We start from the raw sequence: 119,302 nt of genomic DNA on the forward strand, positions 1-119,302 counted from the left end.
AAGTTTCAATATGAAACATTTTAAATTTGAAGGCCAATATGCATTGTTGCCGGATACAAAGTACTGTAGTAAATGCAATTAACCCTTCCTTTTTTTTTTTTTTTTTGACTTAAATCATAAAATGATTTATCTTAATTTAATAAGACATTTTGTTTTGTTCGCTTTTTTTTTTTTTTTTTTAAGAAAATTTTGTTTGCCTTTTGCTTAGTATTTAATTTAAGATCCTTATGTCTTAATTGAAAAAGACAAATCTTATAGCTTATTCAAAATGTATTAGTTTCTTTTAATGAATTTTTAAAAATTCTCTCTATCCAAAACACCATATTTCAATAAGGATGTAAAAAAGCCCGAAAGCAGAAAATCCTATCAAACCTATCCAAAAAAATCCAGTCCAAATTCAGCCGAAGCCCGATATGGCTAGAGCCTGAACTCGCTTAATTTTATTTGGGTTGGGTTTCGATTTTAGATTTTTAGTACAAACCATACCCGAAGCTTCATTCATTAGGCTACCTGTCGGGCCGCCCGAACCCTAGAACGACCCAACCCAATATAATTTTATAAATTTTTTTTATATTTTTATTCAATATATTAGAAATATTTATTCTATGTTAAATTATATTTATTTATTATTTCTTATAAAATAAGATAATTTATTAAAAGTAATTCTAGATTTAGCAAATTTATTAACCAAATATTTGGTATCTAATGATGATAAAAAAATATATATATTTGACATCCAATGATTTTGCATTATTCATTGAATTTATTTTTCATGATTTTAAGACATTTATTAATATATTAATCATTCATAAAATAGCTATATCCCTAAATATAAAAAATTTAGTTAATAAATTTGTTACTTATAGCATTGTTAATTTAATAAGATTTTATTTTTATTTTGTTATTTTAAAGATAGTTTAAGCTAAAGAAAAATATTTTTGAATTAGGTTTTAGGAATACAAGAAGAAGAAAAATTTAATTTTTGGTTCTAAATTTGGGTCTAAGCTTTAGATGTCCAAGCTTGATACTCGAGCCTGAAGCCGAATTCGATACCCGTGGGATCAGGTAGCAGGCTTTCGATTTGCCATAATGAACTGGCCCAGCCTAACCCAAATTCTCTCTCTAGCCCAAACCAACCTGAAGATAAATTTTTGGGAAATTTTGCCCGATACCCTTACTTGAAAGCCTTTAATGAAATATACCCTTCTCATTTCAAGGTTTTTTGTTTTACCCTTCTATTTTTTAATATTTCTAAATTATCCTTTTCAAATATCAAAAGGAAAATACACATGAAATGCCCAACGAAAAGAGGAAAGGGAAAATGAGAGAATGGCGATGCAGCTACCGGAGAGTTCTTCAGGAAGAGAGATGAGTGGAGGAAGCATCCTAGGTTCAGCCATTAGCCCAGCCATGCCCTTCTCGGTTTTAGCCTCGGAGTCCCATCATCGATGTTTACCTGATCGGCGAGCAGATCAACAGCAAACTCCTTGGTCCTTCCTCCTCCTCTTCTAGGTTTGCTTTTAACGGTGTGGTCTTTCCTGGGTTTTTCAATAAATCTTCAAAATGGAAAAATACAATTAGGATTCTATTGTCGGAACCCTAGCTTGGTTTTCGTCATAAGGACTTGCCAAATGGAAGTTTATTTTGGAAGCCTCAGCAGGAGGAATCATCCATGGTTAGATTCAGTTCTGCTATACTTTTAATCTTTTTCTCTTAATTTTATTGCTTCTTAATTTTATTGCTTTTCTTGCTTTGAGTAGGGATAGGGAAAAAAAAAAAAGTGAAAATTTGTTTTAAAAATGCAAAACTTTAGCAATTAAGTTTTGTCAAGTTTTCTAAATTCTTGATTATATATGTTTTTATAATAAATTTTTAGGTGAAGTAATCAAGAGGGCCTAATCCTACCAACTGTGAGTAATTTTTCCATCCTTTTTTTTGTTTTAATTATCGTTGTTGATTTATAGAATTTTGTTGGCCGCTGAGAAAATCTTGGAAAAGGGAGGAGAGAAGTTAATTTTTTGAAATATCAAATTCGCATTTTTGAGCAAAAGATATTGATTTTTCTTAGTTAATTATATTAAATTTTGGTCTAAAACAAGGCTTTTCACTAGGGATTTTCTTCAGTGTCTAAACAGAAGTTAGATTAGTTAAACATGGTTTTAGTTTTGGAAAATTTATTATTAATGTTTTTTTTTATGATCTTAATAAGCCTGCAAAGCTAGGGGATCAGACCTATGAGTTTATTTTAAGGTATGCTTGTTCAACTAGATTGCCTTATTAATTGCTTTTATGTGGTTGGTTCTGTACTTTGTGATAAACAATAGTTCTACAGATCACCATCTATTCTTTACAGCCTATTTGATTGGTGGACCTATAAGGTATATTATTGGGTTCACTAGAACACGGTAATGGAAGCTGTATTGAGTTGGGACAGATGAAGGTCCTATGCTGTTATTGGAAGATAGCATTTCTTTTTTGTTTGCTTCCTTCCTTTTACTATGGCTTTATGTACCAAAGTGTCTTTTAAAGTTAAGGTCCTGGTATGCATGATAGACATAGACATTTTTTCCATGGGCATGTCATTTCTTATTTTGATTGAATCTTAAATCTATGCTTACAAAATTTCTCATTTGTAGGATTGCTACATTGACATTTGCTCCCCAGAGGTTCTAATCATTTTTACTGACAATTTTGATTATCAACATCTATGGTGCCATTTTGTCAAGGGATTGCTTGTTGATGATGTATGTATTTCAAATCAACTATCGATTGTGTTAAAACAAATTCAACTTGTCAGCTGGATATACATTTTCATCTCATACTTATATATTGTATTACATAAATGGAGGCACAAATACACATACATGATGCTCACGCCTCTACCAACATGAATTGTGCATAAATTATTCAAACTTTATGTTTTAAAATGTAAACAGAACTCTCTTTGATTAGAATGCAGTAGAATTATTTTAGATCACTCCTCTAGTATCTTCCGTTCTATATATATATATATATATATTGATAAATACATATATACATATATATATATATATATATATATATATACATATGTATGTATATATATGTATATACTGTCATCTACAGTGCCGTTCTTGATCAAATCTCTTTGCACGACAAAATATCTTCTGAATTTAAGAACATATTATACACACTTTTATAAAGGTCATATATATATATATATATATATATATTTAGCATTGAACAGATCTTGAAGAGAGTGGGGCTCTAGAATATCTAAATAGGGTTAATGAATATCTAAATCCATATATCATATTGCTTCTAATATATATATATATATATATGTCCCATCCCATACATGAACATATAATATGTGCATAACTAGCGACTCCAAATCTTTAAAGACCTACTAGAACTCCTATTCCAAATGTACATTGGCCAAAGCATGTCATGTAGACAAATCAGCTAGAAACAAGATGTAAGGCAATCAATGTATTGTACAAGTTCACTTATTTTACTTCAGTATTAATATCAACGTAGCTATAGGACATTTGTAGTAAAAATTATTGATTGCAAGAACTCCGTACCAGCATAAGTTATTTTATTTAATTTTCTCATTGTGGATTGCATGTTTTCGAATATTTATTTGCTAATTATATGCTGATTTTATTAGTCTACTGGGTTTGTATAGCATTCTAAAATTAGTGAAACTTGATGCATCCTAACTGGTGCATCTTTTGCCTTGTGCAGTGTCTTTATGAGTCTTTTGAGGAAGAAGTTGGATATTTTCAGTTTGCTAAGGCAATAACATCAAATGATATTGATAAAATATAGAAGTTTCTTGATGCTGTTGTTGATGCAAGGTATTCTAGTCCCCTTGATGATGACCCAAATGGCAATGACCTCTTCTTTTTACCCCCAAGTACAGGTGGTTAGGCCTAGAGCATTGGGGGGGAAAAAAAAAAAAAGGATATTCCAAACATGATGTACTGGATGAAACAATTTTAATTATGTAAATATGGTAATCTTGCATTTGGATGGTATAAGTGATGCTAATTGTGTAGAAGTTCTTTTCACCAATGATGAGAACCATAGACGAATTTATGTTGTTTGCATTAGTTTCTCTTAATTACATTTAGTCTAGAATATTTGTAATTAATTTTTCACTGCTAGTTGCACCTTAGTGTATAATTATTATTATTTTTCCCATAGACTTTATCATTGATTTATTGCACTATTTATAATCTTAATTGATCGTAGTTTACAGTTGTGAGGGTTTGATTATTAAGACTTTGAATAAAGATGCTACATATGAGCCTTCCAAGCGGTCACTGAACTGGCTGGAATTAACAAAAGCATTGTCACACAAAGCAAGGTCATCCCAATTATATGATAACGTCTTTCATCAGCTTTTGATATTTCCCTTATCCCTTTTGTTTCTTCCTCCAAAACATGGCCTTATTCATTCAAGATAAAGGATTAAATAATGCCCTTGTTTGTTACCATGAAATGTTAACATTAAATTTATGATACATTTTGCTATATATAATTATATAATCTGGCTTTTGGTTCTATTTTTTCTTGTTATTTTAAATCCCTTTTCTCTGGTTCACTCAATTCCACTTTTTGTAAGTCTTAACAAGCAATGTACTCGGGTGGTTATCTGCAGAAGTTACAAGCTTATCTCCAAAAGCAACATAAAAGGATGTTTATGATTTTTTCACTTATTGTGGTGCAATTGAGCATGTTGAAATCATCAGGTAGAGTCCTTACGCACAAATCAATAGTAGTCCATGGAACCATGAGGGCAATAGTGGTTCATCAGTAACAAATCAATAGAAATAATTTCCATTGGATGGGAAAGACAGTTTAGTTCCCACCAAATTCTAAAATTATTCTTTATAAGGATCTTCATTTCTAGGATGTTTTGTTTCCAGGATCTTAGTGTTTATGAAGATTGATATATGGGCATCACTTATCTCTTATTCAACTAAAGCACCCAAATTTCTAGAGTATTCTCTCTTTAGCTATCGAAAATTCTCTACATTGTAAAACTTGCAATTGAAATTGCCACTATCTTCTGTACTAGGTTCCACCATGTCATGCCTGCTAAAATGACCATAAATTGAATGGAAGTCAACTATTTGCACAATTTTTATTGTGTCATACATAATATGTATGCTATTTGTTGAGAATATACGTCCATTTTTCTTATATTTCTGATTTACCATGTATTTTTGGTATGCTTGCAGAGAAGCTCTTGGTGTAGCAAGAGTTGTAGCTACAATGATTGCTTTATCTATAATCCTTTTGTTAGGAGTCCATGATTGGGATGATTGCTTAAGTGAGATATTAGCATGGGATACCTTGGCTTGGTTTGTTGTTCTAGAGTGGGCATGGCCAGGCAACTAACAAATCTTGGTAATGTAACCTGGATGTCTAGCTGTGTTTCCAAGTTACTTCAGTCCTTCTCTTTGAGCTGGCTAGCTGCATTTGGTGTTCTTCAGGCAACTTATTTCTTTATCCACTACCTGTTTGCAAGTCATTTTTGATCTCAAGATTAGTTCACAAACAATTTGTAATTTTTGCTATTTGCATACTACATCTATCTTGTATGATATAAAATTATATTCAAAATTTGTTAATGTTTCCAAGGTGTTTTTGTCATGCTTCTCTTAATTTGGAATCAATGAGTATATCATCATTAAATATTTTTTTGGCCACTATGTTATTGGTAGTATTTATATTTATATCCTATATACATATGTTTGTCTAAATATTTATATTTATATTTTAGCCTTTTCAATATATATGGTATATTTGATGGTTTGCCGTCAACAAAAAAATAAATAAATAAATAACAGTATGGCAAGAACTATTATGTATGAGCCTATGTGCTTGCAGAAAAAATTACTGACAGTTTCCTTCAGTAATTACCAATGCACCATTGGTAATTTACAATTGTCCATCCGACAACTTCGATGATGTATGTTTCCACCAATAACATGCTAAATCTAACTTTATTAATGATCCTCAATAAAAGAATCTACAAAAAGAATAGAAAAAGTGGGAAAATTCCAAATAAATTTGATTACTGATGGTGCATCGGTGATTACCAAAGCCGATGGTTACATCGGTAATTTCAATTTGTCATGTATTTTCAAAGCAAATCATCACAATTCAATCCGACAACTTCGATAATGTGTGTTTCTACTAAAAACATGCAAAATATAGCTTTATTAATGATCCTCAACAATACAATCCACAAAAAGTTTGGAAAAACTTAGAAAATTTCACCCAAAGTTGATTACCGACGGGTCATCGGTAATCCATATTAGAAGTCCCAATGTTTACTAGAAAAATTACCGTTGGAAATCCATATTGGGAGTCCCAATGTTTGTTGGAAAAATTACCAACAGTTCCATCGGTAATTACTGAAACCCCGTCGGTACTTTTAATTTGACCATTTTTGGGGTTTTTTTTTTCTTTCAGATCATTGAAGAATGTATATTGTGAATGTTGTTGCATTTAACACACATTAGGGGACTTGTGGGGGCCAAAAAATTGGTAAAATGTGATTATCATAAAGTTTTCGGTAATTACCAATGTAACCCACGGTAATTTTTTAAGCAAGGACAAATTGATTACCATAGGTTTCATCGATAATTACCAAAGGCCCTACGGTAATCAAATTTTTGTGCCAATTTAAGAACTTTTTCATAACTTTTGGGATTTTTTCTCTTTAGGATCATTGAAGAATGTATATTTTGCATGTTGTTGCATTTAATACATATTAGGGGACTTGTGAGGGCCAAAAAATTGATAAAATATGATTACTATAGGAGTTTCGATAATTACCGATGAAACCTACGGTAATTTTTTCGGGCAACTACAAATTGATTACTGTAGGTTTCATCGGTAATTACCGAAGGCCCTACGATAATCAAATTTTAATGCCAATTTGAGAACTTTTTTACAACTTTTGGGGTTTTTTCTCTTTAGGATCATTGAAGAATGTATATTTGCATGTTGTTGCATTTAACACATATTAGGGGACTCGTGGGGGCCAAATAATTGGTAAAATGTGATTCCCATAGGGGTTTCAGTAATTATCGATGAAACCTACGGTAATTTTTCCAGCAACTATAAATTGATTACCGTAGGTTTCATGGGTAATTACGGAAGGCCCTACGGTAATCGTATTTTTGTACCAATTTGATAACTTTTTCAGAACTTTTGGGGTTTTTTCTCTTTAGGATCATTGAAAAATGTATATTTTGCATGTTGTTATATTTAACACACATTAGGGGACTTGTAGGGGCCAAAGAATTGGTAAAATATGATTACCATAGGGGTTTCGGTAAGTACCGATAAAACCTACAGTAATTTTTCCAGCAACTACAAATTGATTATTGTAGGTTTCATCGGTAATTACCGAAGGCCCTACGGTAATGGAATTTTTATGCTAATTTGATAACTTTTTCAGAACTTTTGGAATTTTTTCTCTTTAGGATCATTGAAGAATGTATATTTTGCATGTTGGTACATTTAACACACATTAGGGGACTTGTGGGGGCCAAAAAATTTGGTAAAATGTGATTACCATAGGGGTTTCAATAAGTACTGATGAAACCTACGGTAATTTTTTCAGCAACTACAAATTGATTACTGTAGATTTCATCGGTAATTACCGAAGGCCTTGTGGTAATCAAATTTTTGTGCCAATTTGAAAACTTTTTTAGAACTTTTGGGGTTTTTTCTCTTTAGGATCTTTGAAGAATGTATATTTTGCATGTTGTTGCATTTAACACTCATTAGGGGACTTGTGGGGGCCAAAAAATTGGTAAAATGTGATAACCATAGGGATTTTGGTAATTACCTAAATATTCATTTGAAATAACCTCTGGCGACAAGAGATTCGTATGAGAAAACATAAGTAAACGAGCCTCCGCTTGAGCCTGCAAAGATAAGAGTACATGAACAGCCATTTGATCCCGAACTGAGGACAATGCCCCCTTAACCTAAGTGGGCCTACGGGCGAAGCAATTGGTACTTGATCGGGCAGTTTGGTAGTTTGGTTTCATGCAACACCCTCGCAGCAAGAAGAGGCAGTAAAAAAACAATGTTGAATTAGGCCACCCCTTGCCTTGAAAGAATTCACACGCGGCCACCTGCTTTCCCAAAATAAGGGGAGGGCGTAATAAACGACGAAATGCTTCGGGGAGCTGTGTACCACTAGTGCCACAAAGGCTTTTGGTGGTTTTATTGGTGCATACCACGGTGGGGTCTTTGACTAGGGTGAAGTCGTAACACCGGCCGATAAGATCTCTGAGATTGACCAACTGCTGGGTTGGTTTGGCTATTCCTTTCTATTGAAAAGGCGGTCGAAATATGGAAAAACTCCATTCAATTCTCGATGGAAACGGAGTTTTGCGAATTCTCCCCGGAACTGGAAGATCATTTCGAGATCTTCGAACATATTCGAGGGTTCAATGTGATTATTGTCACTTTGGCCACTGCCTATGCTACGCGCATACCTTTGAGAGCCTTTCCGCTGGTTCCCTTCGTCGGCGTCATTGAACCTCGTTAGCATTTCGAAAAGAATTGGAGGCAATTTTGCAAAATGCTTAACCCATTGAACAGGTATGGGAGGGATGGAGATAGGTACACATAGAGGAGTCACCAAATTCACTATCAGTCACCCTTTGGACCACTTAAGAATAAGCTAAAGACGATAAGGACAACAGACCATGACATGGAGATGAGTTAGTATTTGAACCCTTTTGTCCTCATATACATAAATATAGGCTATAACAACAAAACAGATCCTGAATGTTTAAGTCAGCACTGTGTGAAGGGCTTTACATAAAAGGCAGAAAAAGTAACAAGAAAGCATTCATCAAAAAGGCACAGCTCCAAGTTGATTACTTAAAATTTCCTTATGAAGAGACACGAAAATTACAAAACAGAAAAGAATATGTAGGATATAACTATTACATACAACCCTATTATCTGGAGTAGGGTATAAACTACGACCTCCATGGCTGCTTCAAATGCATATTTCCTATACATTTTAAGCACTAAATTTACAGGAGTGTCATGCTTTTACTATCTATTATCTGCTCTCCTATCATTTAGCTTATTTTTTATCACTCAAAAGGTAAACTATTTGTTCAGTGTATTCATGTTTTCTTATCTTTGTATTTACCAAAAACTTACAGAACAAAGTGTTTATGTCGTAGTAAAAATAACTAACAAAGCGTTTATGTCCTAGTAAAAATAACTATGCACTCTTTTGATGTTTGTATTATAGGATTTTGGGTTGCAACAGATACAGAAAGTGGTGGGTTTACAGTTGTTTATAGCTAGTTTGGTGGTTCTTGCTCTCAATTCATCATATAGCTCTTCACAACCTATGCCCTTAAGGTAATTACTCTCTCTCTCTGCTCAGTGATTTTTTTCTATTTGAATCTGCAATATAGGGGTTCAGTTACTTTATTCATCAAGGTGTGACTTGAAGCTAGAATAATGGCAGGCTATTCAACTCTGTCCACTTTTAACATTGCTCTTCCTGTTTTCCTTAATCCTAAGATGTCAAGAACCCAATTTTTTATTTTAAAGAATTTTATAAATTTCAACTGAAATAAAACAGCATAGATAATAGAAATGTAAACTGTACAAGAATGCTGACAGATTAGAGAAAATTGGTGATTGTTATGTTGTCATTAATGTTTAAAATTATAATTTTAAATATGGTTATAATGTATAAGACATTTTCAGTGACTTATTTCCCTTGTTTCATTTCTTGGTCAGCCTGGCTTAAATTGAACTGCCATATTTTACAACTGAGATAACATCACCATCAAGTCCTTTTGCTCTTTCTCTTGCAAAGCATCTGCAATCACTTGGTGCTAAAATGTATGGGGCTTTCTGTCAGGACCCGTCCAAGATCCCTCACCGAAACCCTAGATAAGCCCTAATCCCAAGGAAATCCTACCAGATCCTTCAATGGAAAATCCGACAGAACCTCCCCTAAGGGTTGAACTTACCACAAAATTATCCTACACGAAAAACACTTCTAGATACATCCCATTATTCCTCCCACCTTACTACAATATATTTTCACAGATTTGCAGCACTCCAAGTAAATGACAGGGAATCAATATATGATTCAATAAATATGTGTCCAATCAGTATATAGAGCATTATACAATACAATTAAGTACGAAATTTTATACAATAAATGATAAAAAGGAAATAATACAAGATAGAAGGGAAGGAAAAGCCTCTGGAACTTTCAGCAATGAACCAAGACATCGAGCTCACCCCCGGACAATCAACATTGACTAACCTGAGCCTAGGGAAACGGAATTTAAAAAAATATGAGATGTTAATCATCTCAGTGAGTAACCCAATCTACTATACAATTATAATAGTAATAGTAATTATAATACACTTGATTAATTAAGAATAAATAAATAATAATTAATCAAAAATAATATTTTCTTTCAAAACCCTCACCATTCACTCCGTTGGAAAAATTTTTCCTTTTAAAATATTTTCGCAAAACCCAATATTTTATGCCCCAAAAATCAAGGAATAATTGATTTGATAAAAATTTAAATAATCCAAATACGAATAAAATATAATAAATAAATTTAGAATACTTGCATTAAAGAAATATAACATAAAGGTGAAATTCAATATTTAATTCATAAAATTTGATTTAATAAACTAAAATAAACAGTGTCAAAATATAATTTAAATAATTACAAATGATCATGTAAAATAAGTGGTAAAAAAATATTATAAAATTCATTTTGAAATATTCAACCAATTTATATAATATTTTTATGGCAATATGCATTTTAAAAACATTGATTTAAAATAAATGACATAAAATATGAATAATTATATTTTAGAAATTACTACTTGGAAATAGGTGGCAAAAAAAATTAAATACGTTTAATTTAAATACAACTTTAAAACTCTGAGATTTGAAATTTATATCTAAAAAATACTTGACGCACCACACTATATACCAGTGATACCCTACGATACCCAGTGTCCCGAGCACCGTCCGACGGGAGGTTAAAGAGAAAAACTTGCATACGGTTGCTTCGGCGTCCCGACAGTGCCACTGCTTAAACCGTCAACCCGGCCATGGAGGGGGCGACTTATGGCCAATATCAAACTTGCCTGTCTTAGGTCCGATGGCAACTCACGGGAGACATTATAACTTGCGTGCTCATCCACATACATAGTACAGAACACCAGTACTGTATGAGTGCATCTAAAATAAATAACCATATTATTTAAAAAATAATAATTTTTTTCCAAAACTCACTGTAAGAATCATATAATTTTTCAAATTCACAATCCCACATTATTTCTTTAATATCTCAAGTATAAATCCATCGATAATTTATAATTTTTCTCATATCATAAAATCAATTAGATAATATTTCAAATGCATAAATATATATTTTGAGAGCACCATAACTTAAACCAATATTTTTCTTGAAATCTTTAAAATCAAATCATACCAAAAATATTATTAAAACCACATGAAATTCATATATTCTCAAAATAATGTAAACGCATTTGTTATACATTATAAAATCAACATCAAACTTAGCTATAATTAATTAAAAACCTTAAACCATAATTCCCTTAAAATCCCAAATATATTTTTCGCAACAACACATATATTAAAACCATTATAAATCGACATTGTAAAATTAAATGGAAATTCCTTTAAATATTAAACATATATTAAAATTCACATGAAAACTTTCTAATTACACAATATTCCAACAATAAAATTTAACAATTATTAATAAAATTCCATATCCATAAAATTCTTGAAATCAAAATATTTTTTTATGCACAAATAATTATAATTCATTCAATTTTGGCATCAAAATTCCAAATATAAATTTACTAAATATTCAACACATAAAACATATTCTTCAAATAACAAATTAACACAAAATATATATATTTTAACATCCCAAAATAATTTCGAACGTAGGTCACTCACCTCGAGCACGCAATCCAACCAAGATCTTCCATAGGATCAATTTTACGGTTCACACGTGCTCCTAGAACAACAATATTACACAGAATTAAATAAATTAATATTTTATTCGACTAAATAATATCCGATACCCGGGGAGCTAACACAAACGGTATCCAAAATTCACAAATAAGGTATCAACGGAAAGCTAAGGGGATGAGGATCAAATTACCGACCTCCGTTGGGCTTAACTTGATCGGAGGTGGCCGGAAAGTGTACGGAAGGTTTCGGCCGAATTTCCCCTTCTTCTATCCCACAAACGGCTCGGAATTTGGGCAAATGGAGGTTATTTTCAGAACCAGGGGATTAAAACCTAGGGGAAAGGACAGGTCTCATGGCCGAAAAAGGGGTCAGCCGAAGGACCGCCAGTCGCCAGTTTTGGACCGGCCGATCCCGGCGCGTCCGCCAGCCAAATGGCCTAAAAATTGGCCGCTAACGTCACCTGACCATGGGCTCTCAAGCCCATCGGCACGTGTTGCCTTCCAGCCATTGAAACCCGGTCAAAGAGAGAGGGGGAGAGAGTTAAAGGAGAGAAAGAGAGAGAGAGAAGTCATTGTGTGTGTCTTGCTGGTGTTTGTCGGGCTCGAAGAAGAAGAAGGAGAAGGGAAAGAAAGGAAAAGAAAAGAAAAGAAAAGTGTTTTTCCCACGTGGGGAAAGGGAAGGAAAGGAAGGAAAAAGACAAAAAGAAAAAGAATAAATAAATAAATATTAAAATAATAAAATAATAATATATAAAATAAAGACAAAATAATATAATATAGTATTTTTTTATTGCTGACATATGTCACTTCTAAAATATTACATATGGTGCATCCCACTTGGTGACATGTGGCACAATTATTCACGCTTTTAAAAATAATATTAAAATAATACTATATTTGAAAAATTTTGTAGGTTCATAATTTTTTAACGAAATGTCAAAACCAGACGTGCCACTAGTCTATGGACTCGTATCGACGAGTACTTCACATCTGTACATGAGTCAAAGCTCATATCCCCAAAAATAAAAAGTCAACTATGACACACTTGAACAATTTGAACCTCAACTTGTTTTTGCTCATAACTTTCAAACCGTAGCTCTGTTTTCGACGTGCTACTAGTCTATGAACTCATGACAATGCATACTTTGCAGCAGTACTTTGGTCAATGTGAAATTCTACAAGGAGCAAAAAGTCAACATTTGACCCCTTCTCGGTCAACAACGGTCAAACCCGATCAACCTCGATCAAATTTGAGAAATTTCCGATGTACTTCGAGATGAGGTGTTACACTTTCTGATATTCACACTACCTAGAACAAAAACAGGTAACTCTGTGCTCTGTAACTTTTGTTTTAGAAGCTGATTTGAACCATGAGATTAATACAATTGAAAAATTGGTAACTGTATTCACATTGATCATCTCTTGTGCATTTTGTTTTCAAAAAATGAATTACTTGCTAGATTATGGTATTTGCATGGTGACACTGAATGCAGATGTTTGGAAGTGAGGTGGCAAAACTGTTGAATTATGTTGAATGCTTCCCTGATGCTTATAAGAAAGGAACCAAAATTTTAAAGGCATGCGCAGATGCTAGAATTGAAGGTTTCCCAACATGGGTGATAAACGGGCAGGTGAGAAAGCGTTAAAATTCATTCATTAGATTTTACTGAATACTCAATTTGGAGAAGATGAAATTGCCATTTCAGTTTCTCCCCTCCCGACATTTTATTTTCTCACCCTTTGAAATTCATCCATTTCTTATCAAAGATGGGTGTTTCTTGCAGGTTTTGAGTGGTAAATAAGAGTTGTCAGATCTTGCACAAGCATCCAGTTTTGATGTTAAATGAATCTTTTCTTCCCGCATAGGATAATTCTGTTCAAATTCTGTTGTTTCACATATGTATAGAGTGAATAGTATCCTTGTGATTTACGTAGTAATCAGATTCGAACTGCAATATTTGTACATCTTCTGAGTTTTTTCTTGCTTTCTCTAAGAAGATGAGGCAGCTTTACAATAATCAGATTCGAACTGCAATACTTTTACATCTTCTAAGTTTTTTATGCAATATTTATTTTTTTTTCTTACCTATAAAAAGATAAACTCTTCGTTCCAAGCATAAATAAAAAACCAACTAAGCAACCCATTAAAACAGCAATTGAAGATCTACCAAAACCATCAAGTGGACCAAAATTGAAATCCAGAACCAAAGGACTAATAGGAAGCAAACCATATTCCCAGCTATGGCTCCCAAAGCCCCAAAGAGAACATTCAATTGCTTCTCCGACCTCCTCAATGCAGATTTTTCAAAAGAAACCTTGGTGAGTAACGTCAAAAACTTAAAAACACCCACAAATCCTAGTAGAATAGAAACAAAACCACCATTTGCTAAAGACCCAAATTCTTCCGATCCACCATTCAAGTATTTCTAAAGCAGCAAAAAAGAAATAACCACAAGCGAGAAGGTAACCTTGTATTAGATCTAAAATAAAGGACATCCAGGTCTTTTAAAATTTTTTTAAAGGTGTAATGTATATTAAAAGGCAAAACAAAAAAGTTCACCAATACAAGGCTATATATCGTTATGACCCTTCTAAAGAGGGCATTGGTCCAAATTTCTCTAAATTTTTTAGCTTGGGCCGAGCTGGGTATTTTAAATTTACACCCCTATATTTCAACCATATCTGTACACTTCTTAATGCCCAAGACCAAGACTCAAGACTAAGAACGAGACAGAACTTAGTACAAAAAAGGGTTTAGGAATGGAAATGAGATCACGAATTAAATCGGGATTGAACCAAGCTAAACTGTAGATTAGTAACGAAATCGGCATCTAGAATCATTTGAACTATATTGAGGCCCATGATTGCCTGAACACAATTTGGACATGAGATTACATAAATAGGATTAAAGGGAAAACACAAAAATGCCCACCCCCAGCCAAAATGAAGAAAAATGCTCAGTTCTCGTATTTTTAATGATTTTGCCCACCTTTTACTTATTTTATCAAACAAATTATCCAAAATATTCTATTCTTACCATATTGTCCAAATAAACCTATAAAAAATAGGTTTACTCTGTAGCCTCTCTAATATATATATATATATATATTTGGAATATTCATCAATAGAATTATTTTAGTTAAAAATGGATAAATTTTAAATCTTTTGATGAATATATAAATATATATATTATAGAAAACACCATAAACACTCTTACACTCTTAGTAAGGTTTGGCAATAATGATGGCTGTTAATAAATTCATTTTTTGTGGGTTTTTTTTTTGATAATATAGTGATAGTATTTTGGATAATTCATTGATAGGATAAATGAAAAGTGGAAAAAATTATTGAAAATTAAAAAGGTGGAAATTTTTCTTTATTTTGCTCAGGGTGAGCATTTTTATGTTTTCATCTAAACCTGGATCTATGGAATGAGATTTGAATCTGGAATCTCTTGAGTGGGACCTAAACCCAAAATCTACCAAATGGGATCAAGATCCAGTATCTCCTAAAAAACATAAATGGCACTTGGAACCACGATGGCGTAAAAGAAATCCAAATGCAAGATTTCCTGGACAGAACTTCCGACCTAGACCCGAGATCTTGCAAACAGGATTCTGATCGGGATCTCTTGAATAGAACACAAATAAAGATCTTTCGAACAGCACCCAAACCCAGGATCTCCCAAACGAGATCCAAACCAGGGATATGTCAAACAAGACTTGGACCTGGCATCTCCTAAATGGGACTCGAATGAGACCTAAAAACAGTCGAATAGCACCAGGATCCAAAACAGCCTAAATTGGTCTGCAACCTGAGATCGCCTAGATGTGATTCGGACTAAGGATCGTTTGAATATGCCCTAACACTAGACTGCAAAAATAGAGTTCTCGATCCTATTCAGGATATTCCATGTCCTGATCCTCTTTAGGCGATTCCAGTTTCAAGTCACATTAGGATAATCATGGTTTCAGTGCCATTTGGGCAATATCGATTCTAGATCCTGTTTGAGCAATCTCAGCTCTAGTGCTATCCAGGTGATCTCAGATTCACATCCTTTTGATAGTCTTGGATCCAGGGGCCCATTTGGGAAGTTTTGGATTTCAATGTGATCCAAGCAATATATTTTTATGTTATTTGGGCAATCCCTAGCCCCAGTCTCGGTCGAGCAATCTAGAGTCCAAGTCATATTGGATTTATCTTGAGTACTAATCAATATGATCCCAGGCCTAGGTCATGGTCGAGCAAACAACTCTGCATCGCATTCGAATAATCCCAGATAGTACTGATCCGGTTTGTGAATATGGAAATGATTATTAAATTTTGGTAACACTATATATCTTTTATAAAATGTAATTTTCCTTTTTTGGATAAATGCAACCTAAGTTTTTACATGTTAATTTTATATGAGATGACAACCTCGCTATCATTGATTTAGGATATATGTCTTGGGTTTCAATCGAATATTGTTGTTGTCGTTGTAAATATTCTTTAGATGTCCTCGTTAGTACTGCATTTCACGTGTTTGATATTTCACAGCTACCAGTACAGTTGTTGCCATTGGGGTTGTCTTGATAATAATTTGCTGCTTATGGAGAAAATATTCAATTAACAAGCTCATATTCTTCTGGAAGAATATTCAAACCCGTCAAAATGTTGAAGCATTTCTGAGAAACTATGGGCCCTATCTCGTGAGAAGATATAGTTATTTGGACGTTAAGAAAATGACCAACTCCTTCTCAGATAAATTACGCCAAGGGGGCTATGGCAGTGTTTACAAAGGGAAGTTACATGATGATGGTCATCTTGTTGCGGTGAAGGTGTTGAACAAATCAAAAGGAAATGGAGAAGAGTTCATCAATGAGGTCGCAGCCATTAGTAGAACTTCCCATGTCAACATAGTTAGTCTATTGGGATTCTGTTACGAAGGCAAAAAAAGAGCTCTCGTCTACGATTTCATGCCTAATGGATCACTTGAAAGTTCATATTTGACGAAAAGCCCCAAAAAAATTTTGATATTAAGCCTCACAACATTCTTCTTGATGAACACTTCTCGCCGAAAAAATCTGATTTTGGCCTTGCTAGAGTATGCACTAGAGAGGAAAGTATCATTTCAATGCTTGGTGCAAGGGGTACCGCTGGGTATATTGCTCCAGAAGCATTCTGTAGAAATTTTGGAAGAGTCTCACAGAAATCTGATGTGTATAGCTATGAAATGATGGTTTTAGAAATGGTTGGAGGAAGGAAAAATGTTAACGTTGGAGCTAAACGAAGAACTTGGATTGAAGAAACTATGGATGAAGAGGATGAAGTAAAAGTGAAAAAGATGATCATAGTGAGCTTGTGGTGCATACAAACTGACCCTTTAAAACGGCCAGCTATGAGCGAAGTCATAGAAATGTTAGAAGGGAGTCTTGATTCCTTGCAAGTACCACCAAAACCTTTCTTGTCTTCTCCTTCAAGATCGCAAGCAGATACTACTACACTTATAACATAAGAAATTAATAGTGGTTCTGTAATTTACTAGATATATATAATAATTTGCTTCGTAAATCCTATGATGAATTAATTATTAGTTGTATGACAAATAATTTCTTTTATGTTTTTAGGACAAAAAGATCTGATCTGTCCACTGAACTAATGTTTGTCATATTTCGGATCAATTTTCAGGATAAATAATACGTATTTAACTTACTTTTTATTTTTCATATTCTCAAATAATTTTAAAGTTCCAAACGTAACCATTACTTAGAAGCCTATATTACATGTATGAACCATGAAGTCTAGACCTGTCATCATAAATTACATAATTAAACAGAGTACAAAAGTAAATTAATACAATATCAGAATTCTGCAATCTCCTGTGTCAATATTTAAGCTTGATTAATTATAAGAATGACAAAGCTTTTACTGGCAGCACTCTGTCTAGGTTTTTGATTTTTTTTTTTTTTAAACGCTTTGAAACACTCTGTTTAGTTGTGTTTTAGAAGTGCATGCCTTGTACCCTACGCTGCTGAATATGAAGTAACAGCATAAATCTAGGGTTCAGGGACGCAGTTTCAGGTCTTATGGGTTCTAATTAAAGTAGGAATGAAAAGCTTTAAGTCGCTCTTCTCGAATTTCATTTCAATTGCACTGGAAAAACGTTAGGAATTTAATTAGCATTCCACATTTACCCTATAACATTCCACGCATTACTATAAAAAACTCTGTCTGCATGGATTAATAATATACTTTCAGAAACACTTCTGAATGAAAATCGGAATCAATTTATATAAGTTAATTTCAATCTTTAGACCAAACAACGACGAGATACTTTTAAAAGGAAAATTTAGTCTACGTACAAAAGCACACTTTATGTATGATCATATGTTATACTTTGTTTGACCTTTGAAGCTATGATAAATTTGTTAGGAATCGGACCCATTCAATGCATATCAAGCTTATATTTTCTGCCCATATGTTCAATTTTGTAAATCCCTCATGTGTATTAAGTCTGATTGGGCTGCAAAACGTCTCAAGGGTAAGACAAAACCTAGCCTTCTTTTTATACATTTGGCAACAATTCGATCTGCATTCTCTATATTTTATATGAAAATTAATGGTTTTTCCTTTATTAACTTTGATGCATTGAAACATCTCAGCCAGGTTGTATTTTGGTCAGCTTTTCTAGGATTTAGAATGTATTAAATCATTAGTTTCAGAATATATTATTTAAATCCATTTGAGTGTACGAAAATAATCTCCTAGGAGAGTACCTAGCTATTAGTCCTCCTTCTAAAATGATTTTCCAAAGATAAAATTGCTTCTTAACCGATCTCCTCGCTAATTGTTAAGGAAGCCACGGTCGATGCGGACAAGAAAATATAGATGGTTAATATAGACAAGGGTCTTATTACAGATGGATGGAGAAAAAAAAAAAAAAAATTTAACAACTGAGATGGTTTGTAAAATACTTTGATCAAATACATTAATATATGTTCACTCACTTATATATATAGCAGACTACAAATATATATATATATATATATATATATAGCGGATTACAATAACAATAATTGGGTAATTACACAAACTACCCCTCTTATTTTAATTTTTTTCATACACACCTTTCGTTTTTTTTCTTTTAAATTGTACATTATCATCTTTAAAGTTTCAAATTTCTTTCGTAGCTGGATCCTCTGTCCCCATTTTGATGTCCCCAAGCCTGTCCTCCCAATCAATCAATGCCACCTCATTTTAAAAAATAACACTCATATTTTACCGTCAGTTTATTATATTTTTTACTTTTTTTTTTTAACTTTAAAATACTCCTTCTTCTTTTTGCCTTTGAATGTCGCACAGCCATACCGGCATTCATCAAACTTTAATTGCTTTGATTACCAACATCGTTTCCACCAATTTTTAAATTTTATATTCATCACTGAATGATAATTTTTAGTAAAATCTAATTTACATCGCTCATCGAAGCAAATCCATAGAACATTTATTTTCCAAAAAAAAAAATATATTTACATTATTAGAAATCTTTGAATCATAAAATTTCATTAAAATTTAATGTTTGATAATATTTTTCATTATTATTTTTAAACCTAAAAGACCCTTTATAAATCTTTTTTTTTTTTTTTTTCCTTTTTGTTGTTAAAGTCAAAGAATTAAAACTCGCGGGTTCAATCAAAATGTATATGGCGGTAAGCTCAATCCAAAAGGACTCAAAAGCACCATTTTCCAGGCAACTTCAAACGATTGTTGCATAAAATTCTCATCCCATCAAACCAGACAACGAAAATATACATACTTATATCTTCATATTTGTTGAACCATGCCCAAGTCTTAAGATATATATATATATATATATATATATATAAATATATATATATATATAAATATATATATATATATATATATATATATATATATATATTTAAAATTGAAGAAAATCCGAACCCAACCATCTAGCAAATAAACCCCACTTTCAAAACATACATTTTCTCTCTTCTATCTATTGGTAATTGAAGGTATTACGGTTTGATGAATACCGGTCTGGTTGCGCGACATTCAAAGGCAAAAAGAAAAAGGAGTATTTTAGGGTTAAAAAAAAAGTAGAAAATATAATAAACTGACTGTAAAAAATGAGTGTTATTTTTTAAAATGAGATAGCATTGACTGACTGGGGGATAGGCTTGGGGACACCAAAATGGGGACAGAGGATCCGGCTCCATTTCTTTCATAATCTCTTTCATTCAAGCCAAACATTGAAAACCTTTGAAATCTAGTGGTCAACAAGGTTTATATTTTTTATAATGACAAAAATAACATCAATATGAAACAGTAAAGTAATTAAATTAACATATATACAAATAAACATATTTTTTGTAAAAAAAAAAATAATAATAACTTTAAATATATATATATATATATTATATTTTGTAAAAGGTGATATTTTATAATTTATTTTATATTTTGATAAATAACTTATTTGTAAAATAACTTCTAGAAATACGGAAAATATTAACTTTTTACTATTAATAGTTTACATCGATGGTATCTTTGTTATTATAAAAAAAAGTAAACCATGTTGACCACCATATTTCAAAGTTTGAAAAAATATATAAATCTCAATATGAAAAAATTTGAAACTAAAAGAGGTATAACTTTGCCTTTTCTTGAATAACCAAATAAATAAATAAATAAGTAAAACAAAAACAATTTCTTTTTTTTTCTTCAACATACAAAGTTCACCGCATTTAAAAGGCTCTTATCAATTAAATCCAAAATATTTATATAGTAAGTATATATTTGACAGAACTTTTTTTGGGATTAAAAATTTTATTTAAAGATCAATTGTTCTTGTATTAAAAAATAAAGGTATTTGATAAAAATCAACAAATATTTGTTAACTAAAAAAATTATTTTTTTAAACTATTTTAGAGAAACTTAAATTTTGTACTTCTTTAAAAAAATTGTTCATTTTAGATTATATGGAAACTAAATTAATACAATATTTTTAACTTATATGAAAATTCATTAAGCATTTAATGCGGTTTTTTTTTTTATAACTAAACACTTATTAACTTTTTAATAAAAGTATTTTTTCAAAAAGATCTATTATATAAATTTTTACAGATTAAGGTTCTATTTTCATCAACTATATCAAACGGATCTTTAATACTTATTGATTGGTTGTATAATTAGTTGTTAAATGAATTTAAATTTAAAAATGATGTGGAAACCTTAATACTTGTCGTGTAAAGATTCCTTAATTAGAATATTCTTTGTGACTACATTATATATAGGAAGTTAGTTGCCGGCCATTCCAAAGCCATTCACTATTTGAATTAGAAAAACATCCAATTGTTAGTCAACCCGGTAAGAAGCGGAAAACAGAAAAGAAGTGAGATTGAATTGTTCAGCTCAGTAGCAGGCAGTTTGGCACCCACATCATATAATTTTTTTTTTTTTCTCTTCATTATATTTCAATTCAATATTCATCTCCTTCTTTTGGATTTCATCACCCAGATGAGGTTGCACAAGCTGTTGTATCTGGAAAAGAAACACATCCAAATTAGCATCCTTATCATCTTTTTCACCCTGCAGCTGGTAAAGTCAGGTACTGTCCCAGAAGAATCAAGGTATGAAGACTGCAAACCCAGAAACTGCGGCAGTGGCCCAGATATAAGCTACCCTTTTTACGTCCAAGGCGCCGGAGGAGACTTTTGCGGTGAGCCAGCGTTTGAGATTGTGTGCATGGATAACAAACCTATGCATTGGACCTCAAGCGGCCCCTACATCATCAAGAATATATCATATGAAAACCAGTCAATTCTTTTGGTTGCTGCAGAACTTGTGAATGCTCCTTGCTTTGCTCCTTCTCAGAGATTCGCATTTGCGCACAACTCTCCCTTCAAGTTTACCTCCAAACATGCCGATCTTCTATTCTCTTACGGATGCAACAAATCATTTGCAGTTTTTGGTTTCGAGACATCTTTGGTTTCTTGCGCTTCCAATTCCAGTTATAAATCCTTCGTTGCTTTGCTACCTAAGGCTGTGAAGATCAATGATGGCTGCATTTCTGACGTGTTTGTACCTGTTGATTTGGAAGGAGATCGATCTAATCAAACCATAAAAAATGTGGACTATGTTCAGCTGTTGAAGAATGGATTTACTTTAGAATGGCACGGACGTGGCTGCGGAAACTTCTGTACGGAAAGCGGTGGTCGATGCAGACAAGAAAATGGAGTCGCTGTATGCTATTGCCCTGATGGAACAACCCATCCGACAAAATGCAAACAAGGTAATTTAATTTAATAACCTTACAAAATCCATCAAATCTAGCATGTATCAATTAATATATACTAATATTTATGTGTTATTGTTTGATTGATGAACTTCTTAATATGATTTAAATATAGATAAATTTAATTCATGATTAAATATAAATTAATCAAATAATATATGTACGTATGATAAATAACTTGGTAAATTATATGGAATCTCCAGTATATATTATTCAATTTAATTAGTTTAAGTATAATTACTTGCAGTGTTATAATTAGTCAAATTGATCATCATTAACTTGAGAAGGCCTTGTTTTTCCGTTAAATCAAAGTACATGATCGACATTGTTTTTATTTTAAAACCCAAAAAAAAAAAAAAAGTTAGGAATTATATACTGAAGATGAGGAATGAATTTTATAATTTATTTATTTTGTAATATATATATATATATATATATATATGATATATATCTATACACTGATAAAAATTAGATAAATCCCTTGAGTCTTTGACTCGATGTACGGCAGTTGGTTCTTCTTTCATGAAAAAAAAAATATTTTTGATTCGAAATTAAAATCAAAGGACGAACAAGCAAGGACAGACTCAGCACAACCCAAAAAAGCTACTATAAATTAATTAAACAAGAACCGACTCTCGTTGCTGACGCAAAGAATACTAAAAACTAAAAACTTTTTAATGATTAAAAAATAAAAAATGCCTATCTTATTGTTACTTTTCCTGGATAATGTACTATTCAAATTTTTTAAACTATATTAAAATATTTAAAAAAATAAAGACCATTTCGAATATTCTAAGGGTCCTTATCAAGGCCGGCATGAAATTGATTATATAATTAAGAGTTTCCGGTGAGTTTGCATGTATGTCCAAGGAATATAATAAATCTAGGAAGACCCTTTTTTTTTTCTTTTTTTTCTTTTTTTCATTTGTACAAAGACTCTCTTAGAAGGAAAAAAAATTTCCGGGACTGCTGCTGCCAACTCTCAGCAAAAAAATGGGATCCACAATCAAAATTTGCTCCACTTAAAATACTTTTTTTCTTTTTTTTTGGGTAACATCCTGTTGGAAGGCTTGAATCGTTAAACCTTCAGTCCAGTTGTCATAAAATCTAACCTTGTTTTTGTGTCCAGTCTAACTTTTCAGGGACGGCTTCAAACATGTGCATTATATATAAAAAAATCCAGTTGTCATAAAATCTAATCATGTTTTTGTGTCCAGTCTAACTTTTCAGTGACGGCTTCAAACATGTGCATTATGTATAAAAAAATCATTCATGTATTGGGTCATGCCTTAATTTTTGTTCGAAGTTTGTTTGTGTTATGTCACTTATAAATTGTAATATATTTTTCCTTTATCTCTTTTTTTTTTTTTAAAGGTTACACTCATCCATAAATTATGATACGTTTGAGTATTAGATTTATTGATACTAAATGAGAATTCTCAATGAATGATTGGTTGATTTATATATATATATATATATACAGTTTTATTACGGTGCATACCAAATATATATATCATAAAAAATTATATATACATATATAGCCTTGTTATGACAAAATACAATTCACAGATTTATTTTGGACTATAATTATAGCTTGAATATATATATATATATATATATATTTTGGTAATAGGCTCGAATAACATTTGTAATAATAATCAAACGGGAATTTCCAAAAGTACTAACCATGTTAGCTTGGGTCCTAAACTCTAATATATACATTGTACAATAGAGTGTAGTATGAGTAATGTGCGACTTGCACCATATACTGTCGAGACTTTATACAAACCATCCTTGGCCCACCCTTTTTATCAGGTTTAAATTTAAGGATTGCGGGGTTTTCAAAAGTTGATAAAACCCCACCTTTCCTTTTTTTTTTTTTTTTTTTGGGTGAATATGATAAATCCCACATGTGAATGAAGGAATGTTTATGTTTAATATATAAATCATTAACTCGCGTTTTATAGGCTTGAGCTATGAAATAAATGGTATTTTTAGTAAAGTATTTGCTAAATTGGAAGGGCAAGAATTGAATGCGCTCTCATGTTTTGTTATTTTAATATTTTTATTTTACAGGAAAGTTTGGAAGCAACACAATCCTTACAGTTAGAATAGGTACGTAAATTTACTCTTGAATTCCTTAATTTATTATTATAAAATGGCCTGGTAAATACTTTTCATAATATATTTGTTTGAATGAATGAAGTAAATTTATATTTTCTAACACCAATGATCCATGAAACCTTTGAACTTCAAAAGCGTTAGAGCTATAGTTCCTAATTTGGAAATACTATAGTTCCTAACCTTAAACACAGTTTATTTTAACCTATTGACATATTTTGTGTGTGAAATATTGTATGCTCGTCGTGTTGGTAAAAAGAGACAGATAAGTTTTGAATAATTTATAAGTAAAAATTGTCTTCAAACGACTGAAAATAAATTGTTTCGATGTTAGGGATTGTAACTGCATGCTTATGAAGTTCAGGAGTACAAATGCAAAATAAAAAAAATAAAAAAGAATGGTTTAGGGAATTACTAGGGGAAAAAAAAAAAACCCTTAAATTTATAGAGACTATTCTATGGCACAGAAATGCTTTAGCGGGTAATTGGTTCATCAACTAAAAGAGGGTTTGTTTTTTTGACTAAAGTTTCAAAATAACTTATCTTTATATATATATATATATATATATAATGGCTTATCTTAATTTATTAAACCATTTTCTCTTGTTTATTTTTTTTTAAATTAATACTTAATTTTAGATTAATTGAAAAGTACAAATTTTAAAGCTTGTATCTTATTCAAAATATATTAATTTTTTAAAAATTATCCCTATTCAAAATATCATATTTCAACTATGTTCCCCTAACTTCTTCATACCCAAGACGAAGTCTCAGGATTGGGATTTATTATCGAGAAGGCTTCGAGATTGGGAATGGGAATGGGATCATTGAATGGGATCCAAATTAAAACCGAACAGAAACATGGATTAGGAACGACATCGGAATCTAAGATCATTCAATCGTCTCAGAGACCTAGGATCATCTAAACTGTACTCGAATCAGGGATTGCACTTTTTTTTCTTTTTTTGGTAATAAATTCTAGTCCATTAAGATTTAAGACTAAAACAAATGCAACCTAAGTTTTTTTCAATTTGACTAAAAAATACAACGAATGTTTTTAAATGTTAATTATATATGAATGGCAACCTATATAATTGATTTGGGATATATGTCTTGGTTTATAATCGTATAAGAGAATATTGCTGTTGTTGTTGTTGTTGTTGTTGTAGTATATATTGTTTAGATGTCAAGTCCTCGTTAATATTGTATTTCCCGTGTTTGATATATAACAGTTACCAGTACAGCTGTTGGTATGGGGGTTTTCTTGATAATAATTTACTGCTTATGGAGGAAATATTCAATTAGCAAGTTCATATTCTTCTGGATAAAGAATAACCAAGCCCGCCAGGATGTTCTAAGAAACTATGGGGCCGCGGTGAGAACATACAGTTATTTGGATGTGAAGAAAATGACCAACTCCTTCTCAGATAAATTAGGCCAAGGGGGCTATGGCAGTGTCTACAAAGGGAAGTTGCGTGATGATGGTGGTCTTGTTGCGGTGAAGGTGTTGAACGAATCAAAAGGAGATGGAGAAGAATTCATCAATGAGGTTGCGACCATTAGTAGAACCTCCCATGTCAACATTGTTAGTTTATTGGGATTCTGTTATGAAGGCCAAAAAAGGGCTCTCATTTACGATTTCATGCCTAACGGATCGCTTGAAAAGTTCATATTTGGTGAAAACCCACGAAACAATAAGTTGGGATGGAAAATGCTCTATCAAATATCACTTGGCATTGCTCGAGGACTAGAGTATTTGCACCGTGGTTGCAACACAAGAATTTTACATTTTGATATTAAGCCTCACAACATTCTTCTTGACAAAAACTTTTTGCCTAAAATCTCTGATTTTGGCCTTGCTAGAATATGTACTAGAGGGAAAAGTATCATTTCGATGCAGGGTGCAAGGGGCACAGTAGGGTATATTGCTCCTGAAGTATTTAGTAGAAACTATGGAGGAGTTTCACACAAGTCTGATGTTTATAGCTATGGAATGATGGTTTTAGAGATGGTTGGAGGGAGAAAAAATGTCAATGTTGGAGGTAATACGAGTGAAATATATTTCCCACATTGGATTTACAAGCGCATTGAGCTTGAAGAAGATGTTCTTGGATTGAAGAAGACTATGGACGACGAGGAGGATAAAGTAAAAGTGAAAAAGATGATCATAGTGAGCTTGTGGTGCATACAAACTGACCCTTTAAACCGGCCAGCTATGAGCGATGTCATAGACATGTTAGAAGGGAGTCTTGATTCATTGCAAGTACCACCCGAACCTGTTTTGTCTTCTCCTGCAAGATCGCCAGCAGATACTACTACACTTGTTACATAACAAATTAATAGTGGCTATGTAATTTACTAGACATATATAATGATTTTCGTAAATCCTATGATGAATTATCAAATAATTGTATGACAATTAATTTCTTGTATGTTTTTATCAGGACGAAAAGATCTATCTGATCCGATTGAAAGAAACTTCCTCGTTTACATGTCCATTTATCTAATATTAATTTTCATATTTCAGATCAATTTTCAGGATAAATTATGCATACTTAATTTACTTTACTATCTTTCATGTTCTCAAACAATTTTCAAGTTCCAAACATAAAACTAACTTAGAAGCCTGGATAACATATATGAACTATCAAGTTTAGGCCGGTCATAAAAAATTAATAGAATTAGACGGAGTACTAAATAAAAATTAATACAGTGTCAGAATTTCTGCAATCTCATGTGTCAATATTTAAGCTTAATTATAAGAATGGCAAAGTTTTTATTGGCAACAATTGTTTAGTTGTGTTCTTAGAACTTAGAAGTGCATTCCTTGTACGCTATATGTCGTGCTACATACATGAAATATTAATAGCGTAAGTCTAAATGTTGGCACGCACTTTCAGGTCCTTATGGCTCCAAATTAAAGTCGGAGGGAAAAAGCTCTAACTCTCACTTCTCGAATTTCATTTTCAATTGCATTGGGAAACATGTTAGGAATCTAATTGCATTCCACATTTTACACTATATCATTCCATAAGTTACTATAAAAATCGTCTCCTAATTCTATCTGCATGAATTAATAATATATTTTCAGAAATACTTTTAATTAAAAATTGGAATCAATATATATATATATATAAGTTAATTTCCAACTTGAAACCAAACAACGACATATCAATTTCAAAAGGAAAATTTAACCTCTACGTACAAAAGCAGACTTTATATATGATCATATATTATACTTTTTCTTTTCTTTTCTTTTTTTACCGTTAGAGCTATGTGAACATTTGTTTGGATTTGGACCATTCAATATATATCTCGCGCATATTTTGAGCCCAGATGTCCATCAACTTTGCAATCCCTCATATGCTGTTGTGTCTGACTGGTTACAATACGCCTCAAGGGTAAAACAAATATTGCCTTCTATTTTATACATGTGCAAACAATTTGATTTTCATTCTTTATATTTCATATAAAAAAAAAATTAATGGTTTTTCCTTCATTACATTTGATGCATGGAAACATCTCAGCCAGGTTGTATTTTGGTCAGCTTTTCTTGGATTTAGTTAATGCATTAAATTATTAGTTCAGAATATATTAACATAAATCCATTTGGGTGTACAACATGTTTCTCCTATGAAAGTACCTATTTGTCCTTCTAAAATGCTTTTCTAAAGATGAAATTATAAAATTACATCTTAACCGATCTCCTCACTAATAGTTTAGGAAAGCAAGGGTCAACGTGGACAAGAAAATGAAAATGGTAGATATTGATAAGCTGACTGTGCTGCAGCCATGTCACAGTCAGCAGCCATGTCATCACATAGCCACGTCATCATACAATCTGGATCAACAAGAGTTTGCTTCAAACAAATCACCTCCAAGTGATAAAAACAAAACTGGTGCAGGATAAATGTTATCAGCGATAAAGCTGGTGTAGCTGGTGTAGTTATCTGTCATTGGTAATCCTTATTTTGCCTTTTCTTGTAACTAACGTATGGGAAAATACTTGTATAAATAATGCTGTAAAAGTCAATATTAGAAGTAGAAAAAGTGCAGTAAACAGTTAAGTAATACAATATACACAAGCACATTTTTTGTTACTTTCTTGTTTTTTATCATGGTATCAGAGCTTGGAAAATCTCCAAAGCTTAATCTGAATGTAGCTTTGGAAATTGAACCAAGATTAACCATCCAATCTTTTCATCAATGTTCCAGTTTGATATCTTTAAAACTTGATTTTTCAAATTATCTACTATGGAGATCACAAATGGTTCCCTTGGTTCAAAGTTTGGGAATTCTACATCACATTACTAATGTTGAACGTCCATTAGAAGAACTTCAGATAGAAACTAGTGGAGGCAGTGGAAGCAGTAAAGTTTGTAATCCAAATTATCAACTATGGATCAACAATGATGGCCTGTTTATAACTTGGTTGCTCGGGACAATGACAGAAGATGTTCTCAGCTTCACCTTTGGCCTGGAGACAGCTTTCAGTGTTTGGCATGCCATTGAAGAGCAATTGCTGCCAGCTACGAAGGAGAAGGAAATCTACTTAACTGATCGTTTGATGGGTTTGAAGAAAGGATCTGCAACCTTAGATGAGTATCTCAAAAACTTTAACTCTATTTGTGATAATTTATCTACAATTGGAAAACCAGTGAATGACTTGGATAAATGCTTTCATTTATCTAGAGGATTAGGCCATACTTATCAAGATTTTAGGTTGGCTATGTTGTCAAAGCCCCCATATCCGACATATACGCAGTTTGTTCTCTCTTTAAGGTCTCATGAACAGGTTCTAAGTAATTTTTTCAGAAGAAAAGCAGGGCCTAAATCAAGAATATGCATTTGTTGGGCAACGAAGTCGTGGAACAGGAAGAGGACGTGGTGGCAGATTCAACTCCCGTGGATGTGGTTTTGGACCCGCAAGCTTCTCTGTGCCAAATCGTGGAGGTTTCAGTCCTACAAACTTTTCTGTCCATAATCGTGGAGGAAGTCACTTTTCAACACAAGGCCGTGGCAGCTATTTTTCTCGTAATATGGCTCCTGCACCAGTTTCTAATAGCACTCAGACCCTGAAATCCTCTCAAAAAGAAGCAGTCATATGTCAAATATGTGGTAGACCCTATCATACTGCTTCCAATTGTTGGAACAGATATAATCCTATAGATGAACCCGGTGAACACCATGAAGCTAATGTTGCCCATAAAGTTCAAGAAGAACCCACATTTTTTGCAGATTCTGGAGCTACATCCCACATGACTAATGACCCAGGTACCTTATCAATTTCTAAACCTTACAAAGGATCAGATGCTATCTATGTGGGTAACGGGAAAGCTTTATCAATTTCCCATATTGGAAATAATACGCTTAAATCTCATCAAAAAAATATTTCTTTAAAAAATGTTTTGGTAGTTCCAAAATTGACAAAAAATCTACTTTCAGTTAGTAAATTGACTGATGATAATGCTTGTAGTGTGGAATTCACCTCTTTTGGTTTTTTGATTAAGGACCTCAACAATCAAATAATAGCCAAGGGGCGTAGACATGGTGGACTGTATGCTTTGAATGATGACAATCAAGCGTTGGCAGCAATAAAATATGGAGGTGGTTCATCTGAACTGTGGCATCTCAGATTGGGTCATCCAAACACTCAGTTCTTACAAATCTTAGATAAAAATAAAAATATTTCTGTTTCAAGTTGGATGACAAATTCCTCTATGTGTGAAAGTTGTCAGTTAGGGAAGCAATGTAAACTTCCTTTTGATACTTCCAATAATCTTTCTACTGCTCCTTTGAATAAGGTACATTGTGACCTATGGGGACCTGCTCCTGTTTTATCTACTCAAGGTTTTAAATATTACGTTATTTTTATTGATGATTACAATAGATTCACTTGGTTTTATCCTCTAAAAAGGAAATCAGACTTCTATGATACTTTTCTCAAATTTCAGAAGATGGTTGAAAATCAATTTGATAAAAAAATTAAAATCTTTCAAAGTGATGGTGGCGGTGAATTTCAATCACAGATATTTATATCTCATTTGGATTATTGTGGTATTATTCATCAAATTTCTTGTCCAAGAACACCACAACAAAATGGTGTAGCTGAACGAAAGCATCGTCACCTTGTTGAAACAGGTTTGACTATGATGTTTCATGCTGAGATACCACCTAAATATTGGGTAGATATTTTTTTTACTGCTACATATTTGATAAATAGGCTGCCAGCTTCTTCATTAAAAATGGAAATTCCATATAAAAAATTATATGGACAATTGCCACATTAAATGGGTCTTCGAGTTCTGGGTTGCAGATGTTATCCATATCTTAGACAATCGGGAAATAATAAGTTTATGAAGAAAACTTATCCGTGTATTTTTATTGACTACAGTCCTTCTCATAAGGGATACAGATGCTTGGATCCAAAGACAAATCGAGTATTTATTTCAAGGCACGTTGTATTTGATGAAACATTATTTCCTTTCAAAACTAATATTTCTTCTATTTCACAGGAACCTCTTGAACTGACTACTTTCTTTAATGCTGATGAGTGCTATGCCACACCCAAGGACCAAGGCTCACACGACACTCAAAACCAAAATTGGTCACCCAACCCTTTACCCAACAGTTCATACAGCAAGGACCAGTCCACAGCACCTATATTACCCACCAGCTGTTGTGAGGAGACAACCCACTTACAACCAGTCTTTCCTTCCTCACCTACCACCTACTGCCCTCCATCCCAACCGATCCCCACTCACACACACACCCCCATGTCACCTACCTCCTCACCTACCCCCTGCTGCACTACATCACAGCCGGTCCCCACTCACTCACAATCATTTTCTGATCAGGTACCACCCTCTCCTACAACCATCACAGTTCCTCCTACTCCCACTCAAGACATCTCCTCTCAATTATTTGTGGACTTAGACTTCCCACCGTTACCATCTCCTTCCCCTCAACCTCCCATTCAACCTCATCACCCCATGCTCACACGCCATCAACTCAAACAAAACCCCCACCGTATCATTAAGCTTCATCCTCATAATACCACCAACACTGCTCTTCTCCTTGAAACAACCCCTATTCCCGTTCCCAAATCAGTCAAGACAGCCCTTACTCTCCCTTAATGGCGCAATGCCATGCTTGAAGAATTATCTGCTCTTCACGCCAATGCCACTTGGGTCTTAGTACCTCGGCCAGTGAATGTTAATGTGGTCGGTTCCAAATGGGTCTATCGTGTGAAATACAAAGAAGATGGTTCTTTGGATCATTATAAAGCACGCTTGGTGGCCAAAGGTTATACACAAATTGAAGGCCTCGACTATGATGAGACTTTCAGCCCGGTGGTGAAACCTACTTCTATTCAGTTGATCATATCCATTGCTCTTTCCTATGGGTGGCCGGTTAAGCAACTTGATGTAAAAAATGCTTTTTTGAATGGGAATCTTAAAGAACAAGTTTTTATGGAGCAACCTCCTGGATTTGTTGATCGTACCAACCCAGATTATGTGTGCCTTCTCAAACGATCTCTTTATGGCCTCAAACAAGCTCCTAGAGCTTGGTTTGATCGCCTCTCACAGTGCTTACTCGGCTTGGGTTTCCAGTGTAGTAAAGCTGACTCTTCTTTGTTTATTTTTAAACAAACCATTGACATCGTTCTTCTCCTCCTCTATGTCGATGATGTTCTCTTAACAGGTTCTAATACTTCTTTACTTGCTGCTTTGGTCACCCGCTTGAACACTGAATTTGCTCTGAAGGATCTTGGTTCTCTTCGTTATTTTTTGGGTATTGAAGCTCGCCTTTTTCTGGTGGTTTGTTCTTATCTCAAACCAAATATGCTCATGATCTTTTGTAGCGGGTCAATTTGTTAGGCGCTGTGCCCATGGCCACCCCGATTTCTGTCAAACAAACCTTTCACAGCGAAGATCATCTTCCTGTCAATGCAACCGAATATCGAAGCCTGGTGGGAGCACTTCAATATCTCACATTTACACGGTCGGATATTCAGCAAGCTGTTAATCATGTGTGTCAACATTTTCAAACTCCCCAACAGCAGCATCTTCGAGCCGTTAAGCGTATCCTCCAATATGTTTGTGGTACCATGGACTATGGTTTACGTTTCTTAACACAAAGCTCCAATTGTCTTCAAGACTGCTCTGATGCAGACTGCGCTGGCTGCCCTTTAACTAGACGCAGCACTACAGGTTTTTGCATTTACTTTGGTGTCAACTTGATCTCTTGGTCCTCCAAAAAACAACCTACTGTTGCTCGTTCCAGTACGGAAGCTGAATATTGAGCCATGGCCTCCGCTGCCGCCAAACTCACTTGGATCTCTCACTTGCTGCAAGAAATCGATATCTCGTATGACAGGCTGCTGAAGCTGTATTGTGATAATCTTAGTGCTCTTCATCTCACCCTCAATCCGGTCTTTCATAATCGAACCAAACACTTTCAGCTCGACTATCATTTCATTCGAGAGAAGGTTGCCTCTGGAGAAATTATCACCCAGTACCTGCCATCTTCTTCTCAAATTGTAGATCTGTTTACAAAACCTCTCAGCCGTTCTCAATTTCTTCATTTTCGCGACAAACTGGGAGTTCACAAGCTCCCACTCGCCAGTTTGAGGGGGGATGATAAGCTGACTGTGCTGCAGCCATGTCACAGTCAGCAGCCACGTCATCACATAGCCACGTCATCATACAATCTGGATTAACAAAAGTTTGCTTCAAACAAATCACCTCCAAGTGATAAAAACAAAACTGGTGCAGGATAAATGTTATTAGCGATAAAGCTGATATAGCTGATGTAGTTATCTGTCATTGGTAATCCTTATTTTGCCTTTTCTTGTAACTAACGTATGGGAAAATACTTGTATAAATAATGCTGTAAAAGTCAATATTAGAAGTAGAAAAAGTGCAGTAAACAGTTAAGTAATACAATATACACAAGCACATTTTTTGTTCCTTTCTTGTTTTTTATCAGATATGGATAAGGATGTTATCACTTCAACGGTGCAAGTAGCTGTGTATGTAATAAAAAGGACAACCCAGGGAGGAAAAAAAAAAAAGTGAAAAGAAAAAGGTGTGTTTCATAGAGTGTGGGAGGGTACATCGAAACTTATAAGGATCTTAACCGTAAACACCCACTTATTGAGATAGATCCTTTCCTAATCTAAACTTTTAAGATCCAAGGACAAGTGATGATCAAGGTTAAGATTATTTTTCTCTCTCTTTTTAATTTCAAAAACTTCTAAATATAGTTAGTTTTTTAATAAATATCTATTAAATACATAAGTAATAACGGTCAACTACCTATTAATTACTTAAAAAAATAAAAACAAAAACTATGGAATTGGAATTCTTGAAAAATAATAAAGAGAGCTTTTAAAATCTATACACATAAGAATTTGAGAAGCAGTATTTTATCAAACTCTTTTTTTAGTATAAGCGGCCAAATTGTGGTAGAAGTATAACCGGATTAAAAACCCTCAAAAACAAATATTCAAAATGAATGACAAAAAATTTTAAAATCTGTCTGAGTATTAAAAAACAAAAAAGTGAAAAATATCATTTTTATTTCAAAAAGAAAAAATACTAAAAAGAGAAATTGTAGAATCACTAAAGTAATGCTTCCAACATAAATTAAAAATAATTACTTATAGCAAATGTTATTGGATTTCTATTATACTTAAAGTTGGATAACGTTTATCTTAAAATGCTATGGGTTAAAGTGCCCTTTTATTATCAAAGTTTTTTTTATTAGTATAAAATGTTAAGTATTCAAAGTTCTTAATTAGATTATTTATGACATTTTTTGAAAGAAGATTCATGTTTTTTTTTTTTAACCCATATATCTATATATATATAATACCAAAAAAAAAAAGTTCCATTAAAAACTAAATTTATTATTGATAGTAATGCTACATGTAGCAAAATATTCACTAAATTTATTTACCAAATAACATGTGTTAAAATATTATTAGTTGGTATATTTATATAATATATAAAAAAAATGAACTTTTAAATGAATAAATAAATTAAAAAATAAATTAATTAAATATTATCATATCATTTGGTAAATATTTTGATAACTCTAGATTAATGTATTATAAAATATTCTTATTTGGAAATTTTGGAAACTAAAATGAAAGAGAAATAATCTTGACCATAAAATAAATTAATGGTCACATGTTATTAAATCTTTAAAAATTTAGGTAAAGTTTAAATCAGAAGAGAATAGATACATATATATATATATATATATATATTTGATAAAAAAAATATTTTCTATTTTCGAAAAAGAATTTAGTATAAAAGGGGTGATATTGAGACAAAATGTACTTTGAGCGTTTATGAAAATACATATAAAGGTAATTTTATTAAATTTATTTTTGCGCTGACTAATAAATGGTAAGATACATCGTCTATGTTCCACATTTGAATCCCTCCATTTTTAATATCAAAATAAAAAAGACAAGTTTATAAAATTTGCAAAACAGCTTAGGCTAACGTAACTTCCCTTGTAAAAAGAATATAATAGATTAAAATATTAAATTGCTTCCGCTTAGTAACTTTTTATAAGTGCAAATTCTGACTAAGAACCAATTTAAAACCAATTAAGTTTATATATATATATATATTGTACCACTTCTGTAACACCCCGTCCCAAATCGCACCGGAATCCGTGCACGTTGACCGAGGTTGACCGTTGACCGTTGACCGAAGGGGGTCAAAAGTTGACTTTTTGACTCGGTGAGAATTTTGAGTTGACTAGGGTACCGTGGCGAAGTGCACGATGCCACGAGTTCGTAGACTGGTAGCACGTCGAAAACGGAGCTACGGTTTGAAAGTTATGGACGAAACAAGTTGCGGTCCAAACTGTCCAAGGGATGTCGGAGTTGACTTTTTGTTTATGGGGAATTGAGCTTTGACTCATGCATGGTTGTGAAGTGCTCGTCGATACGAGTTCACAGACTAGCGGCACGCTCAAAACGGACATCCGGTTAAAAAGTTATGGACGTTTGAAGTTTACCGGATACCGTATTATTTTAATATTTTTTTTGGGTCGGTGAACAGTGAAACGCCACGTGTCAGTTTCTGATTGGTCCACGTGGCATGAACAGTGTCACGCAGGGTTTTAATTTTGAAAAACTCTCGGGGAAGAGAGAGAAGAGAGAGAAAGAGAGAGAGGAGAGAGAAAGAGAGAGAGAGGACCCGCCGGCCGCCGGCCATTTTCACGTTTTTCCGGCCTAGTTACTGTACACGCGCCGGCCAGCCAGATTGCCCACCTCATTTCCGGCAAAACCTCCAAATTGCACGGCGAACGGCCGCCGGACGCGCCCGGATCGGACGTCCGAAGTTTGGCGGCGATTTTTCCCCTCCACCGCCGGCCACCGCGAATCGGCACTATTCCGGCCGATGTACAGTACACGCGCCATACACCCAGCATCCTCTCCTCAAGTCCGGCCTACCCACCAAAAATCACGGCCATCGGACCACCGACGCGCCGGGATCGGAGCGTTTTCCGGCGAGGGGTCGAAAATCTTCAAACGGTGATTTCTCCGCCGTCCGACCTCCGTTTTGCTCACCGTCGGTCCCGTTGGATTGCTCTCCTCACGATCTACAAATCTGCAAAATTTCACAGCAAACGGCCACCGTCGGAAATTACTGTTCCGGCGACGGTTGCCGGTGACGTGGCGGCCCGCCGGAAATTACTGTTCCGGCGAGTACCCCGAAAATTCCGGCCAGCTCCAGTCCGCAGTGTTCGACCTCCTGAACCCAAATCCGACTTCCGTTTCCACCAATTCGCGACGGTTTGGGAGAATTGCGGAGCCGAAACCCGAAAAGCTTCCCGATAAAATTCCGACCCCGTCGGGTACGATCATCGGAAATTAAGACCGGATCTGTGATTAGCATCACTCGAGCTTCGATTCGGTATATGATTCGTAAATTTTAGTTATCGTTTGTGTTTTGACCCCCCGGGTACCGGGTATTATTTACCCGAATAAAATATTAATTTATTTGACTGTCTGTGAATTTTGTTCTAGGAGCACCGGTGAGTCGTAGAATTGATCCCGTAGTGGATCATGGGTTAATTGCGTGCTCCAGGTGAGTGACCCACCTTCAAATTAATTTTGGGAATTTAATTGGTGAATATATAATGTGTGATTTAAATATTTAGAATTTAATTTCTATGTGCCAAATATTTATTTGAATTATTGTGGAATTATTTGTGAATTTATCGGATTTAAGAAAATGTGTATTTCACCAATTTATGCCGTGTGGAATTATTTTATGGTTTTGAGGATTTTGAAATTGGTGTGGTTTTAATGGTAAATTGGGCACGATTCGATTTTCAAATATTTCAAGGAAAATATTTGGTTATGTTGGTGATTTCAATTTTTATGAAATATGCCCATAAAATATTATGGGATTTGATTATGATATTTCGAGAAATTATTTATGCTTGGAAAAAATGTGGATATTTGAATTGATGGATTTGGGAGTTGGTGGATTTGAAAATCATGGAATTTATGGCATTGATTACAAAGAAATTGTGGGAAAATTCCCGGTTCAAGCGGATGGATTATGCCCGCTATGCTTATGAAAAATGTGAAATTTGTTTTATGATTTAAATTTATGGATTTTATAATTTTTAGATGCACCGTGCACGTACTGGTGTTCTGATTATGTGATATGGTATATGTGATATGGTTAGTGTGCACACGGTTGTGATTAGCGCGCAGGTGGGTGTGAGTAGCGCGCGGTTGATATTATGAGGGTGTCCTGTGGATGCCATCGGAGAGGGCGGCCACCCCCCTTTGGCCGGGACACCAGGTTAGCAGCGGCGCTGTGGGACGCCACGCGACCGTATGCCGGTTTCTTTCTATAACCTCCTGTCTGGCGGTACCTTGGGACGCTGGGTACTGTTGGCGCCACTGGTATATAGTGGGTGCATCAAATGATTTTCAGAACTGTGTTTTAAAAATAAAATGTTTGGAAACTGAATTGGAATTAAAAATATAATTGTTACCGCTTCTGGTATTTAATTGATGTCTTGGTTTTCGGGGAATATGGATAAAGGGTTTTGGTGAAATTGTTTTAAAAGGGGAACCTTTCCAACTGAGAGAATCTTAAGGGTTTTGAGAGAAAATATTATTTCCAAATAATTATCATTTATACTTATTACTGTGATATTATATGGTATAGTAGTAGGGTCGCTCACTGAGATGATTAGCATCTCACACTCTTAAATTCCGTTCCTCTAGGTACCAGGTTGTCGGTGTTCACTCGGAGCGGACTTGATCTTCCTCGCTGTTTTAGTTCGGCAGTACCCTGTTATTCTTTTATTGCAGTTGTAATATTTCTTTCACTCTTGTTGTATTTATTTTGCACTGGATTACTGTATTTATTTTTTTAAGTGCTGCAATTTGTGGAATCGATTTGTAGTACTGTGGGAGGAATAAGGGGATAATTTTAGAAGTGTGTTTTCAGTGCAGGTAAATTGTGGTAAGTAAATCCCTTAGGGGAGGCTCTGTCGGATTTTCCGTTGGAGGGTTCGGTAGGGTTTCCCTGGGATCAGGGCTGTCTAGGGTTCCGGGGAAGGAATTCTGGACGGGTCCTGACAACTTCAGTAAAAATTGGATAAAATTGGTTTAGCATTGAATTTGTTTACTAAAACTTTTAACACCATTAGTTGAATTTTTTTTTCTTTTCATCTTTTTTGATATTAAGGATGAAAAAATTTTAAATATTATGATCATTATCCAATAAAATAGTAACTCTCTACCATTACTCAGTATAAAATGTTAATATTTATTTATTACTTGGTCTTCGATGCATTTCGTGATGCAATTCCATCATTGGCTAAACAATCATTGGCCTTTGCTCTAATGACCATATTGCTGGTCACTAATAACTATAACATTGGTCACTTTCGTTTACAGATCATCATCTTCTTTCATTTTCTGTAAAACTTGGTTACCAAGTTAAGCTTAATTTTCCAGAGCTTCTCAATTGGATATTTCTGTTTTTGATCAACCATTTCATTTAATTAAAAAGCTTCTACACCAGATAACTTTTACAATTAAGTTGTCCTGCAAAAACCTTCAATTTGAAGTGTTGATATTTATTTATTAGTCCGCCTTAATTGTCCGGGATATTTAATTGATGGAGACACTTGATTATATTTATTAATTAGTCAAATGATTATTTTTCCAAATTTAAATTACATAATAAAAAGTTGAATCGGTCCTCTTTGGTCGATCTTACAGTTTTTAAATGGTGATGTGTAGCATACGATAGTGAGTGGTGTTATTTAAAATGATGCTGCTTTAATATTTTTATATGTCTAAATTTTCTAAATGGAACTTGGTCTAGCGTATTCCTCATAATGTCCTCCGTCAATATATATATATATATATATATATATGAATATATAATCCTCATAATTAATTAATCTTCCACCGGTTCTTAAAACCAATATCATCCAAACAGTTAGTTCAAAGATCGGGCAAAAGTTGCCCAATACTATGAAAATACTCTTTCTTCTAAAAATTAGCATAATTATCTTTTGCAACTTACTAACTTTTATTACTTGTATCAGCAGACTCAAGACATGAAGCTTGTGAGCCAAGAAACTGCGGTAGCGGCTCCAATATAAGCTACCCTTTTTATATTGATGATGCCGGATTAGACATTTGTGGGCTGACAGGCTTTCAAATTGAGTGCCATAAAAAGAAACCTGTATATAGGACCTCAACATGCCCTTACATCGTTGAAGATATCTCATATGAAAAACAGTCACTGCGTTTGGTGGATGAGGAAGTTGTGGATACTAATTGCTATGCTCCTTCTCACTATTTCTCCTTCGATGGCACTTGAATGACATTCCGTTCCACTCATGCTAGCTTGCAGTTCTTTTATGGATGCACTGAATCATTTTCTCTCAGTTTGGAGAAGAAGTTGATTCCTTGCAAATCCAATGCTACTCATCTTTCATATGTTGCGTTGGTGATTAAGAATAAGGACATGAGTGATGGAGATGGCTGCGAGGAGGAAGTGGGTGTACCTATTGATTTGGAGGGAGGGTACTCCAATCAAACCATAAAAACTATTGATTACCCAATATGGCATCGAGATGGATGTAGAAAGTGTGAAACAAGCGGTGGCCGATGCGGATTAGAGAATGAACAAAGAGTATGTATTTGTCCTGCAGGACCCATCTTACAGACTGCAATGACAGTAATTTTGTTCATGTTTTTATGTTTGTTTTTCTATTTCTGACTATAATTTTGTTCATGTTTTCTATGTTTGTTTTTCTTTTTCTGAGTAATAATATTAATGACATTCTTTCTCTAATCTTCTATTATACTTATATATTAATAGAATCGGTATCCTTGCTTTACAGGAAAGCTTGGTAACAAGACAACACTAATTCCTTAAAGTTGGAACCGGTAACATAACTCTTGAATTCCTTTATTACTATAAGATTTTATAAATATTTTTAATGAATATTTGTTTGAATTAGTAAATATATAAATTAAGTTAAAAAGCTCCCTTTTTTCTTAAACGTTATATAATCTGAGGGAGGATTTTTGGCTACAAGCGTAAACGAAACACTAACCAATGTATCTGAGTGACTTCCGTAATCTCCCCATATATATATATATATATATATTCTTATTTATAATTGGTAGCCTGCATGCATAAATTATGTTGTTCTAAATTTTACGTCAATAGCCACATATATATTTTTTGTTTCCTGTTTGATTACAGTCACAGGTGCTGTCATCGGGGTTCTCTTGACAATAATTTGCTGCGTATGGAGAAAGCACTCTATTAAAAAGTACATACTCTGCTGGAAGCAGAGTCAGACCCGCCAAGACGTTGAAGCCTTTCTAAGAAATTATGGACCCTTTCTTGTGAGGAGATATAGTTATTTGGATGTTAAGAAAATGACCAATTCCTTCTCAGATAAATTAGGCCAAGGGAGCTATGGCAGTGTCTACAAAGGGAAGTTGCGTGATGACGGTCGCCTTGTTGCGGTGAAGGTGATGAACAAGTCAAAAGGAAATGGAGAAGAATTCATCAATGGGGTTGCAACCATTAGTAGAACCTCCCATGTCAACATTGTTAGTTTATTGGGATTCTGTTATGAAGGCCAAAAAAGAGCTCTCATCTATGATTTCATGCCCAATGGATCACTTGAAAAGTTCATATTTGACGAAAACCCTAAAACAATAAGTTGATTTGGGAAATGCTCTATAAAATTTCACTTGGCATTGCTCGAGGACTAGAGTATTTACATCGTGGTTGCAACACACGAATTTTACATTTCGACATAAAACCCCACAACATTCTTCTAGATGAAGACTTCTCACCATTAAGTCTCAGATTTTGGACTTGCTAGGGTGTGTACCAAAAAGGAGAGTATCATTTCAATGTTGGGTGCCAGAGGAACTGCTGGATATATTGCCCCAGAAGTATTCTGTCGAAATTTTGGAGGAGTCTCACACAAGTCCGATGTTTATAGCTACGAAATGATGATTTTAGAGATGGTTGGAGGGAGAAAAATTGTTAACGTTGGGGGTAACACAAGTGAAATATATTTCCCACACTGGATTTACAAGCGCATTGAGCTAAACGAGGCACTTGGATTGAAGAAAACTTTGGATGAAGAGGATGAAGTAAAAGTGAAAAAGATGATCATGGTGAGCTTGTGGTGCATACAAACTGACCCTTTAAAACGGCCAGCTATGAGCGAAGTAATAGAAATGCTAGCAGGGAGTCTTGATTCCTTGCAAGTACCACCCAAGCCTTTCTTGTCTTCTCCTCCAAGATCGCCAGCAGATACTACTACACTTAGATCCTAAGAAATTAATAGTGTTTCTGTAATTTACTAGACATATATAATAATTTTCTTTGTGATGAATTGATAATTATTTGTATGACAATTAATTTGTTGTATGTTTTCATCTGAACAAAAAGATCATCTAATCCAATTGAAAGAAACTTCCTCTTTTACATTTCTACTTAACTATATAATATTTGTCATATTTCAGATTAATTTTGAGGATAAATAATGCATATTTATTTTACATTTTTATCTTTCATATTCTCAAATAATTTTCAAGTTCCAAACATAACCTTTACTTAGAAGCCTGGATTACATGTATGAACTATATGAAGTCTAGACCGCTTATAGGAAATTAGATAATTTGACCGAATACTAAAAAATTAATAAAATGTCAGAATTTCCTTGCCAAAAAAAAAAAAAAAATTTGTCAGAATCCCTCTCATGTGTCAATATTTAAGCTTAATTATAGAAAACGACAAAGCTTTTATTGGCACCACTTGTTTAGTTGTGTCATAGAGATGTATGCCTTTGTACGCTATTGTGCTACATATGAAATCAATAATAGCGTAAGTGAAGGTTTTGGCGCGCAGTTTCAGGTTCGTAATTATGGCTCCGAATTAAAGTCGGAGTGAAATTGCTATAACTTGCACTTCTCGAAATTTATTTTCAATTGCATTGTAAAACGTTAAGAATTAATCTATTCTGCATTTCACATTTATGTAACATTCCACGCATTACTATAACAGTCGTCTCCTAAGTCTATCTGCATGAATTAATAGTATACGTATAAAATATAAAATATATATATATATAAGTCAAAAATGGGAAATACTTTTAATGAAAAATCAGGCATCAAACAACAACGAAATATCAATTTCAAAAGGAAAATTTAGTCTATGAGAAAATTTATATATAATCATAATTTTGACCTTTAAAGCTATGAGAAAATTTGTTTGCAACTGTCCACATTCAATACATATCAAGTTTACATTTTGAGCCCATATGTTCAATTTTGCAAATCCCTTATGTTTTGTTGTGTCTGACTGGTTGCAAAACGTCTCATGGGTAAGACAAATGTTGCCTTCTTTTCATACAGATGCAAACAATTTTATCTGCATTCTTTATATTTTATATGAAAAAAATTAATGGTTTTACCTTCATTACTTTTGATGCAATGAAACATCTCAGCCACGTTGTATTTTGGTCAGCTTTTCTTGGATTTAGAATGTATTAAATCATTAGTTTCAGAATATACTAATATAAATCCATTTGGGTGTACGAAATGTTTCTCCTAGGAAAGTACCTCTTACGGTTGAATGGAAAAAGTTACCAACTTAAATATAGCAATAAGGAAAGTGCTAATTACAAAAACTCCCTCTCTTATTTTAAATTTTTTCATACACACCTTTCGTTCTTTTTCTTTTAATCTCTTTCATTCAAGTCAAACTCTGAAATCAAGTGGTTAACGAGTTTTTTTTTTTTTTTTCTTCATAATGACCCAAAAAAAAAAAAAATCAATGTAAAACAGTAAAGTAAAAAATAAAAGGGTTGTTTGTTTAATTTTCCATTAAATTAACATATACAAATAAACATATTTTTTAAATAAAATAAATTTAAATACTTTTTATTTTTTTGTAGAAGGTGGCATTTTATAGTTTTTTATTTTTATTTTGACGAATAACTTATTTATAAAATAACTTCTAAAAATAAAGAATAATTATTTTTTTACTATTAATATTTTACATGGAGGTTAGTTTTGTAATCATAAGAAAGTAAACCATGTTGACCACCATATTTCAAAGTTTGACTAAGGGTATTGTATGAAAGAAAATTGAAACTACAAAGGAAATATACATAATTAAAAAATAGCTAAATATCTATATGAAAAATTTTGAAACTAAAAGAGATCGTTTGGGTAATTTAGCCGTCTTCTTGAATAACCCAATATATATATATATATATAACAAAAACAATTTCTCTCAATTTTTTTAAGCATAAAAGTTAACCACATTAAATAATTATCTTATTAAAAAATCCCTGACTTAATTAAATATAGAATGCTTATATAGCAAATGTTTATTGATTAGTTGCTTAATCAATATTCATTTGAATTTAAATCTAAAAGTCTTAAAAAACGATGTGGCAACTTTTTGAGACTTGCAAACGTGAGGATATGACCACATTATAAGAAGTTAGTTGCCGGCCATTCCAAAGCCATTCACTATTTGAATTAGCAAATCATCCAATAGTTAGTCGTCAATTCAATATTCGTCTTCTTTCTTCCTTCACCAAGATGAGGCTGCAGAAGCAGTCGTATCTGGAAAAGAAGCCCACCCAAGTTACTATCATTATCTTCTTTTTCACCTTGCAGCTAATAAAGTCAGGTAATACTGTATCAGAAGAAGAATCAAAGATATGAAGACTGCAAACCCAGAAACTGCTGCAGTGGCCCCGATATAAGCTACCCCTTTTACGTCCATGGTGCCGGAGTAGACTTTTGAGGTCCGCCAGCGTTCGAGATTGTGTGCATGGATAACAAAACCTGTGCATTTGACGTCAAAAGGCCCCTACATCATGGAGAATATATCAAAAGTAACAGTAAGGAGTTATATACTCAAGTTTTGGAATGAATTTCATATATTTTTTTTTTCTAATATATCATAAAAGATCTATATATATATATATATATATATTGAATGGAAATTAAAATATATAAAGGACGAACAAGCAAGAAAGACTCGACACAAATTTCTAAGTATTTCCTTGCTTGAGTAAAAATTTCATGGACCAGGACCACATGGTCCTCATTCTGTAATAAGTAGGTCCAGATTCATGGCAATTTTCATATTTTAAATTAATTAAACAAGAATTGACTAGGTTGCTCATGCAGAGAATATTTAAAACTAGAAAATGATCAAGGCCGGTCCTCGGGTTTTAGATGACTTAGGCCAACTTGATAAGGTTAGCATTTCTATAAATATTTAAAATAAATAATAAATATTATGAACTAAAACAATAGTTTTTACGGTTCAAAAATATATGCTATCATATTTTATATTTATTGGAGGGAAGAAAAGACAATTATGGTGGTAATTTTTCTTGAAATACAGTATCATTTATAGATATTAATTAGTATTTACTAAGAAAAATCTAAAATAATTATAGCTCAACTTATTAATGATTAAAAATTTAAGAAGGGTCTATCTTATTGTTATTTTTTCTAGATAATGCACCACTCCAAATTTTTAAACTATTTAAATAGTTGAATATAAAAATAAAACCATTTAAAATATTTTTGAAAAAAATTAAAAACCATTTTAAATTTTCTAGGGGTCGTGATCTTAAGTAGGACCCTGTGCCAGGGTCTATCCAGTTTATTATCAAGGCCGGCACTGAAAGTGAATATAAGGGTTTCCGGTGAGTTTGCACTGCTCTTTCCTCTCACAAAAAGATGGGACCCACACTCAAAATTTGTTCCTTTTAAAAGAATTTTTTCTTTAAGTAATATCCTCTTAGAAGACTTGAATAATTAATCCTTAAGTCCATTAGTTCAATACGGGAGACAAGATACATAGGACAAATATAATAGTAGTCAATGTTAGGTCATGTGCAGCACACTGGCCGGTATGACACCTTCCAAGTCGTCATAAAATCCTATCTTGTTTTGTGTCTAGTCTAACTTTTCAGGGAAGGCTTCAACCATGTGCATTATGAAAATCATTCATGTATTGGGTCACGTCTTAATTTTTGTTGGAAGTTTGTTTGTGTTATGCTACATATAAATTGTAATATAAGTCATACTTCTTCTTCTTCTTTTTTTTTAACATTCATCCATAAATTTTGTATGTTTTAAATACTTGATGTAATGATCTCAAATGAGAATTCTCAATGAATGATAGATTGATTATGCATGTATACATATACATACAATTATGTTATGGTAATATCAGATTTGCACCATAAAAAAATTATATATATACACAAGTAACTTTGCTATCATACATATCAAGTATACACCTTAAAAAAATTTATAATATACATACATATATATTAGTATCCTATGGTAATTAAAAAAAATAAAACTATTTACCAAATGCTAGAGATATCAAAATTGTTTACTAAGTAGAAATTGTTTTCAAACAATTGGAAATAAATAATATTGCTAGAAATATCCAAATATTTATCAAATGATATGGTAAATGATATGTTAATATTTAATTGATTTATTTTTTTATTCATTTATTCATTTAAGAGTTCTATATTTAGATTATATGAATTCGTCAATTAATGTATTATCACATATCATATAATATATATATATATATATATATATTGGTTAACATTTTGGAGCGCGTGGCATTATTGGAAAATAAATTATTTAGAGGTTAGGGATGGTAACTGCACTGCTGATGAAGTTCAAGTGTTCAGATGAAAAATAAAGAAAAGTTTAGGGAATTACTAGGAAAACCAATAAATAAATAAATTTATAGAAACTATTATATGGCACATATATGCCTTCATAAACTAGAAGGGGTTTTTGTTTTATAACTAAAGTTTCAAAATGACTTATCCTTCTTTTTTTTTTTTTTTTTTTTTGGGTGGGGGGGGGGGGGGGGGGCTTATCTTAATTTATTAATACATTTTCTTTTTTTCTTTTTTAACTTATACTTAATTTTAGATTTATTGAAAAACACAAATTTTCAAGCTTATATGTTATATATTTTAAATAAAATTTTTAAAATGATCCCTATTCAAAATATCGCATTTCAACTATGTCCTTCACGTCTTCATATTCATGACCAGGAGATGGGATTGGGAATGGGATCTTGAACAGGATCCAAATTAGAACCGACAAGAACCATATGGATTAGGAACGACATCGGAATCTAAGATCATTCGAACGAAACAGAGACCTAAAATCATATAAATTGCACCTGAACAAGGGATTGCAAGAATAGGATCCAAATCTGGCATCTCTCAAACAGGACCAAAATAAAAAATAGCGGCGTTCTGTAATTTACTAGACGTGTAATTTTCTTTATAGTCTTTAATTGTATCAATATTTCTTGTATGTGTTTTAAGGACAAAAGATCTGATCCGGTTGAAAGAGACTTCCTCCCTTACGTATATGTCTAGTAAACTAACTAATATATTTCTGATACATGTTTCGTTTATTTATTATCTTTCATATTCTTAAATAATTTTCAAGTTCAAAACATAACCTTTACTTACAAGCATATACGAACTATGAAGTTTAGATCGGTCATCATAAATTAGATAAAAGACAGAGTACTAAATAAATTAATAATGTCAGAATTTCTGCAATCTCATGTGTCAATATTTAAGCTTAATTATAAGAATGACAAAGCTTTTATGGGCAACACCTGTTTAGTTGCGTCTTAGAAGTGCAATTCCTCTACGATATACATTGTGCTGCATATGAAATAAAAGCATAAGTCTAAGTTTTGGCACGCAGTTTCAGGCTCTTATGGCTCCAAATTAAAGTCGGAGTGAGAGAGCTCTAACTCACACTTATCAAATTTCATTTTCAATTGCATTGGAAAACGTTTTGGGAATCTAATTGCATTCCACGCAAAACTATAAAAGCCGTCTCCTAAGTCTTTCTGCACGAATTAATTGTACACTTTCAGAAAAACTTATAAAAAAAAACTACGGAATCAATATATAGATGGGTTAATTTCCAACTTTAGACCAAACAACAAGGACTTATCAATTTCAAAAGGAAAATTTAGTCCACGTACAAAAGCAAACTTTATAAATGATCATATGTTATACTTTTTTTGGCTTTTAAAGCTCAATACATATCTAGCTTATATTTTGAGTTAAACCCATCTTCAATTTTGTAAATCCCTCATGTTTTTGTGTATGATTGGTTGCAATTTGCAAAACGACCAAAGGGTAAGAGACAAACATCGCCTTCTTTTTATACATATGCAAACAATTTGATCTGCATCCTTTATATTTTATAAGAAAATTAATGGTTTTCCTTCATTACTTTTGATGCATTGAAACATCTCAACCAGGTTGTAATTTGGTCAGCTTTTCTTGGATTTAGAATTGTATTAAATCAATCGTTTCAGAATATATTATTAAATATAGATCCATTTGGGTGATTCTGTACAAAATGTTCCTCCTCCTAAAATGCCTTTCTAAAGATAAGAAGTACTTCTTAACCGATCTCTCCTCACTAATAATTTGAAGAGAGTGCTTCAAAACCTTATGAAGGAGCCACGTAATTAATCCATTTAGAACTCAATATGTGTAAGGTTTCCATTTCAAGCTTCCATACATTTATAAAAATAAAATAAAAAAAGGGGAAAAAATAAAATGAGAAATGCTCCACAAGCACAAAAGTGGGAGAGACCTCACTAGCCCCCAAAAAAAAAAAAAAAAAAAAAGTGGGAGAGACCTTTGAGAAGTACACACAGAATTCAAATTTCACCTGCATGGATGGGCATGATGATGAGTTTGATGAAATTGTGGCATCTGGATTGGAAGAATGAGTGTCCTTTTTATTTTATTTTATCTTTTATCCCACTTTGGAAGAGTTGAGAGGTACAAAAGCAAAGGCAAGCAGGGAGCGAGAAATGACTGATTGGTTTCATATAAAACCATGACAAAAGCAAAAGCTAAAAGCTTATTCTCTCTTTATTCACCAAAACAAACAAACAAACAAACAAAAAAAAAAAAAAAAAAAAAAGCTTATTCTCTCTTCCTCTTTGGAATGGCCCAACTATTCCACATTAAACATTTCCACGCTTTATTCCCTATACCCTTTCCCTTCTTCAATTACCAATCTACCCTCCCTTTTTATTTTTATTTATTATTATTATTTTTTTGCTGGTGAATCCCTTTTTATTTCTATTTATTTATATTGATAATACCACTTCCAAGTTAAGATACTGCCAAACTTGAAGGTACCAACGATTAAGGCCCTTTCCCACTTAATTGTACCATATATGTCATCGGATAAATATAAGTAAATATCAGTAAGTTTTCTTTTCTGGAAATTATTAATAACATAGTAATGCTTTTCTGAATTTAAAAAAATTTAAAAAAAAAACTTTTTTATCATCTCTTGGATTTTGTTTATATTGGTTAGATTTCTTAAGAATCAAGTTCTAAAATTGTTTTTTTTTAAATTATTATTAAATGGAATACTAACTTTATCTAACCATTTAAATCTCTAATTTATTGCCTCAACCAGCATTTTATTATGATTATCTAACCCACAAAATAAATTATTTATTTTAGGATTTTTTTTTTCCCCAATAGTTAGAACTTAGAAAACAAAAATAATAAAATAAAATAAAAAGTAAAAAGAAATAAATAAACATGTGAGGGGTGGGCCACGTACTGTCAGGAGATTGTGCGAGTACGGAAGATCGTCCGACGTCCAGGACGAAGATCAGGCTTTTGGCATGATTGCGGAGCGCCCCTTGTCTTTCATTTTGCCCAAAGACTAACCCAGCTTCCCACGTGTCACAACCTTGTTCCTTTAGAAAAGCTACTCTACTCCTCGCCCAAAACAGCTAGCCCTACACCCTTCTCAGCCTTTTAATCTGAAACGTAGATTCCATCAATGGGATGCATCATGCTAAAAGCACAGAAAGTGACATCGCTTACCATAAATATATTATCAATTTTAAAATTATTTTTAATGTATATAAAATTTTTATATAATTAATAACTAATTAAATATTTTAATAATTTATTTTTTAAATTTTAAAAAATTTATATTTCAAAATATTTCACAAATTCTTCAAAAAAATAAAAAATCTTCTATCGTATCAATTCAATAAAGTATTTAGACAAATAGATTAGAAAGTCTTTTTTTTTTTTTTTTTTTTTTGAAATAACGGCCAATTTTTCTGATATGGTAAACAACATTGCAATGGAGATGCGCTCATGTCCGTCTGTGATTCATTTTTCACTCCCATATCTGATGGGCCCATATTTTAATCAAACGATGCAGACTATCTCTTCATCGAATATGAAGCGACAGACAACTTTTTTTTTTTAAAACGTTACGTCTTTCTTCATTGACAAGGGGTGTCATTGTCTTTTCAAATAAATTCACCTTACATTTCCCAAAAAACAAAATAAGTAAATAAATAAATAAAATCACCTTACAGTAAATAAAAGTACACGTTATATGCTTTTTCAGTAAACTCGCTTGATCAATCCACCTCAATCACCAGTTAAACCAATTACTATTGCTTTCATTTTACTTAAAAGCCCTTCCCCTCCCCGCCTTAATTACACCTTTGCCCTCTCTTTTCCTTTCGTTGCAAAACTAAAACCCCCACTCATTCACTCTCTCTCTCTCACAACACCTGCTCTACAACCCCACTCTCAAGTCTCTCTCTCTCTCTCTGCTTCAGTTGCAGAGAAACAATGGCGAACACCACCCATTTCATCGGACGTTTAGTTTTCTCTCTCATTATCCTCCATTTATCTGTTCTTGAAGCTTCTTTGAACTCCGATTTGGAAGCTCTAATGGCGTTCAAAGCAAACTCTGACACAACAAACAAGCTCATCAACTGGAACTCGACCTCCCACCCATGCACATTTACTGGGGTCTCCTGTATCCGCAACAGGGTATCACGTCTCGTTCTCGAGAATCTCGGTCTCCGAGGCTCCTTCGAACCACTCACCGCTCTAACCCAGCTCCGGGTTCTGAGCCTCAAGAAAAACCGTCTCTCGGGTCCCATTCCCGATCTGTCTAACGTCACGACCTTGAAACTGCTGTTCCTATCCTACAACGATTTCTCCGGCGCGTTTCCGGCGTCTGTAGCTTCGCTCTTCCGGCTTTACCGTCTCGATCTGTCTTTCAACAACTTGACGGGAGAGATTCCGGCGGCTGTCAACCGTTTGACCCACCTGCTGACCCTCCGGCTCGAAGAGAACAGGTTTTCCGGTTCCATTTCGGGTCTGAACCTTCCGAGTCTGCAGGACTTCAATATTTCCGGGAACCGTTTCTCCGGAAAAATACCCAAATCTTTGTCGTCTTACCCGGAATCCGCGTTCGCTCAAAACGCAGCCCTATGTGGATCTCCAATGCAGAATTGTACGGATATTGCGAGCGACCCGACCAGACCCGGATCCGATGGAGCCGTAGCATCGCCATTAATTCCGAACACCAACCCAACGATAGTAGCGTCATCGCCGAGTTCATTACCCATGAACTCATCGCCTCAGAAATCGTCGAGCACCCACCGCAATGGAACAACGAAAATAAGCCCAATAGCACTGATAGCCATTATAGTCGGCGATGTTTTGGTCCTAATCATAATCTCTCTCCTCCTCTACTGCTACTTCTGGCGGAACTACGCCGCCAAAACCCGAGACGGGAAGGGCTCGAAGCTCCTCGAAAGCGAAAAGATCGTCTTTTCTTCAAGCCCATACCCGGCCCAACCCGGGTTCGAGAGGGGACGAATGGTGTTCTTTGAGGGAGTGAAACGATTCGAGCTCGAAGACCTGCTCCGAGCATCGGCGGAGATGTTGGGAAAAGGAGGGTTCGGGACGGCGTACAAGGCGGTTCTAGACGATGGCAACGTTGTGGCGGTGAAGAGGCTTAAAGACGCGCAGGTAGGAGGGAAGAGAGAGTTCGAGCAGCACATGGAGGTATTGGGTCGGCTTAGACATCCCAATATTGTCAGCTTGAGAGCTTATTATTTTGCGAGGGAAGAGAAGCTCTTGGTCTATGATTATATGCCCAATGGAAGCCTATTTTGGCTGCTTCATGGTATGTTAATTTCGTTACAATACGCCATTGTTTCTTTGCTTAGATTTTGGATTTTCCTGCTATGTTTTTTTTCTCAGCAGCCAAACACTGGGTTATTGGTGGTTCGTTTCACCATCATGTGAGATTTGCAACGTGGAGGGATGGATGATGTTTGATGGGTCTAGTATAGGTTTGTCGACTAGGATAGTCAACATGTGAGCGCATGTTACACAGAAAACTTAAAATATATATTTTAAGTCCAATAATTAAGTAGTAAAATTCTGAGTATGCTGAGAATTGATAACCAATTAGAAGACGAAAATTCTTCTTCCTCCAGTTTGATAGTAATAAAATAGTACAAATAAGGCTAATTGTTTTGGTTGATTTGGCCAGACTGCCCAACTCAAATCAAAACTGAGAAATAAATAAAAATAAAATAAAAAGTGGAAGAGGGTTTGGTGTTTTTGCTTCTTCTATAAAAGTGGGGTCTTTAAAATTTCGATTTGGAGTTAGCGATTGCAGACTGCTCACTGTGTTGTTTGCCTCCTCTATCTCCTATAATTAAATTTTGTCTTTATTTTCTTTATATGTTTCGTTTGCTTTTTGTTATTTTTCTTGTCTTCTGTCTGTTTCTTTATCCCTGCTTTTTATGACCAAAAAGCGAGTGAGAGCGAGCTAGCTAGTCTAAGCTCCTCTTTTGGATCACTTTTTTTTTAACTTCTGAGTCCCACCATCATTACCTGAAATGTTGGCTCGGAAAATGTTACGCTCCAATGTTTTTATGTTGATATTCAAGCCAAAAAAAATGGTTTTATGTTGATAATAGTAATCATGTAATTAAGTTGAAAATCTAAGGGTTAATGGGGCATTTTATGTTCAGGTAATAGAGGACCTGGTCGAACCCCACTTGACTGGACCACGAGGCTAAAGATCGCAGCGGGAGCGGCACGAGGTTTGGCTTTCATTCATAACCCCTGCAGATCCCTTAGACTCACCCACGGCAATATCAAATCCACGAACATCCTAATTGACCAAATGGGTAATGCCCGGGTCTCGGATTTCGGACTATCCGTATTCGCTTCTCCACCCGCCACCTCATCTGGTCCACGATCCAACGGTTACCGTGCGCCCGAGTCAATGGACAGTCGAAAACTCACGCAGAAATCCGATATCTTCTCCTTTGGTGTTCTCCTTCTGGAGCTGCTGACTGGGAAATGCCCATCCGTGGTGGATAGCAGTGGGCCCGGGTGTGGCTATGGTGGGGTCGTGGACCTTCCTAGGTGGGTCCAGTCCGTTGTGAGAGAGGAATGGACGGCTGAGGTTTTTGATCTGGAGTTGATGAGGTACAAGGATATTGAAGAGGAAATGGTGGGACTGTTGCAGGTTGCTATGGCTTGTACATCGCCTACGCCTGATCAACGCCCTAGGATAAGCCACGTTGTCAAGATGATCGATGAGATACGTGGGGTCGAGGTGTCACCGAGTCATGATGCGTTGGACTCGGTGTCCGAGTCACCTTCTTTGTCGGAGGACACGTGTGGAACGAGTCAGTGAAAGAAGGGTTGACAGTTGAGAATTGAGCATTGAGAAGAGGAGCTTATTATGTAATGCAGTACCAACTACCAACGACAGAAGTGGAAGCATGTGGGAATGTAAAAAATTTTCCCTTTTTGTTTTTGAAAACTGTTTTTGTTTCTTATTTGTTGGTGTTTTTGCTTTATAATTTTGAGGTAGTCTATGATTTGAGGGATGTTAATACATGATATAGAAATGAGTTTACAAGACTGAAAAAAAGAAATTGTGTTCAGGGCTGAATTATGCAGCAGCCACCAGTTTGTATGTTTGTTTTTTTATCTTATAATAGTTGTTGTAATGGTAAAGGATTTAAAGCCCATCCAGCGTTCAATTTTTCTTATGCCCAAAAGCTTTTTTTCTCCTTTTTTTTTTTTGTTTTTTTTTTGTTTTTTTAAGATATATTGGGGATGGGAATTCCAATATAGGATCACTGTTAAAGCTGTATTCAGTGTTCTTTGCTGATTTGCCACCCAAATGACAATTTGATCCTCCTCAACTTCCTGTCATGTAATACTTGGATATAAAAAAGCACAGAAGAAAAGATGCCCTATATGCCCTAAGTGGGAATTAAGTTCAAGGCAGTCAAAAGCCCACATGCTTGTCGGCCTTGGACTTGAGCACCGTGCCCATATCCTTTTGGAAGTGGAAAGAGTTTAGTATACAAGTAAAAAACAAAAAGGATTGCTTGCCATTCCGGAAATACCTTGGAAAGCAAAAGGGCTTACACAAAAGTGATATTTCATAAATTAAATAAATATAATGCAAACAATAAGTTTAAGGACCCTTTTGATGATTCTTGCACCCCCCCTCCCCTAAACTTATTACAATCCAATAAAATAAATTTCAATAATCCCCAAAAAGACCTATCTATTAAATTGCATAAGCTTTGGTGCAAACCTTAGCAACCTATCCAAAGTGCTAGGCAAGAACTTCCTAGCAAATAAGAAACAGATATCTGTGCTATTCCCATTGTATATACAACTATTCCCATTATTCCTCAAACTTTTCAATAGGTCCACTGTCACATCTGTTCTCCAAAACCTAGCAGGGTGAGGACCTCCCTTTGACCAATCAACCCATGTTAAGCTCCTATTTGAATTTCCCTCCCAAAATTTGATGCTCACTAAGGTTGGCAAATAATGCTCATCTGAATAGCATGAACCTGTGCAGTACTTTTGGAAAATTGGGAAGTATTTTGTATCCGAAACGACTTCTACGGCTAGGTTTCGATCCATTTCGAACCATTGGGAACCTTTCCTCCATTGTTGCAATGTGATTTCCGGGAACATATGGAAGTTGTATCGTCCACGACCAACAGGGCCTGGTTCGTCATAGGCCATGACATAATTCTTGGTTGAGTTCATGAGGTAGGAGTAGATGGTCTGAAAATTGTAAAGGGGAATGCAAGCTTCAGAGAGAAGAACAAAACGTTGATTTGAAATGTCAAGGAGTGCATTGGCTAGTAGGCGTCGCTCTGCCTCAATCATGTTCACCTTACCCCATCCAACTGCCTGTGCATTATTTGAAAAATAAGATGATGAGCAATATTATCAATACGTGTATTGGCTACCAAATACTAAAGAAATGGATTACCTAATTCACTTTTGTTGTTCAATTTCCTTAGCCTAACTTTTAAAAATCTACAGTAACTACTACTTTCTAATATGCTTTTTGTTGTGGGTAAATTTTTTATTTTATTTTTTTGGTTAATAAATGTTGGAAATTTATTATTATTTTTTAATGTAAAACTCTAAATACTAGCATACCTATTCATTTAAAAAACTATGGACCACCAACCCACACCTTGGGGGGTGTTTTGTATAGAAAATGCCTTGAAGCCGAGTCTAAAACACTCGTACGTATATTTTACTGTAACGACTTCCCAATTTCCAATTTCGTGTTTCCAATGTAATCTATGGTTCTTCATATTTTCCTCACTTTGGTATTTTTGTTCTTTTTTAGATTGATCGACACAGAATTAGTCGTTACATGATTGGTGGGTGAACCGAACATTCAATCAAATCGTTGCCACCAGTTTTTAAAGATATATAAAAAAGAATTCAAAACAAAATTCTGAATGGATAAGGATTTTAGTTATAGAAAGTATATACAAAATAGTAAATGAAAATATAAGGAAAGAAATGCAGCAAAAAGAAATGGAATTCGATGGACTAACTTTTTGATTATAGGTGATGTAAAGTATTGAGATGCCAAACTAATAATTTTGTGGAACTATTATTCAGTGGTGCATTAATAATTGTTTTAAAGACAAAAGATGGTTTAAGAAAGCAACCAAATATCTTTTTTTTTTTTTTTCTTGCTTGTAATAATTGTTTTTAAAAATGAAATTGTTGTTTAGACAATGACCAACATATCTAATCAATTAATGCAATGCGAAAACGAAAACCAACCAAAACTTAGTGAAGAATCACATATTAATGGTAATTATTAAATGTCACAATCAAAGATATATGCATGGCTAACAGAGAGAATAGTGATAATCGAAAACAAGGACGTTTAGTTTAGATTGCTAATTTTGGAGATATGGGAAATTTTTGAGTACCTATATATTTACTTCAAGTAGGTAGTTTGTCCAAAACAGAGCATGATTTGTCGAAGATATACCTTTATATATATATTTTGTTGTCAGCCAACTGCCATTTAGGTTGCACTTTATAATGTATAACTTCTATATCCCACAACTCAGAATTATTATATAAAAACAGTGATTTTGGTATTATGTTGTACCCTCAACGACTATCAAGTGTTCTCCCTTATTCAAATTGTTAAAATCCAAAAATAAAAAGAGGATTTTTTTTTTTTTTCTTCAAGTACTGTTTTGAATGATAGAGTAGTAGAAGCTAATGTAATTGTTCTGTGCTTGTCTCGTCTTATTATTATTATCATTGAAACTGCTAGTCTACTTGTATCCTCTGAATAACACTACTAAAATTATTTAATAGCCTTGCATATCATTATATGATAGTATCTTAGTTCTTAAAAAATTAGAAGTTGACTACACAAATAAACAAAAGAGATTAGATCAAAACATTAGAAATAAATATTTTGGTACTCAAAAAAAAAAAGTTGTAACTTATCCTACTTTAATTAACTAAAGTTATAATACACTATGGAACCGAAAAAATAAATAAATAAATAAACATACCAAAATTAAGGCAAAACATGAACCGTTAAGTATTTAGTAAAGAAAAAAAACTGACCTTGCTAGGAATTCTTCTTCCATGAAAAACAGGACTTTCAGGCATTGAACCATTGTAAGAAGGATTTGAATGAACGTATATTGAATAGTAACCTTCATGGCCTTTGAAGAATTTCTCCCAAAGAGGTGCCATGAAAACTGGTCCTCTTGTCAAGAACATGAAAGCAATCTTTGGTACTCTGTTGAATGGATATGTAGGAACCCGAGGAACCGCCATTGAAGCTCTCCAAAGCAATTCTTCATCATTCATGTCGTGCATTACATTTGGTGGCTTTAGAAATTCTTCCAGTCCAATCCGTGGGGTGGTTACATTGGGTTTTTGGGGTTCTACATTTGGCATTATCATTTGGGAAACAGAGGATGATGATGAAGATGGTGATGATGAAGTTGATAACGAAAATTGGGTAAATTGCAGATTGAATGAGAAGCTTTTCAGATAGAAACTTAGAATGATTCCAACGGTTATACCACAACCAAAGAGAAGGAAATATGTAAGGAAATTGAGAAGCTGTAATTGGAAATTAAACAGCTTTGAAAGCAAATTCAATGGGTTTTGGTTTTGACTGCTCTTCATCGCTTTAGACTTTTCAGGCAAGAAAAAGAAAAGAAAAAAAACTTTGAATTTTCTTTTTTTTTTTTTTTTTTTAATCTTATGAAGAAAAAAGATCAATTGGGTTTTGATCCAAACACTTGTTCGAGAATTTGCAAAAACCAAACTGGGTATTCTCAGAAAATAATAATGGAACTTTGCTAGTATCTAAATGCTATCTATGCACATATATATAATATCTATTTGATAAAAACAAAGCGAAAAGATAATTAAAAAAAAAAAAATCAAAATAAAGTTTTTGGTGATGAACTTTTTCTTGGACTTTACAACTTAACAAACAAGCTATGATCTTTATGAGAAAGCAAAAGAATCAAAACAAAGAATTCGGAAATATAAACAAATTTACCATGAACTAACCCGAAGCTCTGTCGTAATGCAGAGGACTTTGCAAAACAAAGAAAAACGATGAAGTTTAACAGAGAAGAATGATAAGACACGGAGCGAGAGAGAGAGAGAGAGAGAGAGAGAGAGATTATAATGATAAGACACGGAGAGAGAGAGAGAGAGAGAGAGAGAGACGATCCTCCTGAAATTTGTGTGTGAGAAACCAAGAGGCTTTGAACCCACAAGCACGTTTCAAATGGTTTATTTTGCTCGCCTCTGTTTTTCAACATGAATGTTATAGGAGTTTTCTTTATATAACTCTTTAAAGCTAAATAGTAACAGTTTTGTCAATTTTTAACCAGTTGAGAAGCCTATTTTCTCATCTCTTTCTGCTAATTCCAGAAGCTGTTTTCGTGAAAATGAAATCCCATTTGAAAGAACAGACAAAATTGACGTTATAATTTTAAAATCAATCTTTATAAGAGGAAAAAAAAAAAAAAAGATTGGAAATAGCAATAAATTCTTTACTTTATGAAAAAGAAAAGGTTAAAAGCAAAGAAAGATATAAGCCATCTTTTTTAATTGTAAATTAGTTGCTGTCATCTACTGTTACACTTTTTTTTGTAATTATGAACGACATAGATGATATCACAGGCGTTATGTCGTGGACTTTGAAATTTATGTTACCCTTTTAAGTTAAAAAGCCGCCAATTATTAATTTTCCATTAGAGAAATGAGAAACGTTGTTGAGTTTCCGTGTGGGTTACAAAGTTAATTTCTAACCAACCATTCAATTGCTGTTAATTTTCTTATGATCTTAAAAGGTCCAGACATTTTGGAGCACAAAAATAAAAATCTTCATTGTGGTTAACTCCCATTGGTTCATAAATAACATGGGTCTTTTTGCAATTTCATTTCCCATGCAGCCAAAAACACTCTTTATGTTTGAACTTTTTACCGAAGCAGGCAGCCAATAGAAGCTGTCCATGTATGCATCGAAAAGATTGGCAAATAGTGATAACCAAGTTATTTATTTATTATTATTATTATTTTATTTTTTTATATTCTTTATTAACAACATGACTATTACTAAGTTAAAAAAAAAATTAAATATGGTCCATTTCGGTGGCTTTAGTGTCTAAAGGGATTGGAAACAAGGCGTTTTCTGATTGCCTGTTAGGAGTCAATACATGGTTGCTAAAAGCGTCAAGCACCGCATGGAGGAATTTGGAAGGTTGGTTTTGGAAGACCCATTCAATGGCTGCACCGTTCTCGTATTGACATGGCACATGTGGCGACACCGCTATTAGCTCCATCAGTTTACACTCTCAATTTCCATGTAAACAAGGACAAGACACCCAGGAATATTGAAAACTGCCAAAATGCATTTGGTTTATGACTTTAAAAACAGTAATTTTCAATTCAATTTGAAAAATTTAAGGAAAAAAATAATGTATATATATATATAGAACAAGAAAGAAAATGGGTTTTTCTAACACTTTTTTTTTTTTTTTTTTTTTTGGTAGTCAAAATGATTATTATTGCTAAATGCTAGGAACCCAATAAAACAAATAATTTTCTTTCAGTTTTCCTTGTTTCTTATGAATTTTGTATGCTGAAGTAGCAACATGGCCAATCATTGAACATCAACTTTAGGTGTTAAAAACCAAGCAAATCCTGAGCCATCCTAAGCAAAGGCTCTAGTGTGCTTGGATGAAATTTCCTTGCAAAAAGGAAGCAAACCGAACTTATTCGGTCATTGTAAATACAATTGAATCCATGCTTTATCCGATTGAAAAGGGCTTCCGAGATATCATTTCTTACAAACATTGTAGGATGTGGGCCACCTCTGGACCAATCCACCCATGTGATGCTACTATTAGAGGTCATGTCAGGTGAAATCTTAGTCACTAGAGTTACCAAATAGTGCTCATCCATGTAACAAGGAGGCCTGCAATGTTCCTTAAAGATGGGGTAATATGTCTCGTCGGATACTATCTCTAAGGCGAGCTTCCGGTGAACCTCAAACCACTGGGAGCCCTTGCGCCAATCGGACAATGACACTATTGGCCACATCCTTTTGTTGTACCGGCCACGGCCAGTTTTTCTTGGGTCATCAAATGAGCTGAGGAAGCTGTACTTAGAGTGTACAAGGTAGTTGTAGACTGTGGTGAAGTTAAATAGAGGAATGCATGTTTCAGATAACAATACAAATCTCTCATTGGAAACATCTAGTAGAGCATTTGCTAATAGGCGTCTCTCTGCATCAATCATTGTATTCTTTCCCCATTCAACTGGCTGCAAATTATAGTTTTAAGAAGTTAAAATTTTCACACACAATTAACCAAAATATATGGACCTAAATTAACTGTTAATTTAACTGACTTTGGTTGGATATAAAGACTCAAACTGGGAACACACTGGAAGTACTGACCTTGCTTGGTATCCGACGCTTGTAGAAAACAGAGGATTCGGGTGGCTCATGGATGAATTCTGGTGATGTATGGAGATATATAGAATAGAGGCCTTCATATCCCTTGAAGAACCTCTCCCAGAGTGGTGCCAAGGGCAGTCTTCCCCTGGTTAAGAACATGAATGCCACCTTTGGTGTTCTGTTATACTGGCACTTGTGGAAATCTGGAACCCTTGAGACTTGCCAAAATAGCTCTTTATCACTCATGGAATGCCATAGCTCTTTGGGAGCTTCCCGACATCTCTGCATTGATCTCCGATTCGAAATATTAAATGGCAGCAAATTAGAAGACAAAGGAAAGCTGTCTTGAAAAGCATTAAGCTGAGAGAAGTAATTAGAGTCCTTTGAGATTATGTACTTTTTCTTGTGATAATGAAAAAAGAATACTAAAATGACCACAAAAAGTACCATCCACAGAGAGAGTATGAAGGTGGTGGTGAGGTGAAAATAACTTTCATTTGCCTCTCTTCTAATGCGTAATGAAAGATTTTTTACAAAGATGGTGATTTTACACTGCTTCATCTCTCTTTTTGAAGACTCACTCTCCATAAAATGTCTATACCATGCCGGACGATGCGAAAGGGTTTGGTTTATAGGGCCCCAAGACGTTTTGATTTGAAGCAACACCACATGAGAAGTGCTGGGTGGGCGTGCAATTTTACAAGCTTTGAAACGTTATGGCGATTTGGGATATAGACTATGAGGGCAAAAAATTTCACCGTAAACTGAAGGGAGAGTGCGTGAATATCATGTGCTATGTTGAACAGACAGAGTAATGGGGCTTAGAGCATGAATATCCCCTGTAATCTGCAAGCTTACTCTCTAATCTCTATCAGTTAGAATTTAGCCTCTATCAATCAATGATGAAGCAGGGTGAAAAGTGAAGGCTAGGCGAGATATGGTATGGGGTTAGCATTTTTCTACCAAATAAAAAAATAACAAAAGGAGAAACAAAAGATAGGCATTTTAATTTGGCTTTTATTAGGTATCAAATGTCATATACCACAAAATTAAGAAATAGCCGGATCTCATTACTTTTCCACATTTGACATATTTGTGTACTTAATTTTTAACAGCTCATGATTTTCCACAACACATTATTATTAACAAGAAATACTTATAACCTTTATTATAATATAACATCATGATATACATTCATAATTATAGCCATTTCCGAATACCAACTTTCTGGCAATTTCCTAATTGGTAAAATATACAGAGTAGAATATATAGGTTTCTAATATCAAACCGGTCTTATTTGGAACTAAGCTTGTCTTTAACACAATATAAAATAGAAAATCCGACCACCACGCCAGCAATAAGTAATTTAGTTCCGCCAAGCTTTTGGTGCTTTAATTCAAACTTGCTACTGAGGTATGCCAAAATCCATCGAGATAAGAAATTCAGCCTACATGTTTTCTTGAACTTCTGAATTGAAAAATCCTACACGCATAAATGAAGCAAACTTTTATAATTCCTACTAAAACATTAATCATCAATATGTCAAGGATTAAATTACGCAAATATAGAGCTTAATATTCTATAGAACATTGCAATTTCTGAGGGAACAACAAGGAAACCAGTCCAACCTAAATTAAGGTAGTTGCTAGTTGGTGAATGGATCTTAGAGAGTAAGCTTTCCTCGATGAGGCTCAAATTTACCAACCTCGTCAGTGAATGGAACCAAACTGCAATTGAAAGTGTCTAAAGAGAAACCCTGCACACTCCCACATTAATTATTGGAATTTGACTCCTTTTTTTTTTCTTTTTTTTCTTTTTTGGTGAAATAGAGACTCTAGCAAGAATCATAACAATACATTGTCATGTGGAAATGTTTTTGTATCCATGGAATTAATATTCTCTAAATTTTTTGAATGCTATATTGAAATATGTATGCTTGGTACAAAATTACTTCATGTAACCTCGAAAAACTTACCTTTGGTAACTTATCTTGCTGGGCAAGATGATCCACATGAAGCCTAACATTTGATGCAGCAGGAATCCAAAAGCGATGATCAACTTCAGAATATACATTTGCAACAATGTCAAACAATGTTTGTGCTCCATTTTCTATTGCTTTCAAAATGGAAGTTTCTCTGCTTCTGCGGTTCCTGAAAATTAAAGACAGATGCATCAGGATTCACCTGATCATCATCTCAACAGAGAAGCAAGCTTCCATAGTGGATGAATATAAACTTGGTGAGCAAAAACGTTCTTCTCAACCAAGTAATAATATCCATTGTTCCCCAACCATAAACAGCAGAATGAAAAGGACATGAATATACCATTTTGGAGCTTTAAAGATTATTGATTATTCAGAATAATACCTTCAGCGAAACAACAAGCAAGATCTATTAAAAGGTAATTCAGCCATGATAAGGACCGAGGGGTGCCAAATCAGTCCAAAAATAGGAAGACTGAATGAACAGCATTACTTGAAAAATTTTAATGAGTCACTTTTCCTAAGATGATAGGTTTAATCTTTCCAGACAACTTAGCTATAGAGTGGGAACTGGGAAGCTAGCACTGTGATGAATAGAGAGATAAAGAGTAACTTCTATTTCATACTTGAGATATGCACAAAGCATGTGCTTTGGCCACAGATTAACTCTGCCATGCATGGGTATCAAAATATGTGGAGAAAGATCCATAAAGTTGTAAGTCGATTTGAAGTACTCCTGCATAGACATTAGAAGTTTCTGTTACCTAAGATTTCGAGAAATATAGATAACATCTACATGTCCAGATGTGGCAGTGGATCACTTGCCAAGTCTAACATAATTTATAAATTTAAAACTGAACCATAATCTACTTACAAAAAATTATCAATGAAATGGCTAATTTGGGAATGATGCATCATTGGACTAACTTATTATTAGTCTACAAGATATTAAATAGAAATGAGACAAATAAGTGTACATTAATTAAGTCTATTTGCAAAGCAGAAAACATTGGTACATTAAGTGTTCATTAATTGGGAGAATTTGAATGATCATAACCATAAATAGGATCTACTTACTGTCATATTTCCACCAGAAGTAATGTCTAAAACAGCACTCCCTTGACTGAAACAAAGCCGAATAATGTTAGCAGACAAGCTTTGGATAGATAAAAATTGGCAGACCAGGAATAAAACCCAAGTTAATGAACACAGAAAATGAAATTAGAATATCATGGTTTAGAAAGATGGCAAGATTATATCACTCAAACTCTGCACGGTTGCTCTTGTGGTCAATGAAAGTGACTAACCCTTTCATCTTCAGAGTGATGTATGTGTGTGTGTGTGTGTGTGTGTGTGTGTGTGTGTGTGTGAGAGAGAGAGAGAGAGAGAGAGAGAGACAACAATGTCTAAAAATTACTTATGAAAAATGATTAATTCTTTCATATGCACACACATCCAAAATTCTGAAAACAAAACTTTAACGGAAATATTTTGTCAAGGGAATCATCTTATCTCCAAGTGAGCGAGTACAAGGGCTAGAAAAAGAAGTTACATACTTAATGGTGTGACAGCACAAAAAGAACATGCCAGGCCTTATAGTGTTCCTGCAGCCTCAAGCAATATATATATATATATATATATATATATTAATTTAAAAGAACCGACTTACATGGCTCAACTCAACTGAGACTTTTACCACTTAATAACAAGGAGGGAATGCTTAGAAACTGTAAATTCACATGCAAGTACGTGTACACAAATACACACATATTATGCCTAAAAAAATTTTTTTTTTTTGTGTGTGCGTGTGTGTGTCTGTGTGTTTGTCATTGTAAAATATGTCTATAAACATAGCCAACGCAATTTGAAGCATCACTTAAAAATCATATTCAACCAAGATTCTTTTTTCATATAACCATTTTTTTTCTTTTTCTTTTTCCTTCTAATTCTTGACATAAGTCTCGATGATAATAGAACCAGTTTTAACTCATAGTTTCTGCAGATCATATCACTAGGTACCCTAAGCATTGAAGCATCATCTTTAACAGAATCTTACCCCACACAGTGATCACCAACAATTAATGAATGAGTGCTGACATGAAGCAATGCTAAATGTCCATCTGTATGTCCCTGAATTACAAGGCACTGTTAGATTCCAGACACAACAACATGAAAGTAGGTTGGATATCTATAAACGTTTCAGATTTTAAATGACCGAAGAAATACTTAGTTATCTCCACAATAACCTTTAAGAAAAACATTTTCCATAAAGCACTGATGCCTATAACTCATTATAGAAGAAATTCATAATACAAGGGCTTAACTCCTGCTTTTCAGATATAAAATTCACACAAAAGATCTATCTCATCACATAGACAATTCCTGCATCCCCATTAATAAATATATCAAGGGGAAATACCGGAGCAAAAATGACACTTAATCTCTGACCACCAATGCAAATATCTTCAGATCCAGAAATTGGGGTATAACCGAGAGACCAATCACCTGTAGATTATGACATTACAGGCATCGTTCAAATGAAGAACAGAGGAAGAAAGCTATTTATGACACAATATTTAGACTTTAAACAGAGAGAAAGGCAAAGACAAAGACAAAAGAAAGAAATAGAAAGGGATATTTAAAGCTGAGATAAATGATCACACAACAATCAAACATAACCCGATCTCAATCATTCATTGCAGAAACTATTTCAATCATTAAACTATACTGTTACAATCAGAACCTTTTCCAATACGACGCATGGTATTTTCATGTGCCAACAAAGTAGCATCAGGATGGCACTGCTGAACAACTGATAGACCTGGAGTAAAAATTAAAAAGAGAAAAATAATCTTAATCAGATCTCCAGATAAGTTCAGAATGCAAATATATGAATGGAAAATAAGCAGCTTGAATACTAATCTCTATGAGACAAAAGAATTTAAGAAATTTGTACAGGTTGAAGTGGATGTGAAAGTGGTTAACTGAAGATGAACTTCTTTAGTTGCTTACTGATGCTGTGTGTCTAACAAAATAAAGTTTACTTTTAAATCTATTTTCATAGATCTTGATCTATTTGCATTTGGTTTTTGGAATTTCTCAGTGTGAGTTGGTGTCCATATCTTATGTAAAGTTAATTATTATCAAAAAAATAAAATATGCAAAGTTTAATTATAATAAAAAAATAAAGAACAGAGAGCTAGAGATCTAGTCTTATTTGCATTTGGTTTTTGGAATTTCTCAGTGGGATTTGGTGTCCATATCTTATGCAAAGTTATTATCAAAAAAATAAAATATGCAAAGTTTAATTATTATCAAAAAATAGAAGAACAGAGAGCTAGAGATCTAGTCTTATTGGATAATCTAAATTCCTGTGATATATATTTAGGGTGCGGAATATCGACTGTAGTTTACCATCCCTAGATTTCTTAAAAGCCTAAGAGGTTAAGCAGTGGATTCGGCCATATATATAAAATAAAGAGATACACACATTACCACATTTTATTTGACTAACAGAAATTTTAAATCTTCGATCAGCTGTGTTTCTCCATAAAACTTACCATCTACATGATCACGGTGGTGATGAGTAAGAAAAACGACTAACTTTTTTGGCAAGGTATCAATAATACTCTTGAGCTGACCACATAGACAATAATGTCAGTTTTAATTAGAAGAGCACATAACAAACGCAATAATTAGCAATGCACTATCTGTATTATGAGCAAAGGCACAGGCTAAGGAAAAAATCATCCCAAAGACAAGCTCTTAGGAATTATATCTGCCAGGTTCTAAATTCAAACCCCATTGTTCATAGTTGAAATCAAATTTCAACTAGATGTTGGCTCATAGAAACCCATAAAGGCATAAAGGTGCTACCAAGTTCAATAAATAAATCCAATATTTAGACTTCAGTTCCAATCCTTATATCTGTGTATCAAACTGACAGATCATACCTCCTTATGGAATTGAGAGCAACATCCTGGATCCACAATCAATGCATCCCCATGAGCAACAAAATTAATATTCTCAGAGTAATCTGAGGCTTTATCAGGAGCAAATACAACCAAGTTTGTAGTATCAAAAGGCTTTGCCGTCCTACTTCTCATAGGTACAAGTGTAACACCAGGAGGATACTCCTGAAAGTAAAAAGAGATATTTACTGCACAAATATCAGCATGTTATATTTCATAGAAACCTTCCATTACTACAAAAACATAGATCTTCAATCATAGCATATTGATAAAATTCTAACATGCCCAAACTAGACAATGAATTGATGATCAGAGCAAGATTTTTAGAGTTCATATAAGGAGAGACTAAACTTGGGAAGCAATCTTTTGGAGTAATGAAAAACCAAAGCTTATTATAAAATAAAATTTAAAAAAAAAAAAATCCTATAAATAAAGTGTAGCTGTGGTGTCCAAAACATGGTTTTTTTCGGTTCCAAACCTCGAAACAGATTCTGATTTCAATATGAGAAACCTCATTTTGCAAACCCATGGGTATGACCCAATTTCATGTTGCAACCCCTGGTCCAAAAATTGTTGGCTTTTCTACGGTAATTCATTCCCTTTTTTCATGAAATTGAAAGGTGCACTGTAATTCGTCCTTAACAACACAGCAAAACTGTGCTAAAACATTCATTATTGATTTTGTTGGGAATAATATCCTTAAACATGCACTTCTAAATGCACAACCTTTGAAGCTCCTGTAAATGCAGTAATGATGAATATTCATGTGCAAATTTATCCACATTAATGACAAAATAAAATAAAAAAAGAATAAAGCCATAATAAGGTGATTTTACCTTTAAATCAGCCTACACTAACAATAAAGTGATTTTACCTTTATACTTCCTACAATACATTAAAACAAAAAAAAAAAAAAAAAAAAAACTAATATATGATCAATAACCTCAAGTACAACAGGTCTTGCATCTAACTACAGTATGTATGATTCATGTAGAAAAAACAGCAAGTCAGAGGACGGCGAACCTGGTATTTTAAGTCGCACAGAGCTTTCCGCTCTCTAGATTGCAAAGAGTCATTTAGAAGACCAGTCACTACCAAAGGCCCTACTCGGTCATTATTGGGTTTCACTTCCAAAAGCCAGTCCAGACAGCTTCTTACGGACATCCACTTATATGACTCTGAATTTGCATCTTCAAGTTTCGGTATTAGTCCCACTTCATGAAAACAACAAAATACTATAAATTGTATTTTTAAATTTCTAAATCAAATTATTTAACTTCCGACCAAGTAAAGTGATAAATTATTGATGAAGGTCATGATTTGATGTTAACATGACACTTCCTAATTGCCCAACTTTAGACATAAGTCACATATTACATAACATCCCAATTTGTTCAGAAAACAACTATTATCAATCCCATTATTGGTTACTCTCTAGGAGCCGTTTTTGAGATATAAGCTAATACAATCGAAACGAAAAATACTGGAAAAAAAAAATTGAAATAGGAAAACGGGTATAAAGCATTATGAATAAAGGAAGGTACATATACAACATAAAACTTCATAACTAGAATAGAAATGCTACAAAAAAGTAACAAAGGACACGAGAAAAACCTTGCGAATTTTGATTCGCAGCTCTCGATCCCACAATAAACACAGTGTGAACAGGCGGTCCGGGTCCAAACTCAGCTTCCTCCACATGTTTCCAGAACTTCCACTCTCCCTCATCAGCTGTCCCAAAACCCACTTGTCCCAAAATCTATGAAACCCAAAAAAAATCAAAATCAAAACTTAACGCAATGTATATATAATCCCAATTCCCACCCACAAAAACATTGGAAAAAGGACGTCGAAAATTTCACAAAGTAAGTACTCTGTTGAGAGCCGAATCGACATCGAATTTTCTCAAATCGATATTCTCCAAGTACGATTCTTCTTCGCTTGCAAAGGCAATTCGAGGTTGGGAGTCTCCTTGTCGATTATTCAACTGGGTTGAGGGCAAGTCCCAGAGATCGGAATCGACATAGGAATCGTACTCGTCGTCGCCGAACTTTGGGGGGCGTGGTTGCTTGAGGAGGAGAAATTGGGAATCGTCTAAATGGTTCTTGAGGATGAGGCAGAGATTGTGAACCGCCATTAGAAAAGTTTGGAAAGAGTTTACGAAATGGATGTCGGAGACTGAGACTGAGAGAGCAGGGAAACGAGTCTGACGGAAATCGGTACGGCTGAGTTGAAGTGACGGCTTTTATTGGTAACTAGAGCTGACCGGCTTATTGACAGAATTTGATTCATGACCGTTATATGACCGTTAAAGAAGTTTTGGTTTCTGTTAAATAAAAACTATCTTCTTTTTAAAAAAAAAAAAAAAAAATCTTATACTTATATAACTAATATTTAAATAATTATATAAATCGCTGTTATTTGCCCCCCTATTACTATGCATAAAGTCCAAACGTTGTTCAAGCTGTTTGTTTTTTTGGTTACTAAAAAAACATGCCTCTTGTAGTGTTGTAGGTATGAGGCCATGAAGCCTTACGCTACTCAGAATTAGCAATATCGACCATTTTAGACAATAAAAAGGATTTATTAGGATTTCAATCTTAATTTTCAAACCATTAGATGTAAAAGATTGAATCGATTTCCTAAATCACTAATCTACTAATCTCTGTGCTTGTTTGAGCTTGATTTTTGTTGGCTAAAACATCTTTTTAATTTGTTTCACTTACTCTCAAGAAAAAAAAAAAATAATAATAATAATATGTTTCACTTATATTGAGCCAAAGAAAAAATAAAATAAAATAAAAACTGCTTCAATTATGATCCAGTGTGCTGGCATTTCTCTATCTGGCCCAATGTTGAAATGGGCCTGCCCTTAACAATTTTCAGGCTGAACGCTTCGTGTACTTTTTTCTTATATTTTTGGTTTTTCTTTTCCTACTCTAACTTGCTACAAAATTTGTATAAAGACTGATATGATACTACTTTGTAAGCTTACATTAAATCGTACCTTATCAATTTCTTAACAAATAACATTCTGTCACATCAAAAGAATGCCTTCAATAATTTTTCTAATCATATTTATTTTTTATTTTTTTATTTATTCAAAATTAGTGAAATCATAATCGACATCTTCTCTAAATACAAATTTTATGTTCTACTAAGAACTTAACCGTAGTTTGTATATATCCCAAATCATCCTATCTGAAAAGAAAATTGAGCTCGCTTTGGATTGTACATGATATAAGTGGAAGTCTATGTTAAGCCCATACACAAATTAAATTCGAGGAAAGCAACCAAAAAAAAAAAGTGGTCAAAGATAAGTAATTTAGACGCTTCATGCTACATGTAGTGGTGGTTACTTTTTTCTTTTTCTTTTTTTTCCTTTTTTTTTTTTTTTTTTTCCTTGTTTTTCCCTTTTCTCGTGAATGGTGGTTACTGGCTACCCAGTTTGGGCACCACATTGAGCCTGAGCCTGATCCTGCATGGCCCAGCAGGCAAATATCATGCTTCTCTGAAGTGACAATTTGCCATATTAATTGTGCATTGTCTACTCATCCAGGTAGTGCCATTTGCTTTTGAAATTTCAAGTTTTTTCTTCAGATTCCATAGATAAAGAAAAAATGATTACATGAACTAATACTGCAATCAAATCTCCGATATAATATATGAAAACATAAAATTATTCTACCCGAAACTCCCTCTCAACTTATAATGAACAATATCATTATGAATAACATCTCAATCAATAAATTTTAAACTAAAATCTTAGTTGGAATGTAGCAATCCCCGAAGCTAGCAATGTTGTGCATGTTATTCATCATAAATTAGGAGATAGTTTTCAAGGGATCAATATAATTTATAACGAGTGTATGTCTTAATCTATTTCAAAACCCAAACCCAAAAATAAAAATAAAAATAAAAATAAAGTGTTTAATTAGATTGTAGCATGAATATATGACTACTATTTACTGTATTTGGTGCTGCTCTTTCTTATTAGCATGGTTGATTGAAAACTTCATGGTTCTTGCTTCCTTTTTAAGTGCTCATGAAATTTGCACACATTGCTGAGAAGGGGTTTTCTTGGGGGACAAAATAGAAAAGCGCAAGCATTCTAAAAGTGATGCTATTAATTTGGCTTTTCACATAATATACAAGACAGTAAAACAATTTCAAGTCTCCCACTTTAACAAATACATTTGACTACTGCATTATGTACATTATTTTTTTAACTAAAAGGTAGACCCTTAGACGTGGATGCCATTGAAGGCTTTTTAATGGGCATGAAAAACTTGATTCAAGGTACTGTACAAAGGTCATGGACGTGATTTGGAATATTATCCTAGTTAGTGGACCTAAATTTCAAAAGATTAATCTTTCTTTTAAGCTTTTTTAATTCTCAGTGTGAAATAAAGCAATTCGATATTTAAATCTTTATACTAAATAAGCTTACTAACTTATCTTTTTCTTGTTCAAGTAGTCCAGGCTCACTGACCTATCAATTTGGTTTAACTTTATTTAGAGGTTTTAAATTATTCACAGATTCAAAGTTCAAGGTATATTTTGATGATAAAAACTGATAGACACAAATCTAAATACCAGATTGGAGGAGTGGTGGATTTTCCACAAGTGGACTTTTAGAGAGTAATTTAATGAAGAATGTGTGCCAAACATGAGCATCACACACTCAACCAATATTTTTTAATTACAACCTCATTTTTGGGATGTGAACTCAGCCACTTACTCACCCACTTACTCTGCATCATCGAGTATATAGTACTAAACCTGATTAGTGCGGATTGGATAATCCGTTGTTTGGATTAATAGTTTTGTGTATAATTAATTTGCACTTCAAACACACTTTTTTTTGTTAATTGCAAGTGTTTGAACTAATCATTTCAAGCAATAAGATTAGCTGATTAAGAACATTATCTAGCTAACATATAGTAAAGATATGTTCTGCCAACTTTTGGGGGCCTAATTAGTTTTTCGAGTGAAATGAAATAGATTATTATGAGTATATTTTCTATATACTCACACCAATTCCTAGGGAATTTAAAATCGCTTTTGTAAGACAGAAAGTACTCTTTGCACTTCTGATTCAAAATTGAATTTGAAGATGATATGAATTAATCAAAATTATACATATTATATTTTTACTCTGATTGGCCTATTATCTAGATAGTGTGTTTTCTTGCCTTCCTCACCGATAGCGTGTTTTCTTGCCTTCCTCACCGACATCTTAAAGTTACTTTTCATTTCATTGCTGGGTGGCAAAAACCATTTGAAGCATTTCCTCTTTCCAATTTGATTTTTGAGCCTTGTAAATGGATTAAAGGGGAAAAATATTAATTTGGTCAGAAGTCAAAGAAGATAAGATGAACATTTTGTCATATATTTTATATGTATACAAGGATACTATGTGAACTTTTGATTCTTTTAATTTAATCCGAAGTTCAGAAACTCTCATTCCAATTTCAAAAACCAACCAAAAATAAAATAAAATAATTAATTAAAATTTAAACAAAATATTAATTGCAAATGTGTTTGCCAAATTAGAAGAGACGTACACAACATAGCGTAACACCAACTAGGAGTTTGGAATCTCCACGTTTTTCTAGTTAATTGGCTATATTATAATTCCTAATTTTTCATATATATATATATATATATTGTTTTAATATATTCTATTACATCGCCTATAGATTTATATATGAAATCTGTACGGTTTTTTTCAGTTAACAAGTTAATTAATAGAAAAATGATATTTTTACAATAGGGTGTTGGAGATCGAATTTTTCTGTTGTATATTTTCATTCTTTAATGGCATTTTTTTTATTAACGTTTTATTATTTATATTAGAAATTCAATTCTTTAAACGAATAAACATACAAGAAGCCGCCAAAGAAGAAGTTAACGGAGATTTTCAAACTAACTAATTAAGTAAGTGGAAAATTAAAAAAAAAAATGAATTAGAAGACTGATCTTGGCTTTTAATCTGTCTCAAAGGTCAAAAAAATGTCTTGTAGTGGAAACAGAAGGTTTTATTTTTATTTATTTATTTATTTTGGGTGTGGTGAAGAAAATGCTTTTAATATCAAATAGATGCAATAATAATCTGATTTTATTACGAAATTGGGTTCAACAATATTTAGGATAAAATTAAAGCAATTTTATGTCAGACACTGCTCTAGATCTCCCCAAAAGAAATTGTAATAAATAAATAAACAAATAAATTAAATATAAGGGGGAAAAAAATAATCTGACCCTCCAATTCCTCTAGAGTCTAGAGGACAGATACAAAATAACAAAAAATGACACACACACACACATATATATATAAACCACCCTTGAAGAGATTGGAGGGGAAATTAGATTACGTAAAGATGTTTTTGAACATAAGCAAATAGCACACAAAACGTTATTATGTCTCCCAACAACCCATGCAAAGACAAATACAAATTATACTTAAGTAATCTTCGAACTAGTGTGCATATATCTTTATATATTTGTAAGTAAACGATCGAATCCGTGCAATATTGTATATTATATATATACATGTATATATATTTGTAAGTAAACAATCGAATCCGTGCAATATTGTTTATTATATATATATATATATATATATATGTATATATATATATGTAATCTGGAGAATCAGCTGTCTGTGTATGTGTACTTCTACAATATTATACCATATGATGTAACCTCATCAAATCCTATTTGTAAAAATTCCTATGCATATATTCTATATGGCAATCGGATATAACATCTTTGTAGATTGTTTATTCTTCAAGTAGACTCCTCATGATTTTTCGTCATCCCAGTAAGAGAATATGTCGTGCATGACTACTCGCCGTGTGAGAGACTGGTTGAAAATATAATTCTTTTTTGGATGAGCTACGTACGAATCTATGATGTAAGGCAATATAATAGTAATTAATGAAGCCATATGGGTAAAAGTACAACGAATTTAGACAATATTTTGGAGATGGTTTACCATTTATTCAAATATATATGTATATATATATATATGTTGGTTTATACAGTATATATACATATGTAGACACACCCATTAAAAAATTTAATACTTGCCCAACTCTATATTGTTGTTGGACAGTCAGCATCATCTGGTGTGTGTGTGTATATATATATATATATATGTAATTTTGTATGTGACAAGTGTACAGCAAGTTCATATAATTTGATAATAATATATACAGTTATACAAAAAAAGAAAAAAGAAAAAAAAAAGTGAATATAAGATGATATTGGGTAAATCATATATAGTTACATTATGTATATAGTTAGCCTAATGTTTTTTTAATTTTAGTCTTATATCAATTATATTTTCAAAAATTACAGTAACTCTTTTTTTTTTTTCATGGAAAAGTAGGTGAGCTTTTATATATATATATATATATATACATATTGAACTGAAGGAATGTTATATAATGGCAATTTTTATTAACAATTAATACCAAAATAAAAAATAAAAAAAGACGTCAGAATAAGGACTCTATATATACAATAAGTCCTTTTTTTTATTCTTTTTTGTTTTTTTTTGGCCTTTTCTAATTAGAGCTGAAGCCAAGGCCCCAGACATGCATTTTTTTCTTCTTGATTAATTGACAAAATACGAGGTCATAGCACCATTCCTGACACAAAGTGGGAAAACAAATTCCATCTTTAGATTAGTTTCTTGATCCTATTTTGCCATGTAGTCCCAAAATTCAAATATAAAAGAATTTTATAATGTACTGTAAGTGTTTGGATGCTACACAAAGTATGTGAAAAATAGGATCCAAGTAATGTGGATGGTCAAAGGTAAACAACTGACGAATATGATACATGGAAAAATATCCATACAGATAAACTACCCAAAAAAAAAAATATTATCCACATGGATGAATACTGAATAATCCAAGATATTTTTATTTTGGATAGACTTGGTAAAGCTAAGAGTGAATTGAAAGATTGTAGAACTTGGAAAGTTATTATACATATATGAAGTCCATATCATTGGTTTAGCATAAGAATCATAGATTAAATCTCTTGATATACTACAGAATAATACATTTTTGTTAAATGGTGGCAGACATCTTATAAGATCGATTTAGATTGGTCTTGTTGGTTTAGAAAATATGATTAAAGAAAATATATATATGGAGCAATGAAGCATAAATTAATACCGATTCCTCAAAATTCTGTAATGCTTTACGGGCCAAATTTAAAAATTAATTACTAATTTAATATAAATTTAATAGTATATACTAAAATCTTAGTTAGGAAAAAATAAATAAAGAAAATTTACCATAGAGCAATTTGATATGAGTTTTGCCATGTATATATATTATATTTTTGCTTGAATAATCATTGCATAAAAAAAAAAATGCTTGTTTCCCACTAAAGTAGTCGGTTTTGTGATTCAAATTTTCATCCCAACAAGTATTGGGGCAGCAAAAAGGTGAGAGTGGAAACACAGGTATAGTGGGTTAATGGTCATTACCAATTTAGGTTATCCATTTGACCTACACAGTACTCAAAAGTGGCGTCTTACTAGATTGTTCAATATCTAGTACTTATCTACACGCAGTATATATAAAATCTTCAAGACACAAATTTTGTCAATTAATTTTGAAAATCTCTATTTTGCTAATTTGTCTTTAAGAAATAATGGAAAATTAATAATAAGTAGCAGAGGGAAGAGAATTTGTTGACGCAGACAATGATATTGAACCAATCAAAAAATACACAAATAAACCGGATTATCGATCTCTTTACATTCTATAAGATCAAATGTTTTGGTGTTGCCAATTTGATGCTGTCAGAAAAATTAATATAGCAGTATGGACAATATTCCTTTATTATTGAAAAATAAATGTAATGTTATTCAAATCTAAAAATGTCAATTATTGGATAATCTTGTTTTCTTAACCCAAATAATTAAATCTAAATAAAAAAATGAGTAGTCTACCTGTGAAGAATCTTTCTGGGGAAGCCATAAAGTGTTTGGTATGCATTTAAAAATTAAAGAGATGAATTCTTTTTCAAATAATAAGAAAGAGCTCAAAAGGTTAAGCTTCTCTATCAAATAAAAATTTGACGTTTGCATAATGTGGTGGCGGTTCAACAAATCATTAAAAAAAAAGAATGTGCTGGAATTCTTAACAATTACTTAACACTAATTGTTATTAATCAATTAATTCTACCTGAATTTTCTTTTGCAAGAAAGCATTTGAACTACAACCATCTCTGCATCCAGCTGATTTGGCCGCAAACTTATTTAATTCATAGACCAATCTCTTGTTTTGTGTATCATTTACAAATTATGATTCGTATCTTTTTCACAGACTAGAAAATCCTAAAGTTTTAATCAGCTATAAGCATGCGGAGAATACTTCTACGAATTCTTGTAATTAATTAAACAAAATATTGTATTAGGCAGATCTTATATGTTCCATTAATCAAATCCACAGGCATTCCCACTCTTTATTTCATTTTCCTTACATTCTTAATTAACATTATATGCTTCTGTGGAAAATAATTGTAATAAAAACAAACTATATATATTATCTACTCTTATTATTTTTAATTATATATTCGCATTCATACAATATGAGATTAGGAAATGTATTATACTTGAATTTGGCATTATTGGATTGTCCTGCTATCAGTTTGACTACATACGTTAAATATACAAGTTATTAGTTGAAAAGTAATTATACGATAAATATAAAATGTATATAAATATATGCTTATTCTTTTTTTTATGATACTTTTTTTTTTTTTTTTTGACAATTTTTGTGATGGACTCTTTACAAACCACATATTGTGAAGAAACATGATTACATGGTATGGTGTAACGCTGTACCTTCTTTTTCATTTATAATAATTTTCTTTCATTATTATTTCAAAGTCATAATCTTTTAGATATTGATGGGAAAAATTTATCAATTAGATTAAATTCATTTGACGTAACTGCTATATTTGCTACCTAGCAACTCATGATTTGTCATGTTCATGACGATGTAATCAGATTTCATATGCAAACCTTTGGTATTCTCTCTCTATATATTATTAATCTAAGGACTCATTGATGAGTCTTAAAATAAAAAAATAAAAAGAATTAATTGATGAGGAAACATAAGGTAGGATATTTTTATAACTACTTGGGAGGAATTAATTATAAAACCCTTCCTTTTGGATTTTTAGGCCAATTAGGTCCCAATTTGGATTTTTATTTTTATTTTTTTTTCCTTTTAAGGATGCATTCAGTTTCTCTCATGATCATTAATTTTGTTTAAGTATGATTTAGCCAATAACTGTAAGAATTTGGATCATTATCTAAGGGGTTTAGGCCATCAAATTTCAAATGCTATGATTTAATATCTCAATTTTTTAATTGTTACATATTAATCTAATCTTCAATTTAGCCAAACAAAAATAGGTAACTATTTTATCTACCTAGGTTTCATATGACCACATCTTTTAACCCAAATGAAAAAAAAAAAAAACATTTGTCAATTTCCTCTTATACACATGCAAATTAAATCCTGAAACAATCCCAGTCTTTCTTTTGGTTGTTTTGGATGGTCAATCATTGAAGGAACCCTTGGTTTCATGGGCAAACCTCGTGATAAATGAATTAAGGTATTGATCAATAATTCACAAAAAAAAAATTAATGATCAATAAGAAAAAAGAGACCATGTGAAAGGAATTATTAATTATTCATTTGCATAAATTGAAGATTAGATCAATCTACAATAACTTGAAAAATTAAAAATTTAATTATTTGTATTAAAAATTATGGTTTGGAACGGAAAAGCAAGATAGAAAATGTAGTTAATCCTTATCTAAAAATTAACGTGGATTTGCCAACTGCCCTAAAGTAATAAGTTTATAAAATATAAAATATATATATATATGTCCTTCCAATTGTTTTCAGATATTATTGCTCTGACCGTGACCGCATATGCCATTAATTAATTCGATACAAATCTCAAAATTTACTCTAATTTTCTCTAACCGTGCTATTATTCAATGAAAGCTATAGCATGTTCAAAATTAAGTTAGAATATGATATTTTTATTACTTGGGACACCAATTTATCGTATGAAAACGATCCGACTAAAAATTTCTTCTAGATAGCCCTTGGGTATTAGCTAATAAGTGGATGACACGATAATTTTCATTGCTTTCCTGTATTTGTTTGCAAATTGATATGGGACAAACTACGAACACTTTGTCTGGCATTATAAAAACAGGGAGAGGATAATTATTTTCATTTCAAAGGAAAAAAAAAAAAAAAAAAGATAGGATAGTTATATAGCAAAGGTGCTAATTAATTAAGCACCAGCATAATTTCAACCAAAATAAAAAAGTAAACTAACATAATTGACCTGCATTATTAACGTCAAAAAAGAAAAAGAAAAATAAAAAATGATAAAAGATAACTATTATGTGGGCAGAGATGGCAATATGCATGATGGGATCTATTGGATTGTGTATCATCTCTTATCGGTTTGGCAGAAAAATAATATTTAAACAATAATGTTATATTACTAATTTGTTTATCAAATATATGGTAAAACAATATATTTTATTAGCATGTATTGAATTTTACTGTCCAATTCATTTATATATCCATATTTAGCTGTCATCTTGTCACATCAATAGCTAAACAATTTGGCACAAATAGAAATAGTGATAATTAAATGACAAGTTTTTCCATCCTTTACATATCCCTTCTCCCATAAATTAAAATTATTATTTTAATATTAAAATATTAATATTAGAATTATATATCATATATGGTTCAAAATGCCTTGGGAAATATGAAACATTCCAAAAATACGAAATTATTGAACCTATGGTCATAATTTTTTTTTTTATATATATATAAAAAACAATATTAAAATGTGTCTTGACCCAGAAATTCATAATAAGGTCCTATCAGTCTTACTTGATTGTATTAATTGTGGTTTAACTTAAAGGGGGAAGAAAAAAAGTCGTGGAAAACAGCTATGATGATGATGATGATGATGATGATTCTGCGTTTAATATAAAGACTGATCTAATAAGAAATTGTATCTAAGATTTTTATAATACCATGGTTATTAATTATTATATAGTTAATAAATAGAAGGGAAGAAAAATAATGTGCGGGTTCATATCATTATAAATGCGAGAGTTGGGTGGGCCATGAGTTGGTAGAGCTCCAACGGAGTGGGAGGGATAAGACTTGAATGCATAGAGCTGGTGAGGACACGCAACTGTCGCATGCCGGCCAAGGCTTGGCATACCCTCCACCTCTGTTTTTCATGTGTTCTATCCAACTATTCATGCCCTCACAATATTCCCAATCTTGAAATTCTTTCCTTCTCTAACTTCACATCATACGTCAATTATTCTCTTTATTATTATTATTTTACTTTCTTTTCCTTCAAGATTCATCAAATATATAAATATTTCACAAACATGAAGTCTAGAAGTAGTCCTTTTTCATGGCCGCAAAGATGATTTTTTTTTAAACAATAAGAGCAATTTTTTTTACCCAAAAAAAAAAAAAAAAAAAGACAATGAGATAAACTTGATCAATCAACATAAAATTGTAGATTGGCATGCATAAATGAAATACGAGGAGCATACAAATAGACCAATTTCATTTATGATAATTTACATAAACTAAGCTAGTGAAATTTTGATACCCGATCCAAACTAAAATGGTTAAAATTAACATGCATATATTTTTCAACTACCTTACTCTCATAAATAATAATATCAATTATTTTAATAATTTTTTTAAAACCAAATAGTTTTAATAATTTTAATAATGCTGGCCACTAATTATATACTCACACCTCGAAATTGAATATTAATAATTGAAGACTGAAAGAGAATCGAAATCCCTATACCATCAACTGTATATAAGCAAAGTAAACCAGAAACCAGATGATATTTTTTCATGACTCATGAGTAGGTGATATATATCGACATCTGCAGAATTGGAAAGATATAAAGAAAAGATGGAAACTTTCATTATCTTCCCATTACATATTCACACCTCAATGGGTGCCACAAAATGCGATAAGATTATATCAGAATATATATATATAATATGTTTCATATTCCCAACCATTTTCCACCAAAAAAATAAGATAGACATGCCCTTCGCTTTATTTCCTCAGCAAATTGTATTTGCTTCCTTGTTTAAGAGAAATTTCTCATCCGTCCAAAAGCCCTTTCATAAAAATGACAACTACCTACACATATAAGTTGTTCCCTATATATCCTACCTTTTTGGTATAATAGTGTTCTACAATAATCAAGAGAAAACGCATAGAAAAAAATGAATAAAAGAGAAAAAAGGGAAAAAGGGGAATTTTTTTTTTTTTTAAAGAGGGAAAAAGGGAAATTGAGGACCACCCTAAAAAAAAAAAAAAGAAAAATACTAGACTAGAAAATGCAAATATAAAGATAAGAAAATTCATATGGGATGTTTTTGTCATATGTGAATAGGTCAATTGTTAGACATAAATTGTTTGGGGACATTTTATATTCATTACTATTAAGATAGTAAGAATTTCTTTTGTAAAATGACAAATTAGGGTATATTAATTTGCCAAATTTGGACCGCATGTAGTCACGCCGAATATTACAACAAATTGGACTCTACATATAATGTAATCGCCATGTGAAGTCAACTAAAAAATTATAAAATAAAATTTTACAAGTATGATAATATGACACAACTCCTTCTCATGAAAGGTACTGCTAAAGTTACATTGCATGTATCATATTTATTTTTATATAATAAATGGTTTTACTATTTTACGTTACATTAATAAATTATTTGCTCATTGTACCTATAAACAATAGCAGCTTAGAGTATACAAATTAAAAAATTATTAATTATGAGAAAAAAAAATTAGGAAGACTGTTTTCTTATTGTCATTGTATTCACACATGTGATAAATTGATCAATATAATTTTTTAAAATAATTTAATGATAAAATTACTCCTTTTTTAAACAATGATATTGAATTAAAATATTTTCTTTCATATTAATAAATTGAGAATTACAGATTTTTAATCAATTTAAAAGTGGATATATATTTTTCTAGATTATTTTTCGTTTCATTTTCTTTCACTATAATCGTTGATCAAGACTTCGAAAAAGTGTAATTACCAAAAAGGCCCTAACCGACTGTTGTCAGTATCATGCATTCATTTGAGGTCCACCTGGACTCCTGAAGTCTATCCATAAGAAGTGGAAACATACGTGGACTGCGCGACAAACCAGTATGTCCAAACACACACTGTGCGGCTTACTACCACGTGCTTGCACGTGTCACTTTGCTATGAGGTTTGAAGTGCCAATTAATTTCCGTACTCATTTATTTCCTATTTTAACTCTTCGTATTTGGCCGTACCCTTTTTTTTTTTTTTTTAAATGAAAATATGTTCGTACCCAATGAATAATAATGATGTCGATCCCAGCCATTGAAATTTCATCAACCATTTTTCGGCATCGACGTGGAGTGTCTAGATAAATTAAATTCATGATTCCATTTTTCGCATCTAATTATTACCTAAAATATTCGTCATATATTCACTAAACTTTAATACATAGTATTTTCTTTAAAATGGTAAGAATTTCGAATACCACTTTATTCCGACCAAAAATACAGATTTTGTGTAACACTTTATATGGAGGTTAGTGAAGAATAATAATATTTTTATCAACAAAATTGATCTTATTTTATGGATAGCCTATTTAATCACTAGCTAAGCATTCATCATGTTGGCTATTCTACATTTCTAAGATCAATTTCCATCTAAGGTTTATTTTGCTTTCTTTTAATTAAGGGTGTGTATATTGGTTGGAGGGTTGAGTCACTACATTTCATATGTAGGATTAGATCCATTAAAATTTATTAACTAAACATTTTTATTCTTCTTTTCTTAATGAAAAATGATAGATGATCTTTCATCATGAATAGGTATAACATCTTTGAAAATTAAATCAAAATGCCATTGAGCACCATCTCAATTCTATTTGCAATCCAAAATGACAAAATCATCATATGACGCAACAAAATTAGCCAAATTATAACCCACCATCTTTGACCACCAAGGAGTACACATAATTTGAAAAACAATAATAATAATAACAATAAAACCCTGTTTACTTTAAGGTTTATCCACTTTAATTATGTTTCATTATACAGCAAAAAATTCCTCGTTATCCACATTATGGTGCAGGCTAGATATATATTATTGATATTTTTATCAAAATTTAATTTTCAATAAGATTCCAAGTTTTTATAATGAAAAATAAAAATTACAAGTTTAAGTGTATACATATACATATATAATTTTTCTTTCATTGATCAATGCCCGAAAAAAATCTTCCAAGATTAGAAAATGATTATATATATGATTTGAATACGAGGTTTTGAATAGGAAACTTGAGGAAACATTAACAAAGTTTAGCTTTCCTGAAGATAAGAGGAGGTCAGCAAATAAAAGGAAAAGAAATTGAAAAGTTGGAGAGGCAATTATAAACTTCAATTAAAAAAGGAATCACCAAAAATAAAAAAACAAAAAAGGAAACTTCAATTAAAAAGCTGAAAACTTTTAAAAGTTCATGTAGCTATTCAGGCAATTTGTCGATCGATTTACACTTTGCAATACTCATTTTCAAAGAGAAAATAGATACCACACTTTATTCAGTCACTGTTCCTGGATTATGACGTCTAATAATTTTAGTATCTAAAAATTATAGATTTTGATGTGTATATATATCATGCCTTTTGCATAAATTACAAATATATTTCTTATTAAAATCACAATTACTTATATATATATATTGATGAGTTCAGATATCGACGCTCTTTTTTTATTTGGTTGAAAATAAAACATTTGCGATAAATTTTATAAAATAAAAAATGGAAGTAAATAATTAAAAATATAAATTTTCGAGGACTATATTGGGGTCAATTGTCTCCATATATTCTTCCAATTATTAATATCTCCTTGTTATGCTACTATGTTCGAAGGGTACTATTGTAAAATTGTCCACTTCTGGAAAAGTAAGTATGTTAATCTATTATTTTTTATTATAATAAATATGTTAATTTTTTATTTTTTATTATTATAACTTTACAAGAAGATTTATTTTTTCATGAATACCTTTTACAGGAGGAGGATTACGTTTTTATGTTCTTACCAAACTTCATAAATCTGAAATCAAATTTTTTAAGCATAATAATCTATTTATTTTATTATTTTTTTGTTTTTCTAATTATTATTTTTTTAAATAATAAAGGTGTGATATAGGCAGGTCAAGTATTAAATAAAATAATATAATACTATCTAAAGAAAAGAATTAAAAAAGAATAAAATAAAGAAAAACAACGCAGTGGCCAAGAGGGAAATCATGGTTTGTTGGTAAATTTGGTATGGCGTGGCAGTAGACCGACACGTGGCAACCAGTAAATGCTTTTTTGTTTATTTTTATTTTTATCTATCACATTGAACTTTCTCGTGCTTTTGCCCGCTGTTCTTGTTTGTAGAGAGAGAGAGAGAGAGAGAGAGAGCACGAAAGATTTTCCCTTCGTGCAGAGACTGAGAGAAGGAGACAGAAAAAGGAAAAGGGACAGGAAAATCTTCCAGAACAGGAATGCTTAGGGTTTTGGAAATCTGAATCCGCAATCACATTCCTAAATTCTGTTAGCTTTTTTGTTTTTGTTTTTTTGCTTTTACTATAATGGCGACGCCATTTCCGGGGGGTGGTGGAGGCGTAGCCATAATGGCTGGTCCTATGAACCCTCTTGATCCTTCACCATCGAAGACCTGCTTGAAGAACTCTCCTGTCAAATCCCCAATCTTAATCTTCTTTCTATTCCACAAAGCCATACGTTCCGAGCTCGATGGCCTCCACCGTGCCGCCGTGGCCTTCGCTACCGATGAAGATAGCAGTGCTGATATCAAACCCTTGTTGGAGCGATATCACTTCCTTCGTTCAATTTATAAGCATCATTGTAATGCAGAGGATGAGGTTCTGTTTATTTTTCTATGAATTTTTATTTTAAAGTTTTTTTTTTAATTTTTTTTTCCCCAGAATTTCATTCAGTTTTTCCTTATCATCATTTGTTATGTTAAGTAGGGTGGAAAATTGCTCTGGTTTAGGTGTTAATTTTATTCGGGTTTGGTTTTCATATTGTTTCTTAGCGACTAACTCTTGCTGCTGGATTGCGTATTCGTTTTTTGAAACGTTGCGCTGCTAAATTGTCTGTATTTGATGAGTTTTAGGGCCATGTAAATCAAAGTTTTTTTTTTTTTTTCCTTTTCTGGTGTCATCTCTTTTGGTAAGAAAATCATGCCCTTTGTTGATTAGAATTGGCAGTTGATCAGTTTCTTCGGATTTGCTTTTTGTTTTAATTATGAGCATCTTGCTTTATGGGCTGCGGGCTCCATGGGTAACTGCAGTGAGTGACAACATCAGTATTATGTCGTCCGGGTTTATACATAAATTTATATTTAGAGCATTAGGCTTTATATGGTTCCCTTGAGTTTTGGTTTGCTGGGACCTCAAGTAATTCGTAAGGAGTATCTCTGGTATATAGTTTCTCTAATGGCTCCTCTGGTAGTTTTGATGGAGGACATCTTGAAACATGAAGTTTATAGTGTTTAGATTTTTCTTTGTTTTGCAATCATCTATTCCATCTGGTTATTTCAGAGGTATGCTGTTTGTAACTTGAAGGATGGCTGTAGTTCAAAATATAAATTCCTGTGTTTTACAATGATGTTTTTGTTCTAAATTCCATCAGTGTCATACATGTTGTCATTGTTTGCAGTTGCAGATGTTCAATTGTAGGCATTATTAGTCAGTAAATCAAACCAAATGTGTTGACGTTGTAACATTTTGTGATTCCAAAATTATAGGTCATCTTTCCAGCTCTAGATATACGTGTAAAAAATGTAGCTCAAACATATTCCCTTGAACACGAGGGAGAGAGTCTTTTATTCAATCAGTTATTTGAGTTGCTCAACTCGAATTCACAAAATGAGGAAAGCTATCGAAGAGAATTAGCCTCCTGCACTGGAGCCCTTCAAACCTCGATTAGCCAGCACATGTCAAAGGAAGAGGAGCAGGTAGTTTTTTGATGCATTGATAAAATTTTACGTTGTACTATTATCACATGGTCTAGCATGCTACTGAATTTAATCTGATGTATACTTTTATCTAGAGGTAAAATTATAGACCTTTTAAGCGATATGCTCTACATTTGTCAGAGTTACTGAACCTTATGCTACTAGGGCCCTATGCTTTTGTTCTAACACATGATTAATCTTGTTTTATCATTCAGCAGTTAGTTGAGATAAGTTGTTACTTGAGCATTGTTGAAAGCGACACCTTATAGTCACTAATCCCTTGAAGAACCGTCCCTCCTTTCTCCATACTGCAAGAATTTCTCAAAATAAATTCTCCTCTTTATTTTTATTATTATTATTATTTTGTCATATGCACACATATTCTTCTTCTCCTTCTTTTGCTGCTTCTTCTTCTTCTTCTTCTTCTTCTCTCTCTACCCCCCCCAGAAAACATGTAAGGGTTCTGAAGATGGGGATTATTGCCAAATTTAAGATATTCACGCTGTTGATGAGACATTAGGATCCTTTCAAGAATAGTTTACAACTAAACTATTCTACAAAATGTCTGGTACCTAATGTAAATGGTTGTCATCACTTGCCGTTACTGCATTTTTTTAAAATATAAAATCAGCAACTTCTTTGTTTTAAATGTTTGTCTGAATTGCAGAATATGCAAATAGAGTTCAGTATGCTGGGTTAAACTTGTATTTGAATTTGACAGGTCTTCCCCCTTCTTATTGAGAAATTTTCGTATGAAGAGCAAGCATCCTTGCTCTGGCAGTTCCTATGCAGTATTCCTGTTAATATGATGGCAGAATTTCTTCCATGGCTTTCTTCCTCTATTTCATCTGATGAATATCAGGATATGAGAAAGTGTTTGTGCAAGGTAGTACCACAAGAGAAGCTGCTGCAGCAGGTAATAACTCTATTTGGTGGTCAGCTATGATCATTATTTTAAGAAAAGTTGGTTGATCTTCTCTTCTATAATATGAAGGTTGTATTTGCCTGGATGGAAGGGGTAAAAATGACTGATAGACATATAACCAGCAAAGATGGTTCTAAGGTCCTATGTCAGGATTCTGGGCCTAGCACCTCAGTCAGTCAGATAGAGAAGGAACATTGTGCATGCCTATCTTCCAAGACTAATAAAAGGAAATATACGGAGCAGAATTGTGATCTTAGTGGTTCCATTGTTTCATGTCCTATTGATGAAATATTACTGTGGCATAATGCTATAAAAAGAGAGTTACATGAGATAGTTGAAGCAGCTAGGAAGATACAACTTTCTGGAGATTTTTCTGATTTGTCTGTATTCAATAAGAGGCTGCATTTCATAGCAGAAGTCTGCATCTTTCACAGGTGTGGTTTCGGTTTTGTTGTTTTTGGTTTCCCCCTCATGAACATAAAATCCTCCAAACGCATTGAGTTCTTTGTATCAGTTGTTAGTATAACCATCTCATAAATAAGGGTGATCAATATGGGGAAATCAGCCTACTGTATGATGGTCTAATTCTATGCAAAAAATGGTTTCCTGCTTCACATTTATCATTCGAATCAGAATTTTATTTTATACCTTTGAAGGTTGATTCAAGCCGTGGGCTGCAAAGGAATTTTTTCTAGCATGCAGCTGCAAAGCATCCTTTAGGTCTATGGTTTAGTATCTAATTGATTAGCAATTTCAAACATACCAGATTTTCTTTTTTCTATTTTCCCTTCATGAATTCTGTGAGATTGATGTATATTTTTTTTAATTAAATTGTTTTTAGTATATAGAAAAGAAGTATATTTAAGGATTCAATTATTTATTTGATGGATTTCGTTTTAGTTCCTATATTAATGAAATGATTTTCTGTCTTTCTGAATGCAGCATTGCTGAGGATGAAATCATTTTTCCTACTGTAGATACGGAACTGTCTTTTGCCCAAGAGCATGCAGAAGAAAAGATTCAGTTTGATAGGCTAAGGTGTCTTATAGAAAGCATCCAAAGTGCAGGAGCCAACTCATCATCTTCTGACTTTTGTATGAAATTGTGCTCTCATGCTGACCAGATAATGGACAGCATACTTAAACACTTCCAGAATGAGGAAGTTCAGGTTTGTAGTTTCCTCAAACATCCAAATGATCAGGAATTCAGTTAGCCAAAGGAGGAAATTTATTCGGCTAGTTTTCCAAGTTCCTTAAGATTGTAATCTCATAGTTTTCATTAGAGATGAGAAAAGCATTTGAGCTTGCTTATAATATAGTTCTGATTATTGAGCGGTTGGATATGTAACAATTTCCTTTAAGGCTTTTAAGGGGGTAAACATAGATTAGAAATTCTTAGTTCCATGATATAAATAGCAGAGTAAAAGAAATAGGTTTCTTATGTGTGTATCAAGAAAAGGAGAACAATGCAGTATCGATTAAGAATCTAGGACTAGGAAGCTTTGGCATGGGTATATCTAGAGTCCATGACCATTCTTTTGACATCTCATCTAGGAGTGAAGACTCTAGACATGTGGCAACCTCATCCAGTTCACCCATTATAACCTTTTTTTTTTTTTTTTTTTTGGGTCAAAACCCATTGTGGCTTGCTACTTTCACTTTTTCTGTTCTGCTTATTTCAATTTGTCTCATTCTGCTTTTGAGATCTTATCTAGGAGTGAAGACTGTAGCCATGTGGCGACCTCATCCAATTCACCCATCATGACTTGCTTCTTTCAGTTTGTTCATTCTGCTTATTTCATTCACTATTTCTTTCTTTCTTTGTTCATCTTCTTCTATTTTCAGATATAAACTTCAGCAGAAAAAATTTGATATCTGGATTCTTATATAATCAATAGTGATTCTCTAAAGATTTCCAAATGAATATGCCTTTTCTGGCTTCAAGCTAAGCATACCCCATAGAGGATTAATTCTGGTATGGAAATGTTGAAATGACAGACAGGGCTGCATGAATTTGGAACTTAGGTTTTCATATTTGAAATATCTAGATTGGAGTTTTATATCAATTTTTGCTGAGAGTTGCATTTTGCATTATTGAGCATAAGTTTGATACCATTATTCACTACTTTAAGTATGGTTAGTGTTTCTAAATATGAAACGCCGTTTAATGTTCTGCATATTCTGATGATTTTTCAAAAAACATAGAACATTAGGTAAAACACATTGTTATTTGTTATCAACACCACAAATAGAAATATTCGTAAAGAATTATTAATATTTGATAAAGAATCATTAAGTCCTCAGAGCTATCTTATTTGTGAATTCCATTGATAGGTACTACCACTTGCTCGAAAGCATTTTCGCCCAGAACGGCAGCGAGAACTTTTGTATCACAGCTTATGCGTGATGCCTTTGAAATTGATTGAGTGTGTCTTGCCATGGTTTGTGGGTTCTCTTAGCGAAGAAGAAGCAAGTTCTTTTCTTCGAAATATGCATGCGGCAGGTTGAGAATCAGTTATCTATTTTTCTTAAAATTATTTTATCAATAAATCATTTTTTCCACATGCTATGTCTGTTCTCATTTCTTTTTCTTCGAGTCCATTTCTTATTTGGTAGAATTATCTGTTGCAGCTCCAGCATCAGATTCTGCATTGGTTACACTTTTCTCTGGTTGGGCATGCAAAGGTTGTAATGCAAATTTTTGCTTGTCTTCAACTGTAACTGGTTGTTGTCCACTGAATGGAATTGAAGGGGATACTAGCCAACCAATCCGTACATGTTCTGCGGAGGAGAAACCCTTTTCTGTTCAATCTGATAGAGACGTAGCCAATGGAAGGCCAGCCAAGCATAGCTCAATATCATTGGAAAAGAATGTTGCTTCTCCCCCTACAGAAAATGTAAATACCCTTAGATTATCTTGTAGCAACCAGTCCTGCCATGTCCCTGGCCTAGGAGTGAATGGCAATAACTTAGGAGTGAGTTCTTTAACTACAGCAAAATCTTTGCGATCCTCGTCTTTCAGTCCTTCTGCTCCTTCCCTGAATTCCAGTCTTTTTAACTGGGGAACAGATGTAAGCTCTTCTGAAAATGGATGTACTGTGCGACCAATTGACAACATTTTTAAATTTCATAAAGCTATCTGCAAAGACTTGGAGTTTTTGGATGTTGAATCTGGAAAGCTTAATGATTGTAGTGAGACTTTTCTTAGGCAGTTTATTGGTAGATTTCGTTTGTTATGGGGTCTGTATAGAGCTCACAGTAACGCAGAGGATGATATTGTTTTTCCAGCATTAGAATCTAAAGAGACTCTTCATAATGTTAGCCACTCTTACACTCTGGACCACAAGCAGGAAGAAAAACTATTTGAGGATATTTCTTCTGTGCTTACTGAGCTTACACAACTTAATGAATGCATGAATTGTGCAAATATGTTAGTTGATCGTAATGATGCTTTAAAAAAGTACAATGAGCTGACCACAAAGCTTCAGAGCATGTGCAAATCCATTAGAGTAACATTGGATCAACATGTTTTGCGGGAAGAACTTGAATTATGGCCATTATTTGATAAACATTTTTCTGTGGAAGAACAAGAGAAAATTGTGGGTCAAATTATTGGTACAACTGGTGCAGAGGTTCTTCAATCAATGTTGCCTTGGGTAACTTCTGCTCTTACTCAGGAGGAGCAAAATAAAATGATGGACACATGGAAGCAGGCTACCAAAAACACTATGTTCAGTGAGTGGCTTAGTGAATGGTGGAATGGAGCTCCTGCATCATCTTCACATAGTGATACGTCAGAAAGTTTCACTCCAGCAGGTTTTGTTGCTTTTATTAGGGCTTTCTGGTTATTAATTGTTTACAGTTTAACTCTGTTTTGAAGATGGTAGCCTTTATAAGAAGATTTCACAATCTACAGAGCATTATATGAACTTCAAATTTACACTGCAGGGACTGGTGGTTGTGACAACTTAGAGCATACTGATCAGACTTTTAAGCCAGGATGGAAAGATATTTTTAGGATGAACCAAAGTGAGCTTGAATCGGAAATAAGAAAAGTTTCTCGAGACTCAACTCTTGATCCAAGAAGAAAAGATTATCTTATCCAAAATTTAATAACCAGGTAACTTTTATAATCTTACCACTTTGATTGACTTTGCAATTAGCTGGATCTGATCAATTAATTGGTTTTCTTAGTCGTTGGATAGCTTCTCAGCAGAAGTCACCTCAAGCAACTATAGGTGAAAGCTCAAAGGGTGAAGATGTCCTGGGATGCTCTCCTTCATTTCATGATCCAGAGAAACAAACTTTTGGGTGTGAGCATTACAAAAGAAATTGCAAGCTGCGTGCAGCTTGCTGTGGCAAATTATTTACCTGCAGGTTCTGCCATGATAAAGTCAGCGACCATATAATGGATCGGTAACTTTTTTTAATATAATGTTACTTAATGTTCTTTATGTAAAAAATCTTGTGATTGATTCTGGATGGATGGTTTTACTTATTTGATTTGTTTGCAGGAAGGCTACGGCTGAAATTATGTGTATGAAGTGCTTGGAAATTCAACCTGTTGGACCTGTCTGCAGAACGCCTTCCTGTGGTGGATTCTCAATGGCTAAATACTATTGCAATATTTGTAAATTTTTTGATGACGAAAGGTATGCACTCTCTTATTATGAGATTTTTATCTATTACTCCTTGTTGCAACTAGGTTATCGATATACATTTATACTATATCTGAAGTTATTGATTGTCCACTGCTAACCTTGTTCAGGAAATTTTGTTATTATGTTACGTGAAAGTAACAAATGATGTAAAATTGTAATTGCGTTTACATGATCTTTTATTGTTATCATTTTGTAAGTGAAATTTCTGTGGTGTAGCATCTATTCAAGTAAATCACTCACCAGTTCTTATGTTTCACGTTCTTTCTGTTACATCAGGGCAGTTTATCATTGTCCCTTCTGCAATTTATGTCGTGTTGGGCAAGGACTTGGTATCGACTTCTTTCACTGTATGACTTGCAATTGTTGCCTGGGGACGATGTTGGCTGACCACAAGTGCAGAGAGAAAGGCCTAGAAATAAATTGTCCCATCTGCTGTGATTTTTTATTTACGTCTAGTGCAACTGTAAGAGGCCTTCCTTGTGGCCATTACATGCATTCAGATTGTTTCCGGGTTGGTTCTCTATCAACTTCTTTCTGTTGGTTTCTTTTCTCATGTTTGTAACATTTTATTTATCTCATTTGTGGAAATATTTTTAAGGAATACATTTTAAGGAATAACATTTTATTTATCTCATAATATGAAGCTATACCTTTTGATTCGTTGTTTCAGGCCTACACATGTAGTCATTACATCTGCCCAATCTGCAGCAAATCTATGGGAGATATGGCGGTATGATATTTCCTTCCATATATATGTATATATATATATATATTAGATGAGATAAGCCGTGCGAACTTTGTTTCTTTAGTAATAATCATCCATAGGTTAGGACTAGACTAGTGTAGGGGGCTTTTATCCCCTGGGCAAAGATTTTTTTTACAATAATTGTGCTTTATTAGGATTTTCTGAACAATTTATAATAAGTTGGCCAGTCATATTTAGTTGGTTCTTAGTAAATAATTATACGTTACTATATGTCTTTCTTAAGTTATCTCAACCAAGCATTGTACAACAAATTTCTACTTTTTTGAACAATAAATTTTGAACTTTTGTTGTATAACTTCATTTTCTCTACATTTATTACAACAAATATTTATCCACATTATTTATTTATTTATTTATTTTTATTATTGGAAACATAAAAGTAGTTTGATTGGTGAGGGAAAAAGAGAGTGAGACACACCGATTCAACACGTGGAGTATATGTTTTGCTCATAAACAAAATTATTTTTGACTGTTTTTTGTTAATACTGGTTCTTTCTTTTAAGAATTCTTGCAATACTTATATTTATTGTTTTGTAAATTTTTAGTCCGCATATGGTTTATTGTATCATTTGGTTGTGACGGTTTGTTGTTGACTTGGATTTAGGTTTACTTTGGCATGCTTGATGCACTGCTGGCTTCTGAGGAGCTCCCAGAAGAATACAGGGATCACTGTCAGGTATATATTGTGTTTGAATTTTCTTTGTCCAAATGCTTTGTCCTCCATCTGGGTAAAAAGCCAGAAAAGTGAGTAAATTTGGACGTGTTCCTCTTCAGGACATACTGTGCAATGACTGTGATAAGAAGGGAAAAGCACCCTTCCACTGGTTGTACCACAAATGCCAGTCTTGTGGATCATATAACACCAAGGTAATTAAGGTTGATTCATCATCTTCTCACTGCTTAACTTCAAACCAATAAGCCCCATCTGGATCTGCACCAAGCCAATTTTATAGTTATAGCCTTATTAAGGCTATAAAGGGGGAAAAAAATGGGGCCTTTTAATTATATTGTATTTTTATATAAATAGTATTAATTAATTTATGTTTACAATATATTTCATTTGATTCTTTTTTGTTTGGTTGTTCTTCTTGTTGTGGCTGTTGCTATGCTATGTTTGGTTTGAAGAATGCCTCGTGGTTTTTTACTTCTCTTCAAAGGGATGTCAATTAATTTTTTTTTTCGTTGGTGAAGGGATATTAAAATCACTTTAATTTTCGAAGGAAAAATATATAATTTTTTGAAGTATTCAATTACTTTAAATTGAAAATGAGTGGTTAAATTGTTGGAAAGTATACATCTGGAAGGACTTCATACTTTGTAGGGGAGAGGGTTTTGAAAAAGATGAAGAAAATAACAAACGGAAAGAAAGAGACAAATATATATAAATATTTCGTCTTTCTTATGCAAGTTAAATATTGAGATACTCACATTTTTTATTTTCTTATAACATAGTATATTGGCATTTGAAAATTTGAATTTAGACAAATTATTTTCCTAATAATAGAACAAGACATTATCTTAAAGCTAGTTATAACTTTTTCTGTAATTTACTGATTTAGTTCTTGAATCTGCGATTGTACTTTTTACTCTAAATTTTAAAAAATGTGCAAGCATTTTGGATTTTAGTAATCACCAAAGTAAGTTTTTCGTTTTGTTTTTAATAAAAAATTTATAAATATGATAGAAATTAGGTTCTATTTAGAAAATATGAAAATGTAAAAATGAAATTAGTTTTCAGAAATTAATTCCTTGATAGTATTTATAAGTAATTAATTAATTAATTTGTATTTTAAAAATTGAGGATTAAATTGTGTTTTTATTTACCTGAGCTTTACATATTTTGAAATTTACTTCTTTTTTTTTTTTTCATAATTTCCTTCTTAAAAAAAATCATCTAAGCACATGGAAATTTTATTTCTTCAAGGAATTTTAAATTACCATTAATTTTGTCACTTGGAGATCTTAATGAAAATTTATTTTAAAAAAATTAAATTTTTATTGATACTCTAAAATTACTAATTAGTTAAGATATATAAAATAATTATTTGAATTATATTATATTTTATAAATGTTATGTCAATATCATATAAATTTTATAGGTGTTAAATATTATTTTTTATTTTAAAATATAAAATGTGATAAATAATTAATAAAAATATATATTTTTTAATTTTTATATGTAATTATTAATATGTTAACTATTTGGATATTGTATTAAATGTTGTTGTCGACAATAACTATTATACGATATGAGTTTGCTTTATACATAGTTTCCACTTTATGCTTAACTATTATTTTTTTATGGTTGACTTTGTAGAAAATATATCTTTTAATATTAATTTTCGTTTTAATTTTTATCTATTTTATAATATTTATACAAATATTAAATTTATTATTATAAAAAGTTATTATAATGGATAGGTAGATTTTTGACTTTTGACATCGATTTTTCTTTAAAAATTGGATATGTAGATTTATCTGGTACAACTTTTGTTATTATTTGCTAAATGTGATTTTATTTATTTATTTATTGAAAGGCAATTAAAAGATAAAATCCCACTAATAAAGTTGATTAGGCAAAAAGTTTTACTAAAAATCCATAATAGTTATAACTTTTTGATAAAAAAATATTTTCAAAATTTCTATGAAAATTTAAAAAAAAATCAAAATTTTTATAAAAATTATGAATTTTTTAATTAATGTGAATATTTTGATAATAAATTTTTATGGGGATTATTCATAAATATCAAAAATTTATGTGAATTATAAAAGTTATATCAATTTCCATTTAAAAGTTAAGTTTTCTATTCATATACTGAAAATAAAAATTTCACTTAAATTTTGAAGATATTTTGGATATTTAAATCATGCTTTGAGTTCAACTAACGTTCAACCAATTTGTTAGAAGAAGTTGTCTGAAACCAAAATCTACGCTGTAAGGGTAAGAGGTGAGGAAAGACACCTCTTCATCGTCAGTCAACATTTTGCAAAAGATTCCTAACTTAATTTATGACTTATATTCACCCCAAAAAACAATGATAATGACTTATATTAATTTTCTGTAAGCAACAATACTATCGACATTGCGTGCGAAAAACTTCGCTTGTTATAACGAAGAGAGAACTGTTTATCAAAAGAAAACGAAGAGAGGACTAGCATTTAGTGTGTAAACCGTGGACATATAAAACTATTTTTATTTTTTTATGTTTTTTGCTAAAAAAAAAAGAAAACTATTTTTTATTTGAAATTTGTCTTCATGAATATATATATATATTATAAGTAATTATAGTATTTATTAATAAATTTAAATAGTCATTTCAATGAACATCCCAAACAAAAATTATTTGTTTGGACAATAGTTTACAAAAGATTAGGTTTAATAATAATCAAATATTTATTCACAATCAAAAAATCCCAAATATAAATATTTAAAAATTAAGTAATATTATAGATTTTAAAATATTTATTAAATGATATATGTTAAAATATTATTAATTAACATATTTATATAAAAAAGTAAACTGAATAACTAAACAAAAAATAAATTAATTAAATATTATCATATTATTTAATAAACATTTTGATAACTTTAATATTAATGTTAAAAATTTAACAGCCTATTCAATATTGTTATTGCAAAACATTATTTCGTTTTACTAATTAAAAAATTATCAAAAACATGTTGCGTAGCTATTTTCAAAATATGATCTTTTAAAATACATCTTATTCTACATGTATCAAAAAAATTGTGGAAACAAATATATTAAAGGAAATAAAAAATATTTATCATTTTAAATTAAGAAAATATTTATTTTCTCTAAACATGTACCATATTTAAAATATATCAAATATAAATATAGATAATATATATCATTTTTAATAACATTGATTTTATTTCGTTCTTATAAAATATTTTCAAATAGATATGTTTTAAAATTATAAAAATATAAAATCTAATTTACCATTTTATTTTCCAAAATTTTAGAAAACATTACCAAACAAACAACTATTTAGTAAATCTTATTAATTTCAATAAAAGTAACAAAATTAAACCTTCCTAAATATTTTTTGCAATTCATTTACTAATTTAATTAAAACAAAAAAATTATTAATCAACTTTGAGATTTATATACTTTTTTGGCAATTTAAGTTGTTGTCAAAAGAATTTACTTTTCCAAAATATGTTTTTAAAATTAAAAATCAACGCATAAGAAAAGAATAATGAGAGATTAAAATTACTCTTTTTGTTCTATACCTGTATCTGTTTGTATTAATCACTGAAGGGCAGCGAGTTACAGTCCAATACTTTCCATCTTTTTCATTTCAAAAATAAATAATTTCAAAGTAATTAACAACAAATTAAAAATTTTCTTTACTTATAAATATTAAAAAATTATTTTGTAGGTAAAAACGAATGAAAAACTGATGTATGAAAAATAGACTATTCCCTTGTTCCTGAAAAAAAAAAAAAAAAAACGAAAGAGAGAAAGTAAAAAATGAAATAAAAATCTAAATAAATTATAAAAATCCGGAAATAGAAAAATATGGATTTTAAATAAAGACAGTCATGTTTTTTTGGGAAAAAAATAATTTTTTTACAAAATGATAAAAAATTCTGTTAGCTGAAATTACGTAATCTCGAGGAAGGGTAGAGGGGACTTGGAGATAAATACAGAAAACTAAAGAAAATTAGGGGAAAAAAAAAAAAAGAAAAAAAAAAAAAAAAACAAAACAAAAACCCCACGAAAAGAAAAATAAAGGCCCAAGAGCATTTGGGTCTCAGAAGCGTTTATTTTCTCTGAGCTAACAAGCGTTCCTCTGTAAAAGAAATTTCAAAAACCCTAGCTTTTTTGCTTTTTCTTTTTCTTTTTATTTTCGTTCTCTGTATAAATTAGGCCTTGTTTGGATTAGATCGTAGATTTTCAAGACCTTGACTTTGTTCATTGTAGATGTTAATATTGCTTTTTTATTGATATCCCCAATAAGAGGAAAGGGAAAAGATTAAAGCTTGGGGGCGATCCAATAATGCTTTGAATTGCGCGTCATTTGGTGAAAAACATTGCAGATTTTTCGAATTTCGATTTGATATTCTTGGTTTGTGGGGTTTCCATGATTGGAGAAATTGGGTTGATTCAGAGGATATTACAGTTTTAGAGAGAGAGAGAGAGAGAGAGAGAGAGAGATGGGGTTAGGTTCGAAAATGGAAGGACCTTCTGCCCCGGCAAATAGGCGAGACCCGTACGAGGTGTTATCCGTGTCAAGGGATTCAACTGATCAGGAAATTAAAACTGCTTATAGAAAGCTTGCGCTCAAGTAAGTTTGATTTTTCTATCCAAATCACCATTTTTATCCAAATAAAGATTCTGTCTTTTTTTTTTTTTTTAACGATTTTTTTTCTTTAATTGTTTGCATGAATACTGTCTGTTTATAAATTGTTTTGAGCTGATGGGTATTGTTTATTTTGCGTTAACTTTTAAAATTTTAGTATTTTTTTTGGCCTTATGAATGGTTAATATGTGCAATAAAGTTAAATTTTAAGCTCGATTCTTGGTCAATGAGCTAAGTTTTGCAAGGAAGAAAATTATGTTAATCCATGTTAAGAAATGGATTTTGGGAGATCTAATATCCATGTCTTCTAATTTGAACATTTGATGTTTTTCTTTTTTATTTCTTTTGCAAGAAAGTTGCCTCTGCTAAAAGGTTATTTCTTCATGAATTTGTAATTGATTACATCATTTCACTATTAGTGTTTGCTTAGATGGCCTTCTATTTGTCTCTGGGAATGTCAGTGTTCTAAGCCAGTAATGTACTTGTTGGTGTTCACAATACCGTCAGGATATCTAGTTGTTCCCTGGGATATGGACTTATATGTGACTTATGCTCAGATGGCTGATCTCTTTACAACAAAAATAAAATTTGAACCAGCAATAAACCACATTCTTGTTGCTCTTCTTGTTTACTTATCTATTTGTCAAGTTGTCTTTTATAAAATCTGATTGTTATAATGATAAAATAAAATCTTTCATATGCAATGTGGTCTTAAACTGTGAACCATGGATAGATATCATCCAGACAAGAATGCCAGCAACCCTGAAGCTTCAGAACTTTTCAAGGAGGTTGCGTATTCTTATAGCATCTTGTCTGACCCAGAGAAGAGAAGGCAGTATGACAGTGTGGGGTTTGAGGTGCTATTCTTCCTCCTTTTTCCTTTTCAGTTGATATGTGTTTATGCAAGTTATTTGTGTAAAATCCAAGACCTCGTAGGAAGAAATGTGTATAATTTTTCAAAACCTTTTTATTTTTTGGTGAGGAATTATTTGCTTTTTTGAACACTCACTCGATTTGGAACCTGTTGTTTGTTGATCTGATGGAACTCATAGTTAATTAAATTAAATTAGCCATTACATCAGTTTTTGATCTAGAGATTTAAATATTGTTTATTGTTTAAAAGATGGAGATTGAAATGTGTTATTTGCTTTTTTGGTAGAAAATTGCTAATTGAAAGTGTGTATTGATAAACGTTTTTAGAACTAGCATGAAGCATCTCGACTGTCATAATTTTCTGCCAAGGATTATACCCAATTGCAAAAGATGAAATCTTCTTAGTGCTAAAAGGAAAGCCATAATTATTTAGGCTTCTTTATATGTTTTATGCCATGCATTAGTTAATGCTTCGTACTGCAATTTGATGTCCTTGACAGTCAATTGCATATTGATTTGTTCAATATAGTTTTTAATCTCATAATACATCTGAGGAGGCAGTTCAATTGTCAACTTCATTATTTTTCCCTTAAGTTTTTCACTATCATGTTAAACAAGATATTGATCATTTTCAGATTTTGTAATGATGTTTAGGCTCTTGATGCTGAAGGCATGGACATGGAAATTGATTTGTCAAATCTTGGCACAGTCAATACAATGTTTGCAGCTTTATTCAGGTGATATATTGTTCATTAATAAAGCAGTTTCGGTGTCATTAAGCGTTTTCAATCTTTCATTGTATTTATCTATAGCAAGCTGGGTGTTCCTATCAAGACTACAATATCTGCTAATGTTCTTGAAGACGCTCTCAATGGGACAGTTACAGTCAGACCGCTTCCTATTGGAGCATCAGTTAGTGGAAAGGTGCTTTCATGTTTGTTATCATGGACTTTCATTCTTTCTGGAATTTTCCGTTTGCTTGATTTTGTTTTGTTGCAGGTGGATAAGCAAAATGCTCATTTCTTTGGTGTTACAATCAATGAGCAACAAGCCGAGTGTGGTATTGTAGTAAGAGTTACTTCAAATGCACAAAGCAAATTTAAGGTATGTATATTTCATATTTTTGCATTTAAATTTTTTATATACCATGTTTGATGACTATGAACTCTCTCTCTCTCTCTCTCTCTGCATCTGCATTTTCTTTTGTGTTGCTGATGTGACATTAAATTTATAATCTAATTGCTTTATTTTCCAGTTACTTTATTTCGAGCAAGATGTGAATGGCGGTTATGGTTTGGCCCTACAGGTACCATATCTTCTTTTCTATTGTGTCTCCAATCCATTTTCCATTTTATAGTGCATATGATTTTTGCATTCTGAAAGCTGTCATGGGTGTTTAAAAATTTTGAAGCATAGACGGGGTCAACAGTGCCAATGATCATATACAATTGGTAGAAATGTTTTGTAATACTCTTGTCATGTTAAACTTTCTGCTGTTATATCCTTCAATTTCTAAGTACTATGCGTCTCTAATTTATTTTCAAAGCATAAAATTGTGGCTGTGAAATTGTGATTTTGAATATCACACATGGGTAGAACTTAAAATTAGTAACCTACCTGTGAATGTGAAAATGATGCTCAACTTGTCTTTTCAAGTGAATGCTTCTTCATCCAGCTTCCAATTTCCACAACCCCCCCCCCCCCTTTCTCCCCTTTCCTCCTTTTCTAATCAGTTATGTGCATTTTCCCTTTTGTGGAGATTGGTGCTTTAGTTTTGTATGCTGTTTTAACATTACCAAGCACTATCTGAGCATCGTGATACTTCCTGCATTATAAATTGTCTAGAAACATTTCCCACAGTGACATTGTTTATTTATTTTATGATTTTGTGTTTTTGAGTAGATTTCTAGGACGTCAATCTAATGTTACTAGGTTTTCGATTTGATGTCTCAAAAATCTATTTCATGTAGTTGGAGTGTTTGCCCCTGTTCTTTTCCCCATAATAATGACTGACTTTTTCAAATGAACCATATAGCATTTTTTAATTTGGTTTTATGGTCACTTTGCTGTTCTGATATTATAGTTGTAACTTGTAATTTATCAGTGGCTGTTATATTGTTCCAAAACTTGTAAGCATTTTGTTCTGAATTTTGTCAAACATGGTTGTGATTTTCTCCTTCCACAGGAAGATAGTGAGAAGACAGGCAAAGTGACATCTGCTGGGATGTATTTTTTACATTTTCAAGTGTACAGAATGGATTCAACTGTGAATGCGGTATGCTGGTCTCTTAAGCATATGTATTCTTGAAAATTTTCTTCTATTTGTAGGGGTTGGGGTTGTTGTTGGTAAGTTTTCCATAATTGCTGAAGAATGATGAGTTAGCGATATGATGGTGCAGTTAGCTATGGCCAAGGATCCTGAGGCTGCTTTCTTTAAGAGATTGGAAGGTCTTCAACCTTGTGAGGTCTCAGAACTAAAAGCTGGCACTCATATTTTCGCTGTTTATGGTCTGAACTGTTATTTTTGTACTTCCTCTTTTGCTTCCTTTTTCTATTTGCATAATATAACTGCTTGGTGTATTCTATTTACTGAACTGCTGATATTTTTTCAGGAGATAATTTTTTCAAGACTGCCACCTATACAATCGAGGCACTTTGTGCAAAGTCATACGAGGATACAACAGAGAAGCTTAAAGACATTGAGGCACAGATTTTAAGAAAGAGAAATGAGCTTCGCCAATTTGAAACAGAGTATCGGAAGGTAACTTTTTGGTTTTTCAGCCATTGATTGTTATAGTTGCTCTATTTCGTAAAATAATTTTCCTGTAATACGATAGGCATTGGCACGTTTTCAAGAAGTTACCAACAGATACACCCAGGAAAAACAGAATGTAAGTATAGTCAGCTCTCTCTTTTTATAATCTCTGACATGTATTTTCATCCCCTGAATGTATAATGCATGTACAATACTTACTCCACGTATACTTTGTGCATATCTATTACCAGTGATTTTATTAAATTAATCATAATAAGTAAGTGGTTTTCAAGGTGTTAAAAGGGCTACGTAATAATATTTCATTACCATTCTTCTAAAGGTAAATATTTCATAATATTCCTAATTTACGTCCCCTAGTTTGCTTCTTAGAAATGGCTGAACTTTTCAATCAATACTTAGTTTTCATTTGATTCACTATGTACCTAATAAAAGACAAGGCTTTGCTATGTTTTTGTCACATTCTTTGTTATTGTTAAGTACTCGGGGATGCCTTCACCCGAACAATAGTACTTTGGGGTGCTAGTTTGCTCTGGTCCCTGTTTATTATGAACGACCTTTCTACGAAAAATGATCATTTTCTTCTTGTTTGTTTGTCTGAGCCTATATCTTATTTTCGCTATTCAGGTAGATGAGCTGTTGAAACAGCGTGATACTATCCACTCTTCATTCAGTGTCACACGGACCGCCAACAATGGCAGCAGCAGTAGTTTAAGTAATGGAAGTAGTAGCAAAATTCCTGGTGAAGATTCAAAGGCAGAGAGTCCTTCGGAGGATGGAGGGTCTGAAGGAAAGGATAAATCAACCAAAAAGAAATGGTTCAATCTCAACCTCAAAGGATCAGATAAAAAGCTTGGTTGAAAAATTTTTTGGGTAATTATTTTCTTATTAGTCAAGTGGTTTCGATATCTATCCATACAAATGCCAGTCCTTTGCCTTTCTACCTGTAGAGGTTTGCATTGTATACCTTGTTCAAATTTTTTCTCTTCTGGGTTGCTGCAATGTTGTTCGCTGTGGTACTTTTACCGTCTAGTTCTGTAAAACATGGCAAAATTACAAGGTATGTTTGTCAATATCTTTCTATTGATGTTTCTCGTTGAGCGCTCATCCTCCAAATTCATGTAAACAATATTTAGTTTATGATGTAAGAATAGTTTTTAAGCATTCTTCTTGGTTCTGCCATGTCTAGTAATGGTTTGTTACAATGTAATTCTGAGAAACATGGCAAAAATATCAAAAAAGATGTGTATCAATATCTTTTTATTCCTAGTTTTTGTTTGAACCCATTTGTAGTTGTTCATGCTCCAATATTTGAACATACATTTTTTAAGGTATAAAAAGAGATTAATTTTGTTTGGCATATGTTTAGCATTTTTCACGCTGTGATACTCAGATGATATTTCACTAATCTCATTAGAGAGTATTCCAGGATTCCGAATGTTTTTGTATCATCTAGTCTCATTGGAGAGTACTCCAGGATTCCGAATGTTTTTGCTTCAAAGTGCAAAAGCGTATGCAGTATCAGTATATGAGCCGCATTGATAGGGTTAAGGGTTGTTGGTGGTGGCTTTTTATTTTTTATTTTTGTAAGTTGGGGAGTTTTCACACCAAATCTGAAGTAACATTTTCTGTGGTGTACTCCAATGTTCCAATGATAAGGTTAGGTTGGGAAAAACTTTGAAATTAATTCCTTGCTTAGAGATTTTATCATAAGTAGCATTAATTTATTTGAAAGCACAAAAACATGGAATAAAAATTTGTGAAAATTAATTTGGGTTAGTATCGTATGCTTTTTCATTTTGTTTCTTAGAACTACAGATTTTCACTTTGCCTTGTAAACTATTGATCTTGTAATACTTTTAAATCCAATCAAGCGTTTTTGACATGTCAATTTGAAGAATGGCAAATTTCATTTAGATTGTTCTAATTTTACTATAATTATATTTAAATTTAAATCCTACATTTTGGAAAAACCATCAACTTCTTTTTCGTTTTCTAAATCTATCATGGCTTTTTAACGGATAAAAATTAATAGATGGGAACTAAGTAAAAAATTTTCAAAATATGAGGTCTAATTGTAATTTGCATAAAACTAAATCCAAAATGAAAATTTTCCATTTGGAGAAATACAAACTATGTAGGCAGCCTATAGCAGTTTTTTTGAAAAAAAAAATAAAAAATTATGTTTAATTTTGTTTTGTGTAAAGTTTACGACTAATTTCATCAAATTCGTTAGCAAAAATTGCATAATTAGATCAAAATGATAATAAAAAAACAATAGTTTGGACGGCAAAGTGAGAAAATTTATAGTTCATGGTACAAAAGTGAAAACATGCCCTCAATTATTAACCAGATTAAACATTCTAGTGAAGAATGTTAAGGAAACAAATCAGGTCGTTAATACCATTGATCAAGGAGTAAATTTCTACTATTAAAGAGGTATTAGTGTTAGTTCTCAAAATTAATAAGAGTCAGCCTTTATGGTCTTTATATAGATATCATTTTGATTGCTCATAAAATTGTTCCCCTAATTATGCCATGTGTCTTTTGTTAAGCTTTATAAATAAAAGCATGTTATGTTTGCATTAATTCAATCAAATTTATTTAGTAATGAAAATCTTTGTATTTCTCATTCTGCTCTCATCTATCTTCTTATTCTAAAAATCTTTCATGGTATCAAAGCGGGTTTGATATGTGGTTATGACTTCTGAAAAATTTATTTTATTTTTTATTTTTTCAAATCTTTATTTCCATATTTGTTAACGTTCTTTCTATTTGTTTACAATATACCGTTTTGTTTTCTTTCAATTAGTCTAATTACAATATACCTTTTTGTTTTCTTTCAATTAATCTAATATCTTTTTCTTAGTTTTTCTCCAAATAAAGCTACATTTCTATCGGGGAAAAAAAAAAAAAAAAGGGCATAATGAAGATGATGGCAACGAGATCAACAATAATAGACTACTCTCCAACAAGAAATGGTGGACTCTCTTCAAGAAAGTACCGAGCAAATAAACTAAATGTTAAATGTATTGCCACATATGCTTACACCAAAGAAGTTTGAGCATTGTATGGGAAATAAATATCGAATTGAATTTTCTTTTAGTTGTATTTGCTATGGATGTAAATTTGCTATGGATGTATCATGTTTTTAAAAAAAAAATAAATAAAAATAGAAAGAGAGAGAGAGAGAGGAAACAGTCGGCCACCGTATTTATAAAAGAAAAAAAATGTGGCAATGTGATTTATTTATTGGGTTAAGGAAAAAAAAAAAAAAGATGCAAAATACTTTTTCCTTCCCAAAAAAAAAAAAAAAAAAAAGAAAAAAAGAATCATCAACATTCAATAAGTATTCACACCTTAGCCAGTGTGCAAGTTTAATACCTATCAAATTTCATAGAAGATTAAAATTTTTTACTCTAAATAGAGAGTTATAGATGTTTAATCTTCAATCAACATGAAAAACTGTAAAATTTGACAAATCGGTTTATGATTCATTTATGATTGATGCCTAAATCTCTTAAGCATGACAATCATTGGAAAATTAATCCTTTTGATGGATCTGGCTTTAAAGAGAAGTTTTTACAAAGAAGGAAAAACATCTACAAATTCAAATGTAGTTTAAAAAAATAAATATATAAAAAACGAAAAACAAAATCTCATTCACATATTTTTCATGTATGTAGCCAACTGCAAGTTGAAGAAGAGCATTCTTTAAAGAGAAAGGTTGGTCTGTATTTTCTTGTTCTAACAGCAAGTTGGATGTTAATTTCATTCATACTTCAAATTGAGAGGACATGTTAATGAAACAAATCATGTTGTTAATACCATTAATCAAGGAGTAAGAATGAACGAGTAAATCTCTATTATTAAAGAAGCATAAATGTTAGTTTTCAAAATGAATAGAGCTAACTTTTATGATCTTTATATAGATATTATTTGATTGCTCATAAAATTATTCCCTTAATTATTGTATGTGTCTTTTGTTAAGCTTTATAAATAGAGTATCTTATGTTTGTATCACTTTAATCAAGTTTATTAAGTTAGTAATGGAAACCTTTGTATTTTTCGTTCTTTTTCTCTTCCATCTTCTTATTCTAAAATTTTTTTAAAGAACTGTTATTTGGTTAATTAAATGTCGAAAGGAAATTTAAAAAAAAAAAAAGAGAAAGGAAAAATAACTATTTTGCAAATTGCAATTTCGTGCCAAATATGATAATCAAGTGGTGTTGCGGAATGACCATTTCAAGCACCATGTTCTGTTTGGCCATAATAAAAAATAAGAAGAAAACAAAAGGTGGTATGGAAGACAAAACTTAGTTTAACATGGCTCTATTGACGGACTCCAATCTTCATTCTGGGAATAGAATATGTCTAATGTGAGGCCATGACAAAGAAAGAGATTTATGAATTGGCGCTGGCAGTTTCCCATTATTTTTATTTATTTATTTATTTATTTGTTTTTGTCTTAGGGTAAAACAAAGTTTGCAACGCAAATAGATGTGACCTTGTCTAATTTAAATCCATTTTGCCTTAAAAAAAAAAAAAAATTCCTATATAAATATAAAGGAGAGCAAAGTATAATGATCGCTGTGTGTTCAACAACCGAAATCATGGTAAAGAGTAATTATTGTTTAGATGCATACTAAGTTATTAACACTAAACAGCAATCACGCACAATATGCATACTACTTTTCTTTGTCCACACAATTATATGAAATTTATTAAGTGATACTCATCCTTTTTTCAGTTAAAGTTATTATTTTTGAGAGAGAAGCTCAAGTATCTACTTGTAAATTGTAATTTTAATGGAAAACATATATAAATAGAATTAAATTATATATGTATAAAAAAAAAAATAACACAGTCTAAAATGTTATTTGGCTTGGAATTAACTAATAAGAAAAAATGAAAGCTGCAAACGGAAGGAACAAGAGACCCTCACGAAGGGTATTTACAAGGAGAACTGGAAATAGAAAGAATCGGATGGTCAAAAAACAAGAAAACCATATGTTTCCCAAAAGCTATTTATTTGGAGCAAATTTCATGTAGTTTCAGGACCATCTCTCTTACAAATTTGGGATTCCACACAGGTTCATTAGAGGGACCATGTAATTCACTTCTAGGGACACTTTTATTTTTCTTTAAAAAAAATTATTTGATCAAATCCCAAACGCATTTTGAAGGGGAGAGACTACATGGGCCCATTGATTAATGGGCTAAATTCTCACTACATCTTAGATAACAAAAGCGTCTGCATATATCGGATTGGGTCGTAATCTGCTTGATTTTACACCTAATAATAATAATTATGCAAATCACCGAATAGATTATTGCTTGAAGCACACACATGCAAGGTGAAGAATTGGTCTCAAAAGCAAGACATTATTTAAGAACAAAAAAAAAAAAATTGAATTAATAAATACTACCAACTCCTGTAGTAAAGTATCAAAACCATCTTCTATCTAATAAAAAAAAAAAAAAAAAGAAGAAGAAGCAATTAATTAACTTTGAGTTGGACTTTGTAATGGATGTAAATTAAATAGTTTGAATCCCAAAGAAAATATCAAATGGGTTTAGAAAGAAACAAGATGTGGTCCTTTTTTAAAGCATAGTCATCGGTTTCCAGCTGCATGGGGATTAGCTAAGTATTTGAAAATTATAGTGATGACTTAATGCACACATATACAACCTTTTCCTGAAAATTTTCTTTAATCAAACCAAATTTGTCTTGACCTTGTTTTTAATGTACAACTAAAATTCATAGTTTTATTGTTACATATGGGTTTTATTTGGACAGATTCACCCATTTGGATGTTTCCAAGGGACAAATTCCTCCAGAATTCAAGGTATTTTTTTATGTCAAGGTTCCTTTGTTTAAGCACACCAGGTTGATTATAAATGTATGTGAATATGAAAATGCTTTGAACCCTCCTTTGTTAAGACAAAGTTCCACATGCATAAATATATAAGACAATCTCTATTATATATTACATTCAGGGAGATTCCCATGTTCAAACACAATAGGTTTCTGAACCTATTTGTCACTTTCCTAGGATTTTGTAAACAAATGAAATTGTAGCCTTTTTTGAGTTTTTATTAATGCTTCTTTTCCTAAAGGCATGCAAGAAACAAGATTATTGAAGAAAATCAGAGACTACATGAAAAAAGAGTTTTGTTGTGGGGTGGGGGTGTTGGGAAACCCAAAAATTAATATAGAGATGGGAAAGTTGTAAAAATGGACAGTATATGTGGATAGGCTTGGTTAGATAAGGGGGAAAAAAAATTGAAAAAAAGAAAACACCCTGTAGGAATGAGAGTGTGTGACTAGAATTAAGTGATTCTGGAGAATCCCATAAGAGAATTTTCTCATGTATTTGTGTCATATCATGTGCAGGTGTCCCCTAATTTTGTGTGAGTTTGGTTTTAGATGTTATATAGCCGTCTAAGTGTGTCTCACTTTATTAGCAAACAAAGTTTGTCTCATTGATTGACCAAAGTCCCCCTCTACTACAAAACTCATTTCACGGGACTTCTAGTCGATTCAATTATATATATATATATATATATATTTATACCAAAAAGCTTGATGGGTATTGAAAGAAAATTGTGCAATTTTCTTTGTTAAGTAGACATTCTAGAGACTATAATCTAGGCTTAGCTCCAAGTAGGATTGTTTGAAATTTTATATTAGTGTATTATTAGTTGAATAATTAAGAGAGAGAGAGTCACTTCACATGACTTAAAGCTAACTCCACCCAACCTTCACCTTTTTCATTTTAAAAGAAGTAGGTAATGTCACTTGGGATGCATAGAGGGGCTAATTGAGTCAGACCCACATTGTTTGGGGTGGCTTTTTGTTTAAAAATGCTTTGAACATATCCATAAAAGGGATTTCCAACTTGAAAACTAAGTCTAATTGGGTGTTATCTTTTTAATCCTTTATGGATCCTTCCAAAAGTAATGGTTGCCAAAAAGAAACAAAGATGATTAGAAAGTTAATGGAGTTCTAGTATTATGATAGGATCATGTCTGATTATATTATAATTTATATTATTTCATTGGCTGAATTTTTTTTCTTTTATCAGCACAACTTGGTGGGCCAAACTTGTGATTTGGGCAATCTTAAAACGATAATATCGGCATCACTTCAATCAACAACAAGGAAAGAAAAACCAAAATAAAGCATGATTAAGCGCCTTCTAATTATATATTAAAAAGTATTTAAAATATTTGGATGGTGGAAACCATTACAACAAGAAGGAAAAAAACCCATTGTTTAAGTGATAGTTGTTTGTAAATCAACCAGATTGGAAATTTTGATTGGACAACATTTCTCTTTCACCATCCTCTTCTACATCAATTTTTTCTTCTTACATTTTCAGAGAGATTTGCTCATGTAGGGTCAGACCCTCATTTAAACATGCACATCTGATCCCAAGATCTCCCCATTATGCGTGGGTCCTACTCAGTTTGTTCAAAGAGTGAGGGAAGCTTCACATGTATAACCCCCCTTCATCGGCGATGTCATCTTATTTAAATAAATAAAATTAAAAAATAATCTTTGTTTTTTAAGATAAATTGGATAGATTATGTACATTTCTAACTGTTTCCTGAACATCAGCTATTTCTCTACTCAGTCTTAGTCCTCCTCTTTATTTTTTTCCCAGCATGCTTCAACTTATAAATAAGTATACAAATAAGTACATTTACTTGGGGTAATATATATTGGTCGTACATCTAGCTAACTAGCTAGTTATTAGGTGGTGTTGATGTTCTAAAAGGGAGAGTTCAAGTTGGGTTATGCTTGCCTCAATTAGAAAACTATTGATTTTTGGGCTTTTGTTGATTATTGAGAACTCTCTCTTTCATTCATCTAAAAATGAAAACCATTTGCGCCTCAAATTTGATGCATATCCTTTTCTCTCGGTGTCGAATCTTGTTTCACGCTTTTGATCTTAAATGCCTGTTTGATTATAAAGAAAACTTTTGAAGAGACTTGGATCTATAGCTAACTCAGTTATCTCTTTTTTCTTGTCCTTTGTTAACAAATTAACTATATATAGAATAAATAAAGCTAAACTTGCAGTTAAAAGCCATATTATATCAATCCTCACTTCAGTATTGACCTGTAAGATAGAGAATGGTGGGATAGAGAATTATGAGACAGGAAAGTGGGATAAATATATATATATATATATATATATATATATATGCATATGAGAGTAAATTCCTCCTCTCCCTTCCCTCCATAATAAGGAAAAGGAAAAAGGAAAAGGCAAACCCAAAGGGCCATTGGATGGAAGACAATTCACAAAGAAGGTGAAGCCAAGAATTAGTACAAAGTTTTATTTTGACAACAATGGTCCCAAGAACTATATATGTGAACTCTTCGACCTTTTGTGATTACACATTTACATGAGAAGGTCATTTCAAATATACATTAATTTATTATTATTATTTTTTTAATTTGTTTACTTTTTGAGTTAGACCAATCTCTTTAGCCCCTATAGTGGGGGTTGAAACAGTGAAAGTGGCCCAACGTTAGCTTAATTTGGTGATTCTTAAAAAAAAAAAAATCCCCCACAATATATATAGGTAGAGAGAAAGAAACCGTACCCAAAGACCAAAAAACATTGGATCCACATAATAAAGCAAAAAGGGTAGCTAGTGGTTAGGTTTATATAGTAGTATATAATAGTACAACATATATATCCATCTCTAAAACTGCTCAATGTAAAGAGATTCCAACCCTAGTCATAAATAATCTGTATGAATTATTATCTCAGGCCCCGATTAATAATCAATTTCAGCACTTAAAACTAGGGGCCCACATGAATTACATCACAACCATTCCAAGGTCTTCAAACTTTGCTTTTGTACAAGTTTTGATAAGAAAGTATCGGGGGTACAAAGAAGGGGAAAAAATGAACTGAAACCACCAAATGAAAAAAATGTCTAGCTCTCTGTTTGCCATGATCTATCTGAGTACTACTAACTTGACTTTTTATCACAATTGTATGCCAATTTTATGTATATATTTATTATAAGTTTGCAATGGATAAAAAGTAAGCACCCCCATTTATTTAATCACTGTGAAAAATCATGATTAATTATGCAATCTAACGGTCGACAAGGAAAATAATAATATATATATAAGCTGATTAGCTTTCACTCCAAAGGTGATCCAGATCATGGGGATCAATAAGATTTTTCTTATATGGGAAAATTTGACTAGGTGAGGGGTTTGAATAGAACACACATGAGAAAGAGGAGACAAGGTGGGTCAGTGATGAAGACTTTGGTAAAAGCATTTTTTAATTAATTATAATAATAATAATAATAATTAATAATGCATTTTACATTATGCTCTTTTTAAGTGGGAGATTACAAAGCTTAAGGCCTCTTTCTTTTTCTTTCTTTTCTCTCTCTTTCTCTCGTAGTTAGTAAGATTCGGAGAGATCTCTCCCCAGAGAAAATAAAATGATTGTTTAATGTGATTTAATATAGATTTCAACGTCAATCACGCGAACATCCTAAACAATTATTCATCATCAACACGTAATGGTAGGGCCCATAATTTGAACATGTAAACACACCTGAACAATTCAGTCATTCATGATGAAAAATATTCTTATATATATAGAACAAAAATAAATAAATACATACCCTTTTTAAAAACGAAAACTATCTAAATATGTTGACTTTATTCTCAAAACTGCCATCATAACTCATAAATCCATCTGTTCGAGAGCAAAGTTTGGAATGTGAAACATGATATCTAAAGCTAGATTTGAAAGATAAATACGATGGTGATAAGTGGGCCATGCATTCTATATATGAGTCTTGATTACTTAGTGGGATTCAGACGGTGTTAGATCTATTTTTTTTTTTTTTCCTAATATCTTTGTTTAGGATCCAGGAATCTATGAGTGTGTTTGCATGCATGAAAGTTTTGACTTTTTAGAGAGAAACAGAGAGATCAAGTGGTGGGTTATGTCGGCTCCTGAGATTGGGCTGGCACAAATGAGAAAGAAAGAGGGTATATATGGAAAAGAGAAGAAGATATATTTATAAAAACAGAGAAAGATTAATTCTTTATTCGGACATTTTTGTAGTTAGTAGTTGGAGTTAGAGGACTTTGGATTGAGAGGAACACAGATCGGTGAAGTATTAGGCTTTCTTTGTAGTTTTGGCTCATTGGGGTTCGCTCTATCTCTGAGTTTTATCATATTAAAAAGAACCCTAACATTCATTTATCTTTAATTTAATGCAATCTTTAATTCTTTATTCTCAAACCATAAATATATATATATATATACATATATATGTATGTATTCATATGTATATGGCAAAGATGAGGGTTATCTGTCGTGCATGCAGACTCTGTATTAAGATATATGTTGTCAAATGAAATGTTGTAGATATTTTAAATACTATCTCCCAATTTACAATAAAGAAACAATAATTTAGATAACAAATTATCTAGATTGTGTTATTTTCATTTTTATTTTTTGTTTTAAATTTATTAATTAAGATGCTATCCATATGGATAAAATTTTTCTATTTTCATTTTCTTTTTTCCAGTCATATAGTAGTAGAATTCCACTTCATCTTTGTTATTATTATTGTTACTTTTTTCCACTTAGTTGATAGAATTTCACTTCATCTTAGCTATTATTATTGTTATTTTTTTTTTCCACTTAGTAGTTTTTTCTTTTGTTCATATTTTTAAATGATATGACACTATGTCCACATTAAACAAGTATAAGAACATGGAAAAAAAAAAAGAAAAAAAAAGATAAAAGATAAAAGATAAAAGATAAGAAATTTATTCGTATTAACTTTTCCATTTCGTTTATTATAAGTTAAGAAAAATATAGTTAACACAGCAGATTCTATTGGAAAAGTTTTCTTAGTTCGAGCAAACAGCCTTGTGAGCTTGTTATATTGGTCTTCCAACAACGAAGACTTCAATCATTATGAAAAACCATGTGGCCCATACCATCCAAAGATTTTTCTAACCTAATTTGCCCTTACCATTGCTTAGGTAATTAGGTTGATGTAATTCCATAGAAAGAGAAACAATAAGGGGCCTTCTTTTATTTCTTTATTTAAAGATAATATTCTGTGCTTAAATTTATAAAAAATGGTTCAGTACAAAGAGTTTCCAATAATTTTTTATATTTTTTCATATAAAAAAAATTAAAGTAATGTAAGGATTATTCTTTGCTTTCAGGGAAGAAAAAGAAAAACTCTTAATTAAATAAAATTTTAATTATTATTGCTAGAAGCTGTCTTTATAATAAGTTCATTTTTTTTTAAATAAAAATATATAAGTTCATGTCAATCAAGCCAATTAATGGAAACAAGTGATGATTTAGACGGAGAGAAATGTTATATTCTTAAATCTTAACATATATATATATATATATATATATGTTAATATAGATATAATATTTTTAATGTATATTTTGAGTTCTAAGTTACAATTCTTCATGGAATAAAAACATATACCATCTTAAATTTATTTATTTGTTTAAAAATTAAATATATACTTTGTATCTTGTAAATGTGGGTTGTTTTAGAGAAAGATCTACATGTAAAGTCTAAAAAATGTGTTTTTTTTCTTGTACCAAAAGTAAGGGTCAAGTGATCTCTACTTTTATCAATAAACAATTATAAAACTTTTTGCATTTTATATTATCTTTTGTAAGTTGTAATTATTACAGCTATTATTGTGATGTTCTTAATTAATTGTGAGACCTTGTTACAAGTTCTTAAAGGCACCTAAAATTTTCTTGGACACAATTAATACTAAGCTGAATTTTAGAAAGGTGGCTCTGAGAGGGGATAGCTAGACATTAAGACAAAAACTAAACATTTCCATTTTTTGGTTATTATACCCCAAAACTTAGTTATTAAGTTTTTAAATGAAAAAAAATGCAGAGTCATATCACTTACAAATAAAATGTAGTGAAAACTTATTAACTATAAGAATTAATTAATTACACTTTTGTATATTTGATTTTCATAATTTTGCAATATGGATTCTTTATTTTTAAAAATAATAATTTATATTTTTAATTTTTTAAATTTGTTGCAGATAAATTTAACTTCTAATTTGATTAAACAAATCGATAATTGTTGAATTCATATAATTGCTTTCTCTCTTTTGTTTTTCCCTCACGTATTCTATTGCTTTCACTTCCATTATAAAGACAAATATATGGACAGGACAGTTAGCATGATCAAATTAAGAATTGAATTAGTTTGTAATAAATTAAAAAATTAAAAATTTAATTATGGTTTTTAGAATTGAAGATCTAAACAGTAAAAAAAAAAAAAAAAGGATACCAAAGTAAAATTATGGAAATTCTGAAAGGGAAAGAAATTTACATGTCTTGTATAAATTGGCCAGAAGTGTCACATTCAGTGGACACAAAAACCAATAAAAACAAAAATGACGAGCATTAAAATAAAAGAAAAAGAGCAACAACCCCAACAAAATTAAGAAAAGAGATAAACAGTACCACTTTCAAATTCAATCATGCAAATTTTATAATTAATACTTACAAACACCGGACCATGCTCCCATCACATGCATCACATTCTAAATTCCAATCCCCATTTCCGAACACATACATTCACCCAAAAAAAAAACCAAAACACAACAAAATTCTATTCAGCAAAACTCAACCATCGCAATCACAACAATTTCCTCACCTCAAGGGATATTTCCGACATTTCAAACATACATCACGAGAGAAAAATTAATTAATTAATTAATTAAAAAATAAAATAAAATAAAAAATAAGGGTAAGACAAAGTGCAATCTATTGGGCCCCCGACTGTTCCTGGGTCGTGCGAGGTGTTCCCAAAATTACACACTTTTTTTTTTTTTTTCTCTCCTCCTTGGGATGTCCGCAACATCAAACTTTCTCTCACTTCTCACTCTGTCTCTCTCCAAACACAAATTAATACCTCCTATACAGCAACCAAACACTTTTGAGTCCTAAGCCAGCTTCAGCAACAACTGCTTCTTTTTTTTTTTTTCCTCCAAAAATCCTTCTCTATATTATAAATACCCCCAACACATGCGACATCTCTCTTACACACCCTTCATTTTTTTTTTTATCCTGCTTCTCTTTCTTTCTGTCTCACTTTCACCTTCACTCTCTCTCTCTCTCTAACTTCTCTAACATGGCGGACTTGGATTTAGACTTCCAACCCAAACCCACCAATAATAACAACACCAACTCTGCTACTACACCTGCCACGCGCTTAAAACTCTTCGGCTTCAACGTCCACGAAGATGACGAGCCGGTTAATATTGTTGACTCCCCCAAGTCCACCGCCTCGGGATCGCCGGACTCCGGTGGCTATCCCGCCGGAGCCGGTGACCGGAAATATGAGTGTCAGTATTGTTGCAGAGAATTCGCCAACTCTCAAGCGCTTGGTGGTCACCAAAACGCTCACAAGAAGGAGAGGCAGCAGCTGAAGCGCGCTCAGCTTCAAGCCAGTCGAAACGCCGCCGTTTCGTACGCGAGGAACCCGATAATCTCGGCCTTCGCTCCGCCTCCGCACCTTCTTGCTCCGGCTGGTTCTATGGTGGTTCCAACGGCGGCGCCAGCTTCTCCTCCGTGGGTTTACGTTCCACGTGCGGCGCCGCCGTTCCACGTGTCGCATGGTTGCGTGTTTCCTTCTGCGACCAATGGTGGGAGAGGTCCAGGGGGTTTGTCGTATACTGGCGGTGTAGGGGATTCGGCATTCACGACGACGATGAGTTCGCAAGTACAACAACAGGCCCGGGTCCATACCAGGGTTGATGGGCCCTCGTTGAGTAGGTTCTCGAAAGGAGATGGTGGGCCCAGTTTTGATGATGCATTGGGCTTGGACTTACATCTAAGCCTTGCGCCGGCGGCTCCTTGACATCAGTGGTTCCATTGAATGACTCCCATATTAAAGCTTTGGTGGCTTGGCTTGGCTTGGCTTGGCTAAACTTGGGAAAGAATTCAGGGAAAATGGTTAGGTGGCTGGCTGGTTGATGAACTTGACTCAGTTAGATTTTCAATTGGGAAGCTGATGTTTATTTTACTGGTCGGATCTTGTACATTTCAAAAATTAATTTATTTATTTTTTTACTTGGAAGAAAATTATTTTACTGCCTTCACAAATTTCTCATCCATCCAGTGTTAAAAGTATCTCATTTTTTTTTCTTTCTAACTTTCTTACTAAGCTCTAAATTATATGTAAAGTAAACATGTACAAGGATATGTAAAAATGTATTAGAAAAATGGTAGATAAAAAATATCCGATTTTATAAGGTACAAAATGAATGAATTTTCATTAAGCTTGCGAGGATCAAAAATTTGTTTTTCTGGTCTATCAATTTGTGAAGCTTTTTAACTTCTAGAAATCAACAAAATTTGCCCAATGAATCTGTGTGAAGTAGATTTTGATCAAATTTGTGCGATAACTATGAATAATTTTGTTGAAAAGTATTTTTTATTTTTTTCATGTTGCAAATATTCTTAAAAAACCAATCAATCTGTATTTAAATCTTTAAGCCACATATAAAGAATAAATAAGATTTTGTTTTTAAATCATCTTTGGGGAAAAACCAAAAAACATAATGCAGACGATAAGATTAATTGTTGATCATAGCAAATGTGAATTTGGTAAGGATATAAATGGCAAAGTTATTTTTTTCAGTAGATCTCCAGCTTTCAAGGAATAATCAACAAGAAGCTCATAAAGCAGAAGCTTTTTTTCAAATAATTATGGTGGTATATACATAGATAATAATCAAAAGCTAGCCAAACCCTCTTTTAACATTTTGTACAATCAAGAACCAAAAAGTGGTTACACATTAAATAAAGAGACTGATCTTCATAAAGTACAAGTTTTCACAACATCTGACCAATAAAACCAAATGTAGTGCAGGTTGATTGAGAGTAATGTATAAAAGAAGGCATATATTTTTCTTCTATTTTGTATATTTCCATCTCTTGTGTTATCGTTCAGTAGTACTCTTGTTTTATCTCAAATATAGGGCCTGTCAGTTGGCAAATAGTCTCTCTGGTGTAACAAAATGTTGACGAGACTTAAAAGAAAATGACAAGTTTGTGAAACGTCTAAACAAGTCCAATTAAACATCACACCAAACCAACTAGAGATGAAGAACATATATATATATATATATATATATATAATATTAATTAAAAAATAGCTAGCCAGATTGGATACAACAATCTAGGGAATTAAGTCATCTAATTCTTTTCTTCTTCTTTTTTTCCAATATCTTCTGATTTTAAGCATTGTCTATAATATATATTTGAAATTTGATTAATTTGCTTAATGGGAATGACAATGTGTATAGCTTTATTAGAAGGTGGGCTATCATTTTGCAGAGAGAGTTTAATTTCAAGTCTTTCCAAGAACTTCAACTAACCCTTTGATGATTTGTTGTCGCATTCTTTTCACCTTCACATCTTGACTAAGGAGGGTGTGATGGGAATGTGGGACCAATCACATGCAAACTAATCTTCTCTCCTTCACAAGATTGAAAATCAAAACAAGGGTCTGATTGGATGAGCTGATAAAGAAGAGTTTCTTAGTGTTGTAAGTCAAACACCACAATCTTTCATTGTCTCCCATATAATTAAGAGATTGCTATGAGGTCTAATAGGTTGGTTGATATCCAAACAGAAAGCAGCTGAGAGAGAGAAGGAGGGTGTGTTTGGTTCAGAAATTAAAGAAAAACAAAAAATAGATAAACAAATAGCTTCAACAGATGTAATTCTTTTGATTCAGCAACTAAGAGATAGACAAAGAGTTTGGCTTTGTGGGTACAACAAGGGCTTACGTGTAGGCACGAAAACAAGATAATGCATGCCAAGCAAGCACCTAATGAATCATTATTATAGGTTTTTTTTTTTTTTCACAAGTCTCAAGAAAATTAATCAAATTGGTCAAAAGGCAGGTGGCACACCAAAAATGGTACTTTTTTTCGGTGCAAAGTTGTGGCTTAGGACTTCAAAAGTGATAATACACACGTAAATATATATATAACACAAGGTCGGTTGGCTAAGCCATGGCCAGTAACATGATCCATGGGCACCCAATAAAAGCAAGTTTGGTTTTGTTTAAAATGTCCAAGTGGGTGTGCTCATATCATTGACCTTTTTGGGGGTCAGGTGGGGAATAGAGAAGTGAGATTCTACAAAGAGGGAAGAATATATATGCTAATAGATTTTTAATTTGATTGGATGCTTTAAAGGGTTTTTTTTTTTTATAATTTATTTATCTCGTTTTCTCTTCTTTTTGGCATTAAATTTTGATGATTTGGGTTTGATTTGTGGGGGGAGAAAAAAGAAAAGGAGGGGGTTACAAGCATAATGATAGATTTGAAAAACTTGTGCGCTTGAAAAAAAAAAATAATAATAATAATAAAAAAGTCCCTTCCCATATAGCTTGCTTTTTTGACATATATAAGAGTAGTACATACAAACACATAACTCTTTAGTGGTTGGTGAGGCAAAAAAACAAAGAAAAATCATAAACTCATTCCCGCAACTTTGCCTATATATTAGCTGTGGATTGGGCCCCATTCTTATAGCTTCATCAATGCCATCAAACCGATTTGGACATCCACTCACTCACTCTCTCTCTCTCTCTCTCTCTCTCTTAATTTCTGCTTAATATAAACTTGCGTTTGTCACTAGTGAGAGTCGCACTCCACTGAAGTTTAGTCTGATATTCTATGAATAATATAAAAAGCAAAGCCAAAGTAAGAGTCTAACTATCCTTTCATTCCCTTAGTCACCATTATCCAATCAAACTATTCGAAATGGGTTTTCATTAATTCTTTGATCATCATGATCCAACCACAATTTGCAACACTTGTATATAATGAATGGACGCCTTCAAATATGACAAATCCAGCAAAGCTAATATTGAGTATTTATATATATATGTAGATATATATATCCCACATACACCCCAGTTGAGCCGGGACCATGGAACTTTGTTCTCAATGTGGAAGTCATTTTTTCCCTGATTGCTACGTCCCTGCCACCTGGTTTCAACCTAATTGGCTGCGAATAAATGAAAGATAAACAATCTCCTTGCTTTTTATTACTTTTATCCAATCATATATATGCATAGGGGTCTATGAAAATCTGGCTTGCTTATGTTTAGTCTGAAAATGTCATAAAAACATATATATATATATATATACAATTGTCACAAATAATAAAGCATTTTGTGTATGTTTGTGGTTGTGCTTCGCCAATTGCCAGTACCATTGATGTTCACCACAAATTTTGCATTTCAAGAATGTGTGGATGGTGTTTTATTACTCAATTTGAAGTTAATTAACTTGAAAAATAATTCTTTCATTTTTTTTTTTTCCTCCACACTTTTGAAATTTGATTGGTGGAAGGTAGCTGCCCCATCTTAAGTCGTCCACTTGTTTAAAATCTTTTACTAATATTATACAATTTATTATATAGTAATTAATTAAAACAGGACTTGATGAAAACCCTTGGTATTAATATATTACAAAATTTAAATTCTCTATTGCGATTAAGTATAACAGCTAGCGCTTTTCCTGTAAAAACAAAAAAATACTCCATATCATACCAGCAGTCGATTATTAATTAATAAATCTTTTTTTAATTTTTTGCTATAGATGGAAAGGGAAAAAAAAAAAAATCAAATTTCTGTGAATTGTACCATCAAGTGTGAGAAAGAGAGAGAAAGTGGGTTTTTGTGAGTTTGAGAGACAATGAAGGTCAGGTCTGAACATAGGTAGAATAAGTACATAATGAAGCAGTCCCTCAAAATTAATGCAGAAAAGAATGGCATCTCTAATTGTACTATGTATGATCATGTGGCCCAACAGTCATTTAGAAGCAATCTCCTTGTCGGGTATGCCAACAACTCTAGTAACAAGGGCTAAAGAAAAATAAATAAATAAAAATAATTTTTTTTATTTTTTATTTTTATTTTTTGGCTTAAGCAAACAAAGCGTTTGCCATATCATATATATTATAGGCCAGGCTCTAGCAATTCGCTCTTTTTATAGAGGGCCATTCAAACTCTCAACATAAACAAAGAGCCTTTTCAGTTTTCAATCTTTTTATAGGATTCGGAAAGTCCCACACAAAACAATTCACTTTTTCTTTTCTAGTTAGTCATGTGGGGGATTCATACATATAAAAAAATATATTATATATGTGTGGCTCATTATGACAAGCTTCCATGACCCCCTATCAATGTGTCACAAATTTTTTTTATGGTCCCTACTTTGGGGGGTTTAGGTAGATATCTAGCGACCATTTGTTATCCTTTTCATCTTCTAATTGATTGATCAAGGACTACTACTAGCCAAAGTGTAAACTTCAAGGCGATGTACGTGCAATTGATTCTATTGATCATTCTTAGTTTACCATGTATTTCATATATATGCAAAAGTTTCGGATCATGTTTTTAAAATTAAAGCAGGATGATCGCTCTTAGCCATTTGATCCACTAATTATCTTTGATAGGAATGACTACTGCCATTTTTAATATCAAGTTAATAGTAGATCACTTTGGACCTCTTTAGCTCAATCTAATTAAAACTAAGTTTAAAAAGATAATCCAATATAGTCTTGCATTTTAAATAAATGTTATTTATATGTTAATTAATATGCTAGATAATAAAGTAATTTGCAGGCATATATAATCATGATAATTAATAATGACAGAGATACAGCAAGAGCTCGGACCAAGCAATTAATATAGATGTCTATGATATGACATGAGACATTAAAGATTATTGTAAAATCCAGAAATAAATAAGTACTTGATCATCTCCAACTATTTGCTCCCTAGACCTTTTGTGTGCCCCAGTTGTACGGGTTTGATGTGTGAATGGCATGAGGGATCACCCAAAAGGGCACACTACCAGGTGGCCAACTTCTTTTAATTTGCTGCTTGAAACATTTAATTAGCACCTACTTTTTTGTTCCCATTTTCTGAGTTTGTTGATGCAAAGGTCATGTTTTTCTTTATATATACAATTTTTTTCCTTAAACAAAATGAACAGTAAATATGCAAAAGATATATGAGCCAAAATTATAAAATATAATATGCATTCTCATGGATGCAAAAGGAGATGATTTTTTAGTTTGAGTCTCCAAGCATATTTAGAACTGATTATAATGAATTTTGGCTCGGCACATGTAGAAAAGGTACTTGTTCCCCTTAAAAAATTGAAAAGACAAGAGAGAAAAACGTCAAGTAGCATTCATAACATTATATATAATATATATATATATATATATATACAACCAACATATATTTAAAGCTCACGTGGAAGTTCCTCATAAACTTGATATTATTTACCATTTACAATAACATCTACAAAAACTGAAAAGAAGTATAAATTTTACAATAAAGAACTCCTACACTCGTAGTCTTTTTCGTGACCAAACCTATATAAAGATAAATTAAAGAAAATATTACAGAAGTTCATGATATATGGCTTTTGGCCCTTGGTCCCAGGCATAATGGAATTAAAATCATTTAAAAATTTTAAAAATAAAATAAATATATTTAGCAGCCTAGTAGCTAGAAGCATGCTCAACGTACACGTAAAAAGTTTGTGAATATGGATTCCACTGTAAAATCCACATACGCTCCCATTATATGTATATCGTTGTCTAAGTACTGTGCTTCTGAGCATATACTGAATAATTAATTGCTTCTCAGGAAAAAAAAAAAAGAGTTTTTAACTTCCAGGGAAAAGAACAAGGTTGAAATTATGGAATGCCCTTTTTCCATTTGGTGTTTAATTTCTTCAAATTTTACTGATTCTTTTGCTGACTGAAGGAGGATCTTGAGTTTTGTGGTGTTTAAACCAATTAAATTAGTCCAAGTGAAAGTCAACTGAACCTACTTTAAGTTGTAAGTCAATATATATGAAATAATTATGGGGAATCAAATTGATCGTGTTTGAACTTTTAGGCCAACTTCGTTTAATTTGTTGACTTAGAATCAACAAAATCTGGAAGCACTAGAATTTGTGCGCATATCATTCGTTCAAATTTTCTTTTCTTTTTCTTTCAAGCTTTGTTGATAATTGTTGGTGTTGTTTAATTAAGCTCTCACTTAAGCATTCATATGCTTGTCAACTGCCATAGTAACAATTAATGTTCTCTCCCTAATTTCTTCAATCATGAAGAAATTTCCCCTTTCCTTTTTTTTCTTCGTATATTCTTTCTCTCATGCATTGAATTGAGCCAAGCAATACCATCAATCAATTTATTCCGAGTGATTGACTTTGATTAATGCAACTGCATTTTGGTTTACAGCCCTCTCATATATATTTCAAAACCCACTCCCTTCATGAATTGAATGTGCAAGACCTCCACCACTGCTTTTTTTCAAACACAGAAACGGTGGTCTTGACAACTAGTTATCCTAACCAAGCCAAGCCCGCACATTACAATCATCTTAATTAAGAATAAGAACAATTTAATAACAAAATTATTATTATTTTAATTAAAAATATTAATTTAATAACAAAATTATTATTACTTTAATTAAAAACATTCTAATGATAAAACTATTAATACT

General features: G+C 32.5%; 9 protein-coding genes and 2 pseudogenes across 12 annotated transcripts; 8 read left to right on the forward strand and 3 right to left on the reverse strand.

Annotated features, from left to right (window-relative positions):
- Positions 1–16,275: 16,275 nt before the first annotated feature.
- LOC107429386 (PR5-like receptor kinase) lies at positions 16,276–17,536 on the forward strand (annotated as a pseudogene).
- A 4,022-nt stretch (positions 17,537–21,558) lies between these two features.
- On the forward strand, positions 21,559–22,347 carry LOC107429387 (LEAF RUST 10 DISEASE-RESISTANCE LOCUS RECEPTOR-LIKE PROTEIN KINASE-like 1.2). Its single transcript, XM_025077995.3, has one exon. The coding sequence runs from the start codon at positions 21,559–21,561 to the stop codon at positions 22,345–22,347; it is 789 nt and encodes a 262-aa protein (XP_024933763.3).
- Positions 22,348–25,787: 3,440 nt separating this feature from the next.
- On the forward strand, positions 25,788–26,789 carry LOC112493063 (PR5-like receptor kinase). Its single transcript, XM_025077906.3, has one exon. It carries the CDS (start codon positions 25,866–25,868, stop codon positions 26,787–26,789), a length of 924 nt encoding a protein of 307 aa, XP_024933674.3. The 5' UTR covers positions 25,788–25,865.
- A 13,506-nt stretch (positions 26,790–40,295) lies between these two features.
- On the forward strand, positions 40,296–41,360 carry LOC112493105 (PR5-like receptor kinase; annotated as a pseudogene).
- Positions 41,361–49,621: 8,261 nt separating this feature from the next.
- On the forward strand, positions 49,622–52,869 carry LOC107429391 (probable leucine-rich repeat receptor-like protein kinase At1g68400). The gene is made up of 2 exons (XM_016040065.4): positions 49,622–51,092; positions 51,952–52,869. Exons 1-2 carry the CDS (start codon positions 49,742–49,744, stop codon positions 52,623–52,625), a joined length of 2,025 nt encoding a protein of 674 aa, XP_015895551.3. The 5' UTR covers positions 49,622–49,741; the 3' UTR covers positions 52,626–52,869.
- Positions 52,870–53,367: 498 nt separating this feature from the next.
- Positions 53,368–57,160, reverse strand: LOC107429390 (glycosyltransferase BC10). Its single transcript, XM_016040064.4, has 2 exons — positions 55,868–57,160; positions 53,368–54,157 (listed from the first exon to the last, which is right to left on the reverse strand). The coding sequence occupies exons 1-2, from the start codon at positions 56,438–56,440 to the stop codon at positions 53,510–53,512; spliced, it is 1,221 nt and encodes a 406-aa protein (XP_015895550.2). The 5' UTR covers positions 56,441–57,160; the 3' UTR covers positions 53,368–53,509.
- A 1,172-nt stretch (positions 57,161–58,332) lies between these two features.
- On the reverse strand, positions 58,333–60,239 carry LOC107429388 (glycosyltransferase BC10). The gene is made up of 2 exons (XM_016040062.4): positions 59,235–60,239; positions 58,333–59,098 (listed from the first exon to the last, which is right to left on the reverse strand). Exons 1-2 carry the CDS (start codon positions 59,820–59,822, stop codon positions 58,460–58,462), a joined length of 1,227 nt encoding a protein of 408 aa, XP_015895548.3. The 5' UTR covers positions 59,823–60,239; the 3' UTR covers positions 58,333–58,459.
- Positions 60,240–60,370: 131 nt separating this feature from the next.
- LOC107429396 (uncharacterized) lies at positions 60,371–67,532 on the reverse strand. 4 transcript variants are annotated; one of them, XM_048462577.2, is made up of 13 exons: positions 67,060–67,527; positions 66,801–66,945; positions 66,210–66,400; positions 65,169–65,351; positions 64,776–64,851; positions 63,959–64,036; positions 63,635–63,720; positions 63,272–63,345; positions 62,293–62,338; positions 61,842–61,951; positions 61,210–61,384; positions 60,863–60,990; positions 60,578–60,716 (listed from the first exon to the last, which is right to left on the reverse strand). In XM_048462577.2, exons 1-12 carry the CDS (start codon positions 67,321–67,323, stop codon positions 60,898–60,900), a joined length of 1,521 nt encoding a protein of 506 aa, XP_048318534.1. In that variant the 5' UTR covers positions 67,324–67,527; the 3' UTR covers positions 60,578–60,716; positions 60,863–60,897. The 4 variants fall into 4 exon arrangements, with proteins under 4 accessions (XP_048318533.1, XP_048318532.1, XP_048318536.1 ...); XM_048462576.2 differs by lacking the exon at positions 60,863–60,990 and having other exon boundaries at positions 60,371–60,716; positions 66,210–66,364; positions 67,060–67,532; XM_048462575.2 differs by lacking the exon at positions 60,863–60,990 and having other exon boundaries at positions 60,371–60,716; positions 67,060–67,529.
- A 14,199-nt stretch (positions 67,533–81,731) lies between these two features.
- LOC107429394 (zinc finger protein BRUTUS) lies at positions 81,732–90,772 on the forward strand. Its single transcript, XM_016040068.4, has 14 exons — positions 81,732–82,252; positions 83,140–83,349; positions 84,071–84,265; positions 84,344–84,708; positions 85,217–85,442; positions 86,608–86,776; positions 86,905–88,089; positions 88,222–88,393; positions 88,468–88,689; positions 88,788–88,925; positions 89,211–89,445; positions 89,605–89,664; positions 90,305–90,376; positions 90,475–90,772. Exons 1-14 carry the CDS (start codon positions 81,962–81,964, stop codon positions 90,616–90,618), a joined length of 3,684 nt encoding a protein of 1,227 aa, XP_015895554.2. The 5' UTR covers positions 81,732–81,961; the 3' UTR covers positions 90,619–90,772.
- A 3,642-nt stretch (positions 90,773–94,414) lies between these two features.
- On the forward strand, positions 94,415–100,034 carry LOC107429395 (chaperone protein dnaJ 15). Its single transcript, XM_016040069.4, has 11 exons — positions 94,415–95,013; positions 95,762–95,885; positions 96,556–96,638; positions 96,714–96,825; positions 96,901–97,005; positions 97,157–97,207; positions 98,087–98,176; positions 98,301–98,409; positions 98,514–98,662; positions 98,739–98,792; positions 99,302–100,034. Exons 1-11 carry the CDS (start codon positions 94,883–94,885, stop codon positions 99,533–99,535), a joined length of 1,242 nt encoding a protein of 413 aa, XP_015895555.1. The 5' UTR covers positions 94,415–94,882; the 3' UTR covers positions 99,536–100,034.
- An 11,592-nt stretch (positions 100,035–111,626) lies between these two features.
- Positions 111,627–112,818, forward strand: LOC107429393 (zinc finger protein GIS3). Its single transcript, XM_016040066.4, has one exon. The coding sequence runs from the start codon at positions 111,878–111,880 to the stop codon at positions 112,604–112,606; it is 729 nt and encodes a 242-aa protein (XP_015895552.3). The 5' UTR covers positions 111,627–111,877; the 3' UTR covers positions 112,607–112,818.
- Positions 112,819–119,302: the final 6,484 nt, after the last annotated feature.

The sequence above is a fragment of the Ziziphus jujuba genome, chromosome 12 (assembly GCF_031755915.1).
Source record: "Ziziphus jujuba cultivar Dongzao chromosome 12, ASM3175591v1".
Classification (NCBI taxonomy): Eukaryota; Viridiplantae; Streptophyta; class Magnoliopsida; order Rosales; family Rhamnaceae; genus Ziziphus; species Ziziphus jujuba.

Excerpts from the sequence above, each read along its gene's own strand:
- LOC107429388 (XM_016040062.4), bottom strand. The coding sequence starts at position 59,822 with ATGGAGAGTGAGTCTTCAAAAAGAGAGATGAAGCAGTGTAAAATCACC. Across the intron at positions 59,099-59,234 it reads AGCGTCGGATACCAAGCAAG|CCAGTTGAATGGGGAAAGAA; the intron begins GTCAGTACTTCC and ends TATAATTTGCAG.
- LOC107429390 (XM_016040064.4), bottom strand. The coding sequence starts at position 56,440 with ATGAAGAGCAGTCAAAACCAAAACCCATTGAATTTGCTTTCAAAGCTG. Across the intron at positions 54,158-55,867 it reads GAAGAAGAATTCCTAGCAAG|GCAGTTGGATGGGGTAAGGT; the intron begins GTCAGTTTTTTT and ends AATAATGCACAG.
- LOC107429395 (XM_016040069.4), top strand. The coding sequence starts at position 94,883 with ATGGGGTTAGGTTCGAAAATGGAAGGACCTTCTGCCCCGGCAAATAGG. Across the intron at positions 96,826-96,900 it reads GAGCATCAGTTAGTGGAAAG|GTGGATAAGCAAAATGCTCA; the intron begins GTGCTTTCATGT and ends GTTTTGTTGCAG. Across the intron at positions 97,208-98,086 it reads GTTATGGTTTGGCCCTACAG|GAAGATAGTGAGAAGACAGG; the intron begins GTACCATATCTT and ends CTCCTTCCACAG.
- LOC107429396 (XM_048462575.2), bottom strand. The coding sequence starts at position 67,323 with ATGGCGGTTCACAATCTCTGCCTCATCCTCAAGAACCATTTAGACGAT. Across the intron at positions 65,352-66,209 it reads TGTGCGACTTAAAATACCAG|GAGTATCCTCCTGGTGTTAC; the intron begins GTTCGCCGTCCT and ends TTTTACTTTCAG. Across the intron at positions 61,385-61,841 it reads ATGCTTTGTGCATATCTCAA|GAACCGCAGAAGCAGAGAAA; the intron begins GTATGAAATAGA and ends TTTAATTTTCAG.
- LOC107429391 (XM_016040065.4), top strand. The coding sequence starts at position 49,742 with ATGGCGAACACCACCCATTTCATCGGACGTTTAGTTTTCTCTCTCATT. Across the intron at positions 51,093-51,951 it reads CCTATTTTGGCTGCTTCATG|GTAATAGAGGACCTGGTCGA; the intron begins GTATGTTAATTT and ends TTTTATGTTCAG.
- LOC107429393 (XM_016040066.4), top strand. The coding sequence starts at position 111,878 with ATGGCGGACTTGGATTTAGACTTCCAACCCAAACCCACCAATAATAAC.
- LOC107429394 (XM_016040068.4), top strand. The coding sequence starts at position 81,962 with ATGGCGACGCCATTTCCGGGGGGTGGTGGAGGCGTAGCCATAATGGCT. Across the intron at positions 88,394-88,467 it reads ATCCAAAATTTAATAACCAG|TCGTTGGATAGCTTCTCAGC; the intron begins GTAACTTTTATA and ends TGGTTTTCTTAG. Across the intron at positions 88,926-89,210 it reads AAATTTTTTGATGACGAAAG|GGCAGTTTATCATTGTCCCT; the intron begins GTATGCACTCTC and ends CTGTTACATCAG.
- LOC107429387 (XM_025077995.3), top strand. The coding sequence starts at position 21,559 with ATGAGGTTGCACAAGCTGTTGTATCTGGAAAAGAAACACATCCAAATT.
- LOC112493063 (XM_025077906.3), top strand. The coding sequence starts at position 25,866 with ATGACCAACTCCTTCTCAGATAAATTAGGCCAAGGGGGCTATGGCAGT.